The following is a 107,980-nucleotide window of genomic DNA, read 5'->3' as shown; positions in this document are numbered from 1 at the left end:
TGGAGCTGCCCGATGAAGAAGCAATGGATCTGCTGTCCCAGAGCAAGCAGCCCTCCCCCTGCCATTACTAACATACGTGATGCATTACTGTCACCACTAAAGGTACTGCCTTCAGGACATGGAAGCACATTTAAACAGAAAATTAAAGTATCTGAACATTACCAGCTACACAACTTAATTACAGCATATGCTCAAATTAAACCAAAACAAACAGCCACCAGGGAGTGTTTATTGTTCAGTGCAGCTACCACCATTGACCACAGTCTGCCTATGTTCAGGTGTGACACACACAGCCCACAACACACCTCATATGTACCCTCACTGCATGGCGGCAGGGCTGAAGCCCTTTATCACATACAGACTCATCACTGAGGCAGCAGTGGAGAGAGAGACTAAATACCTTGGGGGAGGTTATAAAATAGGCATACAAAATCAAAGTGGTTACTTCTGGCTTTTGTTCAACTACTTTGATGTTGACAATTGTATTTAAAAATCAGCTTGATTGTAGAAAAAGTGTGTCATATTACTGAAGGCAGCTCGCAGTGGCATCCTTTATCGCAAAAAGTGTAAACCTGTGGAGTAGCACTTTAAAATGCACTCTTGAAACATGCAGCTCGAGGAGAAAACAGTTCATAGACGGTTCCTGCTACAAACGCTTCCGGTCACAGGCAGGGTAACAGGGAGTTGAAGGAGGAGGAGGAAGGCGGGAAAACCCCATGGCATTTGGTCAGACAGGGCAGTGCTTCACTTGCACTGGGATGGCCCAGGCTGGCCAGGGCCTGTGCTGGTGCATCAGGTGGGAATGCGGCTCCGCAGGTACTCCAGCACCGCAGCTGTTCCTTTGGCCAGGATGGCTGCCCGCGGCGTACGGAAAGGATTGCCCTCCAGCAGGAGTGTCCTGGAACAACAGAGGGAAACCCAGCTACTGGTTGTACCAACACGGTCACACACTCCCCATGGATCTGAAACGCTTCCGAAATTCTTAATCCCTCTTCTATAAAAAGGATTTTAATTCCTGCTTCCCTTGTTCACACTAATCATCCTAATCTCCCCTCTGGCAGGTTAAAGCCATTCCCCCTTGTCCTGTCCCTACAGGCCCTTGTCCAAAGCCTCTCTCTAGCTTTCTTGTTGGTCCCTTTAAGCACTGGGAGCTGCTATAAGGTCTCCCTCGAGACCTTTCTGAAGTCTCTCTGGACAGCGTCCTTCAAGGGGGAAACCCCAAGGACCAAGAATGTGTTGTTTTTGACAAGACAGACCGCTTACACCTGTCATCTGTGAGGTGTATTATGCAGGGCCATCCAGAGTCATGACTCTTCGTATGTTACTCAGAGGCTATCATCCTGTCTCTTATACCAAGCTATCCACAGAGCTAAATGTGCAGGCTGACAGTGCAGCACCTCCCTGCCTGGCTGGTCTGTAGGTGCACCACCAGTGTATCTGTATGTAACCACCTTAGGCTCTAACATGAGATTTACACAGACCAACACACTTTTTCCATTGTCATAAAAATCATGACACAACTCCCCCACTATTGAATAAACATGGAAGAAAATACACTGGTTTACAAGTGGTAAGAGAGACCCTTTTTGTGCACTGAGACCTACACAATAACACACTGCCAATTAGTGCTTTTTCCTCTGACAAAAAATGCCCTGAAGAAAGGGGTCAGAATCTGTTTCCTAAACCATGTCACCACCTACAGAACACACCTCAGCGTTTCACAGTTTCCAAGCTCTGGTGGCACCTGAAGGAGGTCATTATTCTGAAGGTCCAGTGTTCCCAGCTTGTCCATCTTCTGTAGCTGCAGAGGGTCTATGGCCCCAACCTGATTGTTAGCCAGCAGGATTGTCTCCAGTGCTGGGATGCGATAAAGGACACTGGGAAATACCTTAAATCTTCAAGAAGCAAAAGGAGGCAAACAATAAAGTCGGAAGTAGGGCATTAAAAATATTAGCAGCCTTTAAATCAGACAGCATTGAAGCTTTAGCTATTTAAGGAAATGGTTAAGGTTGCTCTGAAAGGAGACAGCATCCATTATCTTAGCTGGCACACAGGGAAAGAGGTCACCGAAACACGTGCAGTGGCAGCTCAGCACCTCTAACAGTGTCACAGGCCAGCTGTGGTCACTGAGTAAGGCTGGTGTGTCCCACAGAACATGATCCAGAGGTGTACCACCACCAGGAGAACAGTCAGCTCCCTCCATCCTGCTGGGGCAGGGGCAGAGGGCTCCAGCCTAGCCCAGCCCAGTCCTGCCCTGCCTGGGCAGCAGCAGTGAGAGCAGACGCTCTCCAGGGCACCACTCATCTGCTTCCTGCAGCCCATTCCCCTCCTGTTCCTCCATCCCAGGGTCCTGCTGTACTCTGGCTGCCAGAGAGCAGTCCAGTTGGGGTCTGTGGTGGGATGCACTGATCACAAGATTCTTTAATTCCTTTTTTAACCAGCTCCAAAACTTATGTGGCAGAAAGTTCTAAAACTACACTATCCGTTGCGTACAGAAACAGATTCACTGCATCAGTTTTAACCCTACAGCCAATTGATCAAGTGTCCCCTCACAACACAGGAAAATCATATTCAATTCAGCCCACTTATTTCAGTTATTGTATTAAAAAAATATATAAATAGTTCTCACCTATTAAAAGAAAGATTTATTATTTGCAGTCTTGTCAGTGACTCCATTGCCTCAGGTAGAGATGTCAAGAAATTATTTCTGTGTATCAAATGAGGACAAACAGTAATCACTAACTTCTACAAAGTTTTAGTTAAGAATCCACCAAGACAGAATGTGTGTATTCACCAGTGCCAACACAGGGTCTTACACCAATTAATTGCTTCATAAAGGGGTTAAGACCATGACCAAGTACAGATGCTTGCTAATGCAAGCCAGGTTTCCATTCTCATTCCTGTCAGTAGGAGATGCAAAGTCTATCCTCTAAATATTCCCAAGTATTTCAAAGCATCTAACAAACAGCTCCACAAACCTGCCTGGCAAGTCAGCTCTGGGGGTTCAGAAGACAGCTGATGAAACTGCGCAGGTCCTGGTGCCAAAGTGAAGCAGCAGGATAATCTAAACCACTTCAAAATTCATTTACCCTGGTATCCAATTGCTGTAGCAATTTCTGGCTATGGTTACCATGGTGTTTCCCACAGCAGGAAGCCATTTGGAAGCTTCTTAAATACAAGGTTTGTAAGGATAAAGAAGGCCTGTTCTGAGTTTGACGTAAAGAGCCGTTCCAGGACAATAAAGACCAATCACTAAAAGATGCCCAAACTTAGACCTAAATTCTGAGACTTAAGACTCTCCTTGTAGCAGAGATGCTCCAGTCCCTTTGTATTGGTGGCCCTTCACTCTCTCCAGGCACAGGCAGGATACATTAAATCATGCCAAAGCAAATGCCTGTCTCTGCAACCGTGCTTTGTGAAGCACCAAAGGTAACAAACGCCAATGGCTAATTCTGCTGTCTGCATAAATGCAGTGAGCATTTTTCAGGAGTTAGAGAAGGTAAAATGACAGTAACTCTCTCTTGCAAACAAAGTACCTACAGCCAGCACGACAAGCTTTGTACCGTCACTGTCCTACTTCCCAGCTGCCCTCCAGGATTTCCTGGAGTGGGTTTCTTTTATGGGGTGGTGGGGGCTGTTTTTAAATAGAAACTTCACATCTCTGAGAACCTTCTAATGACTGAAGCAACACCTTTCATCACAGCAAGGCTCAGAGCTTGTCCACTTGGGTTGTGTGGTTTTCTTTAAACTGATGCCTAAATCTAGGCCACTTGCTGCTTCCGATCTGCGAGGCACCCAATGCCGTGGAGGCAGTTTGGGATATGAAGAATTATTTCAGTACTGCTATAACAGATGGTGGTTTAAACAGGCATGAAAATGAGTTACCCAGAAAGGAAGTCCAACACACGTCACAAACCTGATATCCAAATGTGTCAATTTATGGAGCATGCAAAGCTCGGGGGAAATGGAGGAGATTTTATTGAAGGCCAGGCTGACATCACAAACTGAGTCTTTCAGCTCCACAATCCTGAAACCAAATATGAGTATGTTTTTATTATGTAAGCTCAGGTTTGCATTCTGTTGTCTAAGTTAAGTGAAAAAAACCCTGAGGTATTCTACAACTCCAGTACACTTTGTGCTTCCTGACATTTCAGAAGCAATTCTGAGAGAAGATAATGGAAACTTCACCTGTGAAGGCTGCCTGTCCTGGAGCCTTCACTTGATGTGAAGATAGAGCTCATCTGAAGTTATCAGGATGGTAAATTTTCTCTCAGTGATAAACAGAGCAAATTTTATTACAAAAATCTACTCACTTCATTGCAGTTGAGAGGTACTGCAGAAGCCATGGCAGAGATGACCATCACTGCCATCTTCAGCCCTGTAAGTGTTTTAACCCATGTCAAACAACCAAAAGGAGATTGATCTTTTAGAAGCATAGAATGGTTTGGGTTGGAAGGAACCTTAGAAAACATCTAGATCTTTCTGTTCCACTCTTCTGACATTACAAATCCCAGGAAGAAGCATTTGCTGCTTCTTGTAAAAGGCATTCAGAGACTTTGGTGTACAACATTTAACAGATCCAAACGTTAGCTGCTGAATCCCTGTAACAACCTCTGTTTTAGTGCTAAACCCAAAAGATAATTAAATGAGAAAATACTCATCTCTCGCACCTGGAAGCCACTGAATTCTCTGGCACTCAGCAGCTGCACACCCACACCTACCCCAGTGAACACAACAGCCTCCAGCACAGGGAAAAGTGTGGGACGCACAAGCACCACCTCACTAAATTGATTCTAGAAATTGTACTGAAAAGAGAGTTTTAACTATGAGAAAGAGATCACATCTCTTCAAGTTCTATGTGCTAAAGGTTAAATGTGCAGCACACTTGTGTCCAAGAATGGAAATCAGTTCCACCCACAAATGTGTTGCTAGCCTAAAAAAACAGTTTTCATGATTTTCTTGGGCTACCAGAGATGAAGTAACCTTCCTCCATACACAAAAATGCTATTTATTCCCATTTGTGCCAAGAGAAACCTTTTCCCTGACTGTGATGACGTAACAAGTGCAATAACATCAAATGCTGTGTGATGGGACACAAAACCTAACAAGAAGAGAGGCATGGAAACTGTTCAGGCTTCCTTTAAAAAACCAACCAAACAATTACGCTTCCTGAAGAAAGTGAATTTAAACAGAATCCCAGGTACAGCACAGTTATTGCCCAGTAAGACCAATCAAACCCCACTTGCAGTGCATTTCTGGTGTCCTCAACGTAAGAAAGACATGGGGCCGCTGGAGCAAGCCCAGAGAACACCACAAGGATGATCGGAGCTGGAGCACCTATCGAGACAGGCTGAGAACATTGGGGGTGTTCAGCCTGGAGAAGAGAAGCTGCATAGACACCTCAGAGCAGCTTCCAGTGTCTGCAGGGGGCTACATGGATTCTGGAAAGGGACTCTTCATTAGGGATTGTAGCAATAGGACAAGGGGTGATGGGTTGAAACTGAAACGGGAGACTGAGATGAGCTCTTAGGCAGAAGCTCTTCCCTGTGAGGGTGCTGAGGCGCTGGCACAGGGTGCCCAGAGAAGCTGTGGCTGCCCCATCCCTGGCAGTGTTCAAGGCCAGGTTGGACACAGGGGCTTGGAGCAAGCTGCTCCAGTGGAAGGGGTCCCTGCCCGTTGCAGGGGTTGGAGCTGGAGGAGCTTTAAGGTCCCTTCCAACCCAAACCATTCTATGGTTCTATGATAATGAAGTGGTGAATCCACACAGATTATCTTCACATAGGAAAAAACTGCTCCATACAGAAAACAATCCCCCAGTGTGGTTAAGCACCAGCACTTCATCATTGTGAGAAGTCACATCCACTCCCCTCAATTCACCTCAACAACACTTAGCAAAGCAAGATGAAAACCAACAAGCAATGAAGGCACCACTGAGTAGAACCAAGCTTCTTTTTACTGCCATCTTCCTGTCCATCAGTGACCCGCAGCATGCTACTCATACTAGAAACATGAGTGTATTATCCAGCATCCCAATTATACTTTTGTTTGTGTGCCTGTGTGTACACAAATAAAAGCATAGCATGAAGTGTAAATACACTTGATGAGGAATACCACAGGATGCTGAGGAACAAAAGTAGGGAAGAAAGCCACACAGAGAGAATAACCTTCACAACAGTACCTTGGAGGAACTTCACTCAGCTGGTTTTTGCTGAAGTTGATCGTGGTGACAGGACTGCTTCTGACTGCATTGAACATTTCATCAGGAATCACAGCTGCCTGTTTCTCACTGAACAATGGAAAGCATTTAGCTGAGTAACACAAACAAGTCAAATGTTTCCTATTTATTAGCCAGACATTTTCATCTTTCAGAAGATGAGTAGTAGAATAGATAAAGAAGTACCTACAACTTGAAATTCTTAAAAAGCTGTTAATCAGAAAGCTACTAATCACTGTGCCATGTTGTGGTATCTGGGTGACAATATCATTTCACATTGGTGCACTGATCTGTTACCGTACTTAAGAAAAGTCAGTAACAGCTGAGTTATGTCACTACCTCAACAAACCTGTGGATGCTGCATGCTGGGCCAGAAAGCATGGCAAGATTGGCATGAAACAGGTTTCCCTCTCTCAGCTCAGGAAACACCCCCAGCACAATGACAGGTAACTACTCAATGTGGGGCTCCTAAATATTTGTGGTGACCAAAGCCACCCCAGCCCTTTCACCAGTGAGGTCCTTGCCACGTCCCAACCCTCAGCAGCATTTTGCATTTCACTGAGCAGTTCTCAGCATGTCAGGTTTTCTTCCCTCTTCCCAACCTAACAACTCACGTTGTTGGTTACATTTAAGAACTAACTGGAGAAACTCACGTCCTGCAAGGTGTTCTGATACTTAATGGAAATTGCTAAGGAAGTTTGAAAGGTACTAAGAACACCTGAAGGTATGAAGTGTTTCGGTGATTTAAAATGAATATTAATGTGGAATATTTGATAATACAAACAAATAGTTAAAACTCTGCAATTCAAACCTGTCTATTCCCGAGCACACACATTGAAGTGAAAATTGCAGAAGTGCAGCAGGATTTGCACATAGGTTGAGATATATCATAAGGACTGAAAAAAAAAAAAAAAAGGAAAAAAACCCACAAGTGTTCTTACAATCTCAGAAATAGGCAGTATTTCAACACACATACCTGTATTCCAACAGCTTCAATGTGGTTATGGCATGCATGTTAATCCTGGACTCACTTGGAAGCGTCATGGCTGTCACAGGAGGCTCCTCATTTGAGTTGGTTACATCATCTACAGGTAACAAACATGTATAGTCACACAGACTGCAGGCAGATGTGGTGTCCTAGACAGAGAGTTTTCATGTCCCTAGTCACCTGCCACCACCCCTTTTAATTCTTCCTGTATTCCTGCTCAATTGGGTATTATCTGATTCAGAATATTTCAAGTATTTTCTAGTACAGGTTCTCTGTAATCGCGGGTTTCTGGTTTGTTGGGTTTTTAGGAGGGGTGAAAAGGAGAGGAGTTGATGTGAATTTTAAAAGATAGGTCAGGAAGCAATGGAGATGCTACACTAGTAAAGAACTTGTGTAGGCAGCTGCCTCCATGGAGGAGGGAGCTACAAACAAACAGGGAATTTGGGCTAGAAATGATGATCTAGATCAACTGCCTCCAGAACCGCAAATCTGACCACAACATTAATATTTATAAGCCATCATCACACCCTCCTCTGTTACAATCACACAGAAAAGCCCTTGGTGTTGCAAGGGCTACTTGGAACATTTAAGAAATGCAGTTTAAAAGCACTGCTCTGCACCCCTGAGGTGTGGCCTCACATGCGTAAGCAGGGTGAAGCTCAGCTGGAAGACTAAACCAGTGATAAATCCAACTTCCACTAAAAGAAACTGAACAAAATTCCTTGGAAACTGGCAGCAGTCACTAATAGAAGTCTACTAACAGTTATGCCTAACCACAACTAGCTGTCCTTTCACTAGGGAAGGCCAAAAGGGTCAAACCCAAGCTTTTTTCTGCATTTAAATCTCTACAGAAACAGCACTGCTACTGTTTTAGCTCCAACTTAGATGCCATAGCACGCAGAATAAACTCATCAGCATTGCTGTTGAGCAGGACATCAGCTAATTTTATTACCCACAATTACATTATCTACTGTACTTCACCAGATAAGCTTCTGAGCATGTACTCTGGCATTCAATTAATTTTTGTCAAGTTAATATGTCACATTTGCATGGAACCTGACGTTCTGAAGCGATTTTACATGCTGCAGTAGCCTAATTAATACTGCCATCCTCTGGCAGAGGGAGAGAAAACCCACTGAACCAAAAGGAAAATTCCCACATACCATTTTCAATAAAGGTTGCTTGCATGAATTATCAAGGCCTTTTCTAAATTAAGAGGTTAAGCATATTTTTCCATCTAAGTGCAGCATAATCACTTCCATATGATATTTAACATGACCCGTGAACTCAGTTGTTTTGCCTCATGTAAACTTGCCATTATGTTCAGAGAAGAAATAAGAGAAGCTACTGGAATTCCTCATGTAAAATGCATAAAGGAATCAGAGGAAAACACTGAACGTTATTTTTCTAAATGATACTCCTCAACAAAGAATGTCTGCCAGTCAGTATTGTCTAATAGAGTAAGAAAAAGGAACAGCATGGAAATGTAAGAGCAAACTGCTGAGTAAAGAAAGCTCAGGGTAATTGCAGGGTAACTGCAGAAATTTGGATTTAAACAGACACCCTCAGTAGGTTCTACTTCATTTTCATTTCTTAGACAGATTCTCTTTAAAATGCAATGCAACAGAGCCACATACCTTGGATTTTGCTTCTCAGGTATTTCAGAAGCTCCTGGGTGCCTTTCTTCAAAATAAAGACATAAATGAAGTCAGGAAAGTCTTTGCCAGACAGTGTCTATGTAGCCATTCTGACAGTGAGGAATGACAACTCCAGTCACACATGTGGAGCCCAGAGCACTGGTGACTAAAACCCACCTAATGCTTCCCACAGAAAATCCCTCTTCACAGCAACTTTGAACTTGCTTATTTAGAAGTTTGGTTCCATACTCCGGCCTGACCTTAGGCTTCACAGTTTTAGCTCTGTATCTGAAGCAGATAGGCAGTTCCAAGAGCAAGGAAAAATGTTTAAATGAACTTAATCTTCCCTTTAAAAAGGTCTAGCGTAACTGTGCTTTGGAGCAGACATGTAAAACTTGTCAGGAAGCTGACTGTTCAGTGTTCTGCTAACTTTTTATGTCCAAAATGATAAATATTGGGAAAACACTGCAGATTACATCATTTGCATGGATTTTTAACAGCTCAGCTCTCCAAAGGTTTGACTTTCAGTCCTCTCATAACATCTTCTACTGGTCAAATGCAGCTACTGGCTGCACAATCTACTAGTAAGTAAGCATAACCTCATCTAGCCCATTTGGTTTAGGATAAAGCTAGGTTTTCCTTATGATTTTACATGCTTTAAAACCAGTGACTGAACTAAAGTGCTGAATACAAATTAACATATCCCATTCTAGCTGACATCTGTGTTTCACACAGTAAGAGACTGGCTGATCTGAATGTAGAGGGAACAAAGAAAACGTCAAAGCTGGAAAGGAAGGAACTCTCACCTGAAATCTGATGAGATGACAGAACCAGAAGATAAAAGACAGAGAAAGAGAGGCCTGAGGAGACCGGGAGTGACTGCAGGCATGTACTGAGCAAGTAGGGGGAAGGCAGTATAGAAGAACCAGGAAACTTTTAAGGAAAAGGTGAAGGTCAAAGGCGAAGCTGAGTAACAGTCACGTGGCTTGCACAGAGAAGAGCAGGTAAGACACAGCTCAACAGCCATGTTACACAAAAAGGAGAGACCAGAATTTAACAGAAACTGACTGGAAATTCACCAAGAAACAAGAATGAGTTTGGGACCAGAAGGAGAAGCCTGAGAAACGGGGACTGATGAGCTGGAGCAGGGATGGACGAGAGTAGCTGTCTGCTACACTGTACTTACCCCCAGGCCCTGCCAATCCATAATCTCAGCATTTCCCTGTTTCTAAGAAGTGTCTGTGGAACCACACAAGCTTCAGCAATTACTTCTCTAAATCAAGTGTAAAAAATTCTAGATAACCATTTAAAATTGCAGTTATATGAAATTACAGTGTTGGTAATGGATCAAGACAGTGTAAGTATAAAACACTGTGATGGAATCCTTGTACCTCTCATTGCTACAAATCTGAAACACACACAGGAAGTTACACACATCCGTGCTCCTACATTTGAAAGACAGTAAACCCTTGGAAGCCAGGGTACCAGAAGTTAACTAATCAGGAACCCTAAATCACACTCCTTTGCAGGTACATTTTAAGCCAACTTGGAACTCCGGAATCATGTATGACTTTACCCACTGAAGCCCTGCTCATTAATTTAGTGCATACAGTGCTCTGTTCAGATACACAATGTTTCCTCTCTTCTGACAGATACTACAAAATTCCCTTTCAACAGTCTCTAGTGTGGTTATTTTTAGAGAATCCCAGAGCTTTGTAAGCTTTTACTTTATAACACTGGTAAAACCACAGGAATATACATAACTCCCATGAGAAGAGGGGCCTGCTGGGGAACAAAATAAGAGGGAATTCTACAGCAGCACCAGTGCCCATGGTCCAGCCTCCCTTCTGCCCTATGCACTTGTTTCCTCATGCACAACTCACACCTTCACTCTCTGCGGGTTACCTACACAAAGAACACAGGCCTGAGGTACAGGTTATCCTAAACAAAAGGTAGTACATCAGACTGTCATTGCCCAAAAAGCATCTGCCATCGAATACACTTTGGAGATGGATCGTAGAGCCTTAAATCAGGCGAGTAGGAGATGAAGAACAGAAATCTACACTCCTCTAGGAAAAGCCTGATGTATAGTACTCACATAGCATTGCAAGGAACTGTGACTGCTGCAGGATTAGGCAGGAGACAGCTGAACTATCCTTCTTTTCCCAGACATCCATTGCTTCATTTGCAATATATATTACAACTTCTGAGGCAAATCTGAAACAGGTCCTATAATTCAACAACCTCCTTTACTCCATAGTCCTCATGGTCTTACGCACTGCATTAGACTTCAGTGGAAACAGCACCCAAATCACAATATGCACAAACAAGAGGCGGATTAAAGTTGCACAGGCTATGTGGAATCTGGATGTATTCTGATTGTTTCTAATGTTCTGGCTACACAACCAGGATAATGTACATAAGCAACACCACCAAACTTTATATGCTGTCTCTGGTGCTTACTTGCAGAAGGTCTCTTCGAATGGTCCTCAAAGGATTTCCCTCTAATGCCAGAAATTTCAACTGGGGAAGGTTCCCCAGTGTATAAGGCAACCTGCAAATGGAAACATCTCATTTCAGAGCAGACTCAAAACAATTTCTAAAAGGATTTGGCAATGGTTTGTCAGATGGCATGGTACTCTGAAGCTCACCAGGCTCAGGTAAAGAGATACAGAACATATAATTAATAAATTACATAACATAGAAAGGGCTCCTTCATTTTATGATCGAGTCCTTTTTTAATTACATATCACAAAGTGCAATGCAGCAGCTATAGAATGAGCTGTCATCAGATGTCACTAGCTGTGCCTCATCACAGCCACAACGCAGTTTTTAATATTACCTACTGATATCATTGTTGGAGAGGTCAAGTCGCTCCAGCTTCTGAAGCAGAGCAATTTCATCAGGAACTGATTTTATCTTGTTGTCTCTGAGTTCCAGTACAGAAAGGGAAATCAGATGCTTCAGATTCTCTGCATTTAATATTTCAATCTGATTTTCACCAGCATGCAATTCCTATGGAAACAAAGATCACCCACAGTTACGTTACTCTATTAAAACTATTTTATAACTTACTGATCTCCTAAATCATGACATTGGCAAAAATATGTAATGATGTGGAGAAAATGTAGATCTCAACTGTCTTTCATCTGCATATGAAATATCAAAGTCTCCAAAGATCCAGACACAGGAGTCTGAACTTAGCTTTTTCACACCACCATGGAACCCTCAGCTTTGAGTTCCAAGCTAGGAATAAATTTGCTCCATCTTCAAGAACCTGACAATGCCTTTATTCAAGAAGTTTCTTAATTTCCAAGTTATAGGAAGTTGAGAGGGCAGCTTCCTCTCTCCCTATTGGGAATGTAATTGGAAATAATTTTCTTACAAAGGGCTGAAAAAGCTTGGAATTTTAACTACTGAGTTCAGAGTTACGCACAACTAAAGCATGTGCACTCTTTGATTGATGTTGGCATTGGGAACAACGCAGTGGTACAGGCACTCACTTGGTCCAATCATTTTGCTATTATTAGTTGAGTAACCAACTTCTGATGCTCTGAAACAGGCAATTTTCAATCTCAAACATACCGGGAATTTAGGCTGCAAAATATCTGGAAGATCTGACTATCCTAAAAGGAGAAATAAAAAGTATACTTTCTCTGCAATTACAAGGGAAGAAAATGGTAATGAACAAAGTAAAATTATCTAGAAAATGTTCCTAAAGGGGAAAAATAACTGTAGCAAGGCAACACTAGATCCAGTTTTCAGTCATTCCTCTTCTAAATATTTCTTTTCTTTCCCAAATCTGAAGAGTACTGCTGCAAATTTGTCTCCCACATGATCTTAGGATTGACCAATACGGACCATAAGAGTAACTGCAGACAGGGGTATATTAAAAAGAGTTTTAAACACAACTTTTTATCACAGCACTTCACAAGAATTTGTGTTTAAATTAAGTCATTATTTTTAGTTTACAGAAAATACCCTATTTTCTGTACCAAAATACAGCACACCAACCATTTCAGACCTTACCTTCAGTAACTCACAGGAGGGAAATTCTGGTAAGGAACGCAGTTTATTCTTTCTCAGATAAAGTTGTTCCAAAGATGCCATAGTTGCAAGTTTAGAAGGTACTGTTTCCAGGTAGTTTTTAGTACAATCCAGTTGTCTCAAGCCTACAGGAGGAAGAGTGCAGTGACAAACAGAAAAGTAACAGAATATAAAAATTGCATTGTATGGAAGCATAAATAATCCTGGGGTTTAAAATAAGCAGAAGAACATTTTGCCAAACAGAATTTTGGAAGATATCAAATCAGTCAGCGTCAATGTTTCTGAAATGAAGGCATCTGCTTTTCACTTATTCTTCACAGAACATTCTGGAATGCTTTCAGTGACACTGCCAAAAAACTCACTGTTGTCAGTAAAGGGTCTAAGCATTGCAGACCATCTCAGAAAGATCTGCAAGTCATTTCTACAGCACTTACAAGAAATGCCCCTGTAGAGCTGCCTCAGCTATTAAAATCTGCGTTTTATATCAACCACTACTCACCTTGATATTTAACATTCAAATGTTACAAGTCAATTTTGTCACTCCAATTTATGTTTTTTCCTCTCCAGTAATTTTAACTCTCTCTCATTTATGCTTTATTTTCCACTCAAACTATGCATTAGCGAAAAAAAAAAGTCCGATTTCTTATTACAGCCATAAGGCTAATAACCTCTAAGCAGAACTATGTTAATCCTTATACTTTACACCTTTCTGATGATTCCACATCCCATTTATCAAGAAATATGAACCATAAGAGGACTCAAGTTGGATATACAATAGCTGTAGCGGACTTTTTTAAATCACGCTGAACTAATACTCTTGAGAACACAGTAACTCTTTAAGCATGTATTTCTTAAAACCTGAATAACATGCACTACATTTCTGAACACAAGTACAGAACTGGCTGCATGGCATCTGAGGAAACTGATCTACTTTTCATGGTGCTGAGGTCTGCAGGCAGGTTCTGGAGCTGGTTACAAGCCAGGTTGAGTCGCACCAAGTTAATGAGCAGAGCAAAACTTGTTGGAATGTCTGTGAGATGGTTGTTGGACACATCCTGAAGATTAAAAAAAAAGAGAAAGAGAAAGAGGTTAGAAATAGAGTTGTTTAAAATGTCCCATGAGTATGACTACTGCAAAGTTAATTACTGGCAGAACATTAAAATGAGATGGCTGACATCTTCAGGATCAACCTGGCAGGAATGTGAATGGAAGAAACAATTCTCCCATGACTGAGGGATCACACAGGATTTGGTTTTTCTTACAATATTTGGCAAACCAAGAGCAAAACTTGGTTTCAAACAAGGAAACAGCAAACCAAAAACCCACCATGTATTAACTGAAACTGACAACCTACATAAGTCCTTAGAACATGCACAAAGTTCTGTTACCTTAGATATAGAGGGGTTTAGTCAGCAGTAACAAAATGTGGGTAAATCAGCCCTTCTGCACAAATAAACATTTTTCAAAGAGTTGTAACTTACTAATTCCTCTAAACTGACAAGTTGGCCAAACCCATCTGGCAAGACGCTCAGCTCGTTGTGGTGAAGAAGGAGGCTCTTCAAATGTGACAGCTGCAGCAGCTCTTCTGGGATACTTTTCAGTTTGTTGTGGCTAAACATAAAGGGGAAAGGAATTACTGAGTCGTTTTAAGGAGGTAACTGCATACAGACACTCCTGTTACCTGATCCTACCCATCACTGCTATCAGCAGGGTGATCTCAGGCACCCATGGCCTGTTGAAACACAAACTCTTCAGAGCCTAGAGCACAGAACATGGAGCACACCCAGCACCGGGAATTCCATGCTGGCACAGACTATTAATTCCATCCGGAGGGAGAAAGGCTTCAGCGACCCACTCCCACACTGCAGCCTGCACATGCACTTGCTACTCAGGATACCATCACCTTGAAGAAAAATTTGTCTCCTACAACTGCCACAGCCTTCCACAATGGATTAGTTTCCTGGGAGAAATTAATTCTGTTTATTTCTTCAAGAATCCCTTTTATCCTCATCTGAATTTGCTGTACCCCAGCACCATTTTTGTTTGTTTGATGTACTTTACACACACAGAGGCAGCATACCCTCCTTCTCTTTGTGCGCTAGTTTACAAAACTACTCCAGTAAACAGAAGATGATGAACTTTCCAGCATGAACGAGAATACAATTCTTTACAATGTGTATTTTTCATGACAAAAAAAAAGTATGTTTATTTTCAAAGCTGCCAGAATAAAGCAAATGAATGTAGATACAGCTTTTGTGTGCTTATTCAAAGTACCAATTTTCACCCTCCAAGTGAAAAGACCATGGCTTTGAATATCAGTGAAAATGACTTTAACAAACCTAAGGTTATCATTTTTGATCCAAAACTTACAATTCTCAATCTACTAATATCCTCTTGTTAAAAATCTGAAATCAGGATTTGAAAGAAAACTTGATATCCTGCAATCTCTTTTTCACCCTGTCAAAGTCACTGTGGTATTTCTCACATTCCAGTTTTGTAACGTGTAATTTACCTGACATCAAGTTTCTGAAGATTCTCTAACTGTCCTAAAGCAGAAGGCAGTGATGTCAGTTGATTATCATGCACCTGGAAAACAAAGTTTTGAGCACACAGTTACTAATTTGTACTGTGTTGGTTTCCTTTCCCTATCCCAGAAACAAATCAAGCTAACCTAAACACAGAGTAATTTTGTACACAGTAACAGCTACATACGTGCCTCAAAGCCAAGTACCACCAGCAGCACTGCAACTGACAAGTTTCAAAATGCTACTTAATTAAACACTAAGAGAGTAGATATGATCTTTCTACAGAAGAGCACCCACTATCAGTGTATAAACCAAGAGTGATCTGTAACAACCTTTTCTGTATCCTGAGAATACACAAGTGCCACTTCTACACATCCATGGAAATGGAAAACAAAGACCTAAGGCTCGGTTTATTCCCCCTTCTATGGGGAAAGCACAGTCCTACTGTAATGGGATCACTGTACTTACATCCAGAACAGTGAGTGCAGGCAGAAGTTTGACATCCTCTGAAAGACACTGCAGCTTGTTTGAGGCCAGTATCAGCTTGGTCAGGTCTGTTTGCTCCCACCAGCGATCCGCAGCACCAAAAGAGAGATTCTGATGAGCTTCCTCTGGAGTATCCAAATTTATCCGCCACACATGCTGAGGCACTACATAGACAAACACACACGTGTCAACCAAAATCTTCAGGTGCTTATTATCAAATTTCATAGAATCATGGAATAGTCAGGGTTGGAAAGGACCTTAAGATCATCTACTTCCAACCCCCCTGCCATGGGCAGGGACACCCCACACTAAACCAGGTCACCCAAGGCCTCATCCAACCTGGCCTTGAACACTGTCAAGGATGGAGCATTCACAACCTCCCTGGGCAACCCATTCCAGTGCCTCACCACCCTCTCAGTAAAGAATTTCTTCCTTAGATCCAATCTAAACTTCCCCATAATGCTTTTCATACACACATATGGGCAACTGGGTTTCTCCAGACATTTTTCCAGACCTGACAATAACAAGGTGATGGAAATCTGCCAGCAACAGCCAAAATTAAGTTCATCTGCAGATGGCAGGAAGCATTCATTGCTGTTGCTCCCTCTGTATCTTTCCCGTCCTGTCCGGATGGCACTGCCTAACGTAAACCCAGGCACAGGAGGCACACAAGCCCGCGGGATCGCCCAGCACACAGAGCGCCTGATCCCACAGCTGTGGCTTTCGGAAGCGCCGAGGCCCCGGCCCAAGCGCAGCCGCTCTCCGCCGGGCTCCCACCCCTCCGCAGCAGGCGCCGGACCCCCAGCAGCACCGCCGCCTGCAGTGAGACGGCAGCCCCGGCTCGGCGCGGCTGAGGTGCGGGACGGAGGGCTGGCACCGCCCGCTACAGGGAGAACAAGGAGCGGTGCGTTCCCGCCGCAAAGCGCTCAGCCGCCCCAGGCGGCAGCGGCGAGATCCCCGAGGGATGGGGCCCGGCTGCCCGCGCTCACCCTCACTGAGGTTCCGGCCCGACAGGTTCAGCTGCCCGCTCTTCCGAGCCGCCCGGATCAGACCTTGCGGCACGGCGGGGCCCGGCTCCGCCACTTCCCGCATGAACACAGCGCGGGAGTCCGCAGCCCGCGCTCTCCGCGCCGCCGCCATCCTCGCCGGGGCCACGCCGACACCACCCCAACGCCGCTGAACAGGCGGGGCCTGGCGGGGGCCCTCGGGCGGGGCCACGGCTCCGGCGGCCGCCCCGGAGAGCGCCGTCCGGGCCCAGGGCGCCGCCATTTCCCGCCGGCCGCGCGGGTTCCGAGCATGGCGCCGAAATGGTGCCGGACACGGAGCGGGTCCGGCCGGGGAGCGCTGAGCCCGCCCCGGAGGGCACCCGGGCCCAGAGCGCCGGCTGCCCCGAACCGCGCAGCCGGGCTGCCCCCCCGTGCGAGACCAGCGCCGCCATTTCCACACCGGGCTGTCCCCAGCGCTGGCCTGTGTGGTTTCCATCCTCCAAATCGACATGAAGTTCTGTCCCTAGCTCCCTGCAACAAGTGGGATGTCAAATCGCGGCCCCTCAACAGCAGTGATGTATATTGTACATCTGCTGCTGGTATAGTTAATGTACATACTAGGATCTTGAACATAGGTCAGAATGGCCTGCATTGGCAATAAGAGGTTCATGAGTAAAACCAGGACTTGGTTCTGTTTAAAAAATCAAAGGAGAACATCCAGGATGGATTACACCAAGAATGAGTTACCTGGCAGCTTGGCAAAGTGACTGATTAACCAGCTTGGCAATGAAACTGACTTTTAAGGTGTCCTGAAGTGAACTGTCTTCATTATAATATTAAAAATCACACCCACAGGTCAAAAAAGACCCAGGCCCAGGCGAACACCCTGCCTCTGTGATTGTGCAGTGATTAGAAGAGATTGCACAGCAAGTACTGTAATTATATGGCACTTTTCTATCAACTTGCTGTTTTTCATTTCCCCTTTAGTCCACAGCTTGCAAACTGAATAGAAACATTAGACTGAACAGTCCTACCAATACTAGAGGTTAACGGGGACCAGTGTCTGCTGTTTATCCATAACTCAGAGCGATATTTCCTGATCCCACCAGCTTCTCCTGGTGAGAAGGATGGGAAAGGAGTGTCTCCGCCTCAATCACTAGCGAATTTAGCTGTGGCTCTTTTTACTTTTCACTTTCAGAAACACAAGGTTTGTGTTCCAGACATTTGTGTTTCAAACTGCCCTTTTTGAAAAAAACTTCTACTAACAGTGCCAAACAAGTTAAAAGTAACTAGCTAAGGACCAAATACATTAGGTAAATAAATGACTCAAGAAACTGTCCTGCTTCAGGCACTAACACTTGAGGAAGGATTTTGGCCGCATTAGCTTTCTACTGCTGCTCTATAATTCCCTTTTTCTGTCTCCTCTTTCTTTCATCTGAGTATTAAAATAAAACACAGCTGGAAATCCCACAGTTTTGTATGAAGTCTTCAAGTAACCATCCCTGGCAGTGTTCAAGCCCCTGGACGGGGGAAGGTGTCCTTGCCTGTGGCAGGGGTTGGAACTGGATGAATGTCCTGGGTTCAGCAGTAGCAGTCATTTTTCTCCTTTTTAGTAGCTGGTGCAGTGCTGTGGTTTTGACTTTCGGCCTGGGAACAGCGCTGATAACACCGATGTTTTTAGTTACTGCTCAAATGTTTACCCTGACCAAGGACTTTGTGAGTCTCATGCTCTGCCAGGGAGGAGGGGAGGCCCGGAAGAAGCAGAGACAGGACACCTGACCCAAACTAGCCAAAGAGGTATTCCATACCACAGCACGTCATGCCCAGGAGATAAACTGAGAGTTACCCGGAAGGGCTGGTTCACTGCCAGCGTCGGGCTGGGTATTATTGCTTGGCGGGTGGTGAGCGGTTGTATTCTCTTCCCTTGTTATTTCCCTTATCATTATTATTATTGATGGTAGCAGCAGTGATTTGTGTTGTACCTTAGTTATTAAACTGTTCTTATCTCAACCCATGGGAGTTACATTCTTTCGATTCTCCTCCCCATCCATCTGGGAGTGGGGAAGGAAAGGGGGGGAGAGAGTGATTGCATGATTTATGGCTGAGCTTAAACCATGACAATGAGCTTTAAGCTCCCTTCCAACCCAAACCATTCCAGGGTTCTATGATTGTTTTATTTACAGTATGTTGCCAGAGCAGGACACAGAGCACTCGAAGCACATTCATCTCAGTGAAGCCAGGCAACAAGACACCTGTTCCACTCATCTCTATCTGAATACAATTCGTGTACCGATTGACCTAGCCTCTCAAAGTCATGTCAGTTTTAAGCTTACAGCTCTGAAGGAACAAGCAGCATTACCAAGCCCATCTGGAACGCCTTGTCCAGTGCACTGTTAGCAACATGGCAGCCTCCGAGACATACCAGCTCCTCTGAGGACTAACCAGGAGCGCTCTGGAAGCCGGGGCGCCATCTGCACGAGCTGTTGTGCTATCGGCACATGGGACAGGCCATGCTGAACGCTCCCTGTCCCCATAAGAGCCCAAAGAGCTCCACCAAAGCAGCTCCGGCAACAACCTTTCCCGCCCGCCGCCGCCACCGCTCTGCACATGCGCCTTCCCGCCCCGCGCGCTCCCGAGGGAGGCCAGGGACACGCGCCTGCGCGGTGGCGCTGCGCACGGCGCGGGCCGGGGGCAGTGCGCCTGCGCGGTGGGGCGTGGGGGGGCAGCGGCGGTGCATTGTGGGATACTGCGGCCCAGGCAGGCTGGTGAGGCGGCGGCGGGTTCTGCGCGGCGGTGGCGGGGCTGGGCCGGGCCGGGCTGGGCTTTGGGCGCGGTAGCGAGCGGCTGCTCGGGCATAACGCGCTCTTCCCCTTTCTTCTTTTCCCCATCCCTGCTGTGTCTGTAGCGGCGGCGCGATGGCTTCCAGCAGCGGCACCGACGTGATCCAGGTCACTAACGTCTCCCCCAGCGCTAGCTCCGAGCAGATGCGGACGCTCTTCGGCTTCCTCGGGAAGATCGAGGAGCTGCGCCTCTTCCCCCCCGAGTGAGTGCGGGCCTTTCCCTCCCTCCCCGGCGGGAGCAGGCCTCTTCCTCCGCCTCCCCGCGGCCCGGCCGCCGCCTCCGCCCTCCCCTCCCCCAGCGCACGCCAGCGCCCGCCTCCTTTCCCCATGGCTGCCGGCAGCGGGTCCCGCCGCGCCGCGGCTGCCGGCCCCTAGGCGGAGAGAGCCCGCCTCGGCCAGCGCCGTGAGCATCGCGGTGAGTGGAGCGGAGCGAGCCGCGCTCTTGCCCCCCCCTCACCTTACGGGGCACTAGTAGGAGGTTGTGTTCTTAGCGCAACTGTGATTATTCACCTAATGCGTTAGGTACGTGTGTGGGGAGAAGGCAGTAATTTACATATGTCATTCCAGGCAGGATTCCCCCTGCCACGTGCCCATTTCTCTCTAGGAGCTGTTCTTGGCTGGCCAGCTAACCGCTGCTGCCTGCTTAACCTTCACGACCGTTTATAGGCAGTTGGCCATGAACCTGCTTTTTTAGATACAGAAATGTGCCTTCCTTGCAAAGAATTCCGTGCAAAGTGGGCAGGTAATCACTAATATACAAATAATGCACATTTATTATGTTCATTAGGTGTTAACATTGGTTTTGGTCATGTCAGTTTCATGTGGTTTACAGACCTTAATGTCATATGTTGATCTTTTGCGTATGTATTATGCCATCATGAGTGAGCATTGAGTGGAGAAAAATCAAACAAGAAAGCAGGCAATTATTTTCAATACCCAAAACTATTTGGATTTTTTATGTGGGCGGGTGGAAGCTATCTCTAAGCTTTGTCTTCTTCATCACTGAGCTTCAATCTCTTCTAGCGCAAGCCCAGGAAGGCTCACCCATCCTGGTAGCTGGTTATGTACGCACATTTTGAAACAGCCTTTCTGGTGTTGTGGCAGTTTTGCACTTCAGATTGGATTTTGGTGGTTTCACATTGGAAATTGAAGCATGGAAGGAAATGGAATGTATACGTGACTGAAATGGAGGGACACTTACAGACAGGAGAGTTGTGATACCAGCTGGGATAACTTAAATGGCAGAACTGTTAATGCTTGGCAGCCAGCAAAGTAATTAATCTTTAAACAGATGCAGTTACTTGATGTGCTGCTCTCTATTTTAAGAAATGTTGTTCTAGGTGAATTCTGTTTCTGAAATGTTGTAGTTGTAGATACATACTAATCAGTCTATTAGAAGATTACTTTTGTGGTATTGGAATGAAGTGCTCTACAAAAAAATCCCCATATCCAAAGCTCTCCTCCTACCATCCCCCAGACTGTCTGTACGTTCTTGGTCTGCCTCCTTTGTACGAATGAGTAATGAAACCCCGGCCCCACAGGGCCCTACTCAGTGCAGGCAATGGATCTGTCTTGGGCTGTGTACTAGAGAGAAGCCTGTGATGGATGGATGTGTTGTAGAGATGGGTTATGGGAGGAGAAGAAATGGCTATACCCCTGTAGCTGTAATGCTTGATACTAGCAGATAACAGTCTTTAGGGCAAACTTGCTGGTTTATATAAAAAAAATACCAGCTGGCTGCCTTATAGCTGTGTTGGTGAAGGCGGTTTGCCAAGGGAGAAAAGACAAGAAGATGCAAATAACTCCGTTAAGCCAGGTGCCAGATACCTCAAATTGGGTGACCAAAAATTACTTGAAACATTTGGTCTTTTGTATTTCAAAGCCCTGAATGAGAGAGGAGGATAATACTTATTTGTCTTGTAGGGATATTGTGAAGATTTCTTAGTGAAGTTACAACTATAGGAAAGCCACTGAAGAACTCAGTAAGGAGCAGAAAATACAGTGCAACTAAATAGGCCTTGCACAGAAGATGCAGAAAATACTAAATAGCTGTTGAAGTGAACATTATCATATATCTTCATTGCAGAATGTATGTCTTGGTGGAAAAATAGCATTTTTGAAAACCATATATAAAGGTTGTGCAGCTGATCCTGGACCAGGCACTTTTTAGGGGCTGGGGTTAATTTTTAACCTTGTTTTTGTAAGGAGGTTTTGTGACATTTCCTTTGTGTTGCTGCCCATACAGAGATGCCAGGGGCACCTCTAGACCCACTGTGGGTCTCCACTGACGTGCTCAGGGATCTGAATTTGGGATGCTTTACAGTCTCTGATTTCATTTCATACCAAAGAGGGTTGTATTTTTAATAGTGGCAGGTTCTTTTATCTGCTTCTCCTAAAGCCTTTTTTATTCCTTCTCCTTTAAACTTCAGGTCCTGACATTACTCTGCCCTTGCTGTTCATCTTTTTTTTTTTTTTGGGGGGAGGTGTTACAGGATATAAATTATAATCTATAAATTGTCTCCATAATCTGAATCTGTGTCTCAGATTGTAGTGGGATTCTTCTTTGCTGCAGTGTTTCGGAGTAACCAGTACTATTGCTTTACCTCTTTATTTGATCTTTCTCTTGGTCAGTCTGATCCTGCTGTCCCCTGTAGAAGTTCCTTATTCTCCTGGCCTTCCAGATCAGCTACGACTTCCTGAGCTTGTCTACATTTCATTCTCTCCACTCATCCATCTGCTTATCACAGTGGCAGGGGGGTTGGAACTAGATGATCTTAAGGTCCTTTCCAACCCTAACTATGCTATAATTCTGTGATTATTTAATCAGTTATTACACACTTTATGTACACCTCAGCTTCCTGTCACACATTTAATTGACAACCAGCTCTGTGACTTCTTCCATTTTTCCTCCTCAAGACCTTTCTTTCCTCCATCTTCTGCTTTTTCCTGACTCAGTTGCCTGGTTCCTGTCTTTATTGAGTTCCATATGGCTCATCTTCCATGGTAGGCGGAACGGAAGAGTAGAAGGTATGGATTTTTGAGAGTGTGGGGTTTTTTCCTCTTAAAGCAGTGTGTGTATACACACATATATATACACATAAGCTGTTTTCTGTTTAGCATATTGTCCTGGTTTCAGCTGTAACAGTTATTTTTTTCCTTCCTAGTAGCTGGTGCAGTGCTGTGTTTTCGACTTTAGTTTGAGAGCAATGCTGATAACACACTGATGTTTTAGTTGTTGCTCAGTAGCACCCTGACAAAGGACTTTTTAGTCTCATGCTCTGTCAGTAAGGAGGGGCATAAGAAGCTGTGAGGAAGCAGAGACAGGACACCTGACCCAAACTTGCCAAAGCGGTATTCCATACCGTGGCACATCATTCCCAGTGTAGAAACTTGGTGGAGTCACCCAGAAGGGACCAGTCGCTGCTTGGATCAGGCGGGGTAGTGGTTGATGGGTGGTAAGAAATTGTATTGTGCATTGCTTGTGTTTTTTGTTGGATTTTTTTTCCCCCTTATCATTAGTAGTAGTAGTAGTAGTTTTGCGTTACACTTTAGTTATTGGAGTGTTCTTATCTCAACCTGTGAGGTTTACATTCTTTCCATTCTCCTCACCATACAGCCCAGTCCACTAGACCAGATTGCTACAAGCCTCATCCAACCTGGCCTTGAACACTACTTCCCAAGATCTTTTGCCTTGTCTAAAACTGCTGATGAAAGTTATATGAGGACTCTTCTCAGAATACTGGCATTACTTGTGATTGCCACATGTAGTTAGTCTGCTGAGAAAAGGGGGACAATTTCTGTTGCCGAGTGAAGCACATGAGTTGGGGGTTTATTGGGTTTCTGTGTTGTTGCTTTCCATCCAGTCAACATGGTAATATGGAAGAACGTCTCTTGCATGGACAATCTTTTCACTCCAGCCTGGTTCTAGCCTGGTTTTATGTAAGTAGCAGTGTTTATGTATTGGCTGAAATATCACTTAACCCAGATTTAAGGAGCTGGTTGCAATATGAGGAGTGAGTAGTTAGAGATTATAGGGTGAAGATCGGGCTTCCCTGTGTATCTCCTGTGTTTCAGCATCTCCTGTACTTCAGGCTTAGTACTTTGTTCAGACAGCAACCGCAGTAAATCGAATGCCTCAGCATTCAGAGGCATGATACCTGAGAGAGAATTACTGAATTTTTACTCTCTGGTGAATTAGAATAATGATGGCCTTTTTTTGGTAACTGCTGAGAACATTCTGTTCTGCTGAATTTCACTCAGCCACAGCTTGGATTTTTGAGTGACTGAAAATACGTTTATAAAAATGAAATACAGTGATTTATATTAAATGTCAGACTGCATAAGCATATCCTTGTGTGTGTTCAGTTGGGTTTGTATGTTCAGCTGGCTGTATAGGTTAGTACCTGGTAGTACTCATGTCTACAAACAGCATCTACTCTGTTACAACAGACATTTTAAGAATGTTGAAAATATTGTACTGCATTTATGTAATAAATTGGGGTTTTAGACCTTAGATTAATACATAATTCAGATATACCATAACTCCTTGATTTACTTTGCTTTCAAATTTTACTACTGTGGTTCTGTTAAACTCTGCTAATGCTTCTTTGGGTTTTATGCAGATGGTTAAGAAGAGGCACCGTTTTGGCAAGCTGCTGTGTATTTATGGATACAAAAGAGCTAATAGTTTCCATTTGTCTCTCTTTGTGCCATTTATCACTATAATGATACTTTCCAGTTTATTAACTCTGCAAGATGTTGGATGAGATGGATGTTTCTAACTTTAAGATTTTAAAAGCTGCCATACACTGGCTCCAATCTTGTTTTTCACATCTGATTAAATTTAAAGTACATAAAAGTGATCTGGTAGATGTTGAGGGCAGGTCTTGAGTTTGTGTAACTTGCACGTTGAGCTGAGCCTATGGTGGTGAAGCTTAGAGAGGTTTTGGCATTTGCACTGACAAAAATAGATCTTGGATATCTTTCTTGTCGATATCGAAGTCATTCTCCTTTCTCCTAAATTCTGACAACTCTCTCAGTGCTTTTAGTCATAAAGATTGGATTGAAGTTCTTCAACCTTAGTTGATAACATTGTTTTGGCAGTGGGCTGCAGTTTGAAGACCTAGTCTTGTAACTGCTTCTGGGAATCTAGTTAGCAAAGGGAGATCTTTGTCATGAATATTAATGACTATTTTTCAGAGCTACTTCTTTAGGTTAATTTGTACCTCTGGTACCTGAGGGCTCACTGAACAGTGCATGTATCCTGGACTCTGTGAACTAAGGTCTTAGGACTTGCTACAACTTTCAGTGCCTGCCCTGTACCTTCTGGAGGCAGCTTTTGCCTCCTCTGCTACAAAGTTGTGTCTGTGTAACAATTTGTCTTGCTGTCTTTTAGTTTGTATGTCTGATTAAAGTAAAATTTGCACCATTTTAAGGATATATGGGCTCTGAAACCCATTTTGGACCTTTACCAGGTTGATTCTGCCTCTTGATTTGGAGTGTTTGGTTTGGTTTCAGGAAAGGGGGGTTTGGGGTTCACAGTTGTGTCCTACAATTCTCTCCTATTGTGTAGGGAGTAGATATTTCTGGGTTATTTTCAAGTAACTCGAAACCTTTGCATTCTCTTTTGGATTTTCCATGTCTGAGGATGTCTTACACAGCTCTTCTGACAGACACTTGTTTTAAGCTGTGGAGTAGGTACAGACTTACCTCTTGTAATGTACAGGCCTCTATCTTGTGAAGAGGTCTCTACAGAGCTTCTTAAACCTCTTTGTGTTTAGTTCTGTTACTGCTGAATGACAGACGTGCTACATCCCTTCAGAATGAACTTGGCAGTTTCTCTTGTGTGAGAAGCAGCATGAAGAAGTTTGGTCTATGAGCTTTTATGGAAATGTGTTGATAAGTAAAATCACAGCATTTTTTATATCATTGCCCTCTTTGTTTCATCATTTACCTTGATGAGTAATTTGGGGTTTAAAGCAGAGAGTGTAAACCCACTGGTTTTGTTAAGTGGTATAGATAGTATAAGTTGGTTTACCTTTCTTGAGCAAAGTTTTCCTATGTCTCCTTCCCTTCTCACAGACAGGTCATGAAAACTAATTTGCATTTAGGTGACCAGTCATAGATGCATTGTGCACAATAGAATTAATGTCGAGTTACAAATGAGGCAGTAAAAATGTTCCTGCAATTTTGCAGTGAGTTGGCTTCATGCAGTTTAATTTTATATGTGTGGTCAATCAAAATGATGTTTGGTACAAAACCTGAAGTTGTGTTCGTGCATAGAGAAGTGCCCCGTGGTCCTTTGTGGCTTCCTGGGTTGGTCGAAGTGGGGAGACAGTGGAGGTTACAAGCTTCAGACTGTCAGATTTGCTTCCACCTCAGTAACTGATTTCCTTCTCTTGCAGTGATTCTCCTTTGCCTGTGTCATCACGTGTGTGTTTTGTAAAGTTCCATGACCCCGACTCGGCAGTTGTGGCGCAGCACCTGACAAACACTGTATTCGTTGACAGAGCCTTGATAGTCGTACCGTATGCAGAAGGTTTGTGAATTGTTTAATGGCCTATGAAGCCCCTGTATGGGGGCATTTTATTCCAGTATAGTTCACAAAAATGAGGATTAGTAAAACGTCAAGCATAAAAGATAATTAATGCTTTGAAACCCTTGGTATATTGCCATTGGCCCATGGATTAAATAGTTGTTTTTAATTTAATGACACTGAATGAAAGTGGAAAGTTTAACTCTTAACTGCTTTTGTGTGTCTTTAAGTTTAGAACATGAACATTTTAGGCAGAATTATTTACAAATTTTGCTCTTTATCAGTCTCAATGAGACGTTTCCCTAAACAGACTTATGCAAACAGGTCCATGTTATAAGGAAATTTTGCCTTAATAATTATTTGCCACTTTCACATAGATATAAATCTCTTCATGAGAATGGTTTCTCCCTCCATGAGAGTGCATGGGAGAGTAGAGCAATGTTTCTCTGAGATACTCTGCCACTGCATTTATTTGGGAACTTCCCTGAAAAGGCACTCACTCTCCTTGTAAGTCCAGTATACCAAGGGTTTGAATAATTATGGTGTAATTTGAAATTAGATCTCCAAGAGGTGCCAAATGGGCACTGGGACTAGTTTTTTTTATTCCAAGTTTTCTTGTTCATCCTTGATATATTTTATAGAATTTCACTAAATAATAAACTCTTCTCTCTGTTATTTGTGTGTGTGATTTTTGTAGTGGAGAAGGCAAATGCAAAGCCCTTCCAGATGACTGAAAAACAGTGGGTCCTCTGCAGCTACAGGGGATTCTAGACATTAACTAAAGGCCAGCAAGCACTCAAGTCCCCAAGTGTTTTCCTGGTGTAACCACTTGTTAACTACATTTTCTCTTCTTCTTTTTATTTTTACGTTTTAGGGTGTTACAGTAATTTGAAAGGCAATGAGCAGGGTTTTTGGAACTTACCTTAAAAACAAAGTGCTGAGAAGACACCTCTTCTTGCAGAAGTCTTATTAAACTCTTCTAGACTTGCTTTAGAAGTAACTGATTTCCTTGTACTGTTTCTTGATTTACTTCTGAATTAATGGATTTTCCCTGATTGCTTGAGTTAAATAAAATCTCTGTAGATTAAATTGTGCTACAGCAACAAATCTGGTACATGGCCTGAGTTCAGACCTATGCTCAAGACATTGTAATGCTGTAGGCTGTCTTTTGAGGCCTGGGGAGCTGTTTTATCTTTGTATTCCTTAAACTTAAATGCTATGGAAACTTAATTTATGGAACATAGGACTCTGCAGCATGACCTTTGGTTGAGACATGCTGCTTTTTGAGAGCACAGAACATGTTCGGAAATTACCATTGAGTTACTGCTTCTGCTTTTGCTAGTTTAGGTGTAATAACATAGTTGAAAGGCATCTTGTCCTTGTCTTTGTATTAAAACATGATATAGCAACAGTCCATTTGAGTCAGAACTGAAACAATCACCAAGGCCCATGGTGCAGAACTTTAGTGTTTTAACTTGACCAATAAGGATAAAACCAGTCTGACTTTGTCCATTGTGCTTGATGGTGTATAAATCTGGCACATAGAGAGATCTGCCCAGTACTTTTGGTTCAGATTGTGTAAAGAAAATAAAATAATGAACAAATAGAATATTTAAATGGGCCTGTTTAAATCCAGGAGCTCCTCATGGCCTGTTTCCTCTGGTGCTCTAGTGGTGCAGAATGATGTGGTGTATCACAAGAGAGACACTCAGCCAATAAAGTTATACCCCCTGGTTTTGTAACCATATGCTCCTGTCCATGTATTGGAGTATAGTTTTCCCTGCCAATGCAAATTGCCAGAGTCCCAATTCAACAAGCTACTTAAGCACGATACAGCAAGATTCTTAACACCACGGTGAAATTGCTCATGTGCTTAAAGCCAGGCATATGCTTAACTACTGTGCTGAACTGGGCCCTTTGATCTTCTATTTTCTGTTGTGATAATTCTGTATTACTATTGCCTGTCACTAAAGTAAATGTTTATTATCTGTTTAGCGCAATAATTATCCCCTATACCACAAGCGCCCTCCAGTTTTAGCATACACAGTTTGGTGTTGGCTGTTGCTTTGTGTTATAGAACTATACACAAAGTCTACGGTAAGGTTTAGTATTTGTCATTTTCACTGTGCTATTCCTACGTTTGGAAGGAACTCTTAAAGATTAAAGGTGGCTGGGGGGGATATTTAGGTTCTTTGGTTAATGTTTGTTTCTTTTGTCTGTTTCTTTTTCTTTCATTTCTACACATTCATGCAGTATTTCATGGTTCTAACAAAGCAGCAGTATAAAAAGCTCTTGAAGCATGAAAATTAACTGGTGAGGGGCCTCATTGCTTTTTTTTTTTTTTTTTTTGAACTGTAGTTTATTTATTTCTAAATACTTTTTAAAGAAAAACAATTAGAGGATCAGATGCATGATTTTTTTTAATGGATGCAGATCTTCTATGAGGTCTCTCAAGATAAGTCTGAGGGTTTATATTTAGATGCCAGAAATGTTGTAGTTGCACTAATTTGAAATGTTTAGCTGTAATTTATAAATATCCTCTGAGCCATATTTTGCATGCAAAATTCCCCCGTAATCTCTCTGTAGGTATGTTAATATATTGATGCATTAATGCCCTTTATCTAAATGACCTTTTTCCCCCCCTCTCCCTCCATAACTTTGGGTATCTAAATTGATGACCGCTCAATGACACAAGCAAGATAACAGTGCTGTGTATTATACATTTGTTTATATTATCGGCACTTCTCAGTATAGGTGGAAGGAACCATTACCTTTATTTAACAGTGGTTTTTCTTTTTTGTTGTTGTGTTTTACAGTTCTTTTCCCTGGTTCAGCCTGAACTATATACCAGGCCCTGCTGAAAATACCACCCAACAGTTTTCTTCTGCAGCTTATCCAGTTTCTCTTAAGTGCCCTGTACATATTGTATGTTTTATGATGAGATGCAGTTTCTTAATATGTATTACAGAAACACTACTGGTATTTGCAAATATATAGTAAAATTGTTTTATTGAACTCTCATTTTGGGGGCTTGGGCACATTAACAAATTAATCCATCTGTATAGGGCTTTTGCTGTTGGATAGAATAAAAAACACCTGCATAATGACTTGTTTCATGCTAGGACCCTTAAAATTATATGTGGAGAGCAGGCAGTAAAATAAGACACTTGTCTTAGTTGGCTGCAAGATTTTGGGCCAGAAGTTCCTTCTGAAATGGCAGTATGTAGCAGCATTCTTGGTACAATAAGCATGGCACATACTGGAACAAATGCATTTTACTGCACAGGTAAGGAATGTGCCACGATATCCTGTATGTATGCACCCATCCACCCTCAGACACACACACAGAGCGTGTATTTGAAGATCTGCAGAGACTTTCATTTTCATTTGACAAGTCAGCAAAAGCCCTACGCTTGATTCAACCCAAAAATATTTCCATACCTTCTCTTTTAAGTTTTACAAAATTTATATGGTAGGTGTAAAAGCAAACTTAGTGAACTGTACCATATTATTAACCCCTAAATCAAACTTTTTTTGTCTTGTGTATCTTGATTTTTCTGTGTGCTTTATAGTGAAGCAGCCGACACGAGTCGTTGTTCATAAAACAGCTTTTGAAAGTTGAGAGCACACCCCTGGAGAACCGACTGTGCTTGCTTACGTTTGGTTCATGACTTAAAAATCGAGTACAGGTGATGAAATCTTGGCAGTGTTAACAAAAAAGTAGTGTGTATTGTGCTATTTTTTTGCTCTAGAAACTTAACCATTTGTAGAGAAAAAGGAACAGTCAAATTGTCACACATTGAAGTTGCATTCTGACAAAAAAATTTAATGATAAATATTAATAGACAACGAGCTTTGTATTTTAGCCAACATAAGTACTTTCAACAAACTCAGGTGGTGTATCAGGGAGACATTTTCTGGGTGTTTTTGTGTATTTTCTGCCTTTGAAATGGAATGCACTCTAATGCAAGGCTGTTTCTCTGCAGGAGTTATTCCTGATGAGACTAAGGCTTTGTCTCTCTTGGCACCAGCTAATGCTGTGGCAGGTCTGCTGCCTGGAGGTGGACTCCTGCCTACTCCTAACCCACTTTCTCAGGTAGGCTTCCCCTTTCCCATCAGGCTAAAGCTAATGGGAATGACTAGATGTATCCTGGTCGATTCTAACTTACTTCTGTTTTTTTTTTCAGGACAAATAGACTGATGTAGTTAATTTTATGATTCTGTGTACTAATGCCTGTTCCTAGAATGTTTTAGTTTATGTGTCTTGGATTGTTACAGCTGCCTGATGTGAATTGTGGCTAAACTATGGTAGTTGGTAGATGGGATACTTTTATTTCCCTAATATGATTCCTCTGGTTTCTCAGGGCCCCTGTGTTTATATCTCTTTCTCATCCTTTTTTTTTTTTTAATCCATTCTGTGCTCAAAGACAGATTTGACAAGCAATAGCGATCTTGTAGGCTTTACATTTGTGAAACTCAAGGGGTTGACATGCTGTGGAGATACAATTTTTCTCCTCAGCTGGAGTATTAAAGGTATTTGCTTGTTATCTAAATACACAAGGATTCATGCGGAAGATGAACATTAAGAATAATACATCATGGAAATAGTTTCAGTCAAAGCACATATCTTATTAGAGACAGAAAATCAAAGTACAAGAAGTAAATTAATAAGAATAAAGCTTCATTAATTCAGTAGTTCCCAAGTCTACTTCTTCAGCTTGTGCGTAGCTTTTCTTTGTGTAACTTCTGCTAGGATTTCTGGTTGCATAGAATATACATTTGACATTGAGTTGTTCAGGTCTCTTAAACCATATATGAAGGGAAAAGTCTAAAGTTTAGCTTTGAAACTCTAGGAAAGGCATGGAAGAAACAAACACCATCTTGAAGGCGAGTTTCATCAAAACCTGTATAAATTCCTGAAAATGGTTGTTGAACCACCTTAATCTTAGTTCTGTCACCTGAATCCCAGCCTACTCCCAATCACCTTAATGGTAGAAGCTATTTAACACATGTATTTTATGGATGGTTATGCAGATCCTCTTGACTGTTACGGGGAGCTGAACATCTTATTCTCAAACTGCAGGGAGGAGCCTGTACAGTTTCAAGAGGTCAGCTAACTGGAAAACTCCCTGTCAGATAGAGGAAGGTTCCACTGCCTTGCTCCTGACTACATGCTCTTGCAGCTGCTTTTACACTGGCTCTGAAGCTCGTCATATTCTTTAGTGAGCTATAGTGATAGTGGGATGTAGCCACAAAAATATGTTCTCTGACTCTTCAGTGGGTTGAATTATTTGACAAATGAGTCTCAAGTGCCAGAGCTGTCAGGAAGGAGGCAGTGAGGAGGATGGAAGGAAGAGAGAACAAGCCCTCACAGTGGCAGCACAGCGTTGGTTAACATGAGATCACCTGGGTTGAATCTCACTGTATGTTTTGATCATTTCACTTCAAATGGCCAAAAATGAGGTTCTTTATGAGGCTTCTAGATTAATTTAAGGAATTCAGACCTGTGCACATCATCCTACTTACTCTTCCAGTAGTTTTTCAACCCCTTTTCTAGTTTAACCAAACTAGAGAAATTTGCAGATATGCAATAATATTATATTGTCTTTTAATATCAAACATGTTCATTTCAATCCTAAATTGATTTAGGTATGTGGTTTTTGGCTCAGTAACTTGAATTTTCATTTTAGCACTGGAAAACAGCTTCATTTTAAACTATTTCCTGACTGTACTGGAATGTTTTGCTTTTTTACTTCCTTTGACTCACCCATTGGGATGCAGAGGAGACAGAACTTCATATTAGAATATTTATAGGAATAAGAATCTTCCCTATACTAAGCTTTGGAATACCTGAATAGGGAAAACTGAAATACTCTGACTGACCTTAGTATGTTTTCTGTAGCTAGAAGCCTAAGTAAACCCCAGTTCACATTTTCACATGTCTGATGCTTGGGAATCTTGATCCAACAGCTTTTTATTGGTTGAATATGGCTTTGTCTAATTGCTACCTTTGTTACAGATTGGTGCTGTTCCTTTAGCTGCTTTAGGAGCTCCTGCTCTTGATCCTGCCCTAGCTGCTCTTGGGCTTCCTGGGGCAAACTTAAACTCTCAGGTATGTCCCACGCTCTTAACATTTTCTTTATTGTCTCTTATATAGTTCAGTTATCATACGTGATGCCCTTAGGGTTCATCAGTATATTAAATAACAAGCTGAAGATCTGGAAATGCTATACTTAGGTTTGAAAAAGTGCTATAAAATACTAATTTTTATAAAAGGCTTGACTGAATGTAGTTGCACAGGCTGCGGGTTCTTTAAACTCCTTAGAATTGTTATAGAATGCAGTCTGTTTCTTGGCATAGCAGGTTTGTATATGAACACTTCTCTTTTGCTACCCTCTTCTGTTGTAAAAGTAATTTTCATTTATATCAGTTTAACAGCCACTGTCTGAAAAATCCAGTGATGGTTTTTTCTGTTGTTTGGAATAAGTAGTATCTGTAGGAGTATTAAATTAAATGCCAGAGGGACCTAAAAAATAATCTGGGGCTAGTAGTGGAACACTTCGAACGTGTGTCATTATCAAGCTGTGAAACTGTAATTATAGTAAATAAAGACTGTTTGAGTTTTTAATGTTGTAGGTGTAGAAAATACAGAGGAGACTTTGTTAGACTGTAGTCTTTAAAAAATAAATAAAAGCAGACTTTTAAGTACTAAGTAATAGTGAGTTATATTGGGTTAATACTGAAGTTATAAGAACCAAATAGTGTACGGAGAACAAACATGTTTTACAGGTACAAGAAGTAGTAAGAGTTCAGTGCATTGGTAAGAAATCCATCATGTAGCATTGTCTTTATGCATGCCATGTGTAGTAACAAGCAGATATGGTGAAAATGAAATAAAAAATGAAAAAATAAGCATTCTAAATGCCTGTTAGGAAAATATAACTGGTATGAGGAAGGCTTGTTTCCCTTGTTCATTAAGCAGCTGAATGTAACAAAGTGTTTGGGTTCAACGCAAGGCAGCCTCCATATGAAGAAATTAGTGGGAAGTAAACATGTTGTTACAGTACCACTGGTACAGGAAGTGACCAGTTGTCATAGAATTTTTAGATTAAAGAAGCTTTTGCTTATAAGTTGACATTGAGGACTTCCCATGGACAGGCAACTTCATTCTTTAATGAGATTTCCATTCTCTTGAAGTAACAGAGAAATAACTCTTAAAATACCAGGAGTGCATTTTTATTTTCAAGTGCTTTGATTCTGTCCAGGAGCTTTTTGTCTGAAACTTGTTTGAGGGTTATTTTGGTTTGTTTTTTTTTATCTGTAGAGACAATTTGCTTTAGCTGCTGCTAAGGAGACATTCAGGGAAGATGATCCTCTTAAACACATCTTCCAACATGGTTTTAACTGTTGTTTCTCCTCACAGTCTCTTGCAGCAGATCAACTACTAAAACTTATGAGCACAGTGGACCCAAAGTAAGTATCAGTGTTTACAAATCTTTGTATTGCAATACACTGGATCTTGGGAATGTCTTTTGTGATTCAGTGTCCAGTCTTTGTCCTGCTGGATCTAATTAAGGTTGGAGAAAACTTGTGACTTGGGGATCTTGTGCAGACTCTTCTCTGTGGTAGAGAGAAGAGGGGGAGGAAATGAAGATGATTCAGCCTTGCATCCATGGAACGATACCAATTAATATGCCAGAGAAAAAAGCTGTTAGACAAATGAGTAGATGACAAATGTTCTAATGGCAAAGAAGCGAAATCTGCCTCAGAAAGCCCTGGTACTGCAAATTGCAGGGAGCTTTGGAGAGAATTCTTTCAACTCTCAGCTTCAGCAAGTATTGCTTGCCTTGCTGGTCTATTAGCTAAACAACTTCTAGCCCTGTTTGGCTGTTCAATGTTTTTAAATTGTCAGAGCCTTCTCATCTAAGCCAGAGGATAAAGCTATATATCTTCCAGCCCAAACCATTCTCTGATATGATTGTATGATAGGTAACCCATCTTCTTTTTTAATACTGTTCTGGCATATTATTCACTATTGTAAATTGATATTTCTGTAAGCAGAGATTGCATAGTTGATTGAGCAAAACAGCCAAGATAATGGATTAGATATACCCAATACACCTGACTTCAAAACCACCTTGTAGAACACATCTTCTGAATTGCAGATTTCATCACTGTAGACTTCCCAGTGTGGCTTATCAAAATGGAAGCTGACTTTCTGCTGTTATACACTGTTACCCAAGGAGTTGTTCTTTCAGGTGTTAAGAATTGAAATTGTGTTGTACAAGTGTTCTGAAAGGTGTCATTAGAAACTTACCTGTGCAAGCCAACACAAAGCTTCCTGCTCTTTAAGGTTGACTGGAATTCTAAGAGCCATAGGTGCTAGTATCTTGTGCTGCTGTTTTCAGCACAGATACCATATCTTAGACTTATTACCCTCTTATCTAAATGGTGACAAAGCGTGGGCAGGTACTGATTCACTTAGATCAGCCACTCTGAATAGGCTTCAGGCTGTATTTCTTGGATTCATTAACACTGAATTACTAAGATTGCTTTTTTAATTTCCCAGGTTGAACCATGTAGCTGCAGGTCTTGTTTCCCCAAGTCTGAAATCAGATACCTCCAGTAAAGAAATAGAAGAAGCTATGAAAAGAGTACGAGAAGCACAGTCATTAATTTCTGCTGCTATTGAGCCAGGTAATTTTAAATACTTCATTTATTTCAAGAGGCAGGTTTGATGTAGTATGTGATAAAAGCTCATGGTCTGCAAAATACTGGCTTAACACTTTCATGTTCTATAGTGACTTAATGTATGGTTGACAGGTTTTTAATTGTCCCATAGTGTGAATGTTGTGTGTGTCCTGCTGAATGTTGCAGGGAATTAATGGTCTCTTGGTTTTCCCCCCAAATTCTCTTCGTCTGAAGATAGAAAAATGCTTGAGCTTCCCCTGGTGGAAGTTCATAGTGGCAGCTCTGAGACTTCATTGGAAACAGCAAATGTCTTAACCGCTTGGCATCCTGGTGATTCTTTTGCTTGGGGATGATTTCCTTTCTTTAATTCCTCATCTGTGGAAGTTTGTAAATGATTCCTTTTTCTGTAGCTGATTTCAGGAGATTTTGTTTTAGAACAAGATGCAGCAGTTCATCCACAAATGTCAGACCCACCAGACCTGAGAAGCAGGAACATGAAACACTGAAAATACAGTTTTTCAGCCTCCTGTTTGCTTTCAGGAAAGAGCAGAGCTCTTGTTCTTCTATTACACCAGAAAACCATGCTGATTACTTTGAGGCTTTCTGTGGGAAGTTCAGAACAGTGATTTGAGAGGTTCTTTAGCCCTTCACAAAGTGGCAGATTCTGAGATCTTACCAAGGCTTTTCATTGCCCTGCTGCTCTTACCTTTCAACTCTGTTAAATTAAGCATCTTCTGAATTTTGGCTTCTTCAGTTTTGCATGAAGCATTATGTTGGTTTTATGTCACACATGTCTTTATCATGTGAATTCTTTGTGATGTCTTCTGAGGAAAAGGATAGATAAGCCTTACTTTCAAAATAGTCCTTATGTTTTCTTTATCTTGGTTATTTCTGTGGCACGAAGGTCAACTTGTTCTTTTATAAAATCTCTTTGAATACTAAAATAACACTGTGGTTTTTACTTTGCTTTCCCTTTTTAACCTCCAGACAAAAAAGATGAAAAACGAAGGCATTCAAGGTCGAGGTCACGCTCACGGAGGAGGAGGACACCTTCTTCATCTAGACACAGGTAGTCAGCTTGTTTGCCTTATAAAAACCCCACATGGCTGAAATAGTGCCTTCAAAAATCCTTCTTGGAAAGTGACACTTCAATCCTGGAGGCTGACAGATGGTTGGAGAAAGCTGAGGCCATGATCTGGCTAGGCTGTAGTGTGGGATGGAGGCCAGTCTCTGGTTTTGTAGGAAGGGTGGGAGAGAGGTGATGGCAAAAAATACCTCAAAAGTACCTGAAACGACTGCAGAAGGACCTTCAGGACACTGTGCAATGCTTGGACTGATTTTATTTAGCCATCAGTTGCTGCTTGTATTAGATAAGAAACACCTTAGCCCAGAGCCTTGGCTTTACACAGCCTTCACTACTCTGAACACCTAAACTGTTGTCCTTAAACCTCTGTTCTGTCACCAGTCTCTTTGCAGTGTGCTCATGTGGTGGTTTTAATTTGTCTTAAAACCAAGTCCTAGGAGGCTTCTCTGAGCACTGTTTTTTCGGGTATCTAAATGTTTATCTGCTGGGCTGTTAGTTTTTAGTATGTGCAGCACATTCACCTTAGTGGAAGTGTGTAACTAAAGTTTTCCCAGGGTTTTCTAGGTTATGATTTACTCGGAGATCAGGGCTGTTCAGGTGCTCTGACTAGAGATCTTAACACCATTCTAATACCCAAACACGAAGACATATGGCTCATTTATGCTGTTGGCTTGTCAGCTCCAATCAAGCAGCACATGCCAGTGGTCTGTGCAAAGCCATTTTAACCATGGCTTTGCCCATCTGTACTTTGCTATTTGCATATTCAGTAACTGGCTTGTATTTGGTTTGGTGTTCTAACGTTCTTCATATTTAATGTTCTTCACATTTCAACACAACAGACCAGTTTTCCTCTACAATAGGCCTGATATTTTCTTATAAGAAGAGGAACAAGATATTTTCTTACAGGGAGAGTTAAAAAGAGATGATTGAAGCATCATTCTTCTTTGCCTTTTCACATTTGTGCACTTCCTTTTTCCTTGGTGGACTCAGTGCAACTCCTTTTCTGTTTTCTGTATTCTGTATCTTTATTCTTCATTCATGTATCACTATGCATTATGATACTCTGAGCACCAGGCAGATGGATTTTGAATAGTATATTAAAATTCCCTGTATTTAACTCCCATGTACAATGTGCCCCTCGTAGACGGTCAAGAAGCAGATCAAGGAGAAGGTCCCATTCAAAATCAAGAAGCAGGAGGCGGTCTAAAAGTCCAAGGCGAAGAAGATCTCATTCCAGAGAGAGAAGCAGGAGGTCCAGGAGCACATCCAAAACCAGGTAGTTGCTTCAGTAAATCTGTTCTAATTGCTAGCAGTGATTTACTATATTTTGGTGCTTAATTTAGGAAAAAAAAAAAAAAGCCCTAACAAGCAAACAAAAAACACCCACAAAAACCAACACTAGGGCAAGATTCAAGTCACAGTCTCTTGTGATGCCTTACAGACTAATAGCAGGCCTGTGTGCAGACGTGTGCACATTCAGTTACATAAAAACACATAACCTGCTTTTCCTGAGAGTCAACAGATGCAGCAGGCATTAGCTGAATCCCTCAGTAGCTGCCTCTGGAAAGCAGGATCTGTGAGCATCTGGGCTTGCAGATTCTTCTGCTGTTCATACACAGAAGCTGTAACAGCTATGATCTTATTTAGCTGTAGGTAACTAATCTGTGTTGCCATCATTATAATGTGACTGGCCTCAGAAATACTAAACCATGTACACTGTCCCATGTTGTTATCACGTCTGCATTTGCTTTCCTACATAGCAAAAGGAGAGGCTGCTAATTGCATAGTTTGACAATGACTTAAACTTTAAAATCTGTATTTTACTAAAAGGGATAAAAAGAAGGAAGAGAAAGAAAAGAAACGTTCTAAAACTCCCCCCAAAAGCTACAGCACAACCAGACGGTCAAGAAGCACAAGCAGGTACAGTGACACGACAGCTTTCCTTGCTGTTTCCAGCATTTTTATCCACTTTAATCAAAAGACCATTATTGTGAGTAGCAGGATGAGGATTCTGCTGTGGGTATATTGGGTGTATGCACAAATGCACACGTGCTCTCTACCCATGTTGATAAGATGATTTATTTTTTCCCTAATACTGACTGTAGTTTTCTGGAGGTGCTGTTTGGGCTTAGAACAGTTTCTGCTTGCTCTGTACCAGAGGATGTGATTCTTTGAGGTCACAAACTCTTTCCTGATGTATGGAATAAATACAAGCAAAATGTGTTCTGTTCTTTTTAAAACACTTCCAAAAAGAACTTGCAATAGTAACAAGGACAAACGGTTTTGTTTCTGGTTGCAAAAAGAGCCAGGGTCCCCCATACAGTCTAAGATAGAGATTTGTTCATGAAGATGAAGGTAGAACAGGAGATGACTTTGCTGATCAGGAGGGCTTTGCAGGGCTGCCAGGAGTAAATACCCATTGTTGAGCCAGAGGTGTATTTGTAGCTTTAGAGAAAAAAAGCCTTGATCTCTCTTTCCTGCAGAGAAAGACGACGTAGAAGAAGCCGGAGTGGAACACGGTCACCTAAAAAACCCAGGTCTCCTAAGAGGAAAATGTCCCGGTCCCCATCTCCAAGAAGGTCAGTTGATCTCTTGGCTACAGCATAAAGTGGTGTCTGGGTGGAAGATTCCCCAGCTGGGAAGTGGAGCAGGGGAACTCCAAAAGGGAGGAATTCCGGGGGGAAGATAGGAGGTACCGAGCATTCCCAGCCCCTTTGGCTCTGTACCATAGGGGCCAGCTGACCTCTGGGTGGGCCTGGGTATTCTGTCTTCCGCTCTTTTTACTCAAATGAGGAACTTTGAGATGCTCCTTCATAAAATGCTGGCATGTTGCTGTTCTTAGACTCTGCTTTTGGGTGGTTGGGTTTGCTCCAGAGCTGAGAAACGGGACTGTTGGGTTATTTTCTGAGAGTTAACAGTGTGTTGTGGCCGAACACTGCTGTTCTCCCTTTAGATTTGTAATGGACTGTGTGTGGGTGACAGCTATAGGTGGCGTGGTTGTGGCTTTAATTCTTCTCCATACTTTATCGTTGTAGACATAAAAAGGAAAAGAAGAAGGATAAAGACAAGGAGAGAAGTAGAGACGAGAGGGAGCGCTCAACCAGCAAGAAGAAAAAGAGCAAAGACAAAGAGAAGGATCGAGAACGGAAGTCTGAGAGTGACAAAGATGTGAAAGTATGTTTCCAAACCTGCCTGGCTGCAGGGCCCTGCTGCAGCCCTGACCTGGAGCCAGCAGGGGCTTGGAAGGCAAGTTTTACTCTTCCTTTTTTTTCTCTTGGCAAAGCAGGTCACAAGGGATTATGATGAAGAAGAACAAGGATACGACAGCGAGAAGGAGAAGAAGGAAGACAAGAAAATGTCAGAGTCTTCCTCCCCTAAAGCGAAGGAGTCCACTGCTGATAAAGGAAGTGGGGATGCAGCGAGGGAATCCAAAGTGAATGGGGATGATCACCACGAGGAGGACATGGACATGAGTGACTGAGCTCTGCCTGTGCAGTGGCCACGGCTGCAGCCGTGCATCAGTGTCATTCCTGTGTGATTCTTTTACGCTGTACTTGTTAATCCTAAACCTCGATGTATACAGCTCTGAGCTACCCCTGGTTTGTAAATCTCCTGATACTAACTCACACAAAAGCTTGGTAGGAGGGTAACCATCCTTGTTCTGGCTGAGGGAGCGCGGAGCCAAGCCATTTCTACTAACTTGGTGATGCTTCAAGCAAAAGTAAAAAGCTGCATGCATCTACAGCAGGCATGGACTATTTGTTGTCTGATCTCCTGTAGTAAATCAGCTCACCTCCGATAGTGTCTCTAGAATTTGATTCATTGCAGTAATAGGGAAGTAGAGGGAATGCACTGACTGCATGGGGATGGGGCAGAAACATCTTCCCTCTTGGGACATCCTGCGGAGCGACGCGAGGGTCCAGCATGGGACTACACACACCACCGTGACAGCACAGCTGGAACCAGCGTTCTCATAGAGGTAGCTTTGGGTTTTGTTGTTTGTTTTGTTTATTTCTTAAAGCCATGGGGCTGGGGTTGGGTTTGATTTTCCCGGTGGGTTTTGTTTGGCGTTGACAAGGTTAAGATGCACTGACCTTTTTGAGGGCTTCCTTTTTAATCCTCTGTAATGGTTCTTTAACTTTTCCTCCTGAGCCTTGGGACAGAAATCCTCTGCTTGGCCAGCGCCCCGTGATGAAATGTTGATTTGTGCAGTTCTCCTAAGCCAGGTTCTGTATTTGTTACTGAGCTGAACACTTTGCAAAGAGGTAGTAGTGCATTTTAAATCGACCTTCGGATGCTTTTAAAAGCAAGTCTACTTGATAATGTACTTTTTACTTGATCTCAAGTTATATAAACTAATACCTTTGTGTTTACTGTCACTGCAGTAGTACTCTTATGCACACAGTGATTCCATGTTAGCCGCAGAGTAGTTAGGCAAGGCTGTTTCCTTAGTTACGGACGTTCAGGAGCTCTCACTTTTGTGCAGGTCAGAAGACAGAAGTAGGCCACGGTCTGTGCCATGTCCATGTACAGTTTCTGAAATCGTTTTACAGAACTTTGATAATAAAACCCTTAAACTTGTCCTCGGCTGCTGGTTATTTACACAGGAATGACCTCAGTACCAGCTCCATCTGCTCAGAACCAGGGATAGCTCTGGGCCAGGCTGTCACACTAAAGAATTACTTGACTTTTGAGGGGAATGAAGGGAAGGGGCTGAACCGGAGGCACTGTGGGACAAGTGCTGCTGACAGGAAATGCATACTGGTAAAGGTCTTTGTATTTTCATTGAACTATGACCATTCACCTCAGTGGAAGAGCAGCAGGCAGGGATGCAGGGGGGCTTGCGCAGGTAAAGCTGCTGTCAGCTCAGAACTCACTGGGTTAAAGGAGTCAGTTTGGGGATGGATTGAGAAGTGGTGCTTGAACTTCTGAAACTGCCTCATCAACCCCCTCCTGAACTGCCCCTTTACCCCTGGCCAGGTGGAACTTCCCCTTGCAGTGCAGAAATGGGAATTTTTACCAACTTGGGTGTTGGTAGAGGCTCATATGGCACAGCTGGGCCCTGGCTTCAGTTCCTGGTAGGGAGAGAGGGACAGTTCTGGTCAGGAAATAAAGCCAGGCACACACCAGCTGCGTGATGACTTCAGGGATGTTGTCATCAAGGTATTTGTATGTGAAGTAGCAGAACATAACCAAATGGCAAAAAAGTAAACCTCCTTGATGTGGTCCTGAGACCACATCGCTGTGGGAGTCATTCACAAGTCAGGGCATGGAGCCCGCCATGGCACATCAAGGGCTGTGTGGAATTAAACTCGTTTCTGGTTTATTGTACAGACATCCCAAGCCTGTGCTGTGCCTCTGGCCTCCCTACAGGCAGCTTTAACCATGACCCATTCTGAAGTGGGCTGCAGTTATTAAAGCCCCTGCCCTATGCTTCAGTAGTTATTGCTTGTAGCCACCCCCAGCAGTTCATGGCCCACTACAGCAACACGATGGCTGCAGCTGCAGCAGTCACTGTACCTTTAACTGGTGATACTTTAAGCGCTTTCTGTTTTCCTCACCTTTAAAATCTATTTATAAAGTCAGCAAAGCCTCAGCTACAGGCGGACGTCGTGGTGGCTGCTCTGCACGCTCCGCCTCTGATGCAATTCTAAGTAAAAAAAAACCCTCTTCAAGGCAAAATGAAACTCCTGAAGTTCCAGGTTTTGCTTTCCAAGCCATCCACAGCTCTTCTGAGAGACTGCAAAGAGACCAAGCCTCACATCTTGCTATTTAAATGAGTACAGGGCTGGATTTAGGAGATACAACTGTCATTCCTGAACTGCTTTCCTTCCCTCCCTCCCAGGAGCTATTCCTGACTCCATAGCTCTCAGTAAGTGCCAGAAGCCACCATCCACATCATAGAATTACTTAGAGTTGGAAAGGACCTTAAGATCACCCAGTTCCAACCCCTCTGCCATGGGCAGGGACACCTCACACTAAACCAAGACTCTGTCCAACCCGGCCTTGAACACCGCCAAGGATGGAGCATTCACAACCTCCCTGGGCAACCCATTCCAGTGCCTCACCACCCTCTCAGGAAAGAATTTCTTCCTTAGATCCAAGCTAAACTTCCCCTGTTTCAGTTTGAACCCGTTACCCCTTGTCCTGTCACTACAGTCCCTGATGAAGAGTCCCTCCCCAGCATCCTTGTAGGCCCCCTTCAGACACTGGAAGCTGCTCTGAGGTCTCCACGCAGCCTTCTCTTCTCCAGGCTGAACAGCCCCAACTTTCTCAGCCTGTCTCCATACAGGAGGTGCTCCAGCCCCTGATCATCCTCGTGGCCTCCTCTGGACTTGTTCCAACAGTTCCATGTCCTTTTTATGTTGAGGACACCAGAACTGCACACAATGCTCCAAGTGAGGTCTCACGAGAGCAGAGCAGAGGGGCAGGATCACCTCCTTGGACCTGCTGGTCACGTTGCTCTTGATGCAGCCCAGGATACGGTTGCTTTCTGGGCTGTGAGCGCACACTGCAGCCAGCTCATGTTCATTTTCTCATCGACCAACACCCCCAAGTCCTTCTCTGCAGGGCTGCTCTGAATCTCTTCTCTTCCCAACCTGTAGCTGTGCCTGGGATTGCTCCAACCCAGGTGTAGGACCTTGCACTTGGCATGGTTAAACTTCATCAGGTTGGCATCAGCCCACCTTACATCCTCCCACTACTGCCACCCACTGGAATCCGGAACTTCACAGAGGGGAAAGGGCAGTTTGTAGTGAAAATGCAGGGGTTTATTGAAGGTGACCAATGCAATGCCCTTGCAGCCAGAGCAGGGCTGCTCAGCCCCAGGGGCACATGGACCCTGCAGGGAGATCAGGACAGTACCGCGCCAGGAGAGCCAAACCTCGATGCTCACACATGGAACAGGTTCAGAATCCAACAGCGTATTTTGGTCTTTATTCTAACAAATGATACAACCAAAAGTCACGATTAGTGAAGGAAAGTTAAAAACATGGACCCGGACAACTGGTAAAATGCAAAAAAGTGACATTTGTTTCCATGATCGTTACAAATTGTAAGGAAAAGAAAGGTGAAACTGCAGCATTACAGGAGGTTTGTTAATACAGGTTAAGTAACGCAGTTCTCCTCGATGGACTACGAACCAAGAACAAAGACAGTTAAAAAACCCAGACGCTTGCTTGGAATATCAGGTCCACACGGCGGGATCCCAGCACCCACCTCTCCAGAGGGGTTTGGAACAAATCGTTTCAACACACACAAACCAAGAGTAAAGTGAGTACAGTGACTGGAACAGCAGCTCCTTGGAAGGAAAAAGAAAACACATTCCCTTTGCCACCAATTAAAGCACAAGTTTGGAAGACCAGGAAAACAGTTTGGTCGAGAGAGAACCCTCGGGATGCTTTGCTCTCATTTCTTACTTGTTTAGCAAAATGCATGGCTGGTTTTTAGTATTTGCTCGAGGAGAAACCCCGCAGCCATCAGGGAAGAGGGGAGATCAGAGCAGTGCTTGGACTCAAGGTGGTTCCCCACCAGCCCTGGTTGAAGGTTTCCATCTCCAGAGCCATCACTCAGCACCGTGTCCGCTTCTCCTTGCGCCACCCTGCACCTCAGCTGGGTGATGCTCACCCTGTGAGTTCCCTTCTACCCTCGTCTTGGGCTGGATGGCACCAGGACCAGCGCATCCACAAAGGTGGTTTTAAGCACCCAGGTCCTTCTCCCATTCCAGGCACGTGGTTGCAATAAGCCCCTAATCCCTGCACAAGCCACATTAACAGGTTAAAGCTGACAGGCTCCTCGTTAGGCGGTGAGGAGAAGATACCCACTGTGCAGGGAACCAAACCTTCCCTCAGCGCCCAGCGTGGTCTTAAGGAAAAGGGGAAAACCAAAAGTGAGATTCTGCCAGCTCAGTCCTGCCCGAGGGAATACATTTCCATTGGATATCCCAGCAGGAGATGGGATGAAGTGGAGGAAGCAGTGCCCACAGCACAGCTGCAGACTGGGGTTCTCTCCACACTCCTCACCCATCCGCGGTGCTGGTGCACAGACACATCCACACTGACAACACACATTTATTGCCCAACAGCACAAACCCCAACAAGCAGAACAGATCCAAGTGGAGAAACTGTGAAACTGGCCCAACAGCCCCGGGCACCATGTCCTGAGCATCCCTGCTCCCGACGGTGCAGAGCTCAGCACCGGGGATGGTTCAGACACAAAACATCACCCAGTCACAAGGAAAGGTACCAAGAGGCAGCCGCCTGAGGCTTGCTGCGTGCGCTGTCACAGGGCCCGAGCAGGCACTGAGCACAACGTGCCTGGGGTCAGATTGTTGCAGCAGGAGGGAAAGCAGCAGCAGGGGATGCGCACCGTAACCACCTAAAGGCTGCAGCCACCCGGCTCTGTGCCTGCTCTCACTCCACGTCAGAGCGAGCCCTAACAAGCAGAGCAAGCAAATCCGGAAAGGTACCAAAGTTGTTCATGGTGCGATGGGGAAGGTCAAAACCCCCCAGACCTGCAGCCAGAGGCCTTGGAAAGCACAGAAACCATTCCCACACTGCAGCGGGCTCCGGGTCAGACACCACCTCCTGCTCCACCTGAGGCCATGGGGTGTTCCCGAGGCAAAGGGATGCACATGGAACCCTCCTCTCCTGGGGCTGCACAAAGAGCTCTGTTCTTATTCTAGAACCTAGAACCCAGGCCATGGCAGTCACTGCATCACCTGAACAGCCCCAGCTCTGAGCACTCCCTCCTCTGCCAGCGAGCTCTGCGTGGCCGTTTGGAACAACCAAAGTAACACGAAATGCCTGGTCCCTGCCCTGCAACCCCACACCAGGATTTCTGACCTTCACCTCATGGAGAAACCCCCTCCTGCTGCCACTGCAGAGCAGCTCGGTGCTCTTGTGCCTGCTCCCACTGGTGGCACCCAGCACAACCCTGCAAGGGGCACCTGCAGAAGAGGCCACAGCAGAAGCCAGGCTGCAGCCCCACTGCCACTGAGCCCTGACAGGGACCCTCAGTCTCCGCATTGCAGCCTGGCCTCTCCCCGTGGAGAGCTCGGCTGAACCCAGCAGGAGCACACGGTGGGTGCTGGTTATAGCACAGATGTGAACACCTCAGGAATTCATAATTACTTGGAAGAACAAGTTCCATCATTCCTTCCGAATGCTCGACATCTGCTACCGGTACGGTACGTCAGGAGGAACCGCAATTCCGCATTTCCCTTTGCTTTTCCCCCCTATTTTCCATTTGATTTTGAACAACTCCAGTGCATCGCTCACAGCGTTTCCCACCCGTCCAACCTGCAGGTTTCTAGAGACGCTGGAAGAGGCTCAGCCTCTGTTCCCATTCTCAGCTCATCTGTGCTGGGCTGACAGCGATTCCCTGGGACTCCACCTAAGGTGGATCCTGCACTTCCCTAGAGCTGCCTCTTTGGGTTCTACGCAGATGGAGGCCACAAGCTTTGAAGGAACACCTGCTTGGGATGGGTATTCCCTGTCCTGTCGATGCACTTCACAAGCCAGCTCCTATTGCCCTGCAATAAGCCACCTCCACTCATGACCTGCATGGTTAGTTAGGTCGGGTGCCTCTACTAAGCATGGCTGGAGCTCTCTGTTATGAAGTTTGATACTTGACTCTATGATTTCCAAAAAAAGTTTTAACTACAGTGCACAAAGAATATAATTTTGGAACTATTTACAGTTTTGTACAATTACACCACAGCACTTTAAATGTCTCAATACAAACAAATAGCACCATTAGCCTTTTGCACAAGTTCTTTCTAACAAACCAAAAAAGCTGGATTATTGTCAAATTAGGAGACTGGAACCACCTGGAATGAGAATGAGCTCAAGAGGCCCGAGTACTGAAGTACTGAAGTACCTACCACAAAATATCAAAGAGGAAGGAAATTAAACCTGGAAACATCCTAAGCATCTGCAAATGAAGTCTTCCAACGTGAGCCCTATTCAATGTGCACTACAATTAAACTAACCTCAAGAGAAACAACTTCTTGTATGAAGGTTTAATGCTCGAGTGTACTGTTCTAGTAACTCTTTCTATGCACCCCGCGGTTCCGAGTGGCCGCTGAACAGAGACATGAGATGACCTCAACCATTATGGAGCAAGTCTCCTACGTGGATGTGGAAAGGAAAAAAGGTGACAATCTGTAGCTAACAACCCTCCCCGAGCACATTCATCAGCACAGCATCATGGGCACAGCAGGGTTGTCCAAGCCAGTGTGATGAAGAGAAGTTGAGCATGAAGCCAACACAAGAAAGGTCAGTGAAGAAACAAAGGGTTCAGAGACATGGATAGCACCACAATGGACCGCACTGAGGTGCTAGAGGAGGTACCTTATTCCCTGCAGAGCAAATGCTATCTCTGATGTGTATTGCAGTGTGAAAACCCAACTGTTTAATGGTTACCATTTGGTTCATTCCTCTACAGAAAAAGCATTCCTTCTAATATACGTTCAGCTAGCATTCAGATTACTGAACTCTACATTGTGATACGTAGTTTACAATCCATGAAAACAAAGCTCGAAAGAATACAGTATGGTCAATCGTAAGCACGGTGGGATGATGCATAGGGCTAATATCCAGCTAAGACATGTCAACCGGTACGCTAATGGTCCGAGAGTGCTTTTTGTATCACCAAGAAATGTATAAAATTTAAAAACAAATGATAGTCCTCACAGCTGCTCAGTGTCCCCAGGGCCATCGGGGTGGCACCGCCACGCTGCAGACCTGCGCGGAGACAAGTGAGAACGACACATCAGGAGACTTGCTGGAAATCAGGAACTACATTAGACGCCCATTATAGTGAGTACAGTACATCAGTCATTTGATACATGTTCCCTTTTCTTCTGGGTTATTAAGTTTATCCCTTCCTTCACGACCCACTTTTTCTAGCTCTATCTGTGGGCTCTTTTTGCAGCCTTTTGCTTTCACTGTGGTACGCTGGTATTCGTATTCGCCATTCACCTTCCAGTTTAGTTAGAGATCAGGGAAACGGCTGGGGTCCTCCTTGTAGTCATCAGGAATAGTGAAGATGGATTCATCAAATTCATCGTAACGGAACTCCTGAAAAGTCACAGTGGCTGTGATGGTGGGAAATACAGGAATATCTGGACAGGAAGCAAAACAGTACAGTGAAGGGCAAAGAAATGCAACCCTGCCAATAACCACCTACTGGTACTCAGGGATTTGTAACTTCAGACTTGGTGAAGACATGGAAGCTTGTTTGGTGTTCAAAGCTCTTTAAGGAAGGGCTCTAAAGGAAGTTACTTCAGAATATACTCAGATACCCTGAGCAAAGAAACAACACCCATCTCAACACACCCTTCCAGGAACTCTTAGTAATAGAAATCCAGTGGTTTTCCTTTCCTGCTGCAGACTGACACGGAAACCAAGGTGCTGTGAACATACAGATTAATCTGTTAAAATAGAGGATACTGGCCTCTAAGATAACCTTGCCACAGGTAGGCTTCCCTTGAGCAAATGCACATGAAAAGATGAACCTTTCCCATGTTTGCTTTGAAAATACCACCCTTTTCCAATCTGGATTGAGCTTGAACACTTCAGTTATCCCCAATAAAACTGACATTAACTTCATGAGCTCAGCAAAAATTCAATCCTCAATAAACAGAGTTGTGCAAATGGGATAGGAGCAGAAGAGTCTGTTCAGACTTGTCGAGCTTAAACAGCTTACAGGGATGACAGAAATCCTGTCACGCTTAGAAAGGTGTTACACTTATTACTTCCTGGCAGTTTATGCTGTGATAATCTATACCATGACTAAACTGCTTCACACATTTCCATTGGTTAGAAGTGTAATAGTTTCCTCTATTTTTGTAAGTGAAAAATCAGTAATCATCAGTAATCCTTGATGAAAAAGAAACACGAAAATGCTACAAAGTGCTTAACTCATGACTGAGATCAGCTTTTAATGTAAGGACAATTCAGCAAATCTGCATCACTCCTGGAGCAAACATAAGGTAAATAACCAAGCTCCCTTCCTGACTAGGACTAGATTCACCTTTCAGCTGCACATTTCCTACCTAATGTTACCTCTACAAACTTAACTCTTCCTCCTGAAGTCTACAACAACAAAGTTTTTATGTAAGAGTTCTTTTCCAAAACTCCACAGAAGTTGTGAATGTATTGCATGAATAAGTACACCCATTTGGAAATACAAAGCCAGAGCTGTAGTAGTCATCTTACCTAATTTTACAGGAAAGCCTGGTGGAAGCTTCATTTGAACAAATTCCCTAAGTTTGTTAAAGTGCTTGAAGGGTGCAATTACTTCTAAAACATTCAACAATCTGAAAAGAAAAAACAGATTTCATTATAAATTCCTGTTTCACAGCTTTCTCTCTAGAGAAGAGGACGTAACTCTGTGCTAAGACTTGTTACAGGCAAGCACATTCTAGAATTCTGTACACACAGGCGCATCAGTATCATGAGGTTAGTCACAACACAATTTGGGTTGGAAGGGACCTTAAAGGCTCACCCAGTCCCAACCCCTGCCACGGGCAGGGACACCTTCCACTGGAGCAGCTTGCTCCAAGCCCCTGTGTCCAACCTGGCCTTGAACACTGCCAGGGATGGGGCAGTCACAGCTTCTCTGGGCACCCTGTGCCAGCGCCTCAGCACCCTCACAGGGAAGAGCTTCTGCCTAAGAGCTCATCTCAGTCTCCCCTCTGGCAGGTTCAAGCCATTCCCCTTGGCCTGTCCCTACAGGCCCTTGTCCCAAGCCCCTCTCCAGGTTTCCTGCAGCCCCTTTAGGCACTGGAGCTGCTCTCAGGTCTCCCCTTCAGGAGCCTTCTCTTCTCCAGGCTGCCCCAGCCCAGCTCTCTCAGCCTGGCTCCAGAGCAGAGCTGCTCCAGCCCTCGCAGCATCTCCATGGCCTCCTCTGGACTCAGTCCTACAGGCACATGATAAAACTTGTCAAACCTCTCTGGTTTGGTATTAAATAAGATAAGCGCTCAGCTCTTCTAATATAACAGGCACCCCAGCACTGAGGTCTCTAATTTAGCAGTGTATTTGCTTAGCATGACTTCAGTCATATGTTTTAAGCTGCTTTCCCTATCTGAAGATATGAAGAATTCTGCAGTTCATAAACACATTAAAACATTTCCTACATAATAATAACATTCACGGCCACTTATTTTGACTTACGATTCAATTCCTAAGGGGAATTCCTGGCTCATAGCTATCGTGGCTTTAAAGGTTTTCTTGCTTTCTTTGCACACCAGCTCTCTACCCAGATGAGGAGCTCTGTAATGGGAGGGGAGAAAGCCAAAGTCAGTTTTCCTCTTGATGAAGCCTCAGTTTTAAATGAAAGAAGACAGACTCAGGTTTGAAAACATCAGTAAAGAATCCCTCCAGTAAAGTAAATACTTTAAAAGTAAAAGCTGGGCATAGTAAAGAATAGTCAGCAATCACCTTAATTCAGGTTACTATGAGCTCTGCTAAACCAGGAGACAAGACAAAAACAGTGTGGGGAACGACTTACAAATCTTCAAGTAATTCCTTATGAACATTACATTTATAAGCTCTACAGAAAGACATGGCAGATACCCAGAAACACATACAGCTGACTTCAGGTGTGAATTCAAACAGGCTGTATGTGAACAAAGAATCAGGTTGAAGTAGAAAAAGGGTAATTTTATTTCAGCCTAAAATTGCAATACAATCTCAGAGAAAGAAAAGTTACTCTACAATCACTGCAAGGCAATAGTGGAAAACACAGCACTGCTACAGGACACGTAATGAACAACGTAACCAATCTTTTCCTCTTTTGCTTTATAGTAGCTAGAAACCTGGTTTTCCCATTAAACTCCCTTTAGTTAATCAGATTATTAAAGAAAGCAAAACCTTACATACGTATTTCTGCCTCAGTAGCAAGAGCTGTTCAAGCACAGCCTATTTATTCTGCTTGAATACTCATTCCATCTCTAATATATTAAAAATTAAACTAGTCAAAACCCCCAAAACCCCACAACAGATCCATGTGCCTTTTTACTAAGCCTGTACTTAATATCATCATATTCCCTGCTAACATCTGACTACAGGCTACTCTAGTATCTGTGGAGAAAGGACTTCTATCACTGCTACTTCTGTGATACACTCAGTACAGTTTTTGGTCCTTCTGCATTCAAGGATGCACTCCTAGAAAATAAACTCATCTCTCTGGATCTCCCACAAATGAGAGTACTGTAAGTTAATTTAAATTCTAGCTGTTCACTACTGAGTTGCATCACAAGAGAGTCTCTTGCAAAGTGCCAGTACCAGGAGATGAGTATGTCCTTGTGTTCCTTAAGTGTAGCTTTTTGTACACTGCCACTGCTAGATCCTCATTAAATCATAAGTAATTATCTTAAACATGGTGAATTGGATTATTTATTTCTATTATAAGTAAAGATAAATGAGTTACAGCAAAGAATTTGTTAGAAAATTTTCTTTAAAAAGCCAGCTTAGATGTGTATCCTTTAAAATGTCTAAATTTCAAGCCATGGCTGGCAGGTACATGCCCATACAGTATTTTTATCACCAGCTGATGCAATAATACTGTTTATGTACACAGGTATCAGCTCCCCAACCAGCCTACTGAAAAATGTTAAACATCTGAGACATCAAACCCATGTTCCTCTGTCCCCAAGAAGCTATAAACTAAAAGCACCCATAGACTAGAAAATCATGGAATTCCAGACTGGTTTGCGTTGGAAGAGACCTTAAAGCTCACCCAGTCCCAATCCCTGCCACGGGCAGGGACACCTTCCACTAGAGCAGCTTGCTCCAAGCCCCTGTGTCCAACCTGGCCTTGAACACTGCCAGGGATGGGGCAGCCACAGCTTCTCTGGGCACCCTGGGCCAGCGCCTCAGCACCCTCACAGGGAAGAGCTTCTGCCTAAGAGCTCATCTCAGTCTCCCCTCTGGCCCGTTAAAGCCATTCTCCTTGGCCTGTCCCTACAGGCCCTTGTCCAGAGCTCCTCTCCATGTTTCCTGCAGCCCCTTTAGGCACTGGAGCTGCTCTCAGGTCTCCCCTTCATGCAGCAGAGGGGCAGGATCCCCTCTCTGAGCTGCTGCTCACGCTCTGGGGGTGCAGCCCAGCACATGGGGGAGTTCTGGGCTCAAGCACACACTGAAGCCAGGTCTTGGGGAGCTTCTTCCTCACCCAGCACCCTCAGGTCCATCTCCTCAGGGCTGCTCTCAACCCATCCTCTGCCCTGCCTGTCTCTGTGCTCAGTATTACACAACCCAGGGGGGGCATAATATAAATAGAATATAAATACATAATATAAATAGAATATAGATAACTACAAACCAACCCAAAACCCCACAACCCCAACCCAATACTCTTAACAGTGTCTATGGACGTTAGTGCCAATAAAGCAGTAATACTCACTTTCCATTTTCAGCAGATATGTACTCTTCCCATGTAATTGTGTTGGGTGATGGAGGAGTAAGGGACTGCCGTCTGACAGGCTGTTCAGAAAAACAGGTCTTAACTCTTTATCCTTCCTTACATGCTCTTAGAATTTTGCCATTCAAAAGATACAACTGTTCTTCCACTCTACACAGAACAGCAATATAGTCTATCCAGTCTGTGGCTGATACTTCACAGGCTTTTCCATCTCCTGCTCTCGTTCTCATAGTCTCCATTTAGGTATTTGGCCTCAAACTGTATTTTACATAGATGTTGGCTGGTTTAATACATTAGTTAATCAGTCAATTCAAGTGTCAATGACAAGCAACAAAGGACAAGCTAATACAGACATAAATAAATCATTTTTAAAGTGCATGTTCCCAGATGACGTCTGGCTCATTCTGAATAGCTCTTGATTTCATGGTGATAATAACATGCTTAGCTCCGTTTTAATGAAGCTAAAGAAAACCATGATTGAAAGCAAAGCAGAAAGAGATTCTGAACCATAAACATTTGGTCTAAAAGAAGTTAAAGTGATCTGCCACAGCCAAACCTATCATTTTTTACTAAGAGCCAAATTAAGACTGAAATATCCAATATAATCACAGACATTCCTGAATGTGTGCACTAATGAGGATAATTCATTAATGTATCACCATGATTATACTTGTAAGTCATATTTACTATTATAAATTAAGTGAATCAAAATGGAATAAACCATTATCTAGAGATTCTGCTAAATGACTGGTGTGAAGGATTATTCTCCTATGCACAAATACACATACTGTGAAGAATTACTTGATTATACCTCAAAATTTTGCTCCATCAAGTTGCCACCTTTACTGAGGCTCTCCATGATAGCTTTATTTCGAAGAATATCCTCCTCACTGAGATGTTCTCTTCTTTTCCTTGATTCTAATACAAGTCCATTAACCAAGTAGAAATCTGCCAAAAAGTTTCCTACTCTTTCCTGCAGGAAAGGAATTGGACATTAGCGACTCACAGGGATAAAATAAAACCATTTAATTCTTGTATATCCAAATAATTGCACATCAGTGCAATAACTTCAGGACTGAAATGCTGTCGTTCACACAGCCAACCACATGAACTGTCAGTAGACAATCCCAGTAAGGTTTGGATAGCACAAACAAGAATTCCATCAAGAGCAGGTATTTTGTACCAATGGCAATTTTAAGACAGAAAGGATTGCTTAACAATTTAAGAGTGGCCAAGGGGAACCTGACTGAAATCACCTTCAGCAGCAAGCTGTGTTGAAGGATAATTTACAGGTGGCAGAATATGGGTCTGGTATCCAAAATGAAGAAAGTTGTGCAACACTAGCTCAGATGAAAACCCGTGAGGAATGGCACTACCTGAACATATGCAGATGAAACCAAATTACTTCATAGTTACAAGATAACAATTTCCTACTCAAAGAAGCTACCACAGTGGCCATTTCAATTTCTTCACAGCTGAGAACTGTGAAAGCTCAGACAGATGGATAACACAGAAAGGAACACCCAAACGGAACTACCCACAAAGCTCCCATCTTCCTGCAACTCTCATACAGGAGAGCACAGACTCCTCACTGCACACCCTGGAATGAATCTGCAGAGGCCTCATACTCCTACAATGAAGTAATTTTTATCATAAGGCTGTCTGCACTATTTTGTCCCCAGTAATGCAGCCTGTGAAGTTTTCTGTCTGCTTACTGTTTTGTCTTCTCGAAACAGCCATCCCGTTTGAGCACGCGTGAAGGTGATGGATTTGGTTGATAATGTTGCTGAGTAAATATCACTGCTCATCAAAATGTCAACTTCCTCTTCTGTTTCCATCTCAGATTCCTAGAAGAAAAATTCCCAAATATGAACAGAACTTAATAATGATGATTACTCTTTTTTAATATATTTTTTATAGATGAAAAGACATTAGCAGTAAATCAATAAACCTCTTCCTTTGGAATGTCTCCCAGAACCAGTGTTTCCTGAATTTTCAAACTCTTTTCTAGGCCAAATGGTTACCAATAGTTTCATCTTAAATATTAATGAAAATAAAAAACTGCCAGAGGGGAGACTGAGATGAGCTCTTAGGCAGAAGCTCTTCCCTGTGAGGGTGCTGAGGCGCTGGCCCAGGGTGCCCAGAGAAGCTGTGGCTGCCCCATCCCTGGCAGTGTTCAAGGCCAGGTTGGACACAGGGGCTTGGAGCAAGCTGCTCTAGTGGAAGGTGTCCCTGCCCGTGGCAGGGGGTTGGAGCTGGATAAGCTTTAAGGTCCCTTCCAACCCAAACCATTCTATGAATCCATGAAATAAAGCATCCAAGTGATTTATTCAGCAGCTCAGCAGCCTCTTTCTACATGCAAAGATCCATGTACATAAGTGACTAGTTGGTAAAGCTGTAAATTAAAACCCTGACTAAAATACAAGGGGTCCAAGGAGTCATATCCTTGTGCTTGTTAGCAACTAAACTGGGCACATGGTGATGGATCAGATGCCAAACATTGGCAAGGAAGTCTGAAAACCCACCTGGGGACAGTGGGGAGCCCACTGGAAAGATTAAAAGTAGCACACATAATAACTTAAAACAGATTTGCCTGCCCAGAATGGTAACAGATTTTTCCAAAAGGTTTACTTTCCAGCTTTTTCCTCATTTCAAAGTCTGCATTCAAGAGCACTGTTTATCACAGCAAACTTTCATGTCACCTATACAGCTGAACTTGCAACAACTGAACAACGAATTCGTTGGTTTGCATTTCCTTGGAGCTTGTTGTGGTTTTTCTGAGAGTCACATTTTGTTTAATAATACTTCTGAAATGAAATTAAAACTTGAGTTATTTCACACAGGACTTTACCTCGTGATGTATTCGCTGGTAAACTTTTTGTTCATTGTCTAAAACTACAAAAGATTCAGAGGGTGCGGCATCACCATTAAAAATGAAGCTTAAATCCCCTCGTTGGCACTTCATGTCTGTAAAGTCTATGAGAGTTGTGTCCAGCCTGTGAAAATACACCAACACAGGGACCCATGAACACTCAAATACACTCCTAAGTTCAGTTTTAAATCAGAAGCATTTTGATTTGTTTGATCACAACCAAACACACCAAAGCCTAAGTTTTAATACATTTCGTAAGTGAAGCCTGGATGCAGAAATCAAATTGCTATTAACAATAAGTTCCACATTATCACATCTCTACCATTATAAATGCATTCCAAACTATTATTATGCTAACTTCACAGGAAAAGGTAACATCTTCTTCAGACAACTTTATTCCCAAACTGCCAGCACGTGGAAGTGACAGAATTTACATAGCCAGCGCTACATATCGAGAAATACAACTACTCCAGGCAAGCAGCACTCCATTCTGCAAGCAGCAGCCACTGATGTGAGTAACAATATTAGGACATGACCCAAATTACAAAGAGGACTAAGAAACAGACTGGGTTTTTATTTGACTTATTTTAGTTGCTATTTCTACTTTTTCCCCTCACCAACACGAAAGAAATGCTTCTGCTGACCTGAATAACTAGAAGAAGGAGGCAAGGACAAGGACCTGTCTAGCAATTCATATCTATTATTGCTAGAATATATACTTCTTTAACAAAGATAGTTGAAGAACCTGAATTTAGTGACCACTTCAGCTCTAAGGGGTTATTGCTTAATAGTCATCATATATTGACCTCTGATTTCAAGAATCTGCAGCTATTTCCACTCAATGCCAGTCTCATAGAAGCAGAAATAGTCTCATAGCACACAGAAATGAGAAGGAGAAAATGGGCTCAGACTCAAATTTGACCTAAAAAAACCAGTTCCCACACCTGTGCTAACAGCTTTAACAGAACAAGGTTTTCTACAGATTAAATCTTCTGAATCATATTATTGGGGTTATGTCTATTTTAGATTTTGGAACCTAAAGAAAAAGCCAGAAAAGACACTTAAATCCAAATGCCCAAACTAAGCAAGTTGAAGGAGCAGAGCATGGACAGACTCCTGGAAGCACTCTATTGACTTTGTGAATCTCTCACATTAAGTATTTTAAAAAGAGAAATGACACCAGTTTTTCTTACTACAGAGACAGGAGCAGCAACTTTTCTTCACAAAATACTGAAAGCTCATTTCTTTGAAATTTTATTAAAAATATCAAATCCCGATTTTTCAACTCATCACTGTCATGTCTGGTAGATAAAGCCTTATATAGCTCAACTGCTTTTCCATATTAAATGACTCAGGAGCTGAAGTTAGATCATTAAAGGGGGGGGGAAAAAAAGAGACATTCTGAAGTTCAAACCACTTCCTGGCTCTAACCACCAGTGTGCACACACAAGGCTGTTTCACCAATGCTTGCACGCTCCTCAGTGACTTCTTTCAGTCCACAGTGGAATCCAGCATTTTCACTAGCACACGGATGTTTATGACTCAGATAATACACACTGTTAAATCAGACTTACCTGATATTTATACCTTGTTTGTGTATTTTACATGCATCAGAAGGCAGAATTCGGGAAAGTAAAGGCACTGAATGTAGGAAGAGAGAACATAATCAAGACACTGAGGTTCCTCTGCAACGTATTTCTATTAAAACTACGCATCAGTTTGAATCTCTCTTTTCATTTTAATATATTGCACCCATTTTCCATTATGATCTCAATACAGATATAACTGACTAATACCAGGGTTATTTCTATTCAATACTAATACCAGGGTTACTTCTATTCAATAACTGCAAAACTGATTTGCAATTGTATAGGCTACTTGCAGCATCAGGACATAATTTAAAGTGTCCTCAGGCAAAGCTAAATCATTTATAAATCCTAATAACTCGTCTTCTAGCAGTTTGAAATCTTAATTCTAGGATTTGATAGTTTACTTAATATATTGTTCCAACTGAAAGCCCAGCTGCCATTAAAGCTGAACACCCACAAGCAGGAAAAAAAACCTCAATGCAGTAAAACACCAAGCAAAGACAAAAGCACTGGTGGAACCAAGAGGCCATACAGAATTACAAGATGGACACATGAGACTGCAGCTCTCCTTACATTTTTCCTCATTTATTTATATTTTTGTACTCAAATAAGAGGAGGTGGAAGGTTATACAGTCACATAAAAGGAGCATTAAGGTGAAGCTCAGGCTTGAAGAACGTACCACACAGCTCCACTTAACTGACAGTCACCATTCAGAGTACACGCTAAGTCCAGGAAATTAAATGCCTCAACTCAATTAAATTGCTCAAACTGATGCTCTGTAGTGACACAAATCAACCAGATACAGATATTTTACTTTTCTAATAATCCATTTCTTAAAGTAACCAGCAGCTTGTTCATCACACAGTGTCACTGGAGTACAGAACAAAATTCAGCTCCAAAAGTGAATAAACAAAAATACGAGCAAGCAAAAATAGCTCAGAAAAAGAGCTGTCCTCTTTTCTTTGTAACTTAGATCTTGAGCACTGAATGGTGAACCTTCCAACATGCAAACCAATCAATAATTTCAGCTTGAGAGAACAAGTGTGCTGAAGACTGATTACATTATCTCCCTGTGAAGGGAATATGCACTTGCTTACCCCAACTTTGAAAATCCCAGTGAAGCTCTAGATAGAAGTCACCTAGCTGAGATGAAAAGAACAACATATTAATAAGTTTTTCAGGCTAAATGACAAGTATAAAATCTGCTGACAGACAGGCAGAAGCTGGGCTTTGCTGACAAAGAAAACTTTCTGTAACGTTAGTATTTGAATTGATACTGAACTTAAACATTGCTGAAGCTTTAGCTAGACTAGAAGCAATGATAACATTTCACAACTCATTTGAACAACCCTTTTAAGAAAATAGTCATTTACACAGCTATTAAGTAGTGGATTGTAAAAGATTTATTGTAAATACGTGTTTAAAAAAAGATCTATGGAGCTCTGCTTGCTCTGACTGATCATATCGAACCCCATGGAATTACATGTTCTGGCTTATATTAATGAGCCAAGTATTACTTAGGAGTATTCACATACGCAAATCTCAATATGCCTTCTGGAAACATGCTTAATTCATTATATAAAAGCTCTACCTCCATAAACACCTGCCAGCCAACTCCTTTACACTGTATGCAAAGCAAAAGCAAAGGAAGGGGTGACTTGATTAAAATTAGCAAATGTTGGTAGTACACTGAGGTAGCCACATAACTCCACCCCACACAACTGCAGAACAGGCCTTGCTCCAGCAGGAATAAGGAATGGCAGAGCTGTTTGATTAAGGCTGCATCTGCTTTCTGCCCACTCTTACACAAAAACTGAAAGCTTTTCACTTCTAAACAGACAGCAGGTTTGTTTTTTTTCTTGGATCAATGAAAACTGGCAGAGCATATTCATAGAGCATATCACAGACGCAGTTTCACTTAACTTTTAAGATGCATGGGTTCATTAACTTAAGACAAAGAGCTGGTTTTCTATAAACCCATTCATATTTTACCATAAGTAGGCAGGAGCAGCTCACCCCACCTAAAGGGAAATAAACACCTGCAAAAAGTCCCTCTCCAGATTTCTTGGTGGCATTATTCACCCAAACAAGACTTTGGAAAGCCTTAAAAATCTAATGAAATAAATACAGATTAAGAACACAGCCTTTAACTTTTGGATTGCAAAGATCAGAGGTCTGTCCTACACAAACCTTCTACTGGAACTTTTAGAAGCTGAGAAGGCTTTCAGCAACCTGCTCTAGTGGAAGGCGTCCCTGTCAGTGGCAGGGGGTTGGAACTGGAGGAGCTCTAAGGTCCTTTCCAACCAAAACCACTCTGTGATTCTATGATCTGTTTTGTCAGCACAACTGCCTTGAACTTACCTCTTTCAGGGCTTTTAATAATCGAGGTCGCTTTTCTTCAACACTTTCCCTGGACTGCTGTTTGAGCTTCCTTAGGAGTGCTGAAACTAAACAGAAATGAACTATCAGGTAAATTTGTTCTATTTATTTGTTGGTTTATGACAGGTTGGTGTCATTATTTGACATCTAAAAGAAAAAACAATGCAAAGGTAACATTTCATCAGACTTTGGAGAAATTAACCTCAAGTTATAGTAATTATACACAGCCTTCTCTGATTACAACAGGAAGACTCAATAATTACTTAGAATACAAAGGATACAATCAGGTCAAGACTGAGAACATCACTGAAGACCTTGAACAGGTCTTTGACATGCACGTTACTAAACACGTGATACACATGTATTATTGAACATGAGCCTATAGATTGCATGAGATCTACTCCACTGAGGAATTTCTTTAGTATTGAGGAGCTGACATGCAGAATGTTGGTAGTATATTACAAACTAGTGCATTAATATAGTAATAGATTTTTGAGTTTTCTACTATGGGACATGGTAATGCATAATACTATGAACCTCCACTAGTGAGTAGCAGTAAAATAGTTTTCTCTTTACTACTTCATATCTGTCGTAAGTAATCACTGTATTTGCCCACTGGCCTGTTGAGATGCAACATGAAAGCAATATCCTATTGCCAATTGATATATCTGATATATATATTCATATAACTGATATGTATGGTCGCATGAAGCAGTTCTAATTGGATGATCCTATACAGCTAAAATCCATTCTGACCTTGTAACTCCAATTTTAAATACAGGATGCTGCCTTACAGCTTCCACAATCACTTCAAGCAAAATCTTTACTTAGCATTATGTATCCTAATACAGTACCTTTCTTATCAAGGAAATGGACATGTGTAGAGCTTGTCATATCACATTTAGATAGAGAAAAGATTAAGATAAACTCTTCAGAGAACTAAAATAGGCGTATTATTAAAAGAAAAAAACAACCATAGCTTAAAAACCTGCTTTCCTGTTCTGAATAAGGCCTTAATTTCTGATTGATAGGGAAGCAGGGGCTCTTACTCATTTGTCTGTCTCCATAGCTGATGGCTTCTGCAAGAGGGCTCCATCCCTGAGCATTTTTCACCTTTACTGGAGCATTATGGGCTAATAGCAAGTGGGCACATTCTGTAACAAAACAGTAATCATTATTTGCAGTAAACATCAAGGATGTAGGAATATCACTCATAATAAAGGAAACAATAATGAAGCAAAAGTAAGATATTCAACATATAAAACAGTTTATCAAAGTACGTATCTGGTTCCTGAGTCAAACTATAGACAAATAAAATCCATTTATGTATTTATAGCACTTCCCTGATAAACACTGGCACTAAAAACATAATTAGTGATTAACCACCAATTACACAACCACTGAAGAAACATCCTTTCTGCTTCTTGTATTTTGCTTTTCATGAAGCTGTATGTCTGTAAGCGTACACAGACACAAAACTACGTAACAAATACTTCTAGAATATTACATCAGCTCTACTTAATGCACAAATCCACGCACCAAGACACACTTCATAAGTCTTCCACACGTGGAAGTTGTGCACATGCTTCCCCCTCCTCTTCATCTCAATCCCCTTCACCCAAAGATCAACGGTAAACGGGTTTGCTAGAAATCTGCACGGAGATGTAGATTTAGGTAAGTCCTGAGAACTGCATGTGTATGGGTAGCAGAGGAAACTGTGACACTAACATATCACTTTGTGCTGTGACATCCTGTGGCATCTGAAGTGAGCAAACAAGCTCACTGACCAAGGGAAGCCTCGGAGTATGTGCATGACTGGCTGTACAAGTAACAGGTACTGCAGGACTGACAACATGGGTATCTGGAGCACACAACTCAGTCCTATGCTCCATCAATGGATAGCCACAATTGCAACATGCTCCATTTCTCACCAGCACCACCAGTAACAGCGAGCACCAGTGCTAACCCTGAGGCTCACCATGCACATGCTGTGCTGATAAAGCAACTTCCACATCTCAAAGCCACACACATTCCTAGTGAGGACACAGCTCAACCTGCATTCCCTTCTCTGTTTATGGGTAAAAGGTGATGGTGGAGTAACAAGCAGTCCTTAAAATTAGGGGGCACAGAAAGCTTTTGATGTTTCCATGTTTTGAATAAGCTGTCTTCATATGAAACCGTTCTTCAGTTTCCAACTACAGAAAGTTTCCTCACCACATCTCATTAAAATCAACCTGACCCATCTGCAAATGACAGAGCAGTACAAGCTGGAGCTGCAGACTGAAGAAATGTCTCGTTATGAACAGGATGGCCAGGCAGGAGGACAGAGGAACTTCCTGGGTTATTCTCCTGCTATAGGTGTTACAGGAAACCATACCAGTCATTCCAGATGCAACAGTTATGAGTCACCAGCAAGCAGACTGTTTAGGAAGGAAGAGATACCTCACTGGTGAATATACTATCTTCTGTGGTAAATAAACAGAAGTCCTGACTACTCTGTCAGTACAAACAGATGTATTTTTATAGTTGCTTAAATATAGTGCCAAATGCAGTAACAGCGAGCAGGCAAATAAGCCTGCACTTACCAGCCAGGTTACTCTGCAGTTAAATAAACAGAATGCAAATTCAACCTGCCCTTCAGAAAACCCCAGCTATAACACTGCTACACACAGCTGAACAATCTATACGCATCACCTGGAAAGACAGAAAATTGGCCTTCAGTATCAATGAGACAGACCAATAGGGTAGGAAGGACCTGGGGTTCTTGGTGATGAACAACTACACAGGATTGGAAGTTAAAACAGTAAAAGCAGGAATTGTGCTGGATGCTGTGCACAAACAGCCCTGCTCTAGGCAAGCTAGACAGAGGCTTGCCACAAGCATCCTAAGGGATTCAGGGCTTTACTCACAGGATGACTGACTACATGGAAAGAGGTCAAGAGGTGAACTGCAAACTGAAATCTAAAATACACGGTCAAGGAGAACAGGGAAGAAATGGCTCTCTTTGCTGTGCTATACATGAGGATAACTCACTGAAGGAACCTATCTGCACTGAATAGATAGCTCTTTATCCTAGACCTGAAACATAAAGTAACTGAAATTTAAGAGAGACTTAGAATAAATATTCAGCCTTACTGAATTAAAGTTGGCAAATGCTTTTCTAACAGTTTTATTAGAAGCATCAGAATTGTTTGTATTCATTAATGTGGTATGACACTGTTGTAGCTATATGGAATGTGTCCCTTCATGACAGCTCATCACCTTTGAAACAAAACCACTCATCCTCTTCTACACCTAATGACCGTGACAAACTAAAGCCTGAAACACCCACACTACTGGCCACCACTGCTTGACAACACAGAGTAGTTACAGAACTAAAATGTACCTTACAAAGAAAAATGCCTTATGTATGGCTGAGAATTGAAAGAGGCTTCTGCCTCTGTTTCCTTCTGTTGATCCAAGCCTCTAGCATAGGACCCTCACTGGAAAACAGCAATTCTGATAAAGCCCCATTTTTCACTGAAAAAACCTCCTATCTGTGACCTGTAAAACACATTTGCCTCACTGCTGTCACAAAAAGCGTTTGCATAGCTTCTTTTGCTTCCCTTTTTTACTGATTTAGTTTAAAAGTACCCCAGCCTGGACCAGTATCAGCAGATTCCAGCAAGCTCTGCTGCCTCTTCTTCTGCATATGTCACCTCTTCCCTTCTTCCTTCAAAATCACTTCCTGATCTAACTCTCAATTATCTTGGATCACTTCATAGGTGTTTCCAAAATGTCCTAAGACAACTTACCACACTTCCCGCATTCCCCTATCCAAACCTGCTAGGTGTGTTGGCTCACAGCAGCTCTCTCATGGAGCAGTACCATGTAACAGGCACAGGACTCACAGGGCTGAATGACACCAAGCCATTCCTTCTGCAGCAGTGAAATTTTACTGCCACAGACACTGAACAATCATATTCCAGGGTTCTTTCCAGTCTTGAGACACGTCTACATCTATACTTCCTATTTGAAGTAGAAACATAAATCGTGTGCTCTGAAATTCTGCTGTAAAGAACTCCTTGAAGGGAATCTGGAAAACTGGATGCCATGGAGAATCAACAGCCCTGTAACCTGTCCCGTGTCCCTTACAGGGCTGTCTGACACCTGAAGTGACAGCTAGGCAGTGAGTCAGGAATTCCAATCCAGTGAGTGAGGGAGTATGCAAAACGCAGGTGAGAGGTTCCATTTCCACTCACAGAGCCATTTTATCCTAGGGGATGTTACTCTGATTCACTTCACTGGGAAACAGCAAAATGGGGTTAATAGACACCTCTAGTGAGCAGATGAGAAACACACAGTGACACTAATAACCAGAACAGTGCTGACTAAAAGAAAGGGTATCACCACACAAACAGGTATTAGTAACCCTTCCATACATGAATTAATTGCAGAGTAAGATAAGAGATATGCCTGGATCAAGTCCCCTGCCTACACATACTGAGTACATCCCTCCACTTCAGCTGCTCTGATAGGAAAGGGGAAGGAGGCGTGCAGATGCTTGCCCCTGCTGCACACCCCTGCTTTGAGTTGTTTCGCAATCTTCTACCATGTTCTAAATTTCCCAATTTCCTCCTAACTCTGCAAGAAGAGAGGAGCTGGGTCCACCCACTGTTGTTGTTCTAGACTCACGAAGAGTCCAACAACTACAGCTCCTTTCCACTGTACGCCATTCACTACCAGGCTCCTAGATCTTGGCCTGAAGAACAGCTCTAACCTCATCTCCAACTTTCCCCTTGTAAATTCATGTGGTGGCTTCTTTTCAGAAAACCTCAACTTTCAACCAGAAACACAAGATCACGTGCAGGAAAAATGAAAAAACCTTTTTTCTTCCTGCCACCAGGTCTTTGAGATAATTTACAAGCCAACAAAATTGATGTTTTACCTACCTTTATGTCCCAGCATCACAGCAAGATGTAACGGAGTGTTTCCTAAAATAAATAATGAAATAAAAAGATGTTAGATTCAAGGTCACAGAATCCCAGAATGGTTTGTGCTGGAAGGGACCTTAAAGCTCACCCAGTCCCAACCCCTGCCACGGGCAGGGACCCCTTCCACTAGAGCAGCTTGCTCCAAGCCCCTGTGTCCAACCTGGCCTTGAACACTGCCAGGGATGGGGCAGCCACAGCTTCTCTGGGCACCCTGGGCCAGCGCCTCAGCACCCTCACAGGGAACAGCTTCTGCCTAAGAGCTCATCTCAGTCTCCCCTCTGGCAGGTTAAAGCCATTCCCCTTGGCCTGTCCCTACAGGCCCTTGTCCCAAGCCCCTCTCCAGGTTTCCTGCAGCCCCTTTAGGCACTGGAGCTGCTCTCAGGTCTTCCCTTCAGGAGCCTTCTCTTGTCCAGGCTGACCCAGCCCAGCTCTCTCAGCCTGGCTCCAGAGCAGAGCTGCTCCAGCCCTCGCAGCATCTCCATGGCCTCCTCTGCACTCGCTCCAACAGCTCCACGTCCCTCTTGTGCTGCTGCCCCAGAGCTGGATCAGGACTGCAGGGGGGGTCTCCCCAGAGCGCAGCAGAGGGGCAGGATCCCCTCCCTGAGCTGCTGCTCACGCTCTGGGGGTGCAGCCCAGCATGGGGGAGTTCTGGGCTCAAGCACACACTGAAGTCGGATCATGGGGAGCTCTTCATTGACCAATGCCCCCAAGTCCTTCTCCTCAGGGATGCTTCATTCAGTTTCCTCCAGCCTGGGATTGCCCCAACTCAGGAGCAGGATCCTGAACTTGTTGAACTCCATGAATCCATTGCAGTTCCTTCAGGTATCTACACATAGAACTCAAAACATGTTAAGAAACCTCTTACATGATCCAACCACAGAATACAATAAAATACACCAAAACAGTTACATTCTTCTGAGGAAGCTTTTGGATTATACTTGTTAGAATAAATATACCCAAAACACATTTCATGGACCAAGTGAGCTTTTTTAGAGTGACATCTTGAAACTTAAGCCAGCCAGAGGCCCAATTGTATCTTCAAGACAGAGATAACACAAACCTCTACGCTTATCATGGTCTGAAAAGTCCGATACCTTACAAAGAAAGACATATCTAGGCTAAAAGCTACTCAAAGATATGATGCTGATTAAAATTTTAAGAGCCTATTTTATTAATTTTTCATAGATTTAATACAAAATTTTCACTAACACAGTATTGGACAGATTGTGAAATAACAGCAACTTCCCTACAAAAGCCCTTTTTGGTTGTTTTGATGCCTTGTTTCCAAATAAAGCTTCCGAGATTATCAGCAGATATTACAAACATGAGCTTGTTTTCCTGGCTACACATATGACACATTCTGTACTTCTGCTATTAAATATGCACTGTGAGGTACAGAGGGTTGCATTTTCTGGATCAGTGATGCTACCAGAATTCTGGCACATTTTATTGATGTAGCTTGCATTTAACTGTATTTCTCTTTTAAATATACAAACATTTTCTTAGTGGAGTTAAGAGAAAAATCACTGGAAAACCAGTCATCTGCAACCACAGCAAATGCACTTGATTTTAGGGTTATTTTCCAGTATCATGTTAACTGTAAGTACTTGCTACATGTAAAGGGTGATGTACTGTACACCTAAAAGATGCAATCCAAGAACTGAGAGGCTTCTATATGAAGTAATTGCCAGCATACTATAGTATCACGAAATGTCTGATCAAGATCAGCAAGCAAAGGCAGGTTCCAAGTGGTTTTGTATGAGCTATTCAACACAAAGGACCAATGATTCTTGTGGGTCACTTGCAACATCACAAACAGCTCCAGCCTAGTTCATTATGCACACTCTGAGCTAACCTCAAATTGACTATTAATAGATTTCATCACATCTCTGAGCCAAGACACAATGTAGAATACCGGATGCAGCCGCTCTTTGTTAAGTGACTGAAATAACGTTATTGAGGAACAGACTTGAAAAGGAGCCAAACCATGTGCTCAGAAACTTCAAGTTATGGAAGCCAGAGGTAAACATCTTCCTCACCTTATCAAGCACTTCAATGGGGAATATATATATATATATATGTGTGTGTGTGTGTGTGTGTTTGTATGTAAATTCTTCCCTGTGAGGGTGCTGAGGCGCTGGCCCAGGGTGCCCAGAGAAGCTGTGGCTGCCCCATCCCTGGCAGTGTTCAAGGCCAGGTTGGACACAGGGGCTTGGAGCAAGCTGCTCTAGTGGAAGGTGTCCCTGCCCGTGGCAGGGGTTAGAACTGGATGAGCTTTAAGGACCCTTCAACCTAAACCAGTCTGGGATTCTATGTATATATAAAAATAGCTCTGCACTAAGTTTTGTCTTACATTAATACACCTTAAAATTAAAAACGCACCCCACATTTCAAAGGGTGAATAGAACAGAGCCAGACAGCTCCACCACCTACGACAGCATGGTGTAATGGCAAGAAACATCAAACCCAAAGCTAACCAGACCCCTGACAGCTTTCCTGGGAACTCTGACAGATCTCATCCAGCCCATAAGCAGAAAGTGCAGCTGTGCAATAGCACACATAATTTCAAAACTTCTCTGGACCCAGTTCTGAGGAACCTGATCTAACTCAGGTGTTATCTCTGCTTTGCACAGGAGGTTGGACTAGATCTCTTTCTGAGCAACCTGATCTAACTCTGGTGTTATCTCTACTTTGAGCAGCAGGCTGGACTAGCCCACCTCCAGAGAGCTCTTTCAGCATAGATTTTTCTTTGATTCAATGTTCTTTCACAGTATGCAATTCAGAAACTAGACAGGAAATCTGGATAGAGCAGATGAGGGGGAGGAAGAGTAGCAGGCAGAAAACCAGACAGTGCAGTAACTGATAAAGTGCAGAAAGTGGAATCTATCAATTCCAGAAGGAATAAAAATACAAAAAGCTATTTATGAGGAACCTGAAAAGAGGTGACATCCTGCTTGCTGGTCTTTAGCCAGAGAGTCCCTGGCAAGGAGAAGTCTAGGGTTTAACAAGCAACAGTCAGGTCACATAAGAGGTTAGCTGTGGTACCAAAGGGAAAGGAGCACACTAACAGATAAGCCAGGAAAGCTCCTTTAGAAAAGGGGTCAGGAAGAGAAACAAACAGAAAAGGGACATGATGAAACTTCTCACTGCCCTGATAAACTCCTCTCCAGACAACCCTCAATCTGGACCAGCCAAGCTCAGCAAGCACGGACACGATAGTGTGTGCCTGCTCTGGAGAGCCTGGTGGCAGGACTGCAGATGGGGTGGTCTAACAACACACACGCAGCACACCAAACCCTGTAAGCACCGCAGTAATCTCACGTAGATTTCTATTCCATCACAACTCCACAGCTACTTCAGAAAAGAACCTCCCTGACGAAAAGAAAGCAGTCTCAACAACAGCTAAGATACACCGCTAGCTTTGAGCACCCAAAAGTCAAACCTGGAATGGCATTTTGCACAGCTCCACCACTGATCATCCATCTGATAGATCTGGGTAAGTCTTGATGCTCTTTGGGCCAAACAAAATGAAGTTTATCAGTAGCAAATTTAACTCTGACTTACCAAAATAAGCCATCTAAACTGTGCAAGGTTGTATGAGAAATTACAGTTGAGGAATCCCTCAACTCATAGAATGTCTCCATGCAATCTTCAGGTTCTTCCCTCTCCCCAGCAAGAGAAAGAGAAGAGCTGTTCAAGCAGATAGCAGCCAAAACCATCCCATACATTTAATCTCAGAAACCTGGCTGGCTCACAGACACAACAGGATAAGTTAACTTCTACTGCTTCGGAAGAGATGGGATCTGAAGATGTAAACCCAATTGCAGCAGCTGCTGAAACAGAGACCCACCATCATGATGCATAAAGTCCCAGACTGATAAATTAATCAGGACCAGTGTTAACAGAGCTCAGAGGGAACCACTCCACTGGAATTCTATTGCATTGCAACCTCAGGATCTTAAAATATAAATGATGTTTAGTTGCTTGATCATGGCAAGAACAGAAGCGGCTCCTCTAGACATAGCCAGAGCACAGAGAATCATTCTAGGTAAAATGAGTCTGATGAAAACACACGGTGAGCTTTAACACTACTCTGTTTTTCCCAGCCACTGCACAGCACAAGCAGGCATTTCTGCCAGGAGAGGCAAGAGGGTGGCAAGGACAGTTTCACTTCTTCCAGTTGCACAGGATGAGGTTTTCCAAGAACCCCAGCCCAAGCCACAACGGCCAATGTTAGATTCCATAAAAACAAGGAGCTTTATACACGACGGCTGCTGGAGAGGAAGAGGAGAGTGCAAAGATACAACTGTGTGCTTCACCTCTTGGAGGTGGAATAAAGAGGGCACTCTTAACGAAGTGGCCGATGTGTCATTTTGATTACTTCCGTGCAATTTAATCATAATGCCAACGTGTTTGATATGATCACTTGCAGACACTGATTGGAATGTGAATGGGCACATACTTGAGCAGCTGCAATCAAATTCATTATCTTTTGGCAACAGCTTGGGCCGCCACATAAACAAATCTCACGTTTCCTTTCCATCTAAGGACGACTTCATCGACATCTATAGCTTTGGGAAATGAGCTTGTACACTTCCCTCCCCGAGTCACTGAGCCTCCAGGGCCTTATTCTGAGAAAGCAGTGATACAACAGTGCCTGAAATCCTACACATGCATTCCACGGCAGGCAAACAAAACCCATTTGCACAAAAAGACACATAAAACACAGCACTTGTCTGCACGTGTGTGCAGCTTTTAACCTTTCGTGAGGCATCTGGCACACCTACAGAGAAGCTGCGTCCATTTTCCAAGAGTAACTCACCAATATGTTTTGGCTATTCCAGAATACAACATGGTTTCATTCTGAATATGTGTTAAAGTTCTTAAATGCACGTTATAGTAGAAGTAATCTAAAAGGGATACAGACAAGCTTCTCCCCAGAAACTCACTGGTTTTGGAACAATGATGCTGGCATTCCAATGAGTAATGGTTTTTGAGGTTAATTTAGAGTGAGCCAGTCTGCACGCCATTTACAGTCACAACCATCAGCTGTTTTATCTGAACACCAAGAGTTTAACATTCTACAGAACTTCGGTTTTCTGCACTTAACCACACACTAAAAATGGGATTGAATTATAAACACTGCTACGAGCAGTTCTTTTTGCCCTCTCTCATTTCCTTATCATGCACTAGGATTCTTCTGGCTTATTTCTGAGTATATCTACCCCAAATAACGCACAATTCAGATACGTAAACAAGAGACGGACGGATTCAAGCAGAAGGAAAACAATAACAAGGAAATATTAGTCAGGCCTTTGGTATGTCATGACATTAAAAGGTTTGTTATTGGGGTTTATCTGAAAGCTTAATAGTAAAGAAACGCTTACAGTAAAAACTCGGAGGAGGATAATGAGACAGAAATCCCCATAGCACTGCTACTGAGAAAGCAGAAAGATCTTCATTTGAAATGTATATATATATGTGGTGCATATATATATATATTGAAAAAGGATAGGATCAGTGTTTGTGACAGACACTGAAGATGAGAGTGCAGCAAAGATGGATCAAGTAAAGATGTTAAACTTGTGATGATGAGTTACTTGACAAGGAACTGGAGGAGGTGTAGGGGAGAAGTCAGCAGAAGGAATACACCAAGTGAGAGAATTTCTTCCCCAGTCTGCTGCTTTCATTCTCCCAGTATTTGCTGCAGCCTTTGGAATGAAGATGACAGGATAAATATATCCGTAGCTATATTTACAGCAACGTACTCAGAAAAATGTTACGACAGTTGGAAGAAATACTCCTCCCTGCCTTGATTGAGGAAACTGAGCTGTGTATTTCTCCACATACATTAGTCTGTGTTTCAGAGCGCCCAAAGTTATCATGGACATAGCTTTTAATTTCCAATTATGCTGTTCTTCCCATTGTGCCAATCCCAAAGAGGGTTCTACCTTAACGTTCCTTTTTACATTAAGGCAATTAAGTAAAACAAAGGGAACATTTATCTCTTAATCAGAAAAGGAACATAACTGCACCCTTTAATCACAACTTCCCAGACACCACACAAAGTATAACTTAGCATTCTCCAGCACGATGATGTTACTCTTAAAATAGGTAGGAAACCTAGAGATGAAAAACATGAAACTTAAGCTGACTTGACAAGCTGATTTAGTATTTTTAAATGTAAACTATTTCCCAAATTAAATATATGGATGCTCCATCCCTGGCAGTGCTCAAGGCCAGGATGGAAGGGGCTTGGAGCAAGCTGCTCTAGTGGAAGGTGTCCCTGCCCGTGGCAGGGGTTGGAGCTGGATGAGCTTTAAGGTCCCTTCCAACCCAAACCAGGCTGGGATTCTCCGATATTATTTTAAGATGTCCTAGCGGGATTTAAATAGAATCATAGAATGGTTTGGGTTGGAAGGGACCTTAAAGATCATCTGGTGAGCTAAATATTTATGCATTACAGAGTGGCATGAGCATCGTATTTCTACCTCTGCTATTGCCACTTCTATGTCCAGACCCAGCCTGGAGAAGAGAGAACAAGATTTTGTCTCTTTCAAACCCCCGAACTAAAACACTTAAAGAGAAAAAGAAAGTTTTGGGGTTTTACCCCGGGGAAAAAACCAAAGCAAGTTCCAGCAACAGCCAAAGGAGCCACCCTCTGGGGAGGTCAGAACCTCCAAAAACAAACAGGTGACACTTCAGACAGTTGGAAAATGTAGTATTTTTTCGTTAAATGAAGTAGGTTTTAGGACACGAAGCAGAGCCGGTCAGAGGAAGCTCTCCCACCATTACACCGTCACAAAAGCTGACACCGTACTCGATCCTATCGCCAAAATCCCAGGGATTTTGCCCAGAGAAGCTGTGGCTGCCCCATCCCTGGCAGTGCTCAAGGCCAGGTTGGACACAGGGGCTTGGAGCAAGCTGCTCCAGTGGAAGGGGTCCCTGCCCGTGGCAGGGGTTGGAGGTGAATAAGCTTTAAGGTCCCTTCCAACCCAAACCATTCCACGGCTCTATGCTTCCCAAGCGTGCAGCCGCGCTCCTCCGCAGGCCCGCGGCGCGGCCCCCGCGCCCCACACCCGGCAGGGTAGCGGGAAGGGGCCGAGGAGCTCCCACAGCGCGGCCGCCCACCCCCTCTCCGTCCCGGCGGCCGCTCACCGTGACTGTCCTTCTGCCCGATGCCCTGGGTGCGGATGAGGGCCGAGAGCCGCCTCACGTCCCCCTTGAAGACGCACTCGTGCACCGGGAAGTGCGCCGGGCACTTGTCGGGCTCGGCAGAGGGGCCCGTCCCGCCGGCTGCCGGGCCCCCCTTCAGCGGCAGCCGGTGGTGGTGGTTGCTGAAGATGCGGTGGCCGCCGGCCCGGCCGCCCTTCCCACTGCTTCCGCGGCCGCCGGTGAAGATGCCCCCGGGCGCGGCGGCCGCCTCCTCTTCGCCGGGCGCCAGCAGGTCCCCGTCCTCCTTACTGGGCTTATGGTCCCTGCGCAGCGAGCGCAGCTTCTCTCCGGTCATCGCCAGCGGCCGCCCCACCAGCGGCGAGGCCAAGCCAAGAAGGCTCGCCGCAGCCCGGGGGGTGTCGATGCGCTCAGAGCCGCGGCGGCGAGCCCGGTCTCGTCCGCATGCCCCGCCAGCAGTGCCCGGAGCCCGCCCGGCCGCAGGGTCCCGCTCAGCAGCCCGGCGCCGCCGCCATCTTGGTAGCTTGATACCGCGAGAAGCGCAGCACGAGGCGAGACTTGCGCGGGCACCGCGAGACTGCGCGGAGGGCGGGAAGCGGCGGCTGAGGAGGTGGCTGAGGCGGTGCGGGGCACCCACGGTGTCTACGGTAACGCCCCGGTGCCGCCCCTCGCCCCGCTCACCTCAGCTTGGCGGTGCTGGGAGAGGCCGGTGATCTCATAACCAGGCCTTCAACAGGTACAGGAGCCTGCGGGCAGCCGCTGGTGGCCGCCGCTGCTGAGGTGAAGGCTGAGCCAGAGCTTGAAATCCCGCCGGCAGCCCCTGTGCTGGCTCTTTGGCTTCGGGCTCGGGTGTATCCTTCGTAGGGATTTATGGACACGCTCGTGTATCTGCGCTAAGAATATATCTGTCATCTCCAGGGAAACGTCTGTCATTGCCTGATGGGTGTAGAGAGCGGAATACCTTGTGTGGCCGGCAACTTGCTGTTCTTCTATGGCGTCACTGCACTTCACAGGGGGCTGTGCCTTCCCACAGGCCTTATTTCCATATCTTTGGAACACTACAGCAGCTACCACACAGGCTGTGGCCGTTCGGAAGTACTCTTGGCTGAGCAGGACTGCTGAGGGGAAGAAGCACCGTGTCTGGTGCTGCATACTGTGAGGGATGGATCCAGGTCCTCAGCCTGTGGCAAGAATCTGTTACAATGACTCCTGCGGATTCCTCTCAGATTCATTTGTGAAGTGGCCAGGTGGATCCAGAAGTGCCTTGGCTTGAGGATTAGTTACGCAAGTGTAGAGATGACAGTGCATGTTCTGGTCGGTGCTGCGTGCCAGAGGTGTAAACAAACCACACAGCAATGAAGTAAACGAGATGAGCCAATGCCCCTTGTTTGCTGAGAGAACAGAAGCTCTGGGTCACTTCCGAGATCATGAAACATCAATGGATTTCACAAGGTGACCTCAAGTCAGCAACTGGGTGTCTTCTCCAGTGCTTCGGTGAACCTCTGTGTGAGCTGAGGCAAGAAATGGGCTGCTAATGCTATTCTGAACAAAACACTGCCCTGTTCACCCATTTCCCTCGTTTCTGGGGGTATTTCAGTCACTGAGAGAAAGAGAAGGCAAAGGGCCAGCATGATCCATGACAATGAAACAAGAAGTTATCTGGAGAATAATGGCACCTGTACAAATTGCTTTCCTCAAAAGTACACACAGGAAAAGGGAAAGATAAGACAGTTGTCCTGTCTGTGTAGATGTGTTATCAGCTCATAAAATAACTGCATTAGGTTCAGAGTTCCCTGAATTCCCTGCAGCAACTCCTTCAGTGCTGCTCCTGCAAGTATTGACTTAACAATAGTGGGATGAATCATAAAAACATGAGGATGTGTCACAATCCAGGTAAACTGGATTCTTTTACTAGTGCTTCCAGGGGAAACAGCCCACACCTTGTCAGCAAGACTAGATAAAAGATAAAAAAACTACTCTGAGTGACCTTTTACTTTACCTGATTTGCATCATCTCCTCTCCTACCAAGTGGCTAAGGAGAGCTCTAGGTGGAGATGAGACTACGAAATCCAATTTCTGTGCCTGCTGTCTTCACAGTGACAGCACAGCTGCTTCCCACATGGATATTTACAATTTTAAATTTTAAGTCACCTTTGTTCTATACTCCATTGGTCTTTCTGACAAGACTCTTGTATCTTCTTGTTTGTAGGGAAAACTAAGACCCATCAACAAACAGAATTTGAGTGGTTGGCAGCACTGACAAATCTGTCTCTTGTTCTGTGCTCAGGTGCTGTACAAGAGGCTGTTTGCCTTGCTGCTGAAGACATGCACGGTGCAGAGCCAGTCTTAGAATCACAGAATCCCAGACTGGTTTGGGTTGAAGGGACCTTAAAGGCAGCCAGTCCCAAACCCTTGCCACGGGCAGGGACACCTTCCACTTGAGCAGCTTGTTCCAAGCCCCTGTGTCCAACCTGGCCTTGAACACTGCCAGGGATGGGGCAGCATGTATTTAATTTGGGGAATATTTTACATTTAAAAATACCAAATCAGCCTGTCAAGCTGTCAAGTGCCTCAGCACCCTCACAGGGAAAAGCTTCTGCCTAGGAGCTCATCTCAATCTCCCCTCTGGCCGGTTAAAGCCATTCCCCTTGGCCTGTCCCTACAGGCCCTTGTCCAAAGCCCCTCTCCAGGTCTCTTGGAGCCCCTTTAGGCAGTGGAGCCCTCTCCAGCCCTTGCAGCATCTCCATGGCCTCCTCTGCACTTGCTCCAACAGCTCCACGTCTCTCTTGTGCTGCTGCCCCAGAGCTGGATCAGGACTGCAAGGGGGTCCCCTGAATGCAGCAGAGAGGGAGAATCTCCTCCCTTGACTGGCTGCTCATGCTCCTGTGGAAGAGTTGCAGGAACTCAGGTTTTAGGTGATGTTGGAAACTTCACGTTGTTTTTTTAATTACTGAAGGTCAGCTAAGAGGAGGCAGAGGCATGAAGTCACTGTTTACCAGCTTATTATGGAGTCCCTTATTCAATGCAGAAATATAATGGATGCATTACTAATGGGAACTGATCTGTGAAAACCAGTGTTTGTGGCAAATCCAGGAGTCCTCCTGTGCTGTGCTGTGCCTTCAACTTTGTGAGAGTATTTGGGATCTTTTTAACATCTAATAATTAAACTTTATCTTGTTTATATTCTCCATGTTTTTAAATTACTTAAATTGCTCTCAGGCGCTAGGCAATTCAGCAGAAAGTAGCAGGATCAGGTATTGTGGCAATGTGGAGCTGCATTTTCTGGGCTTTGAGTCTATGGAAAATTTGCTTGTGCAATTGCTCAAGTGGAAAATAAATAATGGAGGAGTAATTTCCAGTGGGTGTGTTCCTCCAGGAAGGATGCTGATATTTTTAGTATGTAAAAGAATAGGTAAAAAAGCTGGAGAGAAATAAAAACCTAAACTTGTTCAAAACCAAAGGTAGGCAGTAAGTGAAAATGGCAAGCATGTGTCTGTGTTTATCCTAGCTGGGAGCATAACTGCAACATTTAAAGTCATGAAGAGTAACTAATAGAATACTGAAAGTGCCTTAGTGTGGAGGGATGCTCTCTGGTTGCCTCTCTCCTTACTTCCGCAAGGCGAAACAAAAATAAATGAGGTCCTGGAGGACAGTGAATGGAATTTCCCAGCTGTGGAGAAATTAACTTCTGCTCCTCCCAGGCATTCAGAATGGCTGGCAGGAGACATGCTGGATAGCGGTCATCTCACAGTGACAGAGGACATTTAGGGGAATTAAACTGAACAGGAAAAAGTAGGTGAGGAGTTTTAAGACATCATAGCCCCAGTGGGTAGCTTCTCCTCACCCGACACCCCAAGTCCTTCTCCTCAGGGATGCTCCATCAAGTCTCCCCAGCCTGGGTTTGTGCTGGGGATTGCCCTGACCCAGGGGCAGGACCTTGCCCTTGGCCTTGTTGAACTCCACGAGGTTCCCACCGTCCAGGTACCTCTGGATTTATGCAGATGTTCTTCACAGCCTACAGGAAAGGCATTTGTCACCACAGGATTAAATTCCCCTGTCCCAAGCCTCAGTGCTCTCACTCACGTATCTCGGTTCAGGTTGTGTGACCCCGCCGTTTGTCAGGCTGAAGCCCTCTGGCGCAGAGCCGCGAGGAGGCCGTTCATTCCCCGGGATCAGCGGTGGGGTCACCGGCCCCCATCCCTGTCCCCAAAGCCCCAGGAGCCGGGCAGCCTCTTCCCGTCGGGAACAGCTGCACCCGGGGCCGGAGCCCCCTCCCGCGCTGCCCGCGCTGCCCGCGGCCGTGCTGCGGTGCGGCGGCGCCCCCCGGTGGGCGGGCGGTACCGCACCGGAAGGCGCTTCCTTCCCGGCGGCGCGGGCGCTGTCCGGTCCCGCCCCGCCCCTCCCCGCCGCAGCCAATGGGAGGCTTCCGTGAGGCCCCGCCCGCGCCGGGCCCCTGGTGGCGTGGGGGTGTGGTGCCGGTGTCGGTCCCTGTGGCGCATCGGCGGTGGCGGTGTCCGGAGCGCAGCCATGGAGCACGCCGGGACCCGGGGCTTCCTGCCGCCGTTCGCACACTTCGCCACGCAGGCGATTCACGCCGGGCAGGAGCCCGAGCAGTGGAGCTCTGCCGCCGTGGTGCCGCCCATCTCCCTCGCCACCACCTTCAAGCAGCAGGCCCCCGGGCAGCACGCGGTGAGTGTGGCCGGCGGCGGGGCACCGAGGCGGGCTTGTCCTCGCCGGGACGGACCAGGGGGCTCCGTCATGGCCGGAGGGGCCAGAGGGGGAGCGGCAGCCTCTGGTAAAGGAAGGAGAGGAGATGGGAAGGGAGGGAAAGGGGATGGGGACTCCCGGTTGCAGCACGTGGAAACAGTCCTTTATTCTCGCTCCCGAACGACCCTCAGACATCGTTTCCCACGTGGACGTTGGGTGCAGGAAGCTGTAACCGGGCTATAAGGTTCAGGCACCGGTCGGATGGTTTCTGGGCAGCTGGGACTCTCTTCAAAACTTTCGGCTGTCCCCAGGCAAAATACGTTTTCCCAACTACACCGATTGTGTAAGAGGCTGCCCCAGTTGTCCTTGCAGAACAAACAAGTGTTTCAGCAGTGTTTTGTGGATAGCATCATAGAATCAGCCAGGTTGGAAAAGACCTGTAAGATCATCGAGTCCAACTGTTCCCCCAGCACTGTCAAGGCCACCACTATACCATGTCAAATGGTTTGTATTGTAGAAAGTGCTGGAAGCGTTGGGGTTGAACTATCATGAGGTTTTTGATGGCTGCCATGCACGTATGAGGGAGATGGCACAAACCTGCTGTTCACAAACTAGTTTGTTCCAAAGCTGTTGCCTGAACATCACCCTGCGCTATTTGGGCAATCCGTGTTTGCCTTGTGATCTTTGATTCCACACAGGCACTCTCATAGTGATGCGAATGCTTCTAAGTCAGTAGCTGTTTTGAGGAAGACCACAGATGAAGCAGTCACATGCTGCTGTGTCCCTGTACTGACAAGAGCATGGCTGTGTTCCTGCTGGAAGCTCCGTGAGAGCTGTCTGCCAGATTCCTGAATGCAACCAAGTTCTCATTAAGCAGAAGTCCTGAAAGTACACAGATACCAGGACACTTAGCAGTTCCCTCTGTAACACGTGCATCCATGCACAGAACCCCAGAGTGGTTTGTGTTGGAAGGGATTGTAAATCTCATCCAGTTCCAATCCCCTGCCATGGGCAGGGACACCTTCCACTAGAGCAGCTTGCTCCAAGCCCCTGTGTCCAACCTGGCCTTGAACACTGCCAGGGATGGGGCAGCCACAGCTTCTCTGGGCACTCTGTGCCAGCGCCTCAGCATCCTCACAGGGAAGAGCTTCTGCCTAAGAGCTCATCTCAGTCTCCCCTCTGGCAGGTTAAAGCCATTCCCCTTGGCCTGTCCCTACAGGCCCTTGTCCCAAGCCCCTCTCCAGGTTTCTTTTGAGCTCCTTTAGATACTGGGAGATTGTTCTAAGATCTCCCCTGCATGAGTATTTTTTGTTTCTCATTCAGTTTTCTCAGTCTTCACATAAAAACTGTTGCACTGGAATGTGAAACTTGGTCTGGTTTCATGACAGGGAAACGTTTGAGCTTTCAAGAACTTTTGATGGGTACAGGTTGGTGCTGGTCAGTGCCCTGTAGCATCTTCCAAGCAGAGCATTGTGGTGATGGGAGACATTCTTCCTGATAACATAAGAATGAGTGGAATCTGTCAGCTTTTTCTCCAACAGTGACCAGAGGTGAGTATCTGCGAAAAAGTAGGAGAACATGGCCAGAAGTGTGACACTTCCCCCAACACACCCCTAGAAACCATTCTAAGGTTGGGGATGCCTGATCAGATGTTGTGTACAGCAGCTTGGTGTAGCCAGAAAACCAGCCTGATGGTTTTGGAGGAGGTGGATGCACAACCTCAGTGCTGAGCACAAGGGCTTTTTAAGGAACCTGGGACAACTGTTGTACACAACTTTCTCAGTGCTCTCTCTTAAGTTGTGTCTGTTTCTTGCTTTCCCAATAGGGTTATGAATACAGCCGGAGTGGAAACCCCAGCCGGAATTGTCTGGAGAAGGCTGTGGCAGCATTAGATGGAGCTAAATACTGTAAGTAATTAATAGTCTCATCAAGCAGGATGGCAGCATGTGTGTTTCCTGATGGTCTACAGGAAGCATAACTTGGGGAGCAAGGACACCAAGCTGTCAGAAGCAGTCACATCACAGCAAGGCTTTCACAGCCTCTACCTGCTGGTTATGGGCAAGAGTGAAAAGAGTTCAACACATCATTCAGGAAAGTCCAGCTCAATCCCTGGGCTTCTGTAGGGCTTCCTCTCGCTGCATTTGATGTCTAAGCTAAATGGAATCTGTCGTTGTGCAGCAGCACTGAGTGCAGTGGGGAGCAGGAGGCAGGCAGCACCTCTTCCTGGACTATTGTTCATCCTGCATTCCACTCTGTGTAAAATCAGGCTGCTGCTTTTACTCAATCCACTGAATGATTGAGACAGTGTAAGAGTGACAGAACAAGTTCCTTTTAAAAGCAAAGTGAGGAAAGTGAAGGCAAGCTTGACAAGGTTTTATCACATTAAAACACAGTGTCTGCCACTTACTGTTTTCTGTTTTAGGTTTAGCTTATGCTTCTGGCTTAGCTGCTACTTTGAATATTACTCACCTGTTAAAGGCAGGGGACATGATTATCTGCATGGATGATGTCTATGGAGGTATGTAAAACACAAGTGTGCTTTTGATCTTTGTTGCACAAGTGATTAAATGTACCTATTTGTGATTGTCATGAACTGAATTTCTCACACAGGACCTTACTTCCCTTTACAGCCTTTTCATTTCCTGAGAAATGTTTCCCTGTCTGATTTTGGTGTTAGGAATTCAAACACTGAAAGGTTCAGTGGCACAACATGCAGGTTTAAAACAATATAGCTAATTAGTAATAAGTAGAAAATAGCAACATCTTGGCCTTGCACAGATGTGTTTGCAGAGCAGGACCCTCCACAGTCCAACACAGCAAAGCTTCCCAGCTCCTGGTATTTTACTGTCCCTTTCCCAGGTTTGACCCTTTATCAACCAGCATTTTGTCTGGACTGTTTCAGACAACTATTCTGTCATCTTCCCTGAAAGCACAACTTGCATCTGCTATGCATGTCTTCTGAATGCTTCAGCGGTGCTGCAGCTCACTATTAAGTTTTGATCTTGTATAGGTTTTTTTGATCCATTCTTCCAAGAAACTCCCCAGTAACAGAGTTCATCCACCTCTGCCAAAGTCCTTCAAAAGATCGATGCCATCTAAAAGTCCCTAGTAGGAAAGTCAGCTCGGATGCCCTATGACAATTAGTGTCCTCAGTGCCCAACTCTTGTGTTTCACTTGAAGGCTTGTTTCCGTCTGTCTGCTCCAAGGCCTTGGCACAAGGAGATCAAACCTGCTTTGTTTCCAAAGGAAGGTTAGAGAGGCCAGCAACAGGTTGTGTTTTCCCAAGCAATAGGTGGAAAACCTTTTAGCAAGAGTAATCACCTTTCCCAGTGCTGAGTGATTACTGTTTGCTAATCAGATCTCTGTGCTTGTGCACATAAAATACAAATATACACATTTGCTTTAATGTCTTAGTTCGTGCCAGACAGCTCATCTCCAAGTACATCTGGATCCAAGCTGAGTGGAGCAGGAATCCCCAGTGACAAGCTGCTCCTTTAATACATGGCCCTCCCACCACAGAACTCAGTAAATCAAAGTCATTTGGCCAAAGTGTATTATCAGCTCCTCACTTCAGAAAGGCCCATGGGTGTATTTTTAAAGCAAAACCAGTTCATCTGCTCATTAAAGCCTCAGCCTGTGGTGGTTTTGGCACAGATGAATTTCATGGTTTCTTCCCTGAGGGTTTTTTTTCATACTTTTGTTGTAAAGAGACCACCTTGCCCCCAGCCAGCCTTATTCAGCAGACCTCACACCCCATACATGGTACATCTGCAGATCTGCTGCTGGACACTGTGGCCAATATGTGTTCAGCCCCTTCGTTCCTCTTTTGGATGTTAGGGGCTACTTGTCCCCTAAATCTCTGCTTGCTTTTCTCCTAGCTTGTGCTCTTCTGGCTGTTCCTGGTCATCTTTCCGGCTCGTGTTCTTAGAATCATAGAATTCCAGACTGATTTGGGTTGGAAGGTTAAAGCTCATCCAGTTCCAACCGCTGCCACGGGCAGGGACACCTTCCACTGGAGCAGCTTGCTCCAAGCCCCTGTGTCCAACCTGGCCTTGAACACTGCCAGGGATGGGGCAGCCACAGCTTCTCTGGGCACCCTGTGCCAGCGCCTCAGCACCCTCACAGGGAAGAGCTTCTGCCTAAGAGCTCATCTCAGTCTCCCCTCTGGCAGGTTAAAGCCATTCCCCTTGTCCTGTCCCTACAGGCCCTTGTCCAAAGCTCCTCTCCAGGCTTCCTGTAGCCCCTTTAGGCACTGGAGCTGCTCTAAGGTCTCCCCTTAAGGAGCCTTCTCTTTTCCAGGCTGAACCAGCCCAGGTCTCTCAGCCTGTCTCTTCAGCCTTGTAATAGCAACCTTTGAGTCACTGGGTGTGAGGGCTCGTATGTGCCCCTGCTCCCTCAAGGGCACACTGGCTTTGCTAAGATTTTACCATGTTTTTCTGTAAAAGGCCAGATTGGATAGGAGAGCAGCGCTGCACTTGCTAACTCAAATGAGGCTGCAGTTTGCAAGGCTGACCGAAAAAACAGTGAAAGAATTGAAAAGCTCTTGGGCAATGCCAACAAGTGCATTGAATGGGATGTGTTCAAGAGTCGCTGAGTTTTGGGAGGGTGAGGAGGAGCTGTCAGGTTTTGACACCTCTGAAATCTGAGCCACTGATGTAACTTCCTAAAAGGGCTACTTTCTGTACAACCTCGGATTTCCATCTAAGTTTTTATTGTAGTGTGCTATTACTTAAAGTATGTAAAGCAACTTTCTGTTGTTTGTAGAGTTGACAGCCTATGTCCAAATTTCCTACACTTGAACGTATTTCCTACAGCACAAGAGACAATATAATACACAGCTCATTGTAGAAATAAAAGCATTTCCTTTAAGAAATCATCATTCCAACGTAGGATTCAGCACACGGGATCGTACCCTGCATGTGCTAGGACTTTATGGCTAACTGGCAAACTTGTGTTCTATGTGAGTGAGTGAATGTTGAACAACCTTGGCAGAAAGACTGAGTGAATTAATTTTTAATCCAGGCAGCAGATAATCACTATGCTGCACTTCTAATGAGCAACTGGTTGCTTCTGGTTTCCTCTTTTAGTCTTTCCAATGAAGGGTTTCAAAGACGGAAAGGAAGGGAATAATCACTCCTTTATGTTCCTTGCTACATGTTGCTTTAATGGAATGGTAAAGAAACACAGTAGCTGGAGTTTTCCCCTTGAGAATGTGGGAGAAGAAGAAGCAATGAAGCTTATGAAATAGAAAAGAGTTTGTGTAGTGGAAAGAAGTAATTGAAAAGGGGGAAAGAGAATATGAAAGCTGGAACCACTAACTTGTGCGTGGCAAAGGACTGGAGGAAATGTTAGAAGCAGGCAAACTAAAAGAGGTCCATTTAATTTTCTGATTAAACCAACCCCAAAAAGCTGCTAATTGAAAGTACTTCTTAAATCACTCTGATTCCATATTCCCATTAGTCCTTTTCCATGATCTATGGCAATCTTTAAACTTTTTTGGAATAAAAATACTAATGTGCCATTCATGGTGTACAGCATAAAATTGTACCCTCCTGACTTTCCATGGATGAATACAGGAGTCTGGAGATCAGTGAAGTTTTGTTTCATGCCTCTGATTTTTTTGTTTGTGTTTTTTTAGGCACAAACAGGTACTTCAGGAGAGTAGCCATGAAGATGGGTTTGAATGTAGTTTTTGTTGACTGTTCAAATATTAAATGCCTGGAAGCTGCAATTACACCAGAGACCAAGGTAGGGGAGAGGAAAATTGCTGAACGTACTTGCTTAATGTCGTTAAACAATTCCATTCTTGCTCTTGTTGTAATGGGTGTACGTGTCAAGTAGAGTGGGCTACAGGGGTGGCTTTTGCAGGGACAGATTGGGGCAGAGCTGGCTCCAGCACATCTCCACTCCAGTCCACTTGTTGGTGGTGCCTCATTGACAACACTTAGAAGGATAAAAACAGTATGGACAGAGAGGGGAGGAGGGAAAAGGTCAGAAACAGCAGAGGGAGCAGTAAGGTCAGAGGAAGAGGGGGTGCTCCATGGCACTGGAACAGATAAATAATCCTGTGCTCTAGTAGAAGATCACTCAGCTGGAAAAGGCTTACAAAATTTTGGATGTAAAGACTTTCATGTGGCTATGTCAGGCTTTCTTCAGATGCAATGCTCTGAGGTTTTCCAAAGCTTTGATGTTATTCCCTTCTATCAGTTATTTTTATGGAAAATATTGCCTCTCCCAAGAGCCATAGAATCACAGAATGGTTTGTGTTGGAAAGGAGCTTAAAGCCCATCCAGTTCCAACTGCCTGCCATGGGCAGGGACACCTTCCACTAGAGCAGCTTGCTCCAAGCCCGTGTCCAACCTGGCCTTGAACACTGCCAGGGATGGGGCAGCCACAGCTTCTCTGGGCACCCTTTTTTTCTGCAGTAGGGATGCTGTCTTATTGCCACTCTGCAAACCTGCAGGAGAAGCTGACACTCAACAAATTAAACCACTTGTGACTTACATGTATATTATCACTAGCGCTGTACAACCTCTAAACTGACATTTTGTATGGTTGAATTACTGCAGCTTGTTTGGATTGAAACACCCACAAACCCCACACTGAAGATCATTGACATTCAAGCATGTGCAGATGCAGTACACAAGCATAAAGATGTTCTTCTGGCGGTAGACAACACTTTTATGTCTGCATATTTCCAGGTAAGCACTTTGTTTACAATTACCCCATTATTTCAGTGTATTAAAAGGTGCATTTTTTAAATGGAAACACCACTGTGGGACTGTAGTTTTGGTCTACGTCTTGTAAAATTACCTGTTCTGTTTCTAAATACAACCCATGTACTGTGTTATTTACATTAGTAAGGATGGTATGCGCAGTACTTTGTAGCTAGCCATATCTCAGTATGATACCAGCAAACCCAGTATAGCTCAGCATTCCAATAAACACACTGAATCAGGTAAGCCATTCAAAAATAATGGTTTTTTAGTTCTCACTGATGGAAATCATAACAGGCCTATTAAAAAGTATCCTGTTTCCTAACTTTGGCCTTTTTATACCAATTCTTTTGTATATGCTGTTTATGATCTGTTCTGAACCACTTGATATTCTGAAAAGAGCAGTGGAACAAAAAGTTAAACCAAGCAAACTTTGTTTTCTTTTGAGACATTCAGTTTACTTTTTTATTCGATATCTTGTTGAATGTGTGGCTTAAAAGTTTGTCATTTTGATTTCAAACAACTAGCATAACTTTTCTGCTTGGATAACTAGAATACATGAAGTGAAGACTATTAAACTTTGAAGTCTGGTTCATCTTAACGTGGGCTAGAAATATTCATTTGTATTTCCCAGGAGACGAAACTGATCTCCTGTGGTTTTGGTCTAAAGTAAAACCTTTTTATGAGTGCAAAAGGCAAAGTATCTGTTTTTGTTAAGGGCACTGAGATCTTTATAAATTAAGAGAGTTTTACAGAGGGTGTTAATGCTTAGCTAAAGCAGCACTTGAGTTTGTCTTCTACATACCAAAGGCTTGATGATTGCCCCTTTGCAACATATATTTCTTTGGCAAGACAAGTTTGAAAGAAGCAAAATGAGCATCTGGATATATGAGCTAGTTAATGTGGCTTTTATTGGCCTGGTGCTAAGAGAAAGTCAGCTGTAATCATTAATTCTAAGTAATAGGTAATGCCTTTAAACCCCTCCATACTGCTGCTGATGCACTGTGCTGAGAAGATCCTAATTTGAGGGTGATTTGTGTAGCACTGTTGAGTGTTAAGAGGCACTGGTGTTTATGCCGCTGCTGTCCTGGCTGCGCACTGGGAATGCACATCATCCACTTTCCTTGACTAGGTGCCCATGTTTAAGCTGACAGCAGCAGCCCTTCATTCTAAATCTGCTTTGTTACCTTTTAACATATTGATACTTTTCAGCCTTTGAAATGTGTTTGTATTATGTGCAAAGTCCTTTACTTAGTGACTGATTAAAAATATTGGTCATTACTTCTCACCCATCAACATCTGCTTTTGCTTCACCTTAGAAAGGCTTCTGGAAGGTCAGGGAAGAGAGATCTGGCAAAGAAAACCTCTTCAGGTTTCAGTTGCTCTTTCAGTGCTGTATCACTAATACTGGTGTCACCAGTACTGATACCTAGACAGCAGTGCAGATCTTTTGCTTTGCAGACTGCGTTGAGGCCTTTATTTCCTAAACAAACACACCTTAGAGTAAATAGCATTACTTATCCCTGCCTCAGCTAAGCAATAGAACTATTTTTTCACGAATATGAATGTATGTTGGATGTATTCTGTAGTTTCTCGCTACTCATGTGGTGAGGGACGGAAGCACTAGTTCCCTCCGAACTAGGGCTGAGACATAGAGCATTCATGAAATGCGGGTCATCAACGATTTATTGTGCAGTTAGAATTCCTTATATCTGCCGCCTAAGCACCTCCCCAGGGTCAGCTGGTTCCTGTCCCTCCTAGCAGCTTCCCATCCATGCACCAATCCCTACATCTCCCCTGCCTCAAGACTAGAAAACTCAGGGTTTTAACAGCTATTCCAGATAACAACTTATAACTCTAATTAACTAAGTAAGAAAGGTTTGTGCCACTAAGTATTCACACACAGTGCGTATTACATAATCAAACAAGAAGGAAACAAACATCCTAATACTAATAAACACAGAGCGTCAGCCTAAAGGGACCTAGACGCAGGTGTTTCCAGCCTGAGTGATGTCGTATTCAACAGCCGGCTACAAAGTTCGTAAGGCACGTCGTGACTGGATCCGTGAGTGAAGTCATCTGGACACATAAGGGCCAGGGATGTCATTTCACACCTCTTTCCATCACTCTCTCCCAGATACAGCCGAGCGCCAATCACCACCTGTAAAACATAGCTCAAATACAAACTTACAGACACAACTACAACTACAGTAATAGCCATTTTGCCAGTACGCAGCATAGCCCAGTCTCACCCTCTACACAGGCATAGCTCTGCCCATGAGCACGTAGGGCAAATGGACCTATCTTACCCTTTTCCGGATCTTTCACCCGTACCTGTGGATACAGGGGTTTGTCTAGAGGTGGAGCAAAGTGCGAGCTCATCGGGGATTGTTCACTTGATCCACGCGAGAATTGATTTAAACTAGTCAGAGCAGAAAGTAAAAGTCAGCGCACACAGACTGCAGGAGCTCCTCCGGGTACGGTCTCCCCCGCCTCAAGACACACGAGGCGAGCTTTCAGAGTCCAGTGTGCACGTTCAACGATAGCTTGGCCAGTGCTGTTATAAGGACAACCGGTCTGATGTTCAATGCCCCACTGTCGTAAAAACGAAGCCACCAGTTGACTTGAATATGCTGGGCCATTGTCGGTCTTGATCTGTCTAGGGACTCCCAAAATCGCCATGACCTCACGCCAATGCAAAATGGCCGCTTTAGTGTCTTGCTTGCATTGTGCCATAGCCAAGATGACACTGCTACAGGTATCAACCGTGACATGTAAATAGCGCATAAAAACTGGAGCGTAACAGTCAGGGACTGGCAGACCTTGTGCAACACGGTCTGCACTATTGTTACCTTCAGTTAGGAGTCCAGGGATGTGCGAATGACTATTACAGTGTTTTGGGCAAATTTCAGCAGCTCGCTCAGACAAAGCCTGAAAAAGGACTTGCGCACACTCCGTCGTAGCCTCAATTGCTAATGGGGTCCACAGACCACTGTCGTAGCACAGTAGCTACAGTATATGCTTCCAGAAATTGAACTGCTATTGGCTAGACGTAACCAATATAGATTGTGATTGGCTCAGAAGTGCAGTCCACACATTCTGAAGCAGAAAACAAGCTAGCTAAAATTATCCATTCGCTACCTTTCTCACATAACTTGCAGTTTCACCATCCCGCTTCCACATCTTGTTAGCCTTGAGCAAATGCCAAGTTCCTTATTCTACTGCACGTAACTGTCTTTTAGTAACCTAAGGCTAGGCCTTGCAGCCTGGGTAAGTTGAGTTCAGGCCTTGCAACTTAACTCAGAGTTTGGCTAAGACCAAACAGCTGGGATTGCTCACATGTCCATTGTTCAGCTGTATTCTTCATAACCACCATCTCCTAAGGCTAAGACCTCTGGGTTGGTCACGAAATGTCCACCGTCCCTCAGCCACTCCACAATTCCCTCTTTTTGTCTTTGAGCAAACCAGACAGATGTTACATTTTTCTTAACCATACATATCACACACCGCAACATATAACTTGCTACTAATACAAATGAAACTAACACACATAATATAGCTACTCCATCCATCATCTTTCGTTAGCTGTTTAACCCCCTCTTTCAATTGTTGTATACTCTTATAAATTGATTCCAAATGATCTAACAAATTCATGCAGCACATCCCCTCAAATTCAGCACAACCATGCCCCTGTGCCAACAATAAAAAGTCGATTGCTGCCCTATTTGTAAGGTGGCATGACGAACACTATCAACATCAGTCAAGAGCCCACTTAGTGCAAGCATAGTAGCATTTGTCAGTTCCTTCTTATCTTGCTGGGATTCCTTCAGCTTTTGTTGTCCCTTGGTTCATGTCCGACTCCACGTAGGCACTTGCTGATCTGGGTACATGGCCGTTCTTTGCCAGAAAGTCATCCACATCTCCGCCTTTTTCTTTCTATACAAGCCAAACACGCTTTGTAGCACTCATATCATTCGTTGGATACATTAAAAATACACAGCAACAAAATCAAAATAGTTAAAATGACAATAAACACCATTAGTCCACCTTTTACTAGAGCAACCAGCCAACCTGTCAGTCCCCATTCACCTAACAAATTGTCCAGCCAAAAGGCTTGCCCATCCTCATACACCATGTGTAAGATCTTAGCATGTTTCCATATATCTTCAACATAGGCCAATCACAGGCTGCTGGATCTGCCCTTTTTCTCCTGGATGGCTCTCTGATAACAGGGGAGGCCATCCCCTCACATCAAGGTCTGGCATGGCATGTGTCCCCATCGCTCCACACCTGCTGGGTTGCGGAGCTAAAGGTTCTTCTTGGTGGCAAACACAGAGGCCAACCCAGTCTTGCCCTTGACTGTGGTAGCAGGCATTTGGCCAACCTCAGTTCTTGTACCTCGTTGTCAATGCAGAGTTTCACCTGCTTCTTCCAGTAACAAGTTGCTACTGTGGCAAAGCACACACAGATTGACATTACCAGAGTAACTATTAAAGGTTACAGCAGCATGTTGAAAATGCTGATGGCAGCAAGAAACCAGCCAAAGAACTTTCTTGCCAGTGGAGTTCTCCCACCCTCTTAATTTGTTCCATTACCTGCTTTATAACACTACCATCATATTAGAATCTTTCTAGCTTTTGTCTTAGCACTTTCTAGCAGCTGCTGCAAATTTGCATGCTCTAACATCTTTTACAAGTAACAAGTCCACACAATACAAGGTATAGTTTCTCATTAGCAACTGGCTAGTAAATACAGGTGGTTTTATACACAAAATCACAGTCTCTAATAATAGCTATGTTACAAGCATACCTATTCAAGTTGTTACTTTTCAGTTGCCCCCAGGTGATGTCCTGCAATCATTTATTTTTCTCTTCCTCTATCTCATTCTGCTCGGGGTATTCAGTGTCAGCTCCTGTAGCTGAGGCATCGGGTTCCTCCACTTGTCTGTCCAGCTCATGGCAAGGCTTTGCAGACTTTGCAGGCAGCTGCCATGGACCTGTAGGTAGGAGGACACAAACATACCCCCTCTCCCACGTTATCAGCTCTTGAGAAGGAGGCTGGTTAAAGTGATTCAAAGGCATTCTGATGGGAAAGGCATGTGAAGCTACAGCTGCCTGCCTGCTTATCAGCAGCCATAAATACCTGCCAGCAACAGCACTTTGCATTAACCCTTTCTTGTCCAAAATGTTAATCTGCTACCCATTAAAACTTTTACACAAACCCAACAACAAAAAATACATACAGCACTGTCCGCCCTCAGCAGACACACACGCATGCACGCATGGGATCCCACAAGCACACTCCATACAATTACAATATTTGAAACACAAAACCTAGACAATCATTATTCCCACTACACAGTCCCTCATACGGAATGTGGCGTAAGGCAGCATCATTGCAGTGTGAGGTGGAAGGCTCAACTTCAGCGGGCACCCCCGCAGAGGCTCTGCCCCCCCCACATTGCACGAGCCTTGGGCTTTTACACTGACCAAAATGCACACTCATTCCGATGCAGGTGGCCAGCCTACATTGGAAGAAGTGGTCAGCAACATCCATAAAGTCTCCAAGGGCTAATAGAAACATGGATATACATGGATATATATTTGCCAACTTCTAGTACATGTGGATCACAGAGAGACTATCAAACAAGTTGTATATGGGGTTTCAAGTCCACAGCCCGCCACGGCACTCACACAACGTGTTCAAAAGGCTATAAGGGTACCTCTTTTTTTTTTTTTTTTTTTTTTTTTTTTCTTTCCTAGAAAATCAAAACCAAACTGAACACTCCAGCCTGGTAGCCAAGGATAAAGACAATGTCGTTAGTAGGGAGGATTCCCCCAGGGTAGGCTTTGAGGGTTGCTGTCGCTCGTTGTGGGGAGCCCCCCTGTTCCCTGCCCTGTCGCACAAAGGGGAGTGCTACCAGGACTCACAACACTCCACTTCCTGTTTTCCTGCTGCTGCCGTTGTTGCTGTTGCCGTGGTTTCTGGCAGTGGCGCTGCAGCTCCGGCGCTGCCCGCTCGGCCGCGCGGCCCGAGAGCTCCGGCTGCGCCTCCCGGGGCACCTTCCTCCACAGCTCCCGCGCAAAGGTCTGCACCCGCGGCTCCTCCACTCGCAGCGCCTCCGTGTCCCGCAGCCGCTCCAGCAGCTCCTCTCCTGGAGACAACTTTCTCGATGGCACCCCACGTCTCCCCCAGATCTCCTGCTTGCTTTTCCCCAGCCAAGACCGCTTCCAAAAGCTCTTGGCGGATCCGTCCCCATCGGGAGGTATCTAATACGTCCACGGGCGCCTCCACCGCCCCCCGGCCTCACAACCATTGGATGCAGTGGCCCGCTGGCTCTGAGTATATCGCCTTCGGCAACCCAGCTTGCTGCACGAGGGCCTCCAGTACCTGTACCACGTGGCTCACATCCATCGCTATCACGTCGGGGTCACCACTTGTAGTTTCTCGCTACTCGTGTGGTGAGGGACGGAAGCACTAGTTCCCTCCGAACTAGGGCTGAGACATAGAGCATTCACGGAATGCGGGTCAACAATGATTTATTGCGCAGTTAGAATTCCTTATATTTGCCGCCCAAGCACTTCTCCAGGGTCAGCTGGTTCCTGTCCCTCCTAGCAGCTTCCCATCCATGCACCAATCCCTACAGTATTCAATCACTCCTCCCCCTAAAGCTGATGGGAATTAGACCAGTGCTTTTCAATTACATCTTATTTTGGGTTCTTTTTATTGTGCTTTTCTTGAACTCAGTGCTTTCCTGTACTATTGTTTTTGTCACATATCCTATCTTCATTATCAGGGGTTTGTGTGTAAGGTCTTAAGTTTTTGTGGTTTTTAGTTTCTTCACCCATTGTTACTTTCTGTGTTGGATCACAGCCTTTTGAGTAGCTTGAAATGAACCACAGTACACATGAGCTTTAATCATACCTATTGTTTTCATTTCATTTCAGCGTCCTTTGTCTCTGGGGGCCGATATTTGTATGTATTCTGCCACCAAATACATGAATGGTAAGTATGTCACTTTGACACAACTCAGGCTGGCTGTTCAAGAGCCATTCTGGCTGCGGGCAGTTCATAAATCCCAGACTGGTTTAGATTGTAAGGGACCTTAAAGCTCTTCCAGCTCCAACCCCTGCCTCGGGCAGGGACACCTTCCACTAGAGCAGCTTGCTCCAAGCCCCTTTGTCCAACCTGGCCTTGAACACTGCCAGGGATGGGGCAGCCACAGCTTCTCTGGGCACCCTGGGCCAGCGCCTCACCAGCCTCCTAGTTTGCAAAAACTAGTGTGCCTTCTACTAATTCTCACATGGATCATTAGAGGAGATGGACCATCGAATAGACCATTAGTCTTCATAGCTCCTAAACTATCCCTGGGAGAAGGAATATTGACCTGACTTCAGGCAATAGACCTAGAGGTGTTTATAGCCGTGTTGGTTTTAATTTGTCTACAATAAAGCAAGTGGCTTCAGTAGAAGGTAGTGGCTAGAAATTACATTAAGGTTCAAAGGAGGTTTCATTCATCTGTGGTGGAGCCTGTTCAAAAACACGTTCTCTGTGTTGTGTCCCAGGCAGCCCAGACACGGAGCTAACGTGACTGGATGTCCCTCGTGGTGTGGGTAGAAGGGATAGCTTTCTGGCTGGTGTTCACCCTTGCTAAGACAGCTCATCAGGACACACCTGATTCCTGTACCCTGGAATTCCCACTTTCTGGCAGTTGGCTTGGGAAGTATCTGGGGGCACAGGGCAGAGCATGCTGCTGACCAGAGCTTTAGAAAAAGCTGAAATCTGCTTTACAGTCCTTGTGCTGCACAGGAAGGACAGATGTAGCAATGACAAGGAACCCAGTGTCTTGCACAAAAGGGACTGTATTAGCAACAAGACTGAGAAAATAGGGGTTTGTGGCATAACCCTGGAGCTGATGGAGTGGCTGATTCTGTTCTTGTCTTCTCCTTGTGTTTTTAGGGCATAGTGATGTTGTAATGGGACTTGTTTCAGTAAACTGTGATGATCTCTACGAAAGGCTTAAATTCTTACAAAACTGTAAGTAGTCAATGTAGGAAATACCTTGAAATCAGTTGTGTTCAAATGTACCAGCTTGTAATGGAAAGCATGTTGCATGCACACAAATATGAAACCTATCTAGAGATGTAGCTCAGGCATTTAAATATCCAGAAGTGTAAATGGCCAGAGAGGAAGTGGTAACACAGATGTAAGAATCCTGAATTCTCTTCCCTGCTTTTCACTGGCCTTATGCAAACACGACAGCTTTTGGTGTGCCTCCCTGGCTTCTCTCTCAAATAAAGTTAACACCACTGGTCTCCACTTCCTAGTGCTTCTAACACTGAGAGCAGGGTGGGTTGTTCCCCATTTGTTCACCAGGGGCTGCTGAGTGGGATGAATTGTCTGGGGCAGGGGCTTGAATGGAGACAGCACTCTTGGCCTCAGGACTGTAATTCCCTCTGTCCCTGCTTTCCTGAAAGCATCAGATGCTGTCCCCATGGGCAGAACCTGCAGTTACATGGGACATGACTCCTTACCAACCCTCTCTTTAGGTTGCAGTTAAGACCATGGCAGAAAGCACCATCATTTCCTATATTATCTTGATGTTATATATGAAGAGGCATATAAACATTTAAGTTATGCCTTTATTTAATTCCACTTAACTCGTATCAAGTACATCTGGGGTTTTTAAACTCATTCACACATCAGAGGATATGCCTAATGCAGTTTTCTTATGTAGGCTGATTTTAACAATTTTACTGCCTCTTAATTGTAATTAATACATTTCTGGATAGTATTCTGTCTGCCCTCTCTCTACAACAGAGAGACTAAAGGTATATTGTGTCTAATGCATTTAATCCTTGAGTCTTCGTGTTGTTAATCCAGCTCATTATTTGGCTGGGTTACCATGTGTGTGTGGTGAGGAAGGCAGATTGCATCAGATCTCTTTCCACTGGTCTTGTTCTAACTTTAGGAATTTGGAAATTAGGACTTTGTGAAATTTCACTAAGCCCTCCCCCCCTTTGTTGTATGTTTTAATGTCTGTAGCTCTTGGAGCCATTCCATCCCCCTTTGACTGTTACCTGTGCAATCGTGGTCTGAAGACACTGCACATCCGGATGAAGCAACATTTCCACAATGCATTGGCTGTTGCTCGATTCCTTGAGTCAGATTCCCGGGTGGAGAAAGTCATTTTCCCAGGTATGCTGGCAAGACTTCAGAGTGGGTGACGCCTGGAGCTGAGCACTGCAGTACTACGTGTAGCTTGTACACTCTTCGTGTTGGGTGACTCTGGGTTGGGTGTCCACCTCAGCAATGGCTGTTTCTGCTTTGCTGTGAGTGAGCTGCTCTACCCTTTGAAATGATGGCAATTAAATTAAAGCAACTTCTCTGGATTTCAGGTTTGCCTTCACACCCTCAGCATGAGCTGATCAAACGGCAGTGTACTGGCTGTCCTGGCATGATCACCTTTTACATTAAAGGGAATCTCAAACATGCTATTACTTTCCTCAAAAATTTAAAGGTAAATGATGGTAAATACATGCTGCTTTAGAGGGAATGAGACTGTGCTTCTGAGAGTGATAAAGGAAGTGGTTTTTTTGGGGGTGGGAAGAGTTTTTCTCTGGACTTGCAAAGCTCTTGAAGTCTTCTGGGTGTAGCCGTCCCTAAATAATAGATTATTTGTAAAGGGAGGCTAATGAGAGGGAAGTAAAGGATGCCTGTGCTCATTTGAAGTGTTTGTTTACACAGCAGGGTGTAGTGTATCCAGGCCTACAAAGGGCCTGCATACCTGCCTTCTGCAGAAATACCTGTAGGATTTGAAAGCAGAGGAGCTGGGGCTGGTGTAATACTGTTGTAATATTTCAAAGCACTCATCAGGGCAAAATCCCTTTGAGAAATGACATGAATCATGAAACAAAGAGGGAGTCCCTCAAATTGGAGAAGACTTGCTTGTTTATTTTACCTGAACCATAGGCTTTTGCCTTTGTCTTTGCCATGTATTTATTCTGCCTGTACTCTTTACTGTGTTGCTTAGTCTTGATCTCTGGTTAATTTGCATCCTGCACTTGTGCTTTTGCTGGTTTGTTCTTGGAAAACAAATCATCATGTAATAATCAACAAGGGAAAATTAGAACTTCCTTCTCCTTCCTGTCTTACTTACTTACTTGCCACCTAACATTATCAGCTGAAAATGAATTTTCCCATAAAATACTATTTTACATGAGAGAGAGCATTTAATCCTGGCACAGGAGGTCTGCCAGCTTGGACAGAAAGTGTCAGGAAATACATTCAAGGAGAAGCAAGTTCCTATGAGTATACTCAGTTCAGCCCATTGACTTGGATAACCATCAGCTTGTCACTAGGTTGGTACAAAAGTAAAGCCATTTCCTTAAACCATGGTGAGAAGAGAGTTATTTAGTTGATAGGCTTAGGGTTAGTTTGTTTATAGGGGAAAAAAGTGAATATGAGCAGCTGGAGCTGCAGGGGAACATTGAGGGCAGTAAGTGCATTCACAGCAGACACACTGTGGATCTATGTTTGATGCAGGTGGCTCTCCAGTGGGCCCTTTGTCACCCAGGAATGCATGCCCATAGCTCAGAGATCACTGCTGAAAGAGGGGGATGTAAGGATAGGGTATAATCACTTAAACCTGAGCTGAAATTTATGAGATCTGAGGCTTTGTTCAGGCAGCCTGCTCTATCCTCTGAACAGAGTGAACACTGGTGGTGCCCAGGCAGAGCTGCTCCCTCCTGTTCTGCATTTTTCCTTCTGTCATTCCTCCACGCTGCCCATGTGTTGCATTGCAGGAGCTACTCCTGAGTTACATTTGATCAACATGGGCATATTTTAGTTTCAGCTTTGCATCAGTGTCTCTTCAGAGCCTTTTTAGGGCAAGTCTGGTTTAAATCTTAGTATCTCTTACCTGCTAAATGTAGAATTTACACCCTAATTACAGGTAATACCTTTTGTAATATAAAAATTCTCATAGAAAAACTTAGAAAAACCCCTAAACATTCCTCTTTCCTTAACTGTCTCTTTCCAAGCATTCAGAGCCTTACACTTGTTAACTTGATTTTCCCGTAGGTTTTTACTCTGGCTGAGAGTCTGGGTGGCTATGAAAGCCTCGCAGAGCATCCGTAAGTCATCCTTCGTCTTAAAAGCCTAAAAGCAGTGGCAGAGTAACAAAAAATTGTTATAGGAGTTATAAAACTTTCTAGTCCACAAAGCCAAGATATTTGGCATGTAATTGAGATCCAAGGATAGAATGTTGTATAGCACAAACCCCAGAGGCTACTCCAGAATGAGCGTGGCTTTAGTGAATAGGAGTGTGATGTTGAAAGGATTTCCACGTTTCCTCATCTTAACTGGGGACTGAGATGTGATATGTTACTGTGATGATAAGAATCCAAGAAATCAGCATGTGTTTGAAAGCAGTGAGCAGATTTGGTCACACTGTTGAGGAAGGAGCTCTGCTGTTCTGCCTGCTTACACAAGAGGGCATGGTCAGTGCACTGCATAGACTGTCTCCATGTCAGGGGAATTTTGTGGGGAATTCAGTAATGCTTAGGTGCCCCTATCTAGGTTAAAAGGCTAAAAAATAGAATTTTTATGGAATTAGATTATTTCACTTAAATCCAATCTGCTTTTCAAAAAGATACACAGAAAGTTATGGCTAAATTTATATGCTCAGTATTTTCAGTTATTCATTTTAGAATAACAGCAAATCTTAAAACACTCAAGCAGTTCCCTGCCTGTGGCAGGAGGTTGGAACTGAATGATCTTTAAGGCCCCTTCCAACCCAAACCATTTGGATTCTATGAGTTGAAAGGTAATTGTGAATTGGTGAATGTCAGTGACTGAGCACATGGGGTAAATAGCTCCTTACCTATATCCTCCATAGCAGATGAAACAAACTCTTCACTGTAAGTGGGTACAGTTTGACAAATGACCGAAGAAACCAAAAGTTAAAAAGAAAATCAAAAACTCAGGAGATTTTACTCTGGAGATTGTCTATTGCAGCTGTTTCTCCATGTGCTCAAAGCAGAGCTTTTAGGTACCCTTTTCTAGAAAATAAGATAGAAACTAAATATATCTGGGAGGAAGAGGAATAGGACTTTCTCCTTTTTCAGGTCCAGATTAAGTATCCACTTGTTATTCATGAGTAGTGGCTTGGAAATACTGTACTGGGAGATACAAGTCACTGGCTTGTCTGCAGTTCATGTAACTTACAGTAGTTGAGGACATGATCTCTTTGCATCTGTGGGTTAATCAGCAGGTGGGACCCAAAAGGTGTAAAACCTTCATGTATTTTCAGGGAATGCTGCCAGGAAACCAATTGGTTTTGTCTTTAATGATAAAACTAAAAGCTTCTTAGAAAAAAGGCTATTTTTTTCGTCCAGGGCCATCATGACTCATTCTTCAGTGCCTAAAGAAGATAGAGAAGCTCTTGGAATCAGTGATACATTAATTCGCCTGTCGATTGGTTTGGAAGATGAAGAAGACTTACTGAAAGATCTAGATCAGGCCCTGAAAGCTGCAGTAAGTGGTTGTTACCTTAGTGCCATCACTCTCAAAATGATTTCCCTTCTGGTCCTCTGCCTTTCTCACTAAACTATCTGCTGGTAATTCGTGCTTCACTTGATTTAGTCATAAGGGTACCTTGCAGAGTGTGTGTAGAGCTTTTGTTGTTAGGTTTCTCTGTGCACCGAGGTTTACAATCCTTGTCAGCCGCCATCTGAGTTGACATAGATTCAGACAGGATGTCCCTGACCCAGTGATGCGGGTATCCACTAAAGTCAGGCTGAGGGGAGACTCATGTAGGCATGGGAGTGCCTAGTGCGTGCTTCAGATATTTCATGTCATAGTTTTAGAGGGCTGAAATATATTAAGGAGCTTCAAGCGAAGAGCTTCTGTCAGACAGTAAGTCCAATACTGGAGTAACCTATTTCATTTATAAGCACTACTTCTACTCCTGTATCCAACCTTCTGGATTTGAGACAGTAGATTAAAATTGTTCTTTATTCATGGTAATGAATGTGATGCCACATAGGGACTTAATTTCTCAAGGCAGCTTACCTAAAATGCATGAGGTGTAGATGTGTTTGTGTAGAATCATAGAATCCTAGTTTGATGTACTTTTTGTCCCTACTTTTTGTTTTTAGGGAAAATAAACCATAGTAAGGGCATGTATTTCTATATGCCAGCACAGAGCATGAAGATAATCCAATGCTAAAATGTACCTTATTTATGAAAAGAAAGACAAAACCAGCACAGTTGATACAGGTGCTTAGCATAACTGTCTCTCATTTTTCCTTCTTATTGCAGTTTGCAGAGTGTAAAGCTTGAAGTTTAAGGCCAGAACTTGGAACTGAATGTGGAAATGCCTAAGGAAGATGACATGGAAAGCCAAATTGCTAATGATTTTCCTTTGATTTGTCTCTGAGAATTTGAATCTGTTCAATGGAATCCCTGGATCCCTGGGGATCCTTGTGCTGTAGGTTTATTCTGCTGCTGCCAGGCTGTGCATGGACTGTGCACTGTGACACACAGCCTGGGCTCTCCTGGGGGTCCCTTCCTGATCTATTGTAATCCCTTGGGTTTGGAATTCATAGAGTCAATAAACTGTGTCTGAGAGCAGCCAGATGCACACTCAGGAATATTATCCTGGCTCTCTCAGTGAGGGTAGTGTTTCTATTTGTCACACTGGTGCTGCAGGGCTGTTCTGTCAAAGGGTTGGTTGTTAATGTGACTGCTCCTCAAACTGCACGAGAAGTTTTTCTCATCTCTTCTAACCTAACAGCCCAACTTGAGAACTGCTGATTTAGATATTTGTTGTTTAATTAGGTTGGAAATGTGAGTAAATGTTTTTTCTCCTGTTGATATCTTATGGAGCATTGAAGATGAAGCGAGATCCAATACCTGGTAAACAATGGGAACTTTTTAAAGAGCATTCTTTCACTTAAAAAGTACAAAATCATCTGATGTCAATTATGATAACGATTTGATTTATATTTGGAACTGTAATATTAATTAAAATATGCTTTGAATTTCTCTGATGTGTTGATTTGATCTTTTCCTGTACCAGAATTCCAGATCAGGTGATGAAATAACCCTGGATTTGTGTAAACTTTCCTATGGGAGATGGATGTCACTGATATTTTTACTTTTGTCAAGAAAAAAGATATGAATTCTAATGTATGACAACTTATCCTGCAAAATGCAGTATTCAGGCCAGGAATGTTCAGGTGTCTCAGGGTGCTGCTGGCTTGGGGTAGGTGGTGGGTGGCTGCAAGGTGTCACCTCTGAGCAGAGTTTGCCCACAGCTTATGAAATACCTGTGCTGAAGAACCATAAAGGAGGTGCAAGTACTACAGGCTTTTCTCACAAACTACTACAGGTATGGCTTACACAGTACTACAGGCATTTCTCACAAAGTACTGCTTGTTACAAGTCTGATTGCACAGATCTGTCTTGGTAAAAGCATTCAGCTTTACCAAACTAAACAAAAATGAGATTTCCAGAGGTGTCTTTTCCTCCTGTTTCTTTCTCAGATGAAGAAAGCACAGTGTCTGAGTGCAAGCAAAGCTTTAAATAGGTAAAAACTTCTATTTGTTGTCATTAAAATGCAGACTGTGCTTTCCATCCTGGATCAATACAGTATTTGAGTGTGAAAGTACAGAGTAAAAAGACAATTCTATCAGCCAGCCTTGGCACTGTGCCTTCCAAGCAGTGAACAACTGCACATATTCACATGCAAACAGGATAGAATCCCAGAATCCCAGCCTGGTTTGGGTTGGAAGGGACCTTAGAGCTCACTCAGCTCCAACCCCTGTGTCCATGGGCAGGGACCCCTTCCACTGGAGCAGCTTGCTCCAAGCCCCTGTGTCCAACCTGGCCTTGAACACTGCCAGGGATGGGGCAGCCACAGCTTCTCTGGGCACCCTGTGCCAGCGCCTCAGCACCCTCACAGGGAAGAGCTTCTGCCTAAGAGCTCATCTCAGTCTCCCCTCTGGCAGGTTCAAGCCATTCCCCTTGGCCTGTCCCTACAGGCCCTTGTCCAAAGCCCCTCTCCACATTCTTGTCAGCACGTTTAGACATTGGAGGACTGTTATAAGTTCTAATAGTCTTGATTATCTAGAATGATGAACTCCTGGGAAAAGTGAGCTGAAGTTATGCACATCCAGCAAACAGCCCTCCAGAAATAGGGAAAAGAATGTACTTTTTAGCAAAATGAGTCAGGCACAGTGACTTCTGGTTCACCAGGACCCTGCAGCACCTCATTGCATGGGAGTATATTATAAAAGCAAACTGAATAAGATGCTATAGGGGATGTAGGCGGGTGGGTGGTATGAAAATGAGGAGCTGTTGTTACTTTCAGAAAGCCCAAAACTGGTAGTGAAAAGCCCCAAGGGCATTGGGGGTTTATCGTGTGAGTTAGTGCCTCTCGTCTTCCCTGTAATAAAAACTATCTCTTCCCTGTTAATCTCTTTGAAATTATCATGCTTGTGGTTGCAATGTTTTTTGGCTAAATATCTGATTTAATTTCTGTATTCCCAGTCCTGCTGGTTTCTGTCATGTCTTCATTAACAAGGAGGTAACTAAAGGAAAAAGGGCAGTTTTAGGAAGGATAAACTGCAGAGGAAGATGTGCCTGTGCCTGCGAGGAGTTGATGGGGAGCTGTGAACATCCCATGTCTGTAGGTGCGCTGAGGCTGCAGTGGTGGGCTGGAGACCTCCTGCTCCACAGAGCGAGCAGTAGAAGGTGAGCAGCTTTCATCTGTCCCCTCCCCAGGAGATCAGGAACCAGGAGTAGTTTTTGCATTATTAATTACTCCCCTGAATACCCTTGATCAGTGTTTGCAGATCAGATCACAAACGCCCAAATAGGATTTTGCTGAAAGGCCAAATACAGAGCTGCTAAGTAATCCCTGAGCTTCATTCGTGGCTCGGTGGAAAAGGAGAACCAAGCCCTGGGAGGCTGAACTGCACTTTGGGGACGGATGAAGTGAGTCGTGAGGGAGGACCAGAGAAGCTGTGGCTGCCCCATCCCTGGCAGTGTTCAAGGCCAGGTTGGACACAGGGGCTTGGAGCAAGCTGCTCCAGTGGAAGGGGTCCCTGCCCGTGGCAGGGGTTGGAGCTGGAGGAGCTTTAAGGTCCCTTCCAACCCAAACCAGGCTGGGATTCTATGACCATCTGTGAGGATGGTCCTTGACAGAGCTGTGATTTGAGCGGAGACCTGGTTTTGTGCTGGATCTGCTGGTCCTCTCCAGGTCAGGACACTGCAGCTTGCGGTGGGGCTGCTGGGCACTGTGTGTAACGTGTTGGTGTCTGGTTTAGTTTTTCTTCCTCCAAAATGTGGGTTACTGGTTGCAGCAGGTGAAAAGGTAAAAGCCCATCCATAGGAAGTCTCACAGATACACACATTTTCAAGTGTGCAGCCACAATGCTGTGCAATGAGCTCCAGGTCCTGGTGTGGGAACGGTTGGTCTTTGGCTGTTTGCAAAGGGGCACAAGTGTCTGGTTTCTATCAAAGGAATATCCACTATCACCTGAACAGCTTGTGTGTTTCTGTGTTCTCCACCTGCTGCCCTCTGCACATGTGGATTTCTTTTGTGCCATTTATATGGGGAAAGGACGGATGAAACTGCCAGCAGCTGAATTCTCAATGAATTGCTCAGTGATTTTCTTAACACATTCAATACAAAGCTGGCTCTGAGGTTGTCCTACCCAAGACTGGGGGCTTGGCCTCACATTGGACATGCCAGAAACTCATCTCTTCGTGCGGAGGGGTTGAAGTGAATGGCAGGAGAATGCAACTTCTGATTGTAAATCTGAGCAGAAGGTAATCCTTTGGGATCTTCTCTAAGCATCCATTCTTTCTATGACTTTCCTGGAGTCATCCCAGCTGCCCCTTCCAGATCTATCACGTATTTCACATCTTGCATTCTTTCTGAAGTTAAAAGGACACGTTTCATCCTTTGATTAGATTTTGCAGCCGTGGATTCGGATTGCATTAGACTTCAAGGGGAATTTCTCTTTTCATGTTGAGGCCCAGATCACACTTGCATTGACTCAAGATTACATCTTGTTCCCTGGGAGATAATTGTCTCACACTGAGCCCGGGAGTCAGACTGATTAAACCGTGCCTGTTGTGAGGAACCGCAGCCTGAGGTGGCTCAGCAGCGCGCAGGGGGCAGTGATGTGATGTGGCACGGACCCAGCACGGAGCTCTGCTCCTCGCCCTGTGATGTGCTGTGCTGTGAACCTGCATGGTGAGGGATGCCGGAGGCAAAATGGTCCTTGTCCTCACAGCAGCAGGAATCTGCTGGGAAGAGTGGGTGCCTTGGGAATCAATGAGAGCAGAGCTGGCTTTTGGTACTGAAAGCTCTGACAGTGCTTGCCCTGCCTCTTCTGTAGCACAGCAGCTTGCTGGCCAGGCCAGAACACAGAATGGTCTGGGTTGGAAGGGACCTTAAAGCTCATCCAGCTCCAACCCCTGCCACGGGCAGGGACCCCTTCCACTGGAGCAGCTTGCTCCAAGCCCCTGTGTCCAACCTGGCCTTGAACACTGCCAGGGATGGGGCAGCCACAGCTTCTCTGGGCACAGCTTCACCCGAGCACCACTGTCACGGAGGTGGTGCATTTTGCACTGAAGGCAGATGTGGCCATGATCCCCGCTCTGCAGCCAGGAGGGGTATTTGGGGAAGGGAACATGTGGGTATCTCCATCCAGAATCACCCATGAGGATGCTTGGAGCAGCCAGGACACGCTGTGGGATGTGCTGAGCACTGAGGCACCAGGTGAGTGGTGCATCCTCCATGATGGGACCTTTTTTCTTGGGATCTTTGCTCCCCATCCCTGCAGCACTGAGCAGAGGAGATGCAGCACCTGGCTGCTGGCTCCCAGCATTACAAATGGCAGTGGGTGCAGGAGGCAGTACCTTCTGCTTTCTCCCAGTCTCAGGTTCCCCTCACTGGAGCTTGTTTTGGCATTTATCAGCTGCAGCCGCAGTTATAGCCCTATGATGAAGGGCTTTTCCGTTTCCCGGCCATAGCACAGCCAGGAGCGGGACCACATTAGTCAGAAGGGTTCTTAGAAACTCCCAGCTTTTACTTACAGGAAAGTTGCTGCAATTGAAATCCACTATTTGTCATAATTACATAAACTTGTGTATGCAGGGGCTGTCAGGCAGGGCTGTGCATACTTTCCATCTCAGTTGCCCACTCTGCAGAGCTGCAGACTGGCCCTTCCTTTCACCCCTGACCATGAACACAGAAATATGACAGTGCTGCTTCTTATCCACTGCTGTAGGTCTGTGCTGGAGAATGAACCGGGAATGGCAGCTCAGCATCCTGCATATTTAGGGATTTAGTAGACTCAAAGGCATTGATCCAGCAGAGCAGATGCACTATCGTATTGGTACAGGTTCCAAACCATCGCAAGCATGTGTTTGTGAAACACTGAGATGAGTCTGAGCCTGACAAAGTGCTTCATTAATTTTTATCTGCTGTTGTGTGCAGGAGCTGACAGACAAATGCAATTGAAGTTCCTCCCTCATATCGTCTTCCGTTAGGAAAATATTGATTCTCCCATGTCTTGCTAAGAAGCTCAGTGGTGCAGGATGGAGACAGCGCCTCAGCACCCTCCCAGGGAAGAGCTTCTGCCTAAGAGCTCATCTCAGTCTCCCCTCTGGCAGGTTCAAGCCATTCCCCTTGGCCTGTCCCTACAGGCCCTTGTCCCAAGCCCCTCTCCAGGTTTCCTGCAGCCCCTTTAGGCACTGGAGCTGCTCTCAGGTCTCCCCTTCAGGAGCCTTCTCTTCTCCAGGCTGCCCCAGCCCAGCTCTCTCAGCCTGGCTCCAGAGCAGAGCTGCTCCAGCCCTCGCAGCATCTCCATGGCCTCCTCTGGACTCACTCCAGCAGTTCCATGTTCCTCTTGCATTATGTTCTCACCCAAGAGTGCTGCTTCCTCCAAATGAGTGTGTTTAATAGAAACTCTGACTTTCCATTGCTGGTTCAGACTGGGACTATTGACACATTGCCAAGGGCAGAAGTGGAAAGAAAGGGAAGGATCTGATGAATAAAAGAGATGTTTTGAACTTGACCCCATTCTCTGAAAAACAGCCAATTATATGGGGCTTTTTATGTTGCTGCGGAGCACGAGCAGGCTTCTGCTTCTCCATCACTGCCATGAAACTCCCCGTCAGCCCCCTCTGCACTCAGACCCTCCCACCCCAAGCATGTCCCCTGCTCTAAGGGCAAGTGATGCTCTTGTTTCTCCAGCACAGGGGTCACAAGTGGGGACAAGAACAGATTCTCTTACAAAATGAGATTTAAGCACAGGGACTCCTGGCTCACAAGGACCCACCAGCACGGAGCCCAATCCTGGCATAAGAAACAAATCCCAGTGCATCCCTCCAGTGCACAGTTCAAGGTGGTGCATCCCGGCAATGCAGCCCTGCCAGTTAAACCCAATTAGCAACTCATATTAACTGAGAGTATTTGATCTATTAACAGCAAAATTCATTTGCTGATCGATGCGAAGTGCTTAGGAGAGTGAATCTGAATTAGTGGCTGTAGGTATTGATGTCTTTGAAATCACAAAGGATTCTGCAATCGTTTCCTCTCACTCTTTTAATTAGGTTGGTCAATAGAAATTTAGGTACATGTCTTGCATGTGGAATGCTGAGAAGCTGCTCTTAAAAAGCCTAAAAATCATAAGTCTATATTAGTGTCTAGAATTAATGAAGAATCTGGATTGCCTGGCTAGAATCCCACCTGTATCTTGACTAAATAGCAAGGTTATTTGGAATGACTAAATTAACTCCGAACAGCCTTTTAGTTGGATGCAACAAGTGGAAGAACTTGAAGCTGTACTGATGTGGAGATGGCCACAACTGAGGTTCATTTTTCTCCTCTGTCCCTATGGAATGCTGTGTTAATTGGAACTAAAAATACTCATTTCCCCCCTGCTCTGCCCTCCTGGGTCCTCATCCTCTCAGGTACCCCACAAACCCACCTGAAGAACCAGGATGGGATGGCAGGGATGCTGAAGGTGTGACTCCTTGGAGACCTAAAGTTGGTCAGAGCAGCAGCAAGATGCAAGTCTCAGGCGATGCTCCAGCTTCAATGTAGTGCTGCATCAATACTGAAATAATTCATAAACTACCAGCTCTCCTTCTGCCTTTCTCCTGATTCATCATCCCTGCAGTCATTAGAACTAGACATTTATTTAAATGTATTTCTAACGTATGTAGAAATATTTGTTGGCTCCAAAATCTGCGCCTTCCAGAGGAGAACAAGGTTAAGATTGCTAATTCCCTGAGAAATCAGACACCTCCATTTCCGAGGATAACCAGTAAATTCAAGCCTAAACTGCATTTCACTCTTAGAAAATGAGTAGCAGTTCTTAGTGACAGCAATATTTCTTTAAGGTACAACAGTACCACATTCAGATTGTCTTCCACATTCAAAACCAAGCCCCATCTGCCTCCTCAGACATACATTTGTCTTAAATTCTTCAAGTAACTGTCCATGACCAGTTTATTTACCTTTGCAAAGTCCTCAATCTGGACACTACTATATATAGCTGAGATGATCCTGCTGGCAGCAGCAATTTCATCCTGAATTCATCCTTTGGCAGATGAGCTGGAAAGGATCCTCTGGGGTCCCGTATAAGGAGTGGGAATATCCATTCTGCTCCGCAGCTCCCCTCTGTGATTTACAGCCCAGCTGTGAATCTTGTTTAATGAGAGGTTTAGGTCAGTGCCACCACCCACTGCATGCAAAGTCTTTCATCACATATCCACTGGGTCTGAGTGTTTGAACTCTTTGCACGTCTCTTTCTGTCACATTGGTACCTCTTCATCCCCAGCCCTGCTGTGCTGCTGACCTGGGGGTAAGGCAGAGAGGACGTGTGCTTGGTCCTACCGAGAGCATGAAGAGCAGTCCAGGTCTCAGTCCAGGTCTCTGCATGAAGCTGGCTTCACCGTGGCCTTTTTAACAGCTCAAAGCTGTGAATCATAGAATCCCGGAATCCCAGCCTGGTTTGAGCTGGAAGGGACCTTAAAGCTCACCCAGTTCCAACCCCTGCCACGGGCAGGGACCCCTTCCACTGGAGCAGCTTGCTGCAAGCCCCATCCAGATCATAGACTCCTGAGTTAGAAGGGACCTCAAGGATCAACTGGTCCAATCTTTTTAGGCAAAGCATGACCTACGCTGGAAGTCCCAGCACCCTGTGCAGCCCAATCTTAACAGTGTCCAACGTTTGGGAGTCACCACTTCCTTGGGGAGGTTATTCCAATGGCTGGCTGTTTTCAGGGTGAAAAATCTTCTAGTGCCCAGTTCAGAATCTCCCCAGCAATAACTTGTGCCCATCACCCCCTGTCTTTTCCATGGGACTCCTTGTCAACAGGGAGTCTCCGCCTTCTTTGTAGCCACCCCTTAAATACTGGCACATGATGATATACGATCTCCCTGAGCCTCCTTTAGGCTGAACAGTCCCAGCTCTCTCAGCCTTTCCTCCCTCGCTGCCCAGCCCTTGGATCATGTTTGTGGCCCTTCTCTGGGCCCTCTCCAGCCCATCCACACCTCTTTTGTAGGTCAGGGACCAACCTGAACACAATTAATATATAGCCCCTGGTTAATACATTTCACCCAATGGACCTTCATCCAGATCATCTGCAGAGTTTGCGTCGGAAAGCTTCATAATAAGGTGGGGTTTTCTTCAATATTTCCATGCCTGTCTGTATTTCCAGGGTGCCTGTTGTGTCCTCACCAAGACACAGTTATCGGCATCGTAATTACTGGCTTTAAAAGGCTGCATGTGTTTCACAAGAGCAACATGAAGTCTGTGAAGAACAGAGCGAAATTCCATTTCAGTTGGGAATATTTCCCAAGGGAGTGTGTCACAAAGGCTCGAAGAATGAAGAAAATCTTTATATTTAGATTATGTTCATCATTTATCTCTTGTCCTTCTCTCGGCTTCCATGAGGACAGATGAACGTAAAAGGAATTCTTTGCTTGGACACAGACAGAAGAGCAGAAACAGATCAGTTCCAGCCACACAAGTCATATTTTCTGTTCCCAGCTTCATTTCAGAACCGGTTCGCCTGCTTTTGGGAAGTGAATTCAGCCAAGAAGCAAGTTCACAGCCCGCTCCAGCGAAGTGTTAAGGTGGGGAAATGGGACGTTTAGATTGGAGATACAGAAATAGTGACACATGATATACCAAAACAAACAGTTATCAGAGGAAAGATGTATCCCAGAAAGTCAAATTAAGACGCTTCTACTTGTAGGCAAAATAGAGAAGGGAATGATCATGAAAGGAAGCAAACACAGAGAATAATACAAGTAAAAGCAATCAGATATCCCAAATCCTGAAACTTCCCCCAGATTCCAAATATTTGGCTCATTGAACTTGATTTGATCTTCCATTTTAGAGGGGACGTGGTCTCCTTGGACTCATCTTGCAGCCACTTTCCTTCCCCAAGCTCTGGACTGGGCTGGATGGGAGCTCCAGGCCACCTGGAAAGGGGAAGGCTTCAGCACTGGGGTGCTTATTGGTGAGGTTGGGGGCTTGGGAGGACCATGTGAATTCAATCAGGTCCGTGCTGGGCTCTGCTGTCTTGCAGCAGCAGCACGTCCCCATTGGAGCTCGGTCCCAGCTCTGTCTCTGCAGGCAGCCTGCACACAGTGCCTATAATTTTCAGAGGTACTTTTCGGGTGGTAAAACTCTTAATCCCTAATGCTGAAATAAGTTATTTATTCTATTTGATATTCAAATCCTGCTGAACCTTTGACTCACTTTTTTTCCTTGGAAACAAATTTCTTGCCAACTTGGCCATTGGGCTCAATATAATTAACGAAAACTGCCCCTGAGACATGAAGAAACAAATGCCTCCATTTTCAGCAAAGGTTCAATTCAATTTACTCCATATTAAATCCATTCTTCAAAGAGAACCCCAAACAAAACCACTGCAGGACTTTCAGCACAGATGGCTGGTGCTGTGCCTTTCACATGTCCCCCATCCACAGGGTCAGGCAGCTGCTGCCATCCCAGCTGAGGATGGTGTTTGTCCAGCCATTCGCCTGTTCCTTAGGGTGGGAATGTTGCCTGGCTGTTGGGAATGGTGCCATCTGCTCCAGTATTTGCTGCAGGGTATTGTTCACACAAGCCGTTCATGGAGGGATGTGCCTGTGCTGGGAACCTTATAATGAGATCTGCAGGGACATGCAGGGGAGGACGAGCTGATTCCATTAACTACCTGCATTACTCTAAGTGGACAGGTACTATTTCATTACCTATTGAGAAATGAGCTTTATAGATCCTGTTAATAAAGGAGATGGGGCTTTCTATTAGGAGGCTGTGAAGCAGATAATGAGGCAGCGGCTCTCCTCTGCCCTCGGATATTCAGGTGCATTGCTTTGTGCCACCTTCTTGAGTGCTGATCATTTTTGACACCAAATTTCCCCCTTCAGAAAAGACACGAACTTTATCTCATCAAACCCTGTCTCCTGCAATCTCCCTGCACGTCTTGTGCTCTCATTTACCTCTCTGTGCCACACAGAGCATCTTTTCTGCCTTTGAGGCTTGAACCAGAGCCCTTTAATTTGACGACCGCTGCAGCAGCTGATAAAGCTGGAGCCAGATTTAGCCCTTGCAGGGCTGCTGAGAGCAGCTGAGGCTGGTATGGAAGTGAGGGCCCTTTTGTGGTTGTATTTTGGAGCTGTTAAAAGCCGGTGTGGGTGGCCAGCCTGGGGGTGCAGGGGTTTTGTGCCTCCTGTGGTCTGTTCAATGTGAGAACCCCCTAAGGAGCAGCCTGCACAGGTCCCCTTTGCCTGCCCGCATGTTTTTGTTGGCTCTATTTCCATCCTGCATGAGGTTTGGTAGCAACAGAAACACCCCATTGCTGTGTTCCTGCTCCCGGGGGTGGCCAGGCCAGCAGCAGGGCTGACGCATGGTGCAAGGGGCTCTGTTTGCAGGGACACCACAGCACTGTGCCCTCAGTGCTGCAGGGGTAACCCGAGCCCGAGCAGCAGCACCTCTTCCTGCTTGTATTCTGCTCGTCCTGGGTGATGCACGAGCAGGCAGCTCCCATACTGATGCATGGGCTGTGCTGCCTAATGATTGCTCAGCAAGAGCATATTGAATAACGTGGTATTAAATCACTAACAAGGATGAGTGCAAGAGTCTTGTGAGCCTGTTTGGCTCCTTGATTGGTAAGTGAATCATAGAATCACAGAAGGGTTTGGGTTGGAAGGGACCTTAAAACTGCTCTAAGGTCTCCCCTTCAGGAGCCTTCTCTTCTCCAGGCTGCCCCAGCCCAGCTCTCTCAGCCTGGCTCCAGAGCAGAGCTGCTCCAGCCCTCGCAGCATCTCCATGGCCTCCTCTGCCCTCGCTCCAACAGCTCCACGTCCCTCTTGTGCTGCTGCCCCAGAGCTGGATCAGGGCTGCAGGGGGGGTCTCACAGAGCACAGCAGAGGGGCAGGATCCCCTCCCTGAGCTGCTGCTCACGCTCTGGGGGTGCACCCAGCAGACGGGGGGTTCTGGCCCATCCTTACATTAAGCTCTGTGAGATGGATGGGGTTGCTCCATTGGTGCTGATGCCTTTGTACATCAATCTGCAGCTGTGCAGCTGACAAACACGAGCGTGACAAACGCTCTGTGAGCACTTCAGATTAAGCCCATTTTACATGAAATATTGGAAAGCTGATGGTGGCTAGCACCCTGCCCGAGCCATGTTTGGGATCCTGTTTGCAAAGCATCCCTCCACATTTGGGAAGGTATGTGTGAGCCCAGGCTCAGGCCTGCCTTGTCAGGCTGGGGCTGTGGCACAGATGTGGCTGTCCAGAGTGCATGGCTGCTGTGGGGACATGTGAGCTGCAGCTCCTCCATCTGCCCGCCGGGGTTTTGGGTGCCTGACATTAAGTGACCCAGCTGAAGGGTGGCCTGCCCTTGTGGGCAACTGCCTGGCACCGTTCTGGTTCTGTTTTGTTTCCAGGCACTAAGGGATGTTTGCTGTGAGGGTGCTGAGGCGCTGGCCCAGGGTGCCCAGAGAAGCTGTGGCTGCCCCATCCCTGGCAGTGCTCAAGGCCAGGTTGGACACAGGGGCTTGGAGCAAGCTGCTCCAGTGGAAGGGGTCCCTGCCCCGTGGCAGGGGTTGGAGCTGGATGAGCTTTAAGGTCCCTTCAACCCAAACCATTGCATGATTCTATGACTCTGTATTCCCTTGTTTTTCTTCCGGGAACGGCACTCATCGTACTGCCAGTAGAAGAGAAGTAGCTGTTAAAAGATGAATATTTAATATGTAGCTTAGTATTTCTTTGTTGAACTCACATTTTAGGAAGCTTTGCCCACTGATGGGGGAAAAGCTTTTTAGCCCCCTCATGCTACGGAGCCCAATTGCTGCAAACCCAGGTCCTGGCCATGTCTCAGTGACTCCTAGGAGGTGCCCTGATGCAGCTCCAAACCCAAAAGGACTTCCCTGCTCCTGAACCAGGCAGTGAGGTGAAAAACTCCCTCTCCGTCTCCAGGGATCCATCTTTTCCCAGCAGCTGCAGCATCCCTACCAAGGGCAGGTAAATATTCAATGGGAGGCAGATAAATCCTTATCCTGGCATCTTTAATATACAGCCTGTCCTTTGTATTTGTTTCGCTCCATCATGTTTAAATGAGAGCTGTGACTGAGTAGGAGACTCCCATGAAGTCTGTTTATTCTAATCTCTCACTGACACCTAAAATTTGCGAGCTATTATTTCCAGTCCTTCCATTTGCTTTGTTCTAGCTCCCAGTTTATGTTTCCTTTGGAAGGTTATGCTAACACCATCAATAGCCCCACCAGTCAGTTTGCAAACTGTGCTGCCAGCCCATAATGACCTGCTAAAAATACGGTGAATGATTCATCTCCTGATCTATGGAAACGGTAGTTATCTGCTCTTGGCAGCTCCCCCGGGTTTGCTCTGGGCTGCAGGAGATGACAAGTACCAGCAGATCAAGGGATACTGAGGGGATGTTTCTTCCTTGTGTTTCAGGGGTATGAAAACGTTTTCCACAAGGTGGGTGTTCCATGGATGGGGGAATATTCCCTGGGGAAGGTCTTGAGGTGTCTCAAACCTG

At 44.6% G+C, this 107,980-nt stretch overlaps 4 protein-coding genes across 10 annotated transcripts; 2 read left to right on the top strand and 2 right to left on the bottom strand.

The window, feature by feature from the left end:
• Positions 1-786: 786 nt before the first annotated feature.
• LRRC40 (leucine rich repeat containing 40) lies at positions 787-17,037 on the bottom strand (the record flags this gene model as incomplete). The annotated part of the gene is made up of 15 exons (XM_080623154.1): positions 787-898; positions 1,710-1,895; positions 2,630-2,707; positions 3,917-4,027; positions 6,179-6,286; positions 7,191-7,299; positions 8,840-8,885; positions 11,303-11,393; positions 11,682-11,854; positions 12,869-13,011; positions 13,818-13,941; positions 14,368-14,497; positions 15,399-15,472; positions 15,880-16,061; positions 16,887-17,037. 15 exons carry the CDS (start codon positions 17,035-17,037, stop codon positions 793-795), a joined length of 1,812 nt encoding a protein of 603 aa, XP_080479280.1. The 3' UTR covers positions 787-792.
• A 2,539-nt stretch (positions 17,038-19,576) lies between these two features.
• Positions 19,577-39,775, top strand: SRSF11 (serine and arginine rich splicing factor 11). Of its 5 annotated transcripts, none has more exons than XM_080623766.1 (13): positions 19,577-19,648; positions 19,789-19,926; positions 26,128-26,261; positions 30,245-30,354; positions 32,278-32,370; positions 33,682-33,731; positions 34,828-34,955; positions 35,937-36,018; positions 37,178-37,309; positions 37,864-37,953; positions 38,517-38,612; positions 39,069-39,207; positions 39,320-39,775. In XM_080623766.1, exons 2-13 carry the CDS (start codon positions 19,799-19,801, stop codon positions 39,512-39,514), a joined length of 1,377 nt encoding a protein of 458 aa, XP_080479892.1. In that variant the 5' UTR covers positions 19,577-19,648; positions 19,789-19,798; the 3' UTR covers positions 39,515-39,775. The 5 variants fall into 5 exon arrangements, with proteins under 5 accessions (XP_080479892.1, XP_080479891.1, XP_080479894.1 ...); XM_080623765.1 differs by having other exon boundaries at positions 39,317-39,775; XM_080623769.1 differs by lacking the exons at positions 19,577-19,648; positions 19,789-19,926; positions 26,128-26,261 and adding exons at positions 26,271-29,183; positions 29,831-29,947 and having other exon boundaries at positions 39,317-39,775.
• A 3,240-nt stretch (positions 39,776-43,015) lies between these two features.
• Positions 43,016-70,953, bottom strand: ANKRD13C (ankyrin repeat domain 13C). 3 transcript variants are annotated; one of them, XR_013957424.1, is made up of 14 exons: positions 70,432-70,953; positions 63,232-63,273; positions 59,350-59,454; positions 58,283-58,368; positions 57,019-57,064; positions 55,906-55,972; positions 54,311-54,455; positions 53,175-53,306; positions 52,271-52,432; positions 51,442-51,521; positions 49,212-49,310; positions 48,255-48,355; positions 46,867-47,158; positions 43,016-46,778 (listed from the first exon to the last, which is right to left on the bottom strand). XR_013957424.1 is itself a non-coding variant. In XM_080623324.1 (14 exons), the coding sequence occupies exons 1-13, from the start codon at positions 70,781-70,783 to the stop codon at positions 47,028-47,030; spliced, it is 1,548 nt and encodes a 515-aa protein (XP_080479450.1). In that variant the 5' UTR covers positions 70,784-70,953; the 3' UTR covers positions 43,016-46,778; positions 47,016-47,027. The 3 variants fall into 3 exon arrangements, 2 of the variants coding, with proteins under 2 accessions (XP_080479450.1, XP_080479449.1); XM_080623324.1 differs by having other exon boundaries at positions 47,016-47,158; XM_080623323.1 differs by having other exon boundaries at positions 43,016-47,158.
• Positions 70,954-74,961: 4,008 nt separating this feature from the next.
• On the top strand, positions 74,962-95,918 carry CTH (cystathionine gamma-lyase). The gene is made up of 12 exons (XM_080623726.1): positions 74,962-75,135; positions 76,979-77,060; positions 77,576-77,671; positions 80,792-80,901; positions 81,723-81,854; positions 88,817-88,874; positions 89,829-89,906; positions 90,915-91,067; positions 91,268-91,389; positions 92,952-93,004; positions 94,268-94,406; positions 95,193-95,918. Exons 1-12 carry the CDS (start codon positions 74,974-74,976, stop codon positions 95,211-95,213), a joined length of 1,206 nt encoding a protein of 401 aa, XP_080479852.1. The 5' UTR covers positions 74,962-74,973; the 3' UTR covers positions 95,214-95,918.
• Positions 95,919-107,980: the final 12,062 nt, after the last annotated feature.

Source organism: Psittacula echo, assembly GCF_963264785.1.
Source record: "Psittacula echo genome assembly, chromosome: 7".
Lineage (NCBI taxonomy): Eukaryota > Metazoa > Chordata > Aves > Psittaciformes > Psittacidae > Psittacula > Psittacula echo.
This window is presented reverse-complemented; position numbering and strand designations above follow the sequence as displayed.

Excerpts from the sequence above, each read along its gene's own strand:
- CTH (XM_080623726.1), top strand. The coding sequence starts at position 74,974 with ATGGAGCACGCCGGGACCCGGGGCTTCCTGCCGCCGTTCGCACACTTC. Across the intron at positions 77,061-77,575 it reads ATTAGATGGAGCTAAATACT|GTTTAGCTTATGCTTCTGGC; the intron begins GTAAGTAATTAA and ends TTTCTGTTTTAG. Across the intron at positions 77,672-80,791 it reads CATGGATGATGTCTATGGAG|GCACAAACAGGTACTTCAGG; the intron begins GTATGTAAAACA and ends GTGTTTTTTTAG.
- ANKRD13C (XM_080623323.1), bottom strand. The coding sequence starts at position 70,783 with ATGACCGGAGAGAAGCTGCGCTCGCTGCGCAGGGACCATAAGCCCAGT. Across the intron at positions 54,456-55,905 it reads AAACAAGGTATAAATATCAG|GCTGGACACAACTCTCATAG; the intron begins GTAAGTCTGATT and ends GTATTTTCACAG. Across the intron at positions 53,307-54,310 it reads ACCAGCGAATACATCACGAG|GAATCTGAGATGGAAACAGA; the intron begins GTAAAGTCCTGT and ends TTTTTCTTCTAG.
- SRSF11 (XM_080623765.1), top strand. The coding sequence starts at position 19,799 with ATGGCTTCCAGCAGCGGCACCGACGTGATCCAGGTCACTAACGTCTCC. Across the intron at positions 26,262-30,244 it reads AGTCGTACCGTATGCAGAAG|GAGTTATTCCTGATGAGACT; the intron begins GTTTGTGAATTG and ends GTTTCTCTGCAG. Across the intron at positions 38,613-39,068 it reads CGGTCCCCATCTCCAAGAAG|ACATAAAAAGGAAAAGAAGA; the intron begins GTCAGTTGATCT and ends TTATCGTTGTAG.